This window comes from Python bivittatus, unplaced genomic scaffold (genome assembly GCF_059951505.1).
Source record: "Python bivittatus isolate LINGU-HERP-01145 unplaced genomic scaffold, Pbiv_v1 ctg000020_np1212, whole genome shotgun sequence".
NCBI classification, from domain to species: Eukaryota; Metazoa; Chordata; class Lepidosauria; order Squamata; family Pythonidae; genus Python; species Python bivittatus.
The window spans coordinates 25,502,874-25,630,434 of NW_028277030.1; the positions used below are offsets into that span (position 1 = coordinate 25,502,874).

The window sequence follows — 127,561 nt, forward strand, 5'->3', positions numbered from 1 at the left end:
CCTGAAGACTGTAGGCTCAAACCAGGCAAGACTTCACCATGGTCAGCTCAGTAGGTCCTGTCCAACTAGAGCTCAACTCCAAATGGATTATAGCCTAAAGTTTCCCTATTCAGTTGACATTTCAGTATTATATGATGAATACATAACACCAAATGACTATTGCCTTCAGAAGTAATTTGAATGCTTCCTAAAGATTCATCATTATCCACCAAAGCTCTTTTAATTTCAAGATCTGCAGCTTACATTGATAGTCCACAGTATCAATGCTATGATGTTTCATAAGGCAGATCTGGATATTTTTAAGCAATTGTCCCTGTATGTACAGTATGTGTTGAATAGATTTTAATCGGTTCTCGTTTATGCGAGAGCAATTGAAGGCACTCTTTATTATTCCTGTTTCCTTTGGAAATTATTTCATATTCCATCTCAAGATCACTTTTGGTCAGAAGGGTGATAGTCCCCAATACTAATTCGTTTTTAGAATCTGGAACTGATAACTGCAGAGTTGCTATGGAGAAGTCTGATCCATTTCTGTATGGTCCACTCTGTGCCCTCCTTTGACACTTTGATCCCATGACTCTCTGCTCTGTCTTTTCAGTATTGCTTAAAATCAGATATATCCCTTTCATCTCTTCTTACACTCATACATCTCAATTTTATATATGTTTAATTTGTCATAAATTACACAAAGATATTTCACAATTAAAATCCAGTAAACAAAGAGCATTCAACTAACCCTAACCCCAGTATTATAGAATCAGATGCCATTCTCTGCATGGCCAGGAAGGCAGGGAGACAAAGTATTTTGCTCTATATTGTGGCATTCAAAGACCATAAAAAAGAATAAATGCCCCGTAACAGAATATGTGGATAGGATAATCTGCAGAGACATAATAACTACCTGTGGTTTATCATACTGTCAAAAAGTCAGGGTCATCCCTTCTCATTTCAAGCATAACAAAAGACAGAATTTAACCAGATATTCTATGTGTGTGTCTGTGTGTGTGTCTGTGTGTGTATGCATGTGCATATCTAGAAAAAGAACTGTAGAAAGCTCTATTCTGACTATAGAAGTTCAAGAGGACCTATAGAGCTTATTTGACAATTACTACTTTCAATGATTTTTTTTCTTTCCACAGCTAACCCATTTCCATTTATCTCTATGGATTCAAATCCTGACAGTAGCATTCTAAGAGAGTTCTATCCTTTCTCTGTGATTCTAACATTCAAAGCCATTGTTGTGTGCTATTATTTCCTTTTGTATTGCACATCATGGTCCCCAGAAAATTTCCCATGCAGCTCCATAGAAATCAGGTGAGTTATTCAAGGCATGAATTTGCCTTGATGGTGCTTTAATGGAAAACCCACATGACTGTACTACTGTTCTGCCTTCCTTAACAGTGACTCATCTCTTTGTTTTAGCTGCAGTGCTGGAACAATGCATAGGGAAGGTATGCTCTCAAGAGGAGGAGGAGAGGATCGACCAAGCGAACACAAAGGATGTCAAATTGTTGAAAAGCTCCATTTTATTGGAACAAGTATTTTAACAATCAGCACATGAATGAGAGTGGGAAAGCCATACTTTCAGCATTAAATCAGCCCATTCACTTAACAGTTGGATGTGTTGATAACTGAATTGCCCATCTGCCATGGAACCAGATGTTTTCCATCTGTGTCTTAATGACTCTTATTTTCGTAATCAACGTTGGTTCCAAGCAAAAACAGCTTTGAGGAAACTCTGTTTTTCTCCTTGCATTGCATGTCTCTTGACCTGTCAAAATTATAGATTGGTTTATCAAATTAGCTTATTTATGTGTAATTACTTCCTTTTGATGGTACAAAATACACTCCAGAGTTTCTTCACTTCCCTTTAAACAATGACACGGCAGGCCTTCTTGGAGCAAAGGGGTGGCATTTCATCTGAGCAATCGTCTGCTGTGCTAATATTGAAATAATTACCTCCTGCTTTTAGCCATGGGTTCTAAAGTAATCGCTGGCTTTGAGCAATCGCTTTGATTCACTAATTACATTCAGAATGTTGTCCACTCCCTAAAATAGAACATACATGCACGTAAACACAGCGTATATTGCAGGGGATAGAATGTGGGAAAGCTCTGTATGTCATGGGAAAAATGAATGCCCACTTGAAACTTCTAGTCCAGCTATTTCTACTGGTAAATGGAAAACACACTGCAAAAGGAGAAAGAGGTGGTCCATTCAGCTGTGCAACTCCAAAGACCACTGGCGATTGAAATGAGATTCATCCTGGCTTGAATACCATGGCCAGCTCCAGAGAAACATGAGCACTTCTCATCAAATAGATATCTGGCCTTGGCTATTGCTGGTCTCTTGAACAAGAGGCATTTTTCACATACTTAGAGTGCTTCTCTTTAGATTTTACCTTTCTCTCTCTAAAAAGCAGCTGGATTGGTGGCAGAATGGGGTGGAGAAGACTCTCAAGCTGGAAGACAGCTGTCCTTCATAACTTAATAGAGCTCGCTTCCCACTAAGCATGAATAGGATTGCAGTTTTAACTGCACACGGTGCAATTATATGAATGTGTAGCCAGTGGTAAAGCTCATTATAAAGTTCAATATAGCTTATTCCCTGTTGTATGTAGAAGACTGCAGCCTAAGTGATTGTGTCATAATATAAAGGCAGAATATATCAGTCCTGGGAAATAAATGAAATTAATGGTTTAACTGCAGCATTAAAGCCCTACTGGAATCCTTTGGAAAACTTACAGCTTCTTGCCCTGTTCTCCTTCATAACACAGTCTTCCATCAATTTAACTTTGCTGCATCAGAAAGGGGAAAGCTTTCCTGGAAACTCTGTGAAAGAAAATGGCTGAAAAAACATTAAATATGTAAAATATACTATTTTTTAATACTGGCTGATATATGAACAACAAAGAATTAATTGAATCTTTATTTAAAGAAGATGCGGGGGGGGGGGCAAAAAAAACCATTCTCCATTTCTCACACATATATAACCTGTCTTGTCTCCTCGATTGGTTTGGTGCATTTCTTTCTCCTTCTGTTAAGTTACAGGGTAGCTCAGAGAAAGGTGGGTTTTGCAGTATGTTGAGAACCAGTGCAAAGAAGAAGGGTCTGAAAGTAGCTGACTTCCTCACACTGCAATAGGCAACAGCAGGTAACTCCTTAACTTCACGTCTATGCTTATTTTATAGCAATAAGTTATGACGTCTTGCATATTTATTATAGTTCTGAGGACAGGACTCTTTGTATAATTTTTTCTATTATCACCTGAACAACAGAAGTTAGTATCTTAGTGTTGGCTTTTGTAACCACTAATAGTTTTCCTGAGAAAGGAATAGATGGAGGAATATTAGTGAGAATGGAAAGGCAAGTACACAACTGACACCAAATTGTGTCCTTGCACAGAGACTTTCATCACTGTTATTAGACTTGTGCAAAATAACTTACAATGACTTTGATGAAACGATCCATACAATGGAGGTAACATCATTTCTTTTGCCACGCAACCTGATTTGTCTCAGTAAAACAGTTCAGGGGATCATGAACCACTTCAGACTGTCCTTCTTTGGGTTTGCTTGCATTGCCCTTCCCCAAATCAAACCCCAAACTTTGGTCAAATATGTCAATGACACTAGGTCATCCTGAAAGAAACTCAAATTGAATAGACACATTAAACGCTTAATTCCACAGGCCCAGGCATCATGTTTACCATAGAGACTCAAAAAGAAAACAAACCCCATTCCTCAGTACCCACATCTCCAGAAAGAACAGGCTGAACACCCAGGTTCAGAGAAAACCAACACACACCAACTAGATCTTAAATTTTCCCGCAGCACACAACATCTCCTGCATAAGAATTCTCATCAACAGAGCATGAACACAATGGAGCTCCCCAACACTCAGAAAACCAGAACTTCAACATATTCAAGGAAAACAACCATCCCCACCCCCAAGCCTAATTTCATTTTAAAAAGTACGCGAGGAAGCAAAGCAAAGAACAGAAAGACATTCCAAGTGCCATTACAGTAACCCTCCCATACATAAAAAATACATCAGAACAGACCAGCAGATTACCACAGTCACTAGGCATCACAGTGGCCCACAAATTTACCAAAACACTACAGAGGAATCTGTGTGAAACAAAAGACTGCACAACTCACCCAGACAGAACGACCAGTGTATACAAATTTAATTGCCACGATGCAATTTGCACTATGTACAACAAATGTGGCACCAGCTGCATCAAAGATTTCAAGAACACATCATGGCAATACCAAACCAGGATTGCAAATCCTGCAGAACCCCCCTCACCCTCAGTACAAATCACACATTGGACTGGGAAAACACAGAATGAATTGGTCACACAAATAGCAGGATAGCCAGGGAATTTGGAGGGAATGAAGACTTGGCTTTGGCAACTTGCGTGGGGCGAGGAAAGATACAACCGACCCTGGGGATGGCTGGCACCTTGACAATGCTCCCTGAGTTTATTAACACCTAATTAACATCAGCCTCTTGGAAGTATCATATAGGAAGTTTGTTTTTTAGCATATTTAATTAATTAATTCATTAATATTTATCTATTTTAATTAATGTTATTCTGTTTTTACTGTAAACTGCCCAGAGTCACTCTGTAGTGAGATGGGCAGTGACAAATTTGAAATATAAGTAAGTAAGTAAGTAAGTAAGTAAATAAATAAATAAATAAATAAATAAATTCCTAGAAGCCTGGCATTCAAATAAATGGGCCATGAACAGATCAAGTCTCGCTAGGATGTGGGATGACACATCTGCAGAAAACCTGATCAATAACTTGATACTGATCTCCTGAAGCATGGAGAACCCACTACTAAATATGTACAGGAAATCTTACTCATCAAAGACCCAGCCTGAAATGTAAATTAAAGAGTCTATTCAGTTTAAATTTGCAATTCACTTTGAAGAGTCTATTTGCACCTGCAGTTCAATTCAATGATTCTGTTCATTAGAAATGTGTGTGCATTTGTTTTAAATATGAAAACTACAGCGAGATTATTGTATGCAGAATGATGGAGAGATTTGCCAATACTTACAACAGAGGAACAGTTGATGAAAATGATGGAACTTGCTGAGATGGCCGAATTGACTTCTTTGATCAGAGAAAATACAATATCTACATTTATTACTGACAGGAAACCCCTTATGGACTTTTTGCGTAAAACAGGAAAAACATGAACTTATGATTTATGGTTTTGATGATTAGACAGGATAGAGTATAGAAAGAAGAGAGTTACAGTCTAACTTTAAAGAGAGAAGTCAATTTATAATTGTATTAATAATTGATGCAAAGAAGATCGGAAGCCTCATCTTTATATCTTTTTTCTTTCTTTTCTATTTTTCTTCTACCTTTTTTCTTTTCTTTTTTTATAGTTGCACTTTAGCTTTCTCTTTTATTTATTTATTTCTCTTTTTTCTTTCTTTTTCTATTTCAGTTTGTATTAATTTTTACTCTTGTTTTTTAAAACTTTCAATAAAGTTATATTAAAAAAAAAAAAAGAAATGTGTGTGCATTTGCACAAAAGTCTAACATCTTCAAATTGATTCCATTTGATACATCAGATTTGGAGATCTGAAAATATTGCCCTTAATGGGTCATGTGAAAATTAGTTCTCACATGGTCAGAGGAGAAGAACCTTATATCAGATTTGTCTGTTACCCAAACAAGCAACAAACCGTTGTCCTGCCCCAAAAGATGGCCATTTTGGATTGCAAAGCTTGGATGGCAGAAAGAGGCACAATTTTTGAACATTGATTTCGCTATAAATAGGGTTGCATTAACATACAAAAGTCATTAGAATTCTTTTATAATAACCCCTTAGCTTTTCTGTAATAAAACTACCTAATCAGAAATTCCTGCATTCTTGTGTTCCTGTTTAACTGGATCCAATCTAGCCAGCTGGGAGAAGTCTGACATGTAATATAAATGGGATAAGAGAAAATGGTGCCAGAGTGAAGTGATCAGTTTTCCTAGGTACTGAAGCAAAGGGATGCTGCATGGTTGAGCTAGGTAGAAATAACTGACAATAATTGAGTCAAGGCTCCTTAAAGCATTGGCCTACCATAGAAAGAGACATCTGAGCTCTACATCTGGCAGCAAAATATTTTGGGAAAGAACTCATGATTGGTTACCTTTATGGAACAATGAGTTTACTTACCTGTAGGAAAAAAGGTCTATCATACATGGACTAAAACTCATCTACCCCTGGAGACCCACCTGGTACTCTCATAACACTGCCAACAATCTAGCAGTGGTATGTTGAAAATGGGGGGGGGGGGACCGGCTGCTCAGCTAAACCCTGGAAAAGAAGAAGTCTTTTTCTGCTGCTTTGTTTGTGCTTCAGGAGAAACATTCCCATCTCTCTCTTGCCCTTTATTTTCCAGTTGGAGATTCTGACTTCAGTTGGAGATACTCTTGGACTCCCAGCTTCCATTTTACAAAGTGCATCAGGTAAAAGCAGCAAGGAAGAAAAGTAGGCTGGATTTACTGTCTGTTGGGAACAGCTTGCAAACCTAACAGGTTTTGGAATGAAAGCGCTCAGTGTATAAGTACTTTCAGTTCCCATCAGCGATGTTGCATTGTCATTCTTTGCCTTCCTCCTCAGGCAGAACTTTAGAGGATAATGTCAGAATACCGTAACATACTTATCTGTAAGTTATAGTAAGAATGTCAAATATATGGAGTTGCTAGGCAAAATTATACCAAGAGAAAGCTGTATACTGTCACAAGGCCCTTAAGGATCTACTGCTTATAATCGCTCTGAAATTATTCTATGACAAACACACCTACTCAGGATGGAAAAAGTCTTTGTATACGCCAATCCAAATTCATTATATATCACTAAAATGTCCTACACTGTGTCTGCCTTGAATGAACTTCTGTTGAAGTATTTTGACAGCAATGCCATTTGAAAGGCACATTTTGTTAAAGAATGCACATATTGTACACTCAAGGTCATACTTTTGTGTCCTTCACTATCATAAATAGTGCAAGTCTGAGATACGTTGACACCTGAAGTAAACAACAACTTCCTTTGCTCTAGATTGGATTTTATCCTTAAAAAATAATGACACTCAGATGGTTTTAGAATATTCATCAGGAGAGGAAATCTGGTTCCTAGTTCATGATTTCTCTGAAACATGGCTCAGCAGCTTTTATCTGTGCTGTATGAATCTCTCATACATTCTGGAGTTCTGTAGTGGCTAATTTTTCGAATTTTTGAATCACCTTCCACACTTTTCTTTAGAAGGAAGGTGTAAAACGTTTAAGAGAGTTTTCCATCAGCTTTTGACACTTATTTTTTAAGATCTAATTCATCTACTATCACAATCATAAAATTGAAGTAACTATAAATGCAAGTAGACTGCCAAGAGGATAAGGTTCTCTAGTTTGGCATTACTGGAGAAAATCCAGCTTCCGAATTTCCTGGATAATGGGTTAGCTATGATAAATTTGAATGGAAAAATTCTACTATGGTCAGAATTATTGCTTTGAATCACACTAAATGCCTACAGATGTAAAACCTATTGCAAGTTCTGGAAAATGATTTTAAATTTTACAGCAGCAACATTTAATGGCTTTTGACATGGGTTAGCAGAATAAATATGATTTTTACAGAATAATTTTTACAGAAACTCCCTGGGGTTTCCTGCAACCCAGGTAATATATTACCTACTCTTTGTCTTTTCTTTATGCTATAAAATATAGGAATATAATGATAAAAACATTTGCTACTGTACAACAAAGTACTTAATAAGCGGATTTCTTCAAATTATCTGGCTCAAACTTGGAACTTACTACATATTGTTTCTACATAAAATGTCAGATATCCAGAACCAGTTTTCTAGTTCAGCCATATTATTACACAATAATAAGCCAGGAATTTTGGCTTATTATACTACAGAAGGTCAACTCATAATCCGTGAAAAATTAGGGAGGGATAACTTTGGGTACAGATAGTCCCCAGTTTAAGAACAAGTTTGGTTCCCAAGGTCTGTCCTTAAGTTGAATTTGTATGTAAGCCGGACCAGTATTATTGTATAATACTATATAAGTAGTATTGTGTAATGAACTTGAACCATTGTGTATTTAACTTGAATCACTGTATATTTAACTCAATTTTTTCTACAGTAGGGTCTGTTCTTAACTGTGGGTCATCTGTAACCTGGGTGTTCCTAACCCAGGGAGTCCCATGATTGTCTTCACCATAGTAGTCTCTTAAAACAAAGAGAACAATATAAGAGTAAAAGAAAGGCACTGGAAGGTAGGGTGAGAAAAGGTGGACATTCCAACAATAAGAGAATAGACTACTCAGAAGCTTTGCAAAGCTGGAGTGCTTCAAAATAAAATACAGGATTTCATGCAGTTTTATATGCAACAGAGCTAGTAAAAAAATTAACTCATCTCCCAGATATAGTGAGAACAGGCAGGTCCAAAGCTAATTTAAAACTGCCATAAAGATCTCAAGTAGAAATGCTCAAGGCTAGAAATTGGTAGACTGTGAGTTCTAGTCCTGCCTGAGGCACAAAGCCAGGTGGGTGACTTTGGGTCAGTCGCTCTCTCTCAGCCCTAGGAAGCAGGCAAGGGCAAACCACTTCTGAAAATCTTGCCAAGAAAACTGCAGGGACTAGTCCAGGCAGTTGCCAGGAGTCAACACTGACTCAAAGGCACCAACAAAACAAAAACAAAAAAAGGTACACTTCAACCAGTACCAGCCCAACCTGCTAGAACAACTAGGGAAAAACTGCTACAAATCCCACATTTTCAAGAGGTTCAGGGGGCAGCACCAAGGTTGTGGAACAGCCTCCCGGTGGAGATCAAATTAAGTTTATGCTTAATGGTATTCTTTATTTTCATCATTTTTAAAAACTTTCTAAAGACTTTTGTATCAGTGAATGCAAAGGCTTCTGTGTCGCAGCCCTCAGGCTAAAGAAAAAGTCCTCATGCAGCACTCGTGACAATTTGAGTTGAAGACCCCTGTGTTAAAGCATGCTTTTGTTCTCAGTTGTCTCCCAAGCCTTCTACTCAGCTGTGTTCTCAGAATCCAAATGGATCTTTGGACTAAGATGTCAGGATAATGTCAAGGGGAAAAAATATGAAGCACAACTGCCCATGATCGCAGAGCCAGAATGTCTGATCTGTACGCAAAAGGGCTGTATCCTTATGGCGTTACTTTGGTTCCATATGTACTATCAAATCAAACTCCAAGTAATAATTCCTATGCTTAAAGTCCTAGGTGGGTTTGCATCCAAATACTTGAACACTCACTTATCCTGTTCTGTTCCCCTAATCATCATAAAATGTCCATTATGGAGAGTTTTGTTTTTTTTTTAATGTACAGTACTCAAAAAAGGAGACGCCCTTCTTTGTGGCAATACACCAATTCTGGAATGTCATCCTGAAGGAGACATAATGTGTGATAACTTTGTTTTCTTTTTCTTAGCGTTTTAAGAAACAATTCCTTAATTTATTAATTGATTTGTTAGTTGATTTACCTGATTTTTTAATGTCCTGGATTTCTTAATCTCACTATTGGTCCACGCTATTTAGTCTTTCATAAGATCCTGTGCAATCCCTCAGATTCCCTTGTTTACACATGAAAATATAGCAGTTGGCGTATTTCAAAAATAAATTCCAAAATACGCTCACAGTCTTACTAAACACACAATGGGATTTTTTCTCTTGAGTGGACATGTCTAGGTTTGCACCGTGCATTGGTTTAATTTAGTAAACTAATCAACCAAGACAGAGAGCCAGTCTGGTATAATAGTTAAAGGTGCTGAACTAGGAGCAGGAAAAGTTGAGTTCTAGTCCTGCATTAGGCACAAACTAAGCTTTTTCCCACCCAGCCCTAGGAAAATGGCCATTTCTGAAAATGGACCTGCCTGTATAGTCATCAGGAGTGAAGACTGATTTGAAGCACTATAGCTTCGAATATATATATATATATATATATATATATATATATATATATATATATTTTTTTTCAACAAAAGCCTCAACTGACTAGACTAGGGAGGCAACTTTGAAGAACCAGACAATTTTTAATAATACAGGTTACAGTTAACTTTCCCAAGATCGATCTGTCTACCCGTCTGTCCGTTTATCTACCTCTGTCACTGTGCATTTTAAAACCAAGTTGAAGTGTTGATTTTACAAAATTAGGGATTGTGTTCATTGTCATGATAGATAACGGAATTGAGATGCTAATAATGAAGGCAAAATTGCCTCAATAATCGCCCCTCTCTTGTCTCATGAATAAATGCCAGTGGATCTAAGAGGGATCACTTTGCTTCGTATGACAGGAAAACCCAGAGGAGCCAAGAAATGTCTCTGCCAAGTTCCATTATAGAGAGAGACATACATTTCCCAGGGAATCCAGATTGTCTCTTTGCTTCTCCACTCTTCTCTTCTGAATTAATGCCTAAGCAGCCTCCCTTGTTTCAGTGGAGCAATGTCAGGATAAACTTGCCTCAAGTAATACTGAACAGCGTTTGAACGTCTGGGTCAAGTCATGCATCATTCTGAGAAACGGAGGAATTGTCAGTTGTCCATGCACTTTGTATTTGATGGCTCTTGTCTTCTTCCATCTCTACAATCTCATGCCCTCTTTGATCTAGCTCATGGCTTGAATCATCATACTGCCAGACTCAGAGCAATTTCCAACAGCAGTGCAACACTGGGGGGCTTGTATCAATATTTCTGATGATGTTCACCTATCCTTTTCCTCTGTTTCTCACATCACCAGCAAACTCTTCCCACTGACAAAGCTCCAGGCATTCAGCTTTTTGTTACTGATATCTCTGTTTCAAAAACCAAGCCTGAAACTTGCCACTGATATGGCTTGAAGTATAGGGTTATTCTCTAGAGTTGGCTGAAGGGGAGTTATCCATTAACACTGGCTCCAATAGACTTGAATCCTTAGACTGAAGCGAAGCTATATGCTGTATTTCTATTGTGGCCTGAAGAAGGTACTTTATGCTACATCTTTGCCATCCAATCCCAGTGATGTCTGCTCTTCATGGAAGTGGCTATCCAGAGTGTCCATCAGCCTTCTTTCCCATTGAGTGCTGTCCATTTGATTCCATGGGCATCTGAAATGCCAGCATTGAGCCAGATAGACCTTCAAAGCCCACTGTCCCCAGATTCTGTTCCTGCTCCACAGAGAGGAGTAAGACCACAGCTCCAGAAAGCCTGACCACCATCTGCAGGAGCTGCAAGCTCAGAGCTGCCAGTTCTTCTCTTCAATAAATATCTCCAAATGTTCAGCCAGCCATCTGGCCAAGCAGGTGCTGGACAGCATGTTCAAGTTCTGCCTTCCCATCTGCTGTGGGAGCCAGTTGTTTTCATGGCTTCTGAGCATGTCCAGTGCATGTCCAACAATGTTTCATTATATTAGCCATAGGCCACAATGCCATAGGTATAAAAACACATTTACTTCTTTAGTTTTAGCTTAGCACTATATGAATCTGGATTTTGTAGTTTATAAACCATGGCTAGTGCTTGATATTGTGTCAGGTAGCCATGGTTAAAGCAAACCATGGCTTAGCTCAATTTGTGAATTGACTTATGTATCAGTAACCACTTTCTGCGGCATGAACAATAAAAATTGCTTTTTTAAAAAAAGATTACATTTCAAAAGCTCTTATTTGTATCTATGCATTTATATGCTGTTCTGTACGATACTCTCAGAGTAGCAGTGAAACAATAAAGCAGAAGGTCGGTAAAATATCAGGAATAAAATAGCAGAAACAAAGAAAACAAAGAAGAAATAAATGCAAGAGAGTGTTTAACATTCCTGATATTTTAAAATGTGTGGAAAAAGAGAAAACCTTCGCCTGGCGACTAAAGGATGTGATGATATTTGCTACTCTTTAAATCTCATCTAGCCTTCTAAGAAAGGCATATGTGGGGCCTGGCCCCTTATACTCATCTCAGTGCAACTTCAACATGGAGGAAAATGGATGAGAATTAGACATTCCAACAATATTTCAATCCCAAGCCACACTTTAAGCACCTATCCTTTACCTTATTTTTTTCAAAATGGACCAGCTGCCAGTGAAGCTGCCTGAACAACCACATGGTGAGTGAGCCCTTGCTCAAAGTATTTAATTGTTTTTATCTCCTTTGTACAATTCTTGATTGCCATTCAAGACATCGCACTCAACCTGGATATCCTCAGGCCAGCACCTGGGGATACAAACGAACATTGTAGAGCTAGACAAAAAAAATGTAATTGAATGCAGGTATACCTCTGACCTTACTCAACTGAGGATACTTCTCATGTGATTACATGGTGATAGGAAATGGGAACATATCAGTACATAAATGTGTTCTCAATTTGTAGTTCTGGAATATCAGTCTGATTTCACAGTCTATGCTTCAATGAAGTTCCTTGAAATATTTCCACTGAGTGAACAACTCATTAACATGAGGAAATCTAATTTACAGAATGCATTGTCTGTGCCAAAACTAAGCAGTTGGTGTAGGTTCCTCTCTCAGGAACTGTATGGAGCATGTAAATTTTTAATGATCTTTAATTTTTCTCAGTATTAGATCGAAACATTTATGTGTTTGTAGAAAGAATCCCACCAACCTCAGTAATAGAAATGCTTGCTAATATCACATTATCTATCTCCTCTTTGAGTATGTTAGAAACAAAAGCCACAGAAGCCTTTCTGACCCAGCTCATTTTGATCTTTAGCCTTTCTGACACAGTTCTTACAGTTTACAGAGACCACCATATAGCCTTCAGTTATGGCTTCTCCTTCCATTTCTTATATATGTCCCTTTTCCTCTTCATTGTTTTAAAGAGTTATTTGCAGAGCCACGCTAGCCTCTTTAGATTCCTTTTTCTTTCTTGTAGGAATTATTTGTGATTGTGCCTTTGGTGTCTTATTTTGTAGAATTTCCCTTCATCCCTGAACATTTCAAGCTGGCCTATCATCCCTCAAAATTCATCAGAATCATGTCTTCTGAAGTCTAGCATGCAGGTCGGACATTTCTCAGTTCCTGGATAACATGATCAACATCTCCCAATCACCCACCCTTCTTCAAGCAATTCCTCCTTATTGGTGAGGCTTAGACCCAATTGTTGGTGAGGATTAGGAACAATTTCATTGTTCTTTCATCCACCTTCAGGCAAATGAAGTTGTCAACAAGTAGTCAGGATAGCTGAATTATCCCATTGTCAGTATTGCTTGTGTCTTTGAAAAGCTGGTCATCTGACCCAGAAAGACCTCACTGGTATTTTGTGCCTGCCCAATTTGTGATAAACTTCCTCAGTAATATCACTTTTGTTTCTCTCCCTTTTTATTCTTACCCAAAGGATTTGCATGCTACGATTCTTGAATTTCTGTGCAAGTCTCTTTTTTCTTTATGTACAGTGAAGCACACCTGCCCTTTCTGTTCCTCTTGAACAAGTTTTAACCTTCTGGTGCTAAGTGCCAATTCTGAGCACCATCCCATCTTCAAACACCTTCATTCAAATATGCTCTCTTTCTCTCTCTCTCCCTTTGTAAACACAGAATGTATATTTTTCTTTCATTTCAGTCATTAGATGCAATGTACTGACACATATTTACAGAGAAATTTACAGCTTTTATTATTAAAATTTAATTGAATTGGTATTACATATAGAGAAGACCAAACTAATGACAACAGATAGAACCACCGGCCTTAGAATTGGCAGTAAAGATATCAAAGTGGTAGATAGCTTCTGCCTTTTAGGATCAACCGTCAACAGTAAAGGGAAAAGCAGTCAGGAAACCACGGCAGACTAGCACTTGGTAGAGCAGCCATGAAAGCCTTGGAAAAGATATTCAAATGTTTTGATGTGTCTATACCTACAAGGATCAGAATTGTACAAGCAATGGCATTCCCCATGATACTTTATGGAAGCAAAAGTTGGACTTTAAAGAAGCAGGATAGAAAAAATATTGACAGTTTTCAAATTTTATATTAGAGAAGACTCCTAAGAATACCATGGACAGCCAAAAACACAAATAAATGGATCATCAGACAAATCAACCCAGAGTTCTCACTTGAGGTACAGATAACCAGGCTCAAGCTGTCATGTTTCAGACACATTATGCAAAGACCTATCTCCTTCAAAAAATGTATAGTGCTGGGAAAGGTGAAAGGAAAGAGAAGAAGAGGACAACCAGCAGCAACATGGATGGACTCAATTATAGGGGCAATGGGTGCACCGTCGGAACACCTGAAGGACCAGGTTGGAGACAAATCCTTCCAGCTCTATTTATGTGGTTGCTAAGGGTTGACACCAGCTTGATGGCATATCATCAATCAAATCAATCAATTATTAAACAATAATTAATTCTGTAAGCACCACAGAATATACTGCCAACGCCTACCCTAGGTGCAAATAAATATACATATATACAAATCAGAACAAGATGATCTAGGTCAGGGAGCTCTATTTTTATACTCCATGACCATGATGACCTTTGGGGTACTGTAAGACTAGCAGCTCTCATGTCTACCTGCCCAATCTTCCAAATTCTGTTCTCAACACTTCCCACAACCACTTCCATTTCTTAAGAAGCCAGTTAGGGCCACCACAAAAGGTATTTTGCCAAGGCCCCTCAAATCTCTAACCAGGCCTAATGGTAAATATCTATTAAAAATTGACAGATGAAAATATATAGTGAGTGCAACTCAATAGGAATTGACTAATTATTATGGCTCCTTGCAGCTGAACAATAAATGAATACATCATATAGTTCATTCTGTAATGCTGAATTAATGTTAGCAAGACAAAGAATAACTTCAAGGAGACCATGAATCAATTGATTATTTTTGTCAGCACACTGCTTCACTCTTATTGTACTGCTTACTGCTTTATATAAAGATAAATGTTTCCTTCCTTTTTCACAAGAAATGTAACACATTTGTCTTGTTGAAGTCAGCATTGCCTAACATCCAAATTTGTTTTCCAATTAAAATCACCAGAGCAAAAGTGAGGCAATAAAAGAATATGCTTGTCTCTGTCTTATAGCTATGATTATGTGGTACAAAGCATCATTTCAGGAACATACAGGCAAGCACACACATACGGAAATTCACAAGCTTCTGCAGAGGATTCTCATAATACAATCTATGATTTCATATAATGTGTATTCTCCACTTTAGGTCCCTGGTATTCAGCCAGCCTATTAGTAAGTTGAATGTTTTTGCCGTGTTCTTTTATATGATGCCTGCGTGTGAATTGAAGTGAGGTGAAAAAGAAAATGTCAAGTTCCTCCAACTTGATCAAAGGTGAATCACAAAATAAAGCTCTTCTCCCAGAAGAACAGAAAAACAATACAATAAAATATATAAAATAAAGTAAAAGAGTTCAACATCTAGAAATATAAATGTATGGAAACACACTCAGGTCAAATGGGGGCCTGGGTATTTGTATACTTTGTGAAGAAACCTAACGCAATATTAGCCAAAGTTTCAGAGATTAAAAGTTAATGCATAGGTCAGTATGAGTGTTGGTGGATTTTGAGAAAAAAACTCAGTCACTGTCGGCGGTGATTATCTTATGGCCAGGAAGGAACGAACCTCACTATATGGCTGTTCCCCTAAGACATATGTAGCGATTGGAAGGAATATGGAGTTTCTCTTCAGGGCCCTTAATGTCTTTGAAATGCATCTAATTGGAAGAAAACATTAACTTACAAAAAGGTCATGACTCCTCAACGAAAAGACTAATTTTTACAACGTTGGAAGATTTTTAAAGTTATTAAGAGCGTTACAGAAACCAGATTGAACACTGTACACCATTTAATCAAACTGTGGGCCATGAATATTTTCTTCTTTTAAAAAATAATCTCTCCAATTATTTAGTGTCCAGGTCATATTTTATTCTGTTCTTTTTTCTCTCTTTGATTAATTCAGAAGTCATGCAAAAAAGGATGGCAGCTTCTTTGTGTCCTCTAATAGCCTAGGTTTGTCAGACTGACTGATTTAGGAGACAGCAAGTAACTGCCTCTAGGTCTTTTACAGATTGTGTCATCAGATTCCCCCAAATATCAAAATGTCAAAAGGAGGGAGAAGGAGAGGGAGGTAGCCAGAAATTATAGGCCCAGGAATGAAGAGGTGGGAGATCATGGAGACAAAAAACCTATGGCATTACCAGTATGAAGGAATAACTTAGAAGTGAGAGGGTGCAGAGTACCCATAGAGCCATGTCCCTATTTTGGGGTGGGTCCCTTGGATTCTTTTATATTTAAAATAAGTAAATTTCAGAAGTGGGGAACCTGTCTTACTTGTAAAGTTTCTCCACATAAAACTGCAGGGAAGCCAGTGGATATGAGAAAGGATCGACCTGAAACAAGTTTGTTTCAGACTCTGACAGCTTGAGGGAGAAGAGGCGAGTTGCTGCTTGCTGGCTGAGACTGTTTTGGAAGTGGAGTCTGGGAGGGGTTGGGTTTGCCTGCTGCCCTTGGGTGAGAAATGGGGTGGTAGTGGTCCTGCCTGCTGAGTCCTCTGAGTGTGACTGGCAGATGCTATGGAGATGCCCAAGGCACATCGTAGTTTGGTTATCTGGGAGCAAGTTAGTCCTGAGGGAGTGGACAGGGTCCTTGTTGCTGTGAATTCTGCCACCTGTATTCTGGACCCCATGCCCCTCCTGGTTGGTCAAGGCCTCTTGGGAGGTGACATGTGGTTAGGTTCAAGCAGCGGTTAATGCCTCTTTGCAGGAAGGAGTACTTCAGCCTATCTTGAAGGAGACAGTGGTGTACCCCCTTCTTAAAAGGCCATCTGTGGGCCCAAACATGTTGAACAAGTTTCAACCTTCCCTTTTTAGGGAAGGTGGTAGAGAGGATGGTGGGCTTTCAGCTTTGGAGGATCATAGATGAAGCAGATTAACTGGACCCTTTTTAGTCAGGGTTCAGGTTGGGTTATAGTACTGAAATGGCATTAGTTGCACTTGTGGATAATGACCTTTGGAGGCCTCGAGATGGGGGTTGTATGTCCATCCTGGCCCTCCTGGATCTCTTGGTGGCTTTCGGTACCATCAAAAGTATCCTTCTGGACTGGCTCTGGGGCTTGGGAATGGGGAACACTGGTTTGTAGCAGTTCTTCTCCTTCCTCTGTGGCCAGTTCCATTTGGTATTGGTAGGTGGGGAGAGGTCCAGTTCTAAGTCTCTTTTATGTGGACTGCTACAGAGCTCTGGTCTTTCCCCTTTCCTATTTAACACCTACATGAGGCCATTGGATAAGTTGCAACAGCAACTCAACTGATACATCTCTACTCCATGTTCGGCAGGTGATGCCATTCAGGTGCTTACTCAGTGGAGGCTGTGAGGGCCTTGATGGGGAGGAACTGGCTTAGACTCAACTCTGGCAAAATGAAGGGGCTTTGGGTTTTTGGCCCTGGGGTCCAGTGAGTTGTCATCTTGATTCTCAATAGTGTAGCATTCCCCCAGATAGAATTAGTGTGCAATTTGGGGGTCTCCCTGGACTCACAGCTCCTGTCAAGGAGCAGGTAGCAGCTATGGCTAGGGTGGCCTTTGCACGGATTCATCTTGTGTGCCAATTGCTCCCTTTCCTGGATAGAGAGGCCTTGCTTAGTCACTCACAGGTTAGTCATCTCTCAGTTGGATTACTGTAATATGTTCTACTGTGGTCTGCCCACCACCCAAAAGTTACAACTGGTCCAGCATGCAGCAGTGCGCACAGTTCTGGGCACTTCATGTTTTTCCCAGATTACACCACTGCTGTGCAAGTTGCACTCACTTCCAGTTGCTTTCTGAGTGCAATACTGGTTATCACCTTTAAAGTCCTACATAACATGGGACCAAGCTATCTACCTGTCCCACCAGGTCAGATAGGGTGGCTGCATTCCAGGTCCCTTCCCTTAAATGTTGCCATCTGGTGGGACCTTGGATACATGCCTTTTCTGTGGCAGCCCTGGCCCTTTGGAATGCCCTCCCACTGAGATTCAGAGGGCCCCTACCCTGTTAGAGAAAAGAGAAAGAAAATCAATATACAGTTTCTGCCTATATGAAGGCTTTCTAACAAGCAAAGAATCCACGATGAAAAATATGAGTCAAAAATGGAGGGAGATTTTTTCAAGAAGCTTTATGTCAGGTGTAAGTAGCTTGAACTCCATTAGAGAGATCCCTAAGAGATATCAAAGTCTGTCAAGCTCCTTGGTGCATGTAGCAAGTGGGATATGTTTCCCACGTACCCAAAACTCTCTACCATTTTGCCTGAAATGGGATGTTGTTCTGCCAACACGTGTTCCTCTGTTCTGAACTAGGGCTGTGAAGACTTGACTCTTCACCAAATATTTGGCTAGGATGGAAGTGAGCCCAACACATGTAAATATAGAGTTGGTGGGATGTTGTGGCACTGTGATGGGAGATGTGATGTTGTTGTTAGGGTTTTGTGGCTCGTATTAATCTGATTTTACGGAATGTTGATGTGAACCACTTTATTATCATGTATAAGATAGGTGGCCATATAAGTTTTCTAAATAAATAAATGAAGGTTGAGGTTTTTCAAAAGTGAGAATGGTTGAAGGCAAGGCCCTAAATCCCCTTTGAACTTGCATTGCTCCTTCAAGTGCAGAATCCTTGCAGAGGACTAGAAAGCTGGTTGAAATAGTTGTTGTTAATGTACTGAATTCAGAGCACAGTGCATTTGAACAAGCAGGCAGCAGAGCAGACAAAGAGATATGAGGTTCCCTCAGCAGTGGAAATATTTTCCAGGACTCAGTGAAGAAGGAAGAAGAGGCCAAGATGTAGTGGCAACCACCAGATTGAGGCAGGAAGTGTGACTGGTCTTAGAAGGTTCCCATAATGCCCAGGAAGAAGCAGGCCAAGGAAGGCCATTTCCTACCATTGGTCATTGGGGGAATTAACCCTGGAAAGCGAAGCCCTTCCTCTAGTTGGCCCTTTAATTTGCAGCTTATGTCATGGCTTCTTGTCAGCCCCACTAGGTAGACCAAACCAGGAAATCAACTCTGCAGGAAGACTAAAACCACTTTAACTGAGAGTGGTTATAAATAACAGAATCTTGCAAGCCTGATTGTGCTGCACCTCCTCCTCCTTCTTATACTTCAGTGAATTAGAGAGTTGTCCACTTAAGCTGCTTCTGAATGTTATCTCGTTGTTCTGAACTTCAAAATATTCCAACCTCTTAGGCCAAGGGAATCTCCATCAAGATCATCTTCCTTATCTCTACACTTCTCCAATACACTGAGAAGGAGAGAGAACATCATAAGAAAACACAAGTGTATGCTGAGGGGAAAGAGATCATGGCAAAAAAGTAAGTTCCAGGGAGTAAATCTGGGGTGAGACAGAGGTTTTTGAGAAGTCTAGTCCATGGACCTTTCCAGTTGAAACAAATTGGCTGCAGGGCTCTGGCTGTTTTGTTGCTGATACCATTACTTTTTAAATTATTATGCTTTTTCTACAGCCTGTTACTATGCATTGACTTAGGTCTCCACACGTCTGTCTCTAATTGGATTGGAACTACTCACATGGACTGCAACAGAAGCTGCTATGCCTTTCATTCTTTTCTCTGTTTGAGCAGCTTGGTCTCTTTATATGTCTAGCCTTCTCCTCTCCTCTCCATCCATAAAACTTGGAATATCACCCATAAACACCCATAAAAGGGCATAGAGAATTTCATGCTGTCACCTACCTACATTTCTGAGTTTCCACATTAAACAGCTCACTGTTGAGAGCCAATTTTCCAATGACTCTGTATAGATAGCCTCAACTGATGGACTGTTCCATTGGATAAAGACCATTATTATTATTTACCTCCAGCAATATTCATAGATGTAGAGGGCAAGAGTAGATTGAATGATGTCCTTGCACAAGGCACAAAGCATATTATTCATCATTTACATTTAGCACAGCTGAAGTGGCCTTGCAACCGTGACCCACCATGGGTAACCAAATGTCATCTTCACTTTGGGGGGGGGGGTGATGTAGAGAAAGTTTTCATGCAAAAGACTTTCACTTCCCCACCTGTATTAGAGTTGCTGGAGACTGCACGTGAGACCTTTTACATAGGAAGCATAAGCTGCACCAGTAACTATTGCACTAAGAATCAACACATTGCTAGTTTACAGTTTACTCATTTTCCATATTTTGAACCACTGTATCAGTTCCTTACTTTATCAGATACAAATGCTTTGCCACATTTCCTGGAGTGAGTTTTTTCCAACCAACTTGAATTTTTCCTTTCAGTATTTTCATTAAAAAAGAAAAAAGCCTACATAGCACAAATACACCCGCACATATCTAAAGAACATATTGGGAATAGTTGCATTAGGGCTGCCCAACAGTTTGGATTTGATTGACAGCATGTAAGGTGAAGCTCCTCAAAGCAGTCACTCCTTTTCCCTAGAATCAATGTGGTAGCTGTAGCAGACAGCCACATATCCCAGCGAATGACACAGATGCTTTAAAGGGCAGTTGATAAGTTCTTGCTCTAGTGCTCTTTGAAGCACCTATTCCTATTCAAATCTGAAGTATAGCACAACCCTAATTTGCATATAAAGAGAAGCTCTAGAGACTAATTCCTATCAAATTTAAAGAAGTTACTTTTCTTGAGAAAATCAACTGGGGCAAATGTGGTTCATTTTTAATTTTAATTTCTCATATATTTAGAATAGAGAGCATAGGGGACAATCATTCAGAAGAAATAAAACGTTCAAATAATTAAATATGAAGAATATAATACCCACCTGAATATCATATGCCATCTGTGGTTTTTTTAACCTTATAGTTCATTTTTTCAGATTCTGCTTACGTGTTTGATCTGCATATAAATTGTGTTTATGGTTCATTTGTCTTTGAGTATTAACATCATCGTTCATGATGACCAAGGTCTTAAAAAGTATTCCTGAAAGCTAATGTTTAAAAAAAAATGATACAAATTCTCTCTGGAAGTTGGATCCTCATTAATTACTTTCTGAAATAAATCTTAGGCATAAAATGAGTTCATGCCACAGGTAATGCGATCCATTTTTCCTCCAATAATTAAAATGCTGTTCTGCTAGCATGACACACTCAATTATTTTTCCATTTGTATAAATAATAATTTTGCAATGCTATTTCTTTTAAAGTTTCCTCAGGTGGTATCATGGCCAAAAATGCTATCAGCTTTTTTTTTTCCACCACCAATAATAAATTTTCACCTAGTGCTCTGAAGTTGAAAGGAGCTTGCTGTACAAAGCATTACTGGTTTATTCAATTAGGGCAGGATATTCCTAGAAATAGCCACAAGGAGACCATGACATAAGCAGCAGAAGAATGTAGCATAAGATCTCTACACTCATGAAAGGTCACTTGCAATCTTGAAGGCACAATTGTCCAGAGACCTTGCTTGAAACAGTGTCATACCCACTATAAAGTAGAGTGCATGTTTCTCTTGTGACAGCATGCCAAGGAAACGAATATATATGGTAGTCCCTATATTTACAACTTTTCATTTGTTGCAACAGAATACATGGAACTGCCAATTTACATACAGATATGTTAGAATTCTGGCCTAATTAAGCCAGCTAATCAAATGTACGCTTAATCTGAAGGAGATTTTGACAGAGATGTCAAAGAATCCCATCATGGATTTCAGTAGGACAGAATTGGCATGTTTTGCCAAAAAGGACTCTGACATAGCATGGACAGTTGGGAATGGATGCACTCCCCTACTGGAAAACATCATTTTCCACTCAAAAATTTGCAAAGTCATATAGTTGAGAAAATACATCCCCAAAGCACATATATTTGGGAAAACTGCATACAAATATCAAGTATTGGGTTCATTAAAAAAACAAGGAAAGTTGTATACAAAACACCATATATTAGAGCAAGTTATGTGCAACATACTGTATATATTACATTGTCATATATTAGGGCAAGGTGTAAGGGATAATGGCAGCAGATTTTCTAGATCACCAGTTTGCTGGAAAGAATAAAACTTGGCCACAAATATTCCCAGGTCTGTCCCATTAATGTCAGTACATGTACACAAATTAGGAGAAGTCCTGAGTTAGCTGCAGAGAAAATGGTTTCCATGTAGAACATTCTTTTTCAGTTCTTGCTGCTTCAGCTAGAAGGATCCTAAAAATACGGACAGGTGTTTCCTGCTGGAGTCAAAGGACTATGATATGGCACTTGTGGCTATTTCTAGGTATATCCTGTCCTAATTGAATACACCAGCAATGCTTTGTACAGCAAACTCCTTTCAACTTCAGAGCACTAGGTGAAACTTCTCTTTTAGGTCGGTCTCATTTTTGCAATTTTTTACTTATTCTGTCCCATTCCATATCTGTGCTCAGCTGTTGTTCTTTTTTTTTCTTTTTTTTTTTCTTGTTTTGTTTTAATCTTATTGAAGTATCTATTTAAATACACATTTTTCCTTCAAATTTTTCAGTTTTTTTTTCTCTCTCAAACTGTATTCAAGGCATATTTAATACATTTAAACTGTCAAGAAAGGCACTACAGTCTCCCAAGATTCAAAAAGATCTACTCAAGTTTGAACAGCAGCTTGAAACAACCTGGAAGAAGGTTACCAGGGAGAAGAAAACGAAAGACAGAAGTATAGGATGGGGTAGATAAGGCATCACAGTTGTATATGTGAAAAGAATCTGTGTTCTAGTAGACTGTAAGCTGAACATGAGCCAACAATGTCAGCAGCTGCTGAAATGGTAAATGCTCCTTTGGAATGTATTAACAGGAACGTAGAATCCAGATCATGGGAAGTAATTGTTCCACCCTACTCTGCCTTGGTCAGCCCCCACTTGGGATACTGGTTCCAGTTCTGGCCACAGCAGTCTAAAAAGGACATTGATGATCTAGAGCAAGCAAGTTCAGAGGAAGGCTACCAAGATAGGAAAAGGACTAGAAACCAAGTCCTAAGCAAACAGTTAAAGACTCTGCATGTTTAGCCTGCAGAAGAGAAGAATAAGGAGATACATAATATCATTATTATGACATTTAGAGGAGGAAGTAGACCAGTTCTCTGACTTCCCAGAAGGCAGGACCAGAACCAGTGGGATGAAACTACAGGGAAATAGATTCAGGTTAGATATTAAGAAGAATGTATTGACAATAAGAGTTTTCAATCAGTAGTTGCCTCATGAAGTGGCATGTCTTCCTTCACTGGAGGTCTTCAAGGAGATCCTGAATAGATAAATGCTTTAGCAGATCTTGCAATGAACAGTAAGTTGGACCAGATGACATCTGAGGTATCTTCCAACTTTATGCTGCTATGAAATGCAAAATTAAGTGTTTAATTCACTTCTGCACGTTAGCCGAGGGGCAAATCAGTCAGTTTTATAGAGAAATTTGCAAATATCAGTTTTTCAAATATCCTGATGATAAATTTATGTGTTATGACATGTGGCATTAAATCTATTCCCACTGAAAGTTGTTCTTCAGAACTAATGGAGTTACAAAGCTATTCCAAAATCTGAAGCACACTCTAAATCCAAAGAATTGCAAGGACAGTTTCTGTAGTGACATTCTCAGAACAATCTATATTTTTAGAGAGCTTCAAACTTGGAGCCTCAAACTTTATCTAAAGATTTATCCAAGCAGGATGGTTGTAAAGAGAGCGACTTGTGTCCATCCCTTTCCTTCCTACCCATATAATTTTCCTTAAGGTGGAATTTCCTTGCATTGCAAGCAATGGGAGTAAATTTCCCTACAGCAATTCTGTTGCAAGAACAAATTTGGTACAACATTGGAAAAGAGGAATCTTGCCAATGATATCAGATTGGGAGACCAAAAATGAGGAGCAATGGCAAAATTGACAGTATATCTCTATAATAGAGGTCTAACCAAATTTAAGCAAGAATAACTCCCACATATACTGCACATTACACATCAGTGCAAATTTAGACATTTGAAATGTGGTTTCTAGGAAAATGTTATGAGACCAATCAACAATAATAGATTAATAGACTTAAATAGATAATAGCAATAATCTTCAATGTACAATGTAAAGTATAATCATCTAGGTTGTGGTCAGTGGTTGGGAAAACAAACAGAAGGGGAGGGAAGAATGTGTCACTAGAAAGTTTTCCCACAATGTTTTTATTTATGCTTAGTAATTGTTTCTCTTTTTTTTTCTATTGTCACCAACATAGACTCTTTCCCCTTGTTTCTCACTATTCTAATAATAAAAATATATTTAAAAAAAAGCAATTCATGTACTAGGGTAACTAACATTCTATTTTTGGTGGAGTATAGGGCAGCCAGTCTGGCTTTGGACTCAGTACAGGTAGTCCTTGTTTAGTGACTGCCTCATTTAGCAACCATTAGCAGTTACAATGGTGATAAAAAAGTAACTTTGTGACTAATCCTTGTATTTACAACCTTTGCAGGTCTGTAAAACAAAGGGAAGCTGAAATAAGATCATAAGCACAGTCATGGTTTTACTTAGCAACCGCTTCACATAATGACTGAGTTCCCAGTCCTAGTTATGGTCACTAAACAAGGACTATTTGTAGGCTTAAACCCTGCCCACCTCTAGCATGTCACTTTTTTTTTTCTTTCCAGTGATCAAATTCCAATTTGGAAAGAACCAACTCAGAAAGCTCTTAAGAGAGCTGGAAGGGAATTCTGACATCAGATGTGATCCTCCAAAGCTGCAGTGCTGTTTCTGACCTTAGAGGTAACTAAGGAGGGGGAAAAGGCTATTTACAATGCCCTACAGGGATCATAGAATTGCAGCCTGAATCAAGCAAAATCATTTTTCCTGTCTGTTCCCAATTCAGATCACTGACTAAAGCACATTCAAAGGCTATATTTGTTCACATACAAGGTATTAATTATCCACTTATTTAACAACTTTGCTTTCATTGGTGTCCTAATGCCATACCTCATGCAGTGTGGATCTGAATGCTTTTCAAACCACGAAATGATGAAACACTACATTATTCATCTTCTTTTCAAAACAGTCTTACTTAAAATTTAAATCACACTAAAGCTCATCAGAAGAGGATTCTCTCACTTGCACTTATTCCATCCAACTCTCATTCAGTGGAAATAGCCAAGTGTAGATATATCAAGATGAACTCTGTATAGTAACTGTAGCATCAATAGAGGTGAATATGTGTAGCTCAGGGTTGAACTGTGGAGCCCTTGGAATTCTCTGAGCTTGGTTCTTTTCTTGCAAACGTTTCATTACCCGGCTAGCTAATGAAACGTTTGCAAGAAAAGAACCAAGTTCAGAGAACCCCAAGGACTCCACAGCTGTAGCATTAAGAGACAAAGCTGGTTGGGCTTTGACATACATTTAAATGTCAGATATACGATTTTTTTTCTTTTCCATTAATCAGTTGTTCACTTTCACACTGCAAGATGGCAGGATCAATGTCTTTCATTAGCTACAGGTACATTACATGAGCACTCTGTTTTATTTGATGGCAAGCAAATATTTTCATTTTGAAAGACTGCTCTAAGGTTGGTTGTCAGCATACTTGTGGCTTTCTAGTGTTTGTTGTTGAGGGCAACGGTCCTTCATTAGAATGGGAAGTTGAAAATCATCCTATAAGAATGAATTGGCAAGCCACTTCCATACTGCTGCCAAAACAGGACATGCCCATGAAGTCACTAGGAGGTGAGATCTTTTTGTCACCTTTGGACAATGCCTCAGTAACTCTAAGATGTATGGACTTCCTCCCCCAGAATTCATCACATCAAAAGTATATATTAATGAAAATAATGTACAAAACTGCATTATGTTAGAGAAAATGGCAGCATTAATTCATTCCCGAACAGTCATAGAACTACAAGATAACATTCAGAAGCGACTCAGGAAGATGCCTCCCTAATTCAGTGAACTATAAGAAGGAGGAAGAGGTCCAGCACAATCAGACTTGAAAGATTCTCTTGTTATTAGCCAATCTCAATAAAAATCATTTTAGCCTTTCTGAGATTTCCTGGTCTGGTCTACCTAGTGGGGTTGACAACATTTGACCCTGGGATCCCAGATTTCCAAGCCTGATACTAAGCCAGAGTTTCAACCATGGTCTGTTGAACAAGCCAGAATATATTATCATTTATAAGCCAGCCTTCCTGAACCTAGGTGCATACTCCAACTCCCCACATTTTCAGCCAGCAAGATCATTGCTGAGAATCCTGGGAGTTAAATCCATACTTCCGGAGGTTGCCCAGGTTATGAAAAATTGCTATAAGCTATACCTCCCTTTCTCAATATTATGGTTTAGTGCAATATATGGACTCTGACCACCATATTTCAGAGTAATGATCTGGTATCAATTCGCCTATGTTGTTTTAGCTGTAGGAAATGTGATGCTGTGGGCTTCTGGGTTGTGTGCATATGTGTGTGCCTTTAGACAACAGGAAGATGTTCTGCAGTAGAAAATGAGGGTGATTTAGGGGTGGAAAGCTGGCAACAGATATTGTTATTTGCAAGGTCCTGTTCCAGCCAAACTACTACAGATAATGAGACCTTGAATGGCAGTGAAAAAATATCATGAATGTGTAAAAATCCACCTGCCATTTTGCTTATGTGTACACATTGCAAACAAATCTGAAACTACAGATTTGCGAAACCTTTTATGTGGATAATGAGGTGTGTTCTACATTGTCCAACTGTAGATACTCAAAATCACAGATAACAAGACAGTGGATAGCATGTGCTACCGGTTTCTGACTTTTTCCTTCCCAGCAAAAACATGCTGACCACCTTCTCAAGCCACACACACACACACACACACACACAAATTCCTCTTTCATTTATTTTCTGCCTATTCTGCAACACACACACACACACAATCTGTGTGTGTGTGCCTATGAATCCATGTAGAACAGTTTGAGTACTTAGTGTTCAGCTATCTCAAACATCACATAAACTTTTGAATAGTATTCTTACAATAAAATTCTGACCTTTTCCCCTAGATTTTCCCCCGTTTCAGGGAAAAATCCATTATCTTTTCACTGAAAATGCCGGAGAGGAGAGGAGAGGGGAGGGGAGGGGAGGGGAGGGGAGGGGAGGGGAGGGGAGGGGAGGGGAGGGGAGTTGTATGACTAATCCAGAATTTACCTGGTAGTAACTTAAAGCTTTTTGCTGAAAGTTATCTTCAATTTCTGCCTACAGCTTCAGGAAGACTTTGGAAGCCAAGAGGGTTTGGTCAAGGTGAAAAAATAAATACCAAATCAGCCTGCACTGAACCTCTGCTGAATTTCAACTGACAACTTTTGATTCAAGGATAATAACTGTGAACACCAGGACAGGCTTTCCATATAGAAAACTAGCAATCATTTGTAGCTCCTCAGAACATCCCTGTAGCTCCTCAGAACATCCCTTCTTGCTGAAGATCAGATTAAATTATGGCAGAACAAATCTCACCTCCAGTCACTGCAGTTAGATGCTATTTCATAGGAACTGGGATTTTTCCCCCTCTCTTTCCAGGGGCTTTTTGGTTCTGGTAGCTGTCCAGGACAAACCAGATCCACATTTTGCAGAAATGGAAAATGGAAGTACAGTATTTCTATGCCAATTTGGGAAGCCAAGTTCAAAGCAATTTTGACATTAAAAGCCAGGCTCCTTTTTTTCATTATAATTTGCTCCTCCAATCTGGCACTCTCCAAATATTTTGGAAGCCATCACAAGCCTATAGTTGCCTCTCATGTTCGTTATAGTTTCCTTGCTTTTATAGTTTCCAAAAAAAATATGGCAGATAATCCTGCTGCATTGCATTTATATATTTTATTGATTTGTGCATTCCTTCTCTCCATTTATATACCACTTTAATCCCCAAAATAATTCACAGTATCAATGACAACAGCAATATAAAAACAAGACTGTACAATCACATGAACAATTTAAAGTCCCCAGAGCTGAAACATGTGCTTACCTAGTACCAAATGGATAGGAGCATTAAACTCCTGAGAAGCAAATGCATAGCCTCCATTGTTGTGAAGCCAACCCTGAAAAGCCCCTTTTCCTAGCTACCATAATTTTCTTCTCAGGGGGTAAGAGCTTTATGACTTTAAGAACTCGACAGCTTAATATGGGAATTCCTTTAAATATCCAAGTGTCAAGCTATGTAGAAATACAAAGCTATGGGTGGGGTTGAGGTTGAGGTTGGCGTGGCACACATTTTGCAGGCCGAGAGAATGTCAGACAAGGACTATGACATAAGGACATTACAGTAGCCAGTTGACAGACTAAGACAGAAATTGAATAGCGATTCAGACTGAGGCTGAAATTGAACAGAGACTGGGATTAAGATGCAGTATAACACCAATGCATTAAACATATAGATTTTATATATATTTACCTTTAATGTATATGGAAAAGAGATGTTGTGGAAATACAGACATCCAGTAGAAGCCACGATGGTGTTGAAATGATATTGTATGTCTTATGTGTGATTTGCTCAATGACATCATGATGCACATAACGTCTCTTGTTTCCCTTGACCGGCTTCAGATGCTGATGAGTGGAGACTGGACACGGCTGAAGCTGGCCTACATACTGTGCCTCAGAGGAAGGAAAGCCATCAATGGAGGCAGAGCCTGGAGGAAAAACCATTGTAAGCATCCACTTCAGGACCTAGAGAATGTACCAACTGGGACCAACCCAGGAATAAACAAAAGAAATCATATGAGTGGTAACCCAGGAGCAGAGGGGAAAAAAGTGCCCTGCTGTGGGCATCCTTCTGTACAATTTAGTGCAGGACTAAGAGCAATAAAGAACTACTCCAATGTGAAGCTCTTCTGTCTTTAAGGGAAAAGAGCTCCTTTGCTGATGATCTGGACATAAGGTCAAGTAGAAGGCAATCTCTGAATGAAAACAAGTTAGGCTTTAAGGATATGTTTCTTGCCCTCCTCCAAGTATGGCTTGATCGTCTTGCTTCATTTCTTGAGGCTATAGCACTATAGTGTCTTCTCATCAGAAAGGAGACATACCAATAATATGGATTTTGGAATAGCAGACTGTATGAACTTTTGGAGTCAACTGCTTCTGAGCGCTTTAAGGCAAAGTATTCTAGTTCTATGCAGAGAGAGAGAGAGAAGAAAAATCAAAGGAAAAAATCTATGCATAGAGAGAGAGAGACAAAGAGACAGAGAGAGAAAAGGAAAATTAAAGGAAAAGGTTGCAATTGGCTTTATAATGCTACACTATAAGCCAAACAGCTCATAACTAGATGTTGAATTTCTGTAAATAATGATGCTTTATGCAGGCACAATGAAGTAGAAAATATACTATTTTTAAAAGCATGATGCGATTGACATTTTTACTACCAGATATCGTTGCAGTGGGGTACATTATACAAAATACAGAAGACTCAAAGGGGGAAGAAGAATTATTCCCATTGTTTCAAACTGGGCCCCACAAACCTCTATTCAAAATAGGACTTGTCCTATTAACTAAAAGCTATACAATATAGGAGAGGCTTGCAGGAATGTATTATATCAACATGCTTGCAGAGAAGAATAAAACAAGTTTGGCTAGTTGCCAGCAAGAACAATCTTTATTAATGTTATTATAGAACAGTAGTTTACTCAACACCTCAGAATTCCATCTGTATACACCACATCCTATATGAGATTTTTTAGATGCTGAAAATAATGAAGATTTTTAGTTTTTTTGTTTGTGTATCTGCTTCTTGGGGCAGTGCTGCTAGGAAAGAAAAAAATATCACACCATCCACATCTAGATCCCAATATGGAGACTCAGATAATTGCAAATCAGCCCAGCTCAGGAGTGACCCTTTCAAGCCAGAAGAGTGATTTGGACCACTTTTCTATACTGGATTTACAAAAAAGACTTGTGAAAGTTTTGAAGGATTTTCTGAGAAGGGACAAAGAAAAAATGAAAAGAAATCAAGTTCTAAGACATTATTTGAAGGGATTAAAAACCAAGATTGTTAAAAGTACAGGAAAGGAATATAAATTTGGTTTATTTGATCAAGGTTAAAATAGATACGTAATTATCTCTGGTAAACCTTAATGGGCTTTTGGTGACCAGCATTGAATGACGAGGTTTTAAGATTGTGTTTATAGTTAAGAGATGAGATATGGGAAGGAGAGTATTTCTTGTATTTTAAGAGAAGGTGATAAGTTACTAAAATTGTTTATACTTGTGATGAACAGGGAAGTTACTTCTTTATATATTTCTTTTTTTTTCTTTCTATTCTTTTTTCTTTTCTGCACTTTCTAATTTTTCTTTTTACTCTTTTCTCTTAGTTTGTATTAGTTTTTTTATCTTTTCAATTGTAACCTTTAATAAAATTATTATTATATTTAAAAAAAAGGGATCATCGGGAAGACCTTGCTATGTATACCAAGAGCTGCTGAATGCCATCTGGTGACTCTTGGGAGGGAGGTTCTCTGTGGAGACACACATTCCCTGGAACTGGGGAGGGGATCTTCCCAATAAGATTTTTTTTTATTCTTCTTCCCTCCCACCTTTTTAATTGTATCGACTATTTTACAGAGTTGTATAATGCTCTTTTAGTTAGTATTTTATTATTTTATTACTCTTTATATTATAAACTGCCTTCAGCTATTTTGACCTACAAAGCAACGTACACATGTGTTAAAGAAATATATTCATGCATAATAAATAGGCTTCTGATGGTCCTTTTTATAATTCCATGATTTACTGCAAGCAGGTCAGCTGTTTTGGGCTGCTGGGCACCTTTGAATAGTTGAAAGTATATTCTGAGTGCTGTAGAAAAGGCAGCTGCCGTGTGTGAGGAGACTTGTGTAGTCATAAATTGGCTGCCAGTGTTTGTCTGTTTCCTGGAAAGTGGTACACCTCAAAACCCAACACAGAGCTGTAACCTCCTTTCATTTTTATTTTCTAAAAAGTTTATAGGACCATTTAAAGCTTGGAAATCAAAATTTTGCTGGAGGCCAGTGTTTTGCAGCGTATTAGCAACTTTCTGTTGGTTTGGGTTGCTTTGATTAAAATATTTATTTCAAACATAGGTAGGTCAGGGAACTGGTGAGCAACAAGTGTTTGTGGGCGTAGTGGCATATAAAAACTTCCATGAGGGGGTCTCTGATTTACCTCAGCTTGATAGACTTTAATCAGATTTACCTAACTGAACCAAACCTTTATAGTAATATATAGTAATATGTCTAGCTATATATCTAGCCAGCACTGTAACCTGACTTCAACCTGGTTTATTTGATTGCATTTGATTTACTTCAGCCTGAATCTGCTGAACTCACCTTTTCTTCTTCTTTACCAAATCCAGACCCTGACTCAACAAAAAGGGCAATCAGAATATTGGTTGAAATGTCATGGATGTAGAAACTGGTCTATTTATTTGTAAATGATGCTTCAGTTTAAAAATACCAAGTTAAGCATGGTCTACTGATATTCTATCTATTTATATCACTGATATAAAAAACTGAGAGCTAGTTTGGTGTAGTGGTGAAGGCACCAGGCTAGAAACCAGGGGAATGTGAGTTCTAGTCCCACCTGAAGCATGAAGGCCAGCTGGGTGACCTTGGGCCAGTCCCTCTCTCTCTGCCCTGGGAAGGAGGCCAGGGCAAACCACTTCTGAAAAACCTTGCCAAGAAACTGCAGGGACTTGTCCAGGCAGTCTCTGGGAATCAGACATGACTGAATGGATATCACTGATAAATGTACGTGGCCTAAAGGATGTTAATTATTCATATTTCTTGCATAGCATATTATAGTTATATTGGTGATTGGTTACTCACAGAAAGGTAAGTATAAAATGGAAGGAAGGAAGGAAGGAAGGAAGGAAGGAAGGAAGGAAGGAAGGAAGGAAGGAAGGAAGGAAGGAAGGAAGGAAGGAAGGAAGGAGGTCAGATCATACAGATTGTATATTGCTATTGGAAGTGCAGAGATAATTTATTTTATGAAATTAATTATTCATTGAAAAGGATGTGAATTTTCAAATTCATATACATAGCAGAGAAGAAATCGTTAGAATAATTACCCAAATTCTAAAGAGCAGTTCATGCTGCCTAGAGTATTTCATATGATATAGACACTGCTTTATAATACAGTAATTTGTTCTTTGGAATATTATCTTGTAATCTTATGTTAAATGTCTAATGCAGCAGTCTAGAGAAAGTCATGTTTAAACCCCAATTAAATCTATGTGCTAATTTATTTTTGGTATTGTTTTTTAATCTTGCAGAACTTAATTATGAATATTCCCTGGACCAGGGTTATCTTTTTTATAAGATATGGATTTGAAGGAATCCAAACTTCACTAAAATAAATTATTCTGTTATATTCATTATATCAGCTGGGATACTCAGAGATGGGTTTTGTGCACTGAAATGTTTACATCTTCCAAACAAATTAAGAATTGGGTTGTACCAGTTACTTTAATCATAACAGTATTAGACTTCAGTTTTTTGGACTGTTTGGGGAAGATCTGAATATCCATGCAAAAGCCAAATTTTAGTTACTTTACTAAAAGAAAAAAACAGAACACAGTATCAGTGAAAGAGTTGAGCATATGCTTAACTACTGACATTTTACTGTAAATCTCTAGTTCTCAGTCATTTCCATTTTAGGTCATTTTATTCCTCTACACATAGGAGTTTGTTCTGGCAGAGTGTCTCCTAATATCTAAAGCAAGAGCGTATGATCCAGATGCTATTGCAATTTCAGACCATGCTCCTGTGAAGTTTACTGTTGTATTTGATATAGACTGAAATATATATATTTTTTAAATGGTCCTTGAATCTTTCTTTGCTGAATGATAAGGATTTTATTAACCAGATGGGACAGGAAATGGCTGAAGGTTTTTTTGTATTAACAGAAACTTGGCCACAGTCCTTGTTTATATGATATGGTATGTAACATTGCTAAAGCATTTATTCGGGGTCATATTGTTGCATATAATTTCTATTAAAATATATATAGTTAAAGTTACATTTTAGAGGAGATGGTCAAGTAATTGTTATCACTGCATGGATCTCATGGATCTCCTGATCATAATATTCTGTGCTAAATATGAACTTTATTTGTTTTATTATTTATTTATGCTTCCAAACAGGCTTTTTACTACATTGTGCAAGGCAACAATATTGGGAAAAGAGAGAGAAGTCTAGTAAGTTTGTTTATTTCTTTATCTGATAGATTTATATAGCCGCCCATCTCAAATAAATGACTCTGGGCAGCTTATAACATAAAAATAATAAAAACATTTAAAATCATAAAACCCATAGCAGCTGAGAATCAGAAACAACAAACAGCAAGCAACCTAACCAGGAGACAGTTTAAAGGACTTCCTTTACTATCTGCTGTATCGACCAACTTATTTTGCTGCACATACCAAGTACTTAGAAGTCTTCTGAAAAGGAAAGTATTCTGATCAGATTACAATAAAACTGAATTCTTACTGAAAACACAGAAGACTGTTATCCTGTGAAGACTGGCAGGTTTTGCTCAAGCCACAGGTGAATGTTGTAAGCACGTCTTCCATATAGGTACTGTCGTTAAATGAAAATGATTTTATTTTGTAATAATTTTTTTAATGGCCATTAACTTTAGTTTACATAATTTTAAATTTTGTTTCTTACAGGCTGAAATAAGGACCTTCAGGATTCAGTTGATTCTTTGATTCAGCTCAAGACTAATGATCACCCATTAAAGTTTGGGCAAGTATTGGGGGAGGTGGGCAGCATATAAATTAATTAATTCAATAAATAAATAAATATTGAGATTGCTGTCTGTGCAGGGAACAGTTTCAATACCTACACTTAGTGCTGAAAAAGGTATATGAACATATTGGGTTGCCAATGTAATATTGGGCCATTCACTCATAAAAAGATTATTGTTTGGGATAACCCAGATTTTAAAATAGCATCTAAATCTATTTTGAGGAGACTAAACTAGGCCTTTTACAATATTCCAAAGAAGTAGCTTTAAAGCTTCTGCAGAATTAAGAAATGAGTTTGATTTACCTCAGAGTGGCTCTTGGAAGCTTACTAAACTTAAGCTTTTGTTATTCCATTTATTTGGTCCAAAAGCTACTGCTGCTTCTAAAGTTCCACAGTTCTTATATTTTTGGAGGAATTAACTGTGGTTCCTAACACGTCTTTTTAAGAAGCTGAAGGAAGTGGATGATTAGTTATTCATTCAGCCTCTGAAACAATGACTACCTGTCTTGGTAAAGCAATGGAGTGTCATTTTAAACAATGTGAAATTTATATTCCTCAAATCTGAACATGAGTTGAATCTAGCAAAAAAAAATGTTTCCTGTAGGTTGGTTACCTGAGAGAACAATTAATAAGAATTAGTTACAATTGCCTGTATTGGAGATATAATTAATGAATGTGAAAATATTTCACATACTTTGATCTTCTAATATTGTCAGATTTCAGGTCAATATCAGTGGATTGTTTGAATCAATGTTTCTGTTTTAACATTCTTCTTGGTTATGACCTCAGTATATATAAATTATCAAAATATCAAGACCTGTGAATTATTCAGGCATGGGGCTTGGCTAAAAGAATTATCATACAATGCTGCAAGGAAACATATTTGCAGCAACGGATCATTGATACGTGTTGTCTGTCAACATTTTAATTCATCTTTTTGTTTCAAATAATATGATCAAAATATTTGAAATGTTCTGTTTATCACATAATTTGCTATCTTTCTCTTTTTCTTCTTTCAAAAAATATGATGGTTATTAAGTTTTCAAGTTGCATTATTTCATCAACTCTGTTGATGTAAGTATATTTTTCTTTGATAATTAGCCCAGCACAGTAAGATTTGGAATAAAAATAATCTATTTAGGTTGTTTAAAAATGGGCATAATTTACTAAAATTTTATAATCCCACTGATGTGGGGAGAAATAAGCCTGTGGTTATCTTTGATACTAGTAGAACCTTGAGAAAATTTAACTTTATTATATTCTATCCGAAGTTTATAACTCAGAACATTCAAAATTAACATGGAGATCTATTTTGGCCCAGTTTATTGTTCAGTAAATTGTATAGTTTTGTTCATTTGTTTGTATTCCACTTTTCCTCCAGGAGCTCAGGGTAATTTATGCAGTGCTCCTTCCTCTAATTTTTCTCCACACAATAGGCTTGTGAAGTAGGTTGGGATGAGAGATAAGAAGCTTCCATGGTTGAAAATGGAGTTGAAAGCCGGTCTTCCAATCCTAATCCAACCATCTCACCACAATACTAAGGGTTTATAATATCATATTATACACTGAAATATATAAACAGAAAAGAAAAGATTGTCTTTTCATTTCTTTATATATCATTTCTTAAGCCAGTATGGATTTTACCAGAAATTCTGACACGGCTCTTTTCCCTGCAGTTTGCATTTAAGGCTTTTATTAATGAAGCAATTAAACAAATGGCAAAGCAGAAGGAGTGAGGGAAAAGATGTTCATCAAATTGCAGGCCAGGTAAGATGAGGAGACCCACTAAATCTAAACTAACTCGTAGCTGTATAATGAAGTGATGGGTTGATCTATACTTGCATATGCATCACAGAATGAATGCAATTTTGAATGATAACATGGATGCATTAATGGATCCATCACTGATCAAACAGCACCAATAACGTGTCTATGCCTCCACACATCATTTTTAACATAGCGGGTTTTGACAGTATACATTTACCTACCCAGCTGCTAGTCAACATCTAATTTCTAGACAGCTAGAGGAGGGCCCAGCAATGACATTCCCTAGATGAAAGGACCTTCAGCAAACCTTCTCTCTATGATCTTACTGGATAGGCAGATTCAACCCAGAGAAGGTGGTCTCAAAGATATCTAGGCCCTGAGTCAGACAGATCTTTAGAGGCGGCCATTAGCACCTTGAATTGCACCTGGAATCTACCCGGAAGCCAGTGTAGTTCCCATAGTCATAGTGTTAGATCAATGAACCTCATTGCATCCATAAATATTGTACCTCATTCTTCAAGGGCAGCTCCCTGAAGAATGAATTACAGTAGTCCAGACACTAGGTGACAAGAGCATGAGTGACTATTTGCAACTCCCCTTGTTCCAGATGTAACTGTGCAAATAGCATCCTGGCCATCGTCTCCATCTGTAGCATTACACTTTAACTGATTCCAAGATAAAACCAATATTTATTTGCATCTGCACACCTGTACATATGTTTGCATTACTTATTTGTACATATACTGTATCTGTACATATATTTTTATATACACATAAAACCACCATATTCCTGTAGTGATCCTCAAAGATCTTTGAAAACTAGAAAAATGTTAAGCCAGCTTGGGAGATACATTCACAGAGTTAACATGTAAATGAACATAAACAAATAACAGACTATTTTGCACATTCTTTTACCCCACCAAAACAAAAAACAAAAAAACTTTCTGTGGCATTCCATTGAGCAATCTTATAAATGTCTATTCAGAAATGGACTTCACTTTTGGATAAGCATGTACATGATTAGAGCCAGCGTCTACAATCCTACAAATGTTTTTAGATAAGCGCCATTGAACAAAATAAGTCTTTCTTCTGAATAAATATGCATAAGATGATACTGTGAGTTACTCTAATATTTCTTTATTAGATGGTTCTATTATCTCTTACTAATGGGAAATAAAGGCTTCTCAATCTCAGCAATGCTTAAAGAAGGCTATTGAAATTAATTTAATTACTTCAACCACTAAGGGCCAGATTGGCTCATGGATTTCAATAGACTTATTCTTAAACCCTTTTTGGGCATTCAGGAAGGTTAAAATTGGAAGAAACAGATGGGGCCAGATAGCCTTCCACCACTGGCGCCCCTGTGATTTATGCAGTCCTCTAATGACCAGGCTTGCTGCATGAAAACCATGGTCTCCAAGGGAAATCTACCTACATTTGCTGGAATACCGTTACAACTTTCCTAACAGTCCAGGTCCTGCTTTATCAGAGCCTGTGATCACAGGAAAGGTTTTACAGTGGACTCCTTGGTGCTCTCTGAGCTTGGTTGTTTGCTTTCAGACATTTTATTACCCAAGAAGGTAACACCATCAGTGCGAGTGAGTGTGGAGTTTGCTGCCTGCTTATATATAGTAGTTTGCCTTGCCAATTTTGTAGTTGTGTGGTTTCCTTCTTGGTGGTTCCTTGAGTAGAGTATTGTTTTCTGCCTGATTGTTTGTCTGGTGGTGGGTGCTGGAGGGGATGTGTTCTAAACGTTTTGTTTCCTTCTTAGGTTTTTTATTGTCTCTTTTGAATGATACGTAAATGTAGTTTATCTCTGTGTGTCTATTGATGGCTGATTTGTCTAAATGCCAAGCTTCCAGGAATTCCCTAGCGTTTTTGGATTTGGTTTTATCTAAAATGCTGATAGTTTCCCAGTTGAACCATGATTAAGTCTGTCCATGTGTTGTGAGATTTAAGTAGTTTTTGTCATGTCTTCTGACTGCTAGTTGGTGTTCATGGATGTGCTCTGCTGGTCTTCTGCCTGTCTGTCCTACATAGTGGCTGTTACAGTCCTTACACTGTATGTTGTAGATGACTCCTGTTTTTTCTTCTTAGGCTTCTGGGTCTTTTGGTTTGCTTAAGATGTTTTGGAGGGCTTTAGCTGGTTTGTGTGCTACAGAGATGCCATGTGGTTGTAATAATCTGTTGGTTATTTCTGAGATGTTTTTGATGTATGGGAGTGCTATCCTTTTAATTGGTTGTACTAGTTCTGCTGTAGCAGGTTGTGTGGTCAGGCATTTTTGGATAAAGTTGTGTGGGTATCCATTTTGTTAAAAGATGTTGATTTACAGTGTTGTTTTACCTTTACAAGAAGGTTTTACAGTGTTTTTGCAAACATGTACAAAGAACTCTTCTAACTTTAAAGCTGGGTATCTGAGGGGCCAGCCTAGCATGCACACAGACATAAAGAATATGGCGATATGACTGATTCCTATCTCCATTTGTAGTACTTACACCTACTCAATGTCTAAAGAGGTCTCATTTCTGGATCCAACCTGGTGTAATTATTGTGGCCTTCCTAACCCATTTCAGAAAGTCTTCCAATGCTCCACAACATATTTCAGGAATATCCATTTCCATTCCCCTGGTGGACAGTCAGAACTGAATACAACTTTTGACATAATGATCTGGTTCATCCATTACTAATTCAGGAAAGATGGCATGGACTCTTTCACAAGTGAGATTAATACACACACACACACATGCCCACACATGCACTCATATTTACAGAGAAATTATACATATATATATATATATATATATATATATATATATTTGTAACTATGTAAGATTATATATATATATATATGTGTGTGTGTGTGTGTGTGTGTGTGTGTGTGTGTTCTTTTTAAGTTACAAACAACCACATGGGTAACAAAGTAAAATAGAACCCTGGACTTCCCTATCTTCTATCACACCCATGAGGATGTCTCTGCATACACCATGCATTGCTGCTACTTCTGCTTACTGGGAGAGAATGATAGTTTAAAGCAGGGTTCCCCAGAGTGGTTAATATCGACCCCCAAGGGTCAATGGGACTATCCAAGAGGCCATTGTTGGTGGTGGTGGTGTTATTCATAGTACTTTTAGCTAAAATAGTATTTATTAATTTTTTTCATATTATAAATGTTTGGGGTTCAGTGAACAATCTGAAACTTCATGAAGGGGTTGATGAGCTGAAGAGTTTGAGGGCCTCTGGTTTAAAGCATTAAAATACATTTTCAAGATTAAGAAAAGGAAGATCTTGCTTCACAAATGATTTGATCTCTAATCAGGTATATGTCTAAGTCACATTCACAAAACCCATAATGACAGGAGTGGGAATACTGGAGTTAATCACTTGCCATTTTTGTGTGATGTCCAAGATGTTTCTGCTATTGATTCAGCATTTTGTATGTTAAAAAAAAAGTAATTGTGATTTTATATACAAATCTTTGCATTATGAAAACATAATGCTGTGAGGAAATTAATGGGGTTTATTTGCCCCATAATTTCAGCTGCTCTACCCTAAACATAATTAAAATCCTTATTAGGGAATAGGGGAACCTTTGCATTGACCAAAACTGGGAGAACCAGGGGTGGGACTAAATATGCCAGTCCTTCATCCAATGTTCTTTTGCTCTTTCCATCCCCCTATCCTGTGTCATATCTTTTACACTATAAATGTCTGTGAAGGAAATTCTTGATTTTATTTTTCTGAAAACCAGTCTGAGTATCTTTCAGAAGGGAGGGGCAGGGAGGAAGGGAACCATTTTCTGAATATGTAAACTTACATGTGGTAGTGAATGGCACACTAAGCAAGAAACAAGTTCCACTATGTTTGAGAATGCGTGGGAATTGTGGTGGTTGTTTTGTTATTATTTTGGAAAAACACATTGTTCAAAACTAGCAATTCCATTAAAATAATGGTGCTTATGGATCTATTAATGGATTAGGCTGGCCCAGTTAGTTCCCACAGAGTGCCCTTATGTCTGCTTCCAACTCTGTCCTTTTTTTTTCCAGAACAATCCTGCTGAAGCAATGCCACTATGGATAAGAGGGTTCAGTCCTTCCTCATCTGACTATTCAGCACAGCCTTTCTGAAGAATAAAGGTACATCTGTTCCAGTTGCAGCAGAATATAGCTGGATACATATGATTTTCTTCCCTGTAACATCAAATCAAAATAAAGTTTGCAAGGGACATGGTATGTCTCCATAATGAATATCTGTATCTTGAAATAGCATCAAATTTGACCCAAGAGGAGCAGGAAAATAGGAGTATTTTTGCAAAAGTAATTCTATTTTTCTCTGCTATTTTCATTCTTTATATATAGCGTGTACAGTTGTGATACTAATGTTTCTGTGAAAACTGATACTGTCTGTGACTCAAATGCTCTAATGAATGACTCACTGGTACTGTGAATAGATATCAGAGGGTCATTCTGGAGCTAGAAGGATCCTTTCAGGAAACAGATGGTGCAGAAATCCATAATCAGTTCTTGCCCTTTTCAAAGATGCTATCCGCTCTTAGAGTAAAATTAATCTTTAAATATTCCTTTGATACAGCAAATTATTTCTGATATTTGTAAAAAGGAGACAGCTAGGAATATCACAACTTCTCTTTTGGAACAATGTGAACCAATGGCCTGCAAGACAAGACTGAAGGTTTCTATGCACCCAGACTTTTTGGACATTATAACAGGTATATTGTAATTGTGTGAAAATAGAGCACTATATTTTACAGATACAGAAGGGAGGGAGAGTAGCTTCCATTGATGGACACTTACAGGACATGTTTGCAGTACAATATGCAAAAGACAAAGGAATGAGAAGAGATCACTATTCATTAATCTTTCCTTCCTTGTGATATGTGTATTGGGTTCCATCCTACATCATAAAACTACAACATCTTCCTCTCTTTTCTTAAGGATTCCATGTCACACCCTCCAAATTTTGTCTACCAGTTCCCCCAACTTTTTGTAGAAGATTGGCTATGAAGAAGGGAAAGAGGAATCCATTCTGTCAGAAATGTGCATTCCACTGATGAAAGAGCACTCTTGGATGTAACCCATTATTTTTCTTTGCTATAGAGAATTGCAAAACTAAACGTCCTAATGAAATTTCAGTTTCCATATACTGCAGCCAACATGGCCAATGTTCAGGGAATAAAGGGAGAGGGATTGTAATCCAAAATGTCTCAGAGGCACCAGGTTGCTTATGCCTGCTATATACTCTCCTATAATAGTTGTCCAGGAAGATTTGTGTACTGTCATGTAGAAGGATAAGCTGTCTGTTTCAGCTTAGCAAATCTGGCAATTGATGTCCCTGCCCTTCTTTCCTTTTTCAGCACTGGAAGAATATGAAAATGCTGGTTTTGTTCAAATTCACATTCTATGATGATTTGTCCATCAGTTACCCCAAATGACTCCTGATTTGCATGGAGCATTGGAACTAGCCATGCAAGGAAGAGATTGCACAGAGAAACACCTAGAAATAATCATGAATGTTTCTTTCTCTCTTTTGCTTTTTTCCAGTTTTCTGGAGAAGTGATCACCAAGGAATGTGGAAATAAGTCATCAACCAGCATAGAACTAAAGCCAGAGACATCTGTAAATGAAAATTGAGCAAAAATGTCACTGACATCTTTATGAATGCCTGTTTTAGTCCAGCTTCCATGATTTCCAGCTGGTCAGAATAATTGTCAAATATTGTCATCAAGGGTGTTTACATGAAATATCTCAACTGCTGAGTCATTTTCTTCATATTTATTTGGTTGCTTATTTAGTTGAACTATTTTTATACTATTTTTCAAGCCTCCTTGAAGCTGTCTACAAGATATATATTTAAATGCAGGTGACTAAAACAACAACAAAGGAAGTAATAGCCACATTAAAAAGCTAAATTTATAGAATAAAGATAGATACACATTTCAAGGAAAGTAAAGCAGTCATACACTTCAGGTCTACTTTAAGGCTGACAAGGAAGTGGCCACACTCATATCTCCTAGCACAGCATTTCCTAAAGATGGGGCCGTCACAGAAAGAGACCCTGTGTTTGTATACCAGCCAATCTAACAGATTTTACCAACACTGAACAGGCCTTCTATGGCTGGTCATTGGATATGGATAGATCCATTCAGGGGCACATGATCCTTTCATTGATCTGGTCCCAAGATCTTGTGGGTGTTGTAAGTTACCAGCACTTCATACTGGGGCCAAATCTGCACTGGTAGTCCGCACAGCCAATACAGAATTGGTCTTACATCAAGCCCTGGTTTCAGGTGGAAATGAACTCCGGAAGCTGAACATACACATGGAGAGAAGGGAGGATGCAGCAATACATTTTCCCCATAGAGAACAGACTGATCCCATGATGGGCTACGGTTAACAAGTACAACACTGTTACCACTGTGAATTTCAATGGGGGAAAAAGTCCCCTTTTTTTATTTGGGGAAATGCCAAGAGAGGGCGGAACAGATATAAAGTTAGATCATGTTAGAGAAATACCCTGAAGGAAAAAAAAACAGCATCCTTCTTCCTTCTCTACCACATGGGTGGCAAGGTTCAGGTCTGTTCCTCTACTCAGTCAGGACATGGATTAAAGTCTCCAAAGCTTTAAGAATCTGCAGAGTCTAGGTCAAACACACAAGAACATATTAAATAATGTTCCCAGGTGAAAAACCCCAAATACATCTACAAGCAAGCTTATATAGTTAATTTCACATAAGGCATTTCAAACAGTGCAATCTCATTGGCTATCTCAGCCCCACTAGGTAGACCAGAGCAGGAATCAACTCCACAGGAAGGCTAAAACTACCTTTATTGAGATTGGCTATAATAACAGAATCTTGCAAGTCTGATTGTTCTGTACCTCCTCCTCCTCCTCCTCCTCCTCCTCCTCCTCCTCCTCCTCCTCCTCCTCCTCCTCCTCCTCCTTATAGTTCAGTGAATTAGAAGGGTGTCTGTCTAAATCACTTCTGAATATTATCTGTCTGTGATGGACTTCAAATATGTTTTATCCCTTGTCATCCTGGTGACAGATCTTGCATAGTTCTATCAAGGTTATCTTCCTTCACAGCTAATCCACATCTGGACATTTACACAATTCTAAGCAAGCAGAAAATCTCCCAAAAGTTTGCCTTTGCACATGTGTATAATAGTGGCATTTCCATAGCAACCTAGAGCAGCTGTTTCACAGTGCAGTTTGCAGTTCCATACTTCTGTGAGATAGAAGTGTGTAAGGACTGTTTCTCCACCATGGCAGTGAGGCTATGAAACAGCCTCCCTATTTTAATGGCCTTCAGGAAAGCAGGGAAGACCACTGTTCCAGAAGGCCTTTGGTGGTTGAAAGTTTCAATACTGTGACTTTGGGATTATGGGACAGTTGCTGTGTAATTCTACTGTGGGATGGTTTACATTTAACTGATTATTTATTAGTTTCGTGTACAGGGTTAGTGTGGATGTTATACTGTTGTATTTTTTACTCTGAACTTTTTAGTGTTTACATTGCCTACCATGGACATTTTATGCCATTTTATGATTTAGATTGTCTAATGTGTTTTCTTTTTTCATAAGGGTTATGATGGTTGTTTAATTGTTTTATAATGTTATGTTGTACTGTAGAGTTTTTTTTTTTCTTTCACAGTTATTTTTTCTTGTAAGCTGCTATAGATCTGAATGGATCTGGCAAAATACAAACTGGGCTCAATTTTCTCCTTTATGCCATGTACATGAAACTACTGGGAGACATCATCCCGGGATGTGGTCTAAGTAATCGCCAATACAGAGATGATGTCCAGCTTTTCTTCTCCTGTTAATGTGAAATAGTTTGGGTATAATTCCAGTACAGCAACCGATGTGCATTTCCCTACACATAGGAGATGAACTAGATGAAGGCTAATAAACAGAGGATACTGTGGGTGAGTGGGACATCTGCCCAGGTGAATGTTGTTCAGTATATTCTGGTAGATACATTGCAGTCTCTGCAACTGGCCAAAAATCATCTCAAAGGCTGGGATCACCTTTTAGTAATTTATGCCAAAAAAAGACTTGCTGTAATACTCTCTGGAGAAGAAAACTTGGCATCCTTATTACATGCCTTGATAATCCCACCCATGGATGGATTTCTGTCACTTTTTGAAGATAGTTTAGAAATTCTGGTATCAACTTGGACAGGCTGTTTTGATCTTGTGATGCCTGTACTTTGCCATCTGTATCAGCTGCCACACCATTTCCAGATCAAATTCAAAGCACCAGTGTGGATCTTTAAAGCTCTAAGTGGTTTGTGGCCAGAATATCTTAAGGAAACCTCCTCTCTTATGCATTAGCTTGGGCCCTTCAATTATTCTTCAGGTACCCCTGTAAAGTGGCATTGAACATTAACTTGAATTCCTTAGTCACAATTGGTAATAACCTACATTGTAACCAGAATGTGGCTGTAGGTGCTATGGGTCCACTCACATCATGTAGCATATTCCTCCATTTTTGTTTGTTATGGGACAGATATTTTGCTTCTATTGTGTTGAGGCTAAATTTCATTAGATCTTCTACATGCATCAGCCAAGTGTTTTTTGGAGCAGATCACTACACTTTCCAACCTACAGGGTGTGATTTCCAGAGCAATTGATAAGGAAGTCAGGATGGGGCTATGTGGCAAATGTGTCCAAACCACTGAATTTGATGCTTCTGAATTTCATCAGTGACTATAGGTTGATTGCAGCATCATTATTTGTTTAATTTTGTATTTTGTCATAGATTGAAATCCTAATATTTGGTGTAGGCAACACATTTGGAAAATGTTGAACTTTTTCAAATCATTTTGAAGCAAGGCCCAAGATTCTGTACCAGACAGTAGCATCAGTAATATTGATAGATACACATTTTATTAGCAATGCTTATGCTGCCTTTTTGCCAAAGGAACCATGCTCATACTCCAAAGACTGCAACAGCTTGGCCAGTTTGATTATTGATATTGACTGTGGTAGCTACTTTCTGTTCTTGGACAATTCAGCCTAGGTATTTTTCTTTTAATTGAGTAGGATGTCATAGGCTTCTCTTTCACTATCTACAAAAATCATACTGCCATCAGCAAGCATGAATCTTGTCCAGATTTGACACCATGCCAACTTTCTACATGACTTCATCAATCACAGTGTTGAACAGCAAGGGAGATGTAATGCAGCCTTGTCTCACACCAGTATGTACAGAGAAGTCTTTGGACACCCACCATTAACAGAAGCAGAATGTTGTGATCCCTCATATATCTTCTATAGAAGAGGTACTATTTTAGCAGGCACACCTTCAGTGAAGGCCTTCCATAGTGTTGGCCAATGGACACTGTCAAATATTGCTGCAAAGTCAATGAACAGAGCCTCTTTCCAGCTGATGTGTTTCTCAAGCAACTATTATAGCACAAATGTTTGGCCACAGCACCCTCTTCCAGGCCATAAACTGATCTGTTCTTCTTGGCCTAGTTGAAGCCTTTATTGGATTACTATCATAAAAACCTTGCATGCAGTTGACAACAGGCTAATCCTATGGTAATTCTTGCACTCCTGATTGTCTCCTTTCTTGAAAATTGACATTTATTATTGCCAATTTCCATGAATTTGGTATTTCCTCAGACTGCCAGTTTATTTGGGAGTGGAGGTGATAATATAGTGTATCACCACCAGTCTTAAGTGCTTTTGCAGTGATTTCATCTGTTCCAGCAGCTTTCCCACTTTTTAATTGATGGATGGCAGCTATTATTTCAGAGATTCTGGGCTCACATTCTTCAACAGTTTCATCTGGGCCATCAAGAACTGGTGGTCCTATTGTCTTCCAAAACAGGACAGATGTAAAGGAGATGGAAGTACTTGCACCAAAAAATTAGTTATTCAATTCCAGAGCACACAAAAGTGCCATCTTCTTTCTGATGTTGTCATTCATGTATTGAAAATTATCTCTGAGGTGGTATAATGTGGTATAGAGGCTAAGATATTCTTGACATTTGTAGCTTCTTCAAGTTCTTCTACAATGCTATTCCAGTGGACATTCCATTCTGTTCTGACATTGGTATGGACTTAAGATGTTAACACATGTAACTGTGTTACATGTTTGAGTCTGCACTGTTTTTGTTCATTTACCACAGAAGGTGAACACAATCCATGGTTGTGTTCACCATCATGCTACAGGACAGATTTTCTTGGCACATTTTTTAATTATTTCTGAGAACTGTAGCACTTGATCATTTATATCTCCCAGAAGTTTGGAAGCAGTATATCGGTTGGTGAGCATCAGTTGGATCTATTGTTTGCAAGTAAAGTCTTGTAACTTCATCCATTCATAATATTTGAGTGTGGCTACACTACAAGCAGTTCATTTCAATGAGAGTTGAGGGATTGCACTTACAAGATGAAGGTCAGAACCATAATTTGGTGCCTCTCATTAATCTGACATCCATGCAGGACATTCAGAAATGGCTGCAATTAAGAAATAGTTGAGGACTGGTGTACCCTTTCCTCTGGATAAACACCATGTTAATTAATATTTTAGTGGATATTGAAATAAACTGTTTCCATGTGCTCCTGCAAATGATGCCAGGAAACAAATTTGCCAGGACATTTCTCCAGCCTTGCTGGTTGTTACCAATATGGGTATTTTGGTCAGGATTAGTTCCTTGTGCAGCAATGAATCAGGATTACTTCCCATTGTGGCAATGAATCCAAGATCATTTGTAACTGTGCAGAAAATTTGTCTTTTGCCTTATCCGTGCCTACTTCTGTAAGAGCATAAGCTATACTTCTGTGCATTTTTATGGTTTCTGAAAGTGACAGATCTGCTAATCGATTTGAGACTGGTTGGAAGCTCACAATACTTTAGAGGTTATGTGATCTCCTGCAAAGCCAACACCCCCTGCGTGTTTCTCACCTCCAGACAACTGCAGCCAGTCCCAAGTCCAGATAAAGGAGGAGAGTTGCAAAAACAGGCATGAACCTATGGGAATGAAAAAGAAACATCACACTGAAAATTATGCAAGTGCATTCAAGGCTTTAGCTGATGCATCAGCACTGTTGGAGAACCAAGATCAGGGTGCAGATGAATAGTATGCAACTGGCCAGACACAACCCAAACTTGTAAAGAGAGGAAAGCATCTTAAACTTTCCACTTGGAATGTTCAAACTGGCCTCCAGGTTGGGCATCAGGAGATAATTGTTTGTGAACTGTTTGGCTATGGAATTTAAATTGTCCTATCACAATTATGACTCACTGGATCTGGAAAAATCCATATCCACAGTGAAGACTGGATGCTCTTGTCAAGTAGCTGTAGAGTGTGGCCACAAGGAAGAATCTTTTCTCAGTTAAGAGAGCTTTGTTTATAGACTTCTTTTCCCAGGGAAGTTTGCCCAATGCCATGAAATACATTCTTTTTCTCCCAATTACCTTAGTAGTTAGGTTTGATTTTCAGTCTCTGTATTATGCTAGATTAAAGGCTTTTATAAATCTTTATCTTTGAGTTCTTATCAGTGCTCTTGATTAAGGCAGTAACACATTCTACTGTTTTTATAACCTTTTGGATTGCTTCCCTGCTTTTAATAGTAAGAAATCAAAATCATGATATATGCCTTTTCATTTTTAACCCCTTTTTAGGTCTTCTGCTAGTAGATCTGGTTCCCAACCACATTCCTTTGCCTCCGACCCATCATCTCTATCACCCTTATTGCAATATTTAGTATAAACTTTCTGACAGTTAGCAACAGCTTTAGGTTTCCCACAAACTATGCCAAACTTTGCAGTAAGAGAAACAGCTTCTTACTTTGCCATGCTTCACAGAGGTGTATCTGACGAACACCAGACCAACAGAAATCTGGGAGTAATTGCCATACAAAAGAACATGATGTTATTAAAAACCACAGTGAATGCACTGTGATGGACAGATTATAGAACATTAAAAATTATACCCTAATAAATCTGGTAGTCTTTAAAGTGCTACAAGATTCTTCATCTTCTTTTTTGGCAATAGATCAATATGGTTATTCCTCTGAAAACCATCCTTCTGTGGTCACTGATAAACTCTTTCTAAAGACTGCACTGGTGTGTTCTTTTTCACCAAGAAATCCTCAGTGTCACTGTTTGTGAATAGTATTAACACAGCCTCATTCATGCCTGGATCTGCTATATGGCCATGGAAACAAAAAGAAATATTTTGCTGTGATTAAATTAATTCAGACAAACCAATCACTTTGCCATTAAGAAGAGTTTAATGCAAAGGTTTGCTCTCTTTCAAAATTCATTTAGCTGTTCTGGTATTGAGCAAAATTGATTCAGCCACACTGCATGAATGTGTTTAAGAGAGGGAGTACATCCTTTCACATACAATATTATGCCATCTTCCTGCCCCCCCCCCCACCTTTCTAAAAAAATTGAATTACACTGATAGCAAAGGAAGGAAACCAAATAAATAAATGACCTTCATTGTAAAGCTGTCTAAAGCACATTGAAGAAAAGGAATTCTAACAAGTGAGACAGCCACCCTCCACAGACAACACAATGGCTGTATTCATATACAGTAGCACACTTCTCCAGATCAGGAGAAGACCTAGCAGGTGCATTCACACAACATGCTAAACTTGGTTAAAGCTAAGTTCATTATGTTTTTGTGGCTGAGTATGTTGTGCCAACCAAGCCCATTTGATTAGTTTATGGGTCACTGTCTTATGCATTCCCCCCAAAAGTCTGTAAACCAAGCTGAATAAATTCTGTAAAGCAAATCTCCGAGGTCTTCTTCAAGGTCAATAGGATCAGGACTATCTGAATCTCAGGGGAGACACTGTTCCACAGGGCAGGTGATGCAACAGAGAAGACACATCTTCTGGATTCCATGAGATGACACTGTTTAATTGATGGGACACAGAGCATGCCAGTCCTGTCTGATCTTCTAGGACAGACAGAGAAAATTGGAGACCCAAACATCCAGGCCTTATGCCATGTAGAACTTTATAAGTGACCACTAGCACCTTGAATTGCATCTGAAAGTGCATTGGTAACCAATGCAACTCATACAAAAGCGATATTACACAGTGTACTGAAGGTGCACCATGCCTATTTATACTGCCACATTCAAGGCCTTTGAAATGAGTGGGGTCAGCACCAAAATTACTTGCATTTCAGTTAATGAATGATTATTAGTTTGACATTCTTCATGTAGTTAATAAGTTTCCTCTTAACAACTTTGGCTCAGTTCTGAGAGATTGTATCCCAGGCCCTGAGGGCGTTGTGTGCAACCCTGGGGCCACAAACCGTATCCTTGCTGTAACCCATGCTGGGTGAACAGTCCTGCCACCATTTTGCAGCATGTATCAGCAAAGGCATTGGGTTCCAAAGTCCTGTTTTGCTGCTGTCTTGACAGCTGATTAATGTCCAGAGAATCATCTCATCAGTGACTACCAGGAACTTCAAGCATCCCCAGTTGATAGACTAAGAAAAACCAGCTAAAATAGATCAGGCAATAATGGAATTGGCCATTGCATCCTCAGTTGTATCAAAGGCTTTGCTCCACAACCTCCAATGACTGCACAGGATTTCTTTTGTTCTTTCAGCAATGAAAAAATGCCCTGCATTTTGAAGCTACAGCAATTTTCCAATCTCTGCAAAATTCTTTTGAGCTTTCTTGAGAAAATATTGGTATTATCAGTGTTCTTAATTAATGTTTAGCTGCTAATTTAAAAGGCCTGGGGGCATTGAGTCAAGAGGAAAAGAAATCTTGCTGGGTGTGAACAACTCCTGGCTGTTAATGATTTGGGTGTCAAGTTGTGTGCAGTAGCAAAGGATAGCTAATGCCCTCTCTAAGCTGGCTAAGCGGCAGACTTCTGCTCCTTGTGAGCACAATGAGTCCCCACTGGGATCAATTTACTTCTTCATTCAAGCCACACAAAAGAATGTGTCAATGGCTCAAGAGATGACGTCAGTGCACCCGGCTGCAGACAGCGAGGAAGAGAATAGTCCTGTAAATAGGGAAAGGATTGGCCTTCCTGATTCTAATGTTTCCATCCAAAATGATAGGCTCCTTTTTATTAAGAATATATTAATAATACATTTAATGATTTCCCAATCTTTGCAATGCATATTGGTGGATAAAGATGCTCCACTGCCAGTGCTGGGAGGATAAATATTTGTGGAGTCCTTGGGGTTCTTTTCTTGCAAACGTTTCATTACCCGGCTAGGTAACATCTTCAGTGCTAAAATGGGATGAGGTTTGCTCTTTATTTATCTGCTGTGGCCTGCCTTGCCAGTGCTGATGGGGGTGGGGGTTCTGTTTTGCTCTTCTGGTAGTTCATTGATTAGCATATGTTGACTGCTTGATTGTGACCTTTGCTTATCTGGGTGATGATTGCTGGAGGTGATTCCTGGTGACTGAATGCTGGTGAGGCGATCTTCTGGTCTTTTGTCTCTTTTGAACAGTATGTAGATGCTGTTTATCTCCATGTGTCTAAATATTTTCCTCCTGCTCTTCGTGTTGCTTTGGATTATATTTTTTGATGCCACAGCCGAAGCAATCTCACCCATCAATATTTGCTCCAAGGAGTCCTTTCTCACAACAAGAAACTTACCAGCCACTGTCCTGCCCCAGCTTGCATCAAACAAGTCAACTACCCTTGGGGCTCTTCTGGGTGCCCAGTATAGTGCCAATCAGTCACTTTCCAATAGTGGCACTGCATCCACAGGAAAGTACCCATCACTCTTCTCCAGGGCAACCAGCTATTCTTTGTTTTCAGAGATCCTTCAGAAAGGGTAAGACATTTGGCCAGCATGCAGTGGCATTCCATGATGGACAGGCGGTGGAGGCAAAAACATATAGGTATCTCTGAAGAGTCTCTGTCAGGTATATGATCTGCCACCTAAGATAACGTGATCATTTTGCCTCTCAGGAAGACCAAGTCTATTGGTGAGTTAAGTTTTAAAATTGCTGGATCCTAGAATTTGAAATAATAAATCATAGAAATGCTATGGATGTTTATATTGCATAGAAGTGTGTCCAATGTCAATCAGTGGGACTTCTAAGAAAAGATCACAGTTTCAATTGTAAGGAGGAATTTAGGAATTGTGAAAGGCCTGTTAAGTTAAGGTTGCATAGAACATGCACCGCCATTCTCCCTGATTTTTTAAAATTATTATTTCAAAGATATCTCAGGAAGGCAGAAAGCTTTGTATAACATTAAGATCCACAGGAAAGAAAGAAAGAAAAAACCTGGACAATTTTAAGTCAGTTTCAAATAGAACATCCTCTAGCTTCCATTATAAAGCAATCTTCATATTTGCTGTGATGCATCATTGATTAAAAAATTTTTCACAATCACCTTTGGATAGTTTGCAATTGAAATATATTATTAATTGGGGAAAAATAAATATTAGATGTGGGCTTTCTTTCTAATGCAGAGTGGGAAGTTTTATTTGATTGGGCATGCTTTTTTATTATTCCAATGGTGTGAAGAATGTAGATAGTAAGGATTTGTTGTTCTTTCCTCATAATCTTATAAATTTGATTGATTGATTGATTGATTGATTGATCTTGGAACTCAGAATCACCCAACAAAGACTTCCCAAAGGAGGTTCTCCTTTGCACAATATAATTTACAGTAGGCGGTTTTACAATAGGCAGATACTTAATCCATTCATAATTTAAATGAACAATTAGAGAGCTCACCAAACACTACTTGATCATATTGATTTACTTCATATCCAGTGATATCCAATATCCAACTAAACTATGGAATTTTCTACCACAAGATGCAGTGATGACCACCAGCCTAAAATACTTTAAAAGGAAGCTAGGAAAATTCATGAATGATAAGGCCATATCAAAGGCTTCTAGCTATGATGGCTATATACCACTCTCAGAAGAAGTATAAACTTGCAATACCAGTTTCTAGGGAACATGAATAGCAGGCTACTTTTTCTTTCATACCTCACTTGTGGGCTTCCTACAAACATCTAATTGGCTTCAGTGGGAATCTGGACTGTGTCTATATAGTAGAGCCCTTTCTTTTGATCCGGCAGAGTTCTTGCCAAGGAGTTTCAAAAGACACCTACATGACAAATTTATTATAGGTGGTTTTAGAATAGGCAGATACTTAATCCAGTGAAAAATTAGAGAGCTCATCAAACACTACTTGATTGTATTGATTTTGCTTCATATCCAATGGTTGCTGCAATCCAGAACATCTCAACAGCAGTAGCATAACCAAAATAACGACCTATTCAATATCAAAATAGCTCAATAATCACATAAAACTGCTTGAATATCCTTAATTACATTCTTATTGGATGATTAGAGTGACTCAAGATCAAATATTCTTGGACAAATTTCAGTGTTCATTTGGGAGTAAGAAAATGTGATTCTGCTTATAGTCTGATTTGTTTCTATGCATTTTAGATACGAATAGGCAGGCAAGGCTAAAAAAATAAAATAAAATTTGATGAGATAAATCAAATACAGTGTGGTAAATTTAAAGATTGGGATGGCTTATCTGGTTGAACCAATAGCAACCAGGAGTCTTGGAGGGATGGGTAATGAAAGTTGGCACACAGTGTTAAAGAAAAAGGAATTGTTATGCTAGAATGTGAATGATACGAATCACTGACTACAGAAAGGGCCAGTGGGGCAAAGTGGCACCCTGACTCCGACTTGGGCGTGACTTGTTGTAGGGTTTCCAGCTGCTCCAGCCTTTTAAAAAACTGCAGAACAGGATCTTGGCTGCATATACCTAGTATAGTGTAATACTAATATGCCAAAGTACCCCTGATTATAAACTGGTATTAATATCCTGCTTCTTCTTGGAAATAAATGAACCACTCAGATGACATAGGAGATGGAGATGCTCACATGGGCTTGCTTAAGATCAGAGCAGCCATGAGAGGAGGCATTGGCTCTAGGGAAAGGATGGAAAAGAACATGATTGTCTAATTTTTGTTGCTTAAAAACAAAAAGACTAATCTCTCCTGCTTCTTAGTTAAGGATGCAGAACAGTACATCTCCATGTTTCTTTCTTCCATCAGATTTCTTCAGGCCAGTGAAATATTGTTCTACATCTTAGGCACTAAACTGCCATCCTGGTCCCACCACCTCCTTCACTAGGTAAATGGGAGGCTCGTAATTGATTGATTAGGGTGCTAAATTGAAAAAAGCACAGACCCGTCATGCACAGGGTTAAACTAGCGCCACTCAGTCAGTCACAGTATGGGATCACCTAAACTGAAATGACTCATTTTGCATACTTAGTAAATGGCCAGGGAAAGCAAGCAGCTGAAGCAGCAAATTTCTCTATATAGATCCATTGACAAAGTCAGGCAGGGCAGACACTTCCCAAGCACTGATTGCCTGCAGTGGTCAAGCCATGTCTACTTGACTGGCCAGTGGAGAAAGGGCTAGTGAGGTCTTGAAGCCTTGCCAGCATGCTCCTGATGCAAGGGATGATGGGCAAGCAGGTACTTTTTGGAGAAAGTTGGGAGGGATTCTATATTATTAAAATGAGTCTTTTTGACCCATGTAGTGTGTTAGGGTGCTGCCAGAATCACAGTATGGAAATTGGACTATTATTGGCTGAGTGGGTTAAAATTGTTAAGAGAAGAAGAGCATTTTAATCTATTTCACATGTATTACTTAAAATGGAACATGGGTGTTGATAGTGCCAAGAGGCAAATGATGTAAAGAGGAAGGAAAACTTTTCAGGCTCCATAGAATTCTTTTAAAACTGTACCCCACATTTTGAGAAGAATCTTCTTTTGTTTTGTATATGTATATGTATATATTTGTGTGTGTATAGAAATAGAGAGCCGGGAGAGAGAGAGAGATGAGAGAGAGAGAGAGAGGGAGAGAGGGAGGGAGGGGGGGAGGGAGGGAGGGAGGGAGGAGGGGAGAGAGAGAGAGAGAGAGAGAAATGTCTTCCAATGTAATGTTATGTTGGAATGACCTTGGAAGACAGGAGGAAGAGCTGCAGACTAGACGATGGTCAGACAAGAGGCAGCTGAGTCCACAGAAGCAATGGAAGCTTGGCAAATGTCTCAGAAGGGACCGTCCCTAGTTTCTTGGACTGTAAAGATGAAAGGGAAGAGATGTACTTTCAGACTTGCAAGATTCTGTTAATGTAATCTTACAATAAAGTTAGAGCTAGAACTTCTGGGTGTGCTTCTTGTCTGGACTACCTCATAAGGCTGACACCCATTGATCCATATCAGGGAATTGGAGGACATTCCATCCCAGCAGTGATACATTTGGGACCTTTCTGTTTTCAGACATGCCCTATTTTAGAAAATCCTTATAATAAGTGGGCAAATGATAATGAGAAGCGTGAAAGATGAATTCAGCCCAAACACCTAGTCTTTCTATCAGAGTTCCTCTAAAAGAGAATATTATTCTTTCAGAACTATTGTTTCAGAACTATTACCCACACAAGCAGTCTTGAAATAATTGTTTAAAGATGAGTGGGAAATCTAAGCCTCCAACTCTCCCCCCCCCCTTTTTTTTTTCCTGCAGTCCTTTAAGCCCCTTCATACCATATCTGGTGGACATTGATAGATTTCCCATGATTTTGAGGTGGGAAGCATATCAACAGTAATGTAAGCTTTAAAATAAGTATCACCAGTGACAAGAAAAAGAAAACAAATTTTCTCTCCCCAAACTCTGGCAAGTATCAAAAACAAACAACCCCCCCCCCCCAAACTCTGTCCAACCTTCTTCCTCTCAAAAAAATGTTAAATTCTGCCTCCAGATGTGGTCCTCTCTGCTTTAAAGCCAGAGATTGATCAAATTTTACTTAAGCAAGTCATTTTATTCTAATACCAACTGAACTTCACATCTGGGAATCCCATAACAGCTGCTTCCATCCAGTTGCTTCCTTCCTATCAGCCCTTCTGAAACTCTTGGTGGGTCTATACTTTTCTCCTCTGATGCGGCACAAAGCTTTAGAAAGAATTCAGTTACTCAGCCTGATTATTTTTAAAGGCAGTGGTAGAATTTCAGCTTTTCTGGTTTCATTCTTTTGGAAACACTGGTTCTATATGAAGCCAAAGGAAAGTTTGTCCAATGAGGCCTGAAACAGGAGTTGAGATTGGCCTGAAGGAGTCTTTCCTTTTCCCTGCTGACAATGTACAAACCGCTTATGCAGCATTCGTTGGCAAAGAATATATAGCCATCCTGAAAAACAGCTTTCTTGAAACTGGTGTGCAACCAATTGGTCAGGACTAGAATTCTCAACCAGCATGGAAGTAGCAGTCATTGGCTTTATTGGCTGGGAATTCTGGAAATTGTAGTCCCAACTTTTCTGGGAGGCAATGGGCTGGAGGTGGCTGTTATACACTTACAGTTTGCTGCCACAGCTTCTCCCAAATGAGGGCTTAAGAAAAGGGCTGTCAATCTTTTGCTGGATGGTGACTTTTCCTATATTTACCACTTCAACTGTTTCCTGAGGACAGGGGGTGAAGATTAAATACATGTAAGGCTATAAAACTGATAAGCTGAGAAGCTACCCTTCAAATTTTATTTCAGCCACAAAGTGGCAATGTATAGTCCCAGGCCTGTGCTGTCCTCTGTCTCAGCTGTAATGCAAGGATAATAATATCAGTCAGGTAATATATGCAAAATATTTTGAACTCATAGAAGACAGTTTAAATGTTAACAGTGCTGCGAGTGTGCATAGAATTGCAGCCCCCAAATTGTTCACTATGAAATGTAGCCAAATTGCTCTGTGATATATTACAGTGACCTCAATACAGTGGTACCTCGGGTTACGAGCGCCTCTGCTTACGAATTTTTCGGGTTACGACCAGCTCCGGCCCCAAAGATTTACCTCGGGTTGCGAACAACCTCGAGTTACGAACCGGATCCGCGGCCATTTTCCCTGCTGCCACGCAGTTGCGGCTTCCTGTGGGCGAGATCGCGGTAGCAAGGAGACGTTCGGTGAGGCTTGTGGTGTGTTTTGTGGCGTTTTGGAAGGTTTTTGGTGTGCTTGTCAGCATGGCAATTTCATTCCCGGAGGGTTATGCAGCGCAGGAAAAAACAACTGACTTTAGACAGGTTTTTCCCCAGAACTGAGCCTGCAGCTAAGAGGCAAAGAAGAGAGGAAACCCCTGAAGGAGAGCTCCCCGATGTCCTTTTGGAGGGGGACTCTCCCTCCAAACAATAACTGCCTCCCCACCCCATTCTCCCTCTTCATACTATGCTGTACTGTACTTTTTTTCATGTTTTTGTGGTTTAAAAACAAAATGCATATGTTTCAGAACTGTTTAACTGTATTTACATTGAACCTTATGGGGAAATTTGCCTCGGGGTGCAACCAAATTCAGAGGGCGGAACAGATTAACCGTATTTACATTGAACCTTATGGGGAAATTTACCTCAGGTTGCGACCAACTCGAGATGCAATCAGAGTCACAGAACGGATTAAGTTCGTAACCCGAGGTACCACTGTATATCAATAGAAGAGTCCCAAAAGAGACCCTACACCCAGATAAGCAGGGATCAACACCAGACAAACAATCGAGCAGAAAACAATACCCTAATCAGGGAACTACCCCCACCAACACTGGCAAGGCAAGCTACTGTATATAAAAAGGGAACAAACCCCACACTCACTAACGCTGATAACGTTACCTAGTCAGGTAATGAAACATCTGTAAGCAAACAACCAAGCTCAGAGAGCACCATGGGCTCCACATCTCAATATACTTCACACCTCAATATACTGTTGAGATTCCAGGAATCAATGCACTTGACACTGAAAGCCCTGAATGCTGAATTTTCTGCCAAAAAAAAAAAAAGTGATGGGGGGAGAAGGTGTAGCAGCACCAAAAACAGCTAAACAAACCAGGGAGAAGAGATAATGTTCAAGAAGCAGGTGTTGAGCTGAAGTGTGATTGAACTAGAGGTTTGATTTTCAAAGCGTCAATTGGAATGGGAAGGGGGGAGGCAAAATGGGCAGATGGAGAAGGTGTGATTCAAAGAGCAAAACTGGTTTTCAACCTCAGAAGCACTCATTGTTGTCACTGAAGCAGCAATAGCTCTTTGCTCCTTCTCCCTTGTGCCCCACTGCAGCCAGGACAATCACCTCCTATGGCCCAATGGGAAATATGGGGTCCTCCAGATGTTGCAGCTCAGCTGGTGTGGGGAGGGATGCTGAAAGCTGCAGTTCAACAACTGGAGGGCCATCTGTCCTAAGGGGATCTAAATTGTAATTCATTCAGCAAATGGTGTTTTCATTACATCATTTCAAAGGAAAAGATCCTTCTGTGCATTTGATCTTCCCTGTGATAAGGTGATTCTTGGAAGTTGCGGGGGAATTCAAGGAAGTGATGGCAAATGGGCACTAAGAGAAGCTCTGCCATCACTGGCCAGGGCAAAAAAAGTCACGAGGAATTGCCATAGGCAGGAAACCCTCCTTCGTGACTTTGAGAAACTTCAGGATCTGTAGAATGGACAAAATAGCTTCCTGTTTATTTCATCCCTGAAAATGGCACAGCATTTTTTCCTCTCAGCTCTAAAAAATGGTTTATTAATAGGAACCTCTCTTTAACTGGCTTTTACCCTTCTGCCCCAGCACATGTCTCCATTTTTCATGATCCTTGGTCATGCATTTAAAGGTAGATAGGATTCATCTACATTCCATATGAGGCTTACAGCTCCTCCTTCATCTGGGCAAGGGGGCCATGCTTTGCCCGACTGATATGATGCTATTTGCTTCATTGAGGTGCAGCAATGACATGGTTTGGCTCATCCATGGGCTTTGCTTCATCTTGGGGGCCTTCTGCAGCTCCTGCAAATTCTGGAGGAATCCCAGAAGCAACTCAGCAGCTTCAGTTCCCTCCTGCAAAGCAGGAGGCTATGTTGCTTCACAAAGCAACTTCAAAGGGGACTTCTTTCGAAACATTATCAAAGCAAAGGAGCCCTTCAAAGCTTTCCAGTCTTATTCCTTGCAACGCTTAACAAAGAATTCCTGCACATTGTCCCCCCTCCCCCCCAGGATTGGGTGTGACTAAACAATCAAGGGGGGGGGGTTGTTGTTTTGTTTTTTCAGAAATGCAATGGGATATAAGCCATCTTGGGGGAATTTTGGAATTAGTGTCCACTTCGTTAAAAAAAAAAGTCTTCATATAGAAAAGAAAGCTATGTTAGAACATTTCTCCCAGATTTATAGGAAGAAAAGCTGGGCTATAATATTTTGCTCGACATTCTAACTGTATGTATTCAAGGGCAGGCTTTGTGCATTTATATTTCTGCCTTGGCAGACTTCTTCCTTTTAAATGGAGCTGGTCTAAAAAAGAGATGGAGAAATAAATGCAGGCTAAGTGTGCTGCTACTCACTTATTTGTTGCTGACCTCACACCCTGATTTCAAAGTGGCAACTGCAAAGAGCATTTCCCTGTGACTGAGTAACCCAAGGCTTTCTCCAACAAAGCCGTGACCTATATCAATCACTAGAAGCAAGTCTGCAAGAACAAACATCCATGTCATTTGACAGCTTAATATTTTGAGCAAACAAGCAGGTGCCTGTCTTTTACACACCGTTTACTGGTTTATCAGGAAGTCGTACTCAATTTTCCTTGACATTATTTATGGCAAGGAAGAGACTTTAAGTTCCAGCCTTTAAAATGCAACACAGGTCTGTCCTTCAGCAAAAGGATCCCTGCTTGAGCATACATTGTTGATATCCAGTAGGTATAGGAAGATGGTTTCATTCATTTAAGATTTCTTTTGATTGATTGATTGATTGATTGATTGATTGATTGATTGATTGATCATGTGCCACCAAGTCACTGTCAACTCTTAGCAACCACATAGATAGATTTTCTCCATCACGTTCAGGTTTTCCAAAGGTGCACCCATTGCCACTGTAGCTGAGTCCATCCACCTTGCTCTTCTCTTGCCTTCCACCTTGCCCAGCATTAGAGCCTTCTCCAGAGAGCTGGGTCTTCACATGTGTCCAAAGTAGGATAATTTCAGCCTGGTCATTTGTACCTCAAGAGAGAACTCTGGGTTAAGATTTCTTTATCCTGATCTAAAAGTATTCCAGATGCTTGCTCTCTTGGGATGGCAGGAAAGGCAGTATCAGAAGGATGAAAGGAAGGGGTAGATTATTTTAGGGTATCTATGAAAAGTTTTCTTTTTCACTGATTCCCAGGAATAGTGTCACAGAAAGTTTTGCCTGAAGCAGAAAGAAATAGTCTTGATTTTACCATTTCCTTGTTTGTTTATATAAGCCACTGTGTCATCAGTGGCCAGCAAATTGGTAAGCTTTGGGCACTTCCACATGTCACTGCTTCCACTCCCTCAAAAGTAGTTTGAAGATAATCCTTGACTGTCTTCAAAACATCAAGATCAAGGAACAAAAAATCACTGCCCTATCCTGAGTTGCCACAAAATTCTAGAACAGAAGTCCCTCATCCCCATTCCAAACAAAAGGGAAATGGGGAAAAAATGTATGGATTTCCTCAGCCACGTCCTTACTTCATCTTGTGTGCATTTGTCTGGCTGTACACACACACACACACAAATAAACAATCTGATTGTAGGGGTTGCTAAACAGCTGTCAAGCCACTCTTCCCTTTGATGGACCTGCTAGGATCAGGAACTGGGAAGTAAGGAATTAATTATTGTAATTGGGGAAATAGGCCACTCACAAACTCCTACCACTCTTTGCCCATCATTTCAAATACCTGAAGTTGAGCCAGAAATAAATTGGCTGCACTCTCAAATGTAACCAATATCTTGGGATCACAGAGGAACAGGGCTGCTTTCAACTTGGAGCAGAGTTCTTATGTGGAAGTCCTCATCCTTCTGAAAAATACTAACTACTTAAAGATAATATTTGGAATGGAGGGAAATGTAAGAGAAAGCCAAGATGTGAAGTGTGTGTGTGTGAAGAATTAAAATATAGCAGGAGAAGGGGGAAAATTCCCCTCTTTCATGTACTGTATAGTCCTCCCAGAAAATACTATGATCATGTAAGATGCAGGGCAGGAATTACCCCTTTTTCCTGAAGATTTTAGAATCCAGCCATTCTTTACACTATAGAAATAATCTTTCTGTAGAAGACATATGCAAAACATATCAACTTTCTTTACAAGGGTGTTTTCAGCACAAAAAGAGGAGTGCTGCCCAAGGCCTAGATCAGATGCATAATTCAAGATCAGCTTTCGACAATATTCAATCAGTCACCTCTGAAGTACTTTTTAAAATACGATTTTTGAATGTAATTACTAAAGCTTTATAGTAACTCTTCTTTATAAACCCCACCACTTAGTTCCTCTTAAGATATTTATGTTTTGTGTCTAGGTAGCTGAACATCCTATTTATATAGCTTAGGTCCAAAATCAACGGAGTATAATGAGAAATGCCTAATCTAAAAAATGAATTGGGAGTAGTAAGAGTGGAAACTTTCAATGCGGGAAAACGGAACCGTAATATATGAAAGAGCAACACAAACATTAACCTGTGCAATCCTCGCTTAAAGGGGTATAGAGAACTGCCGCCTTTTCTGTCATTTGAAGATGTTACAATTCAAACATGTCACCTTACAGTATTATTCCTTAGAGTGTGAATTTGCCTCCTAACACTCCTGCTTCCTGGATGTCCATCTTCTAATCCTTGACCAAGACCAACCTGCAACTGTCTTCACTTCTGCTGACCTTGAAACTCAGAACATTCGCACCATTACTGTGAGCCAATGAGTGTGTAATTACTGTCCCTTCAGCGGGCCAATAACATCATCTAATCAGTGGCTCACAGCCTGAGCCACTACTGCCCATGGAGTAGCAAAAACTCCCTCACTCCCACTCTACACACACAAAAATTAGAGGGTTTTTTTCCTGGCTCCTTTACTACTTACTTATTTTATTTATTTATTTACGTATTTGGTTTATAAGCTGCCCTAATCTACTGAGACTCTGGGCAGCTTACACAATGCAACAACAGCAACAAATCCTCAGTAAAAAAACACAGAATATAGAATCAAAAAGAAAAGCCAGAAAAACTTCAAGACTCATTTAAAAGACCAGACTGTCACACAAGAGATCCATCGTTCACTCTGATCTAAGTTTGAAGGGCTCATTGAAATAGGGCTTGGGTGGGGACCGTATGAATCTTGGGGGGAATGGTGTTCCAGAGGGTAGGCACCATGATACAGAAGGCCTCTTCCTGAGCCCTACTAGGGGACCTTGTTTAATCAATGGGATCTGTCAGATTGTGTGGATGGGTAGACACCATGGGGGAGCAAGTGGTCCCTCAGATAACCAGGCCCTATACCCAGAAGAGCTTTTGTGATAACCCGCAACCTGAACTGCATTTGGAAGCCAAGCAGTACAACTGGAGCAGGAGTGTTCCATGAATATGCCATGACCTGCCAATAACTGCCTGGGCCACCACATTCTGCACTGGTTTCAGCTTCCAAGTGGTCTTCAAGGGCAGCCCATGTACAGCATGTTGTAACAACCCAATCACAAGGTGGCCAAAGCATTCTTCTATGGCATTTAAAAGCCTCTGTGAACTCTGAAAGTGAAATGACAGCAGGTTAGTGAACTTGCAAGCAGACTTCCCAAAAGTCGCAGGTACTGTATGATTACATGGTCCTCTGGTGGCTGCTTTATGGGAGGTGGAGCTAAGTTCTAACCAATATGTACAGGAGGAGACGAGCTCTTTAAAAAGATAATGAACCTTTATTAGAGTCAGGGAGAGTGAGTAAACCTTGATCCTGAGAACTGTGGTGTGGCAACAGTTCCCACCAATGAGAAAACAGACCACCTACAAGGTGTGTAGGGCTGGAGCACTGCAAAAGGAAATGCAAGTTTTATTGTAGTTTCAAAGAAATCAATGCAGACTCAAAAATGGACTTAACTCACCAGAAAATCAGTCAGGTCAGGAGTTGTCCCCAAGAGGGTACAAAGCATTGATGTGAAAGAGCCCTGGGACTGCTAAATTACTCACAGCACTTATATCATTGTATCAGTTCAGTTGTCACAGCTTTTACCAAAAGAATATTAGGAATAATATTATTTAGAGATTAAGAAAAATCTTTCTTGGGGATACTGAGCCCTTTCATACAACTACAGTGTCCAAGGTAGATGGAGGCCAGGGAGAGGGGGGATGTTAAATACCTTCAGTTATATATTGCAGGTATGAAGCCATATTCTCTGGAGAAAATAGCTTCCAGCTACAGATGAAAGTTATCTTTCATCTCCACACCATCACCTCTGGGACCATTGTAGGTCCAATATTCAGGAGTGAGGAAATGGTAAGTGTTAACTAGGGGTTTTGCAAAACGTTTTGAATTTGAACCATCATGAATTCAAAACACCCCCTTTGGAGTTGGAAATACCCTATTTCAAGTGCAAAACAGGTTGTCTTAATCATGTGGGAAATGTTTGGAGTCCAAATGGTTTCCTAAATGATCAAAACAGCTCATCTGGCATTCTAAATAGGACATTGTGAATTTGAAACAGTTCCAGTCCAAAACTTTTTGCTTTGCTCTAACATGAACTACTCTTCCTCATAACAGCTGACAGAACAGGGTCCCATTCCCTCTCCTCCAACTTAACAGGACCAGTAAATCAAAGACAAGCAAAGCAATATGGCGCAAGGGCTTGGGTGTAGATTTAAAAAAAAAAACCATGCTAATTCAAGAGACCACAAGCAAAAGAAAAACAAGAAGAAATAAGTGAAACAATATATTTATGTACCTAATATTTGGGCATGTCTTATGCAGCTCAGAGAAAATATGCTTCCCACCATCCATGGCCTGTTAATCAAGAGTGGTTTTTTCCACCACCACTTCCTTGCTGAACAAGGCACCTGAGCAGAGGTGAGGAACAAGAATCAGAATCAGCTCTGCTCAAATTCTTGTGAGAAGCAACCCTCTTTGGCAACCAATGACACATGTTGCATCTCTTCCTAGTGGAAATCCAGATCCCAGGATGGAAATATTTTTCCTTGGAGGCCCGTAAAGCCTCAATGGCCAAGATCACTATTTACCAGCTTTGGCTAGTCCTTGCCACAGCAGTGGATACATGAACAGCCTCAGAACAGACTTATTCTATCATACTGTACAAAGGACTCCCCCTGAGAGTGGTTCAGAAACTTCAGCTACTGCAAAACCCTATGACTAGACCATTCACTAGATTCCTTTACTATTCGCATACTACACTTGGCAGATGGCTTTGCTATTTTGCAGTCTAGATCAAGTAGCACAGTCTGATGGGGTTTGACTCCCTTGCAAGCCAGCCCAACCTCCCATCATTCAGGAAGGCCAGGCAATCAAGTGCACCATTACACCAGAGCAGATTCCCTGGAGAGCTAAAGGTTTGAGGCTGGCAGTGATTCTGCAGAATGACTGTCCTGAGCAGTCCACTGGGAGGTTTAGACTTAAATAGGGACAAGATCTGGTTGGGAGGGGGGGTTGGTGGTGCTAGTGGAGGTACTGCTCTCCTTTTCCCTGTCAGATAAAGAAAATCTACCAGGTGAAATTATAAATTGCAGTGACCATCCACCATTCCCACCACAGATATCTTGTTTTAATAGCACATTAATTGTATACAAATGAATGGGTGGCAGAAAAACTATGGCTCTCAAGAGCCACTTTGGTGTAGTGGTGAAGGCATCAGACTAGAAACCGGGAGGCTATGAGTTCTAGTCCCACCTCGGGCACAAAGCCAGCTGGGTGACTTTGGGACAGTCCCTCTCTCTCAGCCCTAGGGAGGAGGTCATAGCAAACCACTTCTGAAAAACCTTGCCAAGAAAACTGCAGGGACTTATCTAGGCAGTCTCCAGGAGTCAGCACTGACTGGAAGGAAGGAAGGAAGGAAGGAAGGAAGGAAGGAAGGAAGGAAGGAAGGAAGGAAGGAAGGAAGGAAGGAAGGAAGGAAGGAAGGAAGGGAAAAACTATGAACCAGAACAGCAATACAAAATGTCCCACAAGGTTCACTCATTATCTAGATGCTCAGGGTAAATAGGAAAAGCAGGGGCTGTTTTGGGGGGCCTTTACTTGGATGGCACTTTCAGTGTGCTTGAGCTTTGAAGGGTAATAAACCAAGTTGCTATCCTTAGTAGGTGACAAACGCCTGGCATCCCAAATGGGGGGAGGGGAGAGAGGAGGGAAGGGGCTTTATAAGGAGCTTTATGAACAATGGCCAGAGTGGCAATATAAAAAGATTCCCCATTCTCTGTCTTGACCTTTTTTTGCCATTGTTGTTTTTTCCTTGTTCCTCTTGTTTGTCAAGCCACGGATTCTGCTTCTATCCTATTCAGACGCTGCTACTTTCCGGGCAGAGAAGAATCCATGCAAAGCAAGATTACTGTTAGAACTTACTCCCACTCTGCCTGAGCAAGCTAGCTATCCAGGGATAACTTGTCCAGACAGAACAGGAGCAAGGTCTGATGATGATGTTGCAAAGCCAGACCTTTGTGAGACCACATCCCATTCTTAACAGAGTTTCAGCTTTGGGTGCGCCAGCCTCAAAGAATTTGCTGCAGCTTTGCCTGGACAAGTCAGCAGAAAGGTTAGGGTTTTCTCTCAAAAGGGAATATCATCCAAACTAAATGTTGAACAGAAAATTCAGAAACTATGTAAAACAAAGCAAGGTCATCCTTCCCATTAAAACATTTATAGCTTTAAATATGATGTTATTATTTCCAATGAAAATGTTTTATTGTATAAAGTTGCAAGATTCTTTGTTTTATTTGACATATAGATTAAAATTTAATTATTAAAAGTAAGTGGCATATTTATTCCTTGCCTACTTCTTACCCCAATGAATTATTTAATTTTGTTCATGGAAGGGTCACACAAATTCATTTATCATTTTAGAAAGTCACGGCCCCACAAAATTTGAAAAACCCTGCTACGGGAAAGGCTACTCCATCTTACATCTTCAGCCAGGCTGCTCGTTGACCATGTTGAATGGAGGTTATTGCAGCTGACGTATAATGGAGCTGGGAGCATCTATTTCAGAAAGATAATTGCAGAGGAACCAATAAAAAAAAACAAAACTATCATTCTGAAGTCAAACATTCTTTTATTATTTCAGCAGGGAGCTGGAGAAGGCCTGATCCCTAAGCTTTAAAAAAAATGGCATCCCCAGGAAGCTTTCTCTTTGTATTTTCTGGTGGCTCCCTCCCTCTTTTTCTCTCATATTTCAGTGACAATGAATGCAGTAAAAACCGAGTGGAATATCAATAAATGTTTCATCAGGCTGAAGTTGAAATCCATTCGGCTCCTGGTCTGGTTGTGTGTGTGGTTTTTTTTAGATTGAATAGCATGCTGGGCCTGAAGAATGCAGGCATGGGGGAAAAGAGATGGAAACAGTTGGGAAGGGAACACGGGAAACAATTATCTTTTGGTGAAAATCCAATAAAGAAGCAGCTTTCTTGTAATACTGACACAGCTGGCAACCCACATTTCACTTAATGCAGGGATGAAACTTAGAGAGTCAGAAAAGTTCTGTGTGTCACAGCATTTCAGATAACAGATATGCTTTTTTTTTAACAAAGCTGCCATATTATTTTTATTCCATTGTCCAAGCCAGTCTTAAAAAAAAAACAAACGGTGGGAGTTGTAGCTAGGTCAAAATATATAGTGTTACGTATTTCTTCAAGAGTTACATGCATTTCCTAATCTGATGGCCCTAAAATACCTGTCAGCACCAGGCAACCTTTTCTCATCTGGAGACTCAGGGTTGCCAGGATGTTGCCATGTAGGTAAGAGTTGCCTGGTGCTGACAGGTATTTTAGGGCCATCAGTTCTCCCAGCCCAGCCAGTCACCCTCTCTTGGCTGGGAGATCCTGAGTAGGAGTAGAAGATGCCATCAGATCTCTCAGCAAAAAATAGAAAGCTCAGCTCAAGGACTGACAGAAGGCAGACTTCCTAGTATGACAAGAAACACACATGGAACACTGAACATTTGTGTATGGTTTATATCATTAGCCAGGAAGGCAAATGCTCCTGCCTTCTTTACCAATTCTCATTCAATTTGATGAAAGATCATTTTGCTTCCCATTCAGAGAAATTTGCATGGGGGGGTACCATATAGGCAGTCCTCGAGTTACAATCACTGGTTCAGTGATCATTCAAAATTACAGCAGCACTGAACAAGGGGGTCTTATGACTGGTCCATGAAGTTATGGCCTTTGCAGCGTCTCTATGGTCATGTGATCATGATCCAGGTGCTCAGGTGTCCAGCTTGTGACTTCGACATCACAGCAAGTTGCAATCATGTGATTGCCATTTGCAACCTCCCCTGCCAGCTTCCCACAAGCAGTCAATAGGGAAGCCAGCACAGAAGGTCACAAGTCACTTCCGTAAGATGCTCCTGCATGTTTTCCCCCAAGGAGCCCTGCCATATTACCCCCCACCCACCCACCTGCACTCCATAGCAGCCCTGCCAGCCTACCCATACTCCATAGTGCCTGCCCGCTCTCCAGCCTTTGGTTAAACCTCCAAAGAGAGGCATCAGGAGGAGCAACTCCTCTGGGGCCTTTTCAGTAGCAGCGTTATGCTACCTGTTAAGGGTGAATTAATCTTGTCCTTGAGAAATGGTTGGAAAATTCCTCCCCTGCCCCTATAAATATTGGGAGAAATCATTCAGCCATTTTCCCTGCCCGCAAATTCAGCAGACAATGTTGAAAGACATCCATCCCTGGCTCTAGTTTTAAGACCAGGGTTTGTTGTTGTTGTTGTTGTTGTTGAAAAGATTATGATGATTACTGCCTCATGAATATTTCTAATCTGAGGCCAGTAATGGAAATCAAAATAGCACCATGACAATGAAAATGTTCCTTTTCTGTTGATTAAATATTTGCCAAAATGTATGATGGCCCAGCACATTGCATTTATACTGCAATTCAGAAAGAAGCCAAGAAGAATGTCCTCCTTCTTCTTCTTCTTCTTCTTCTTCCTCTTCCTCTTCCTCTTCCTCCTCCTCCTCCTCCTCCTCCTCTTCCTCTTCCTCTTCCTCTTCCTCTTCCTCTTCCTCTTCGCTGTGAATGAAGGCAAATATCTGTGGAGCACATTCCCCCTCCCTGCTCCCCGCCCTGGTTTCTGAAATGTGCTGCATTTTAAGCAGCAGGACAAAGAAGGAGGGCAAAGATAATGGAGGAGACATAATCAAAGCTGTGATCAAGCTGGATGGTTTTCATCCAGAACCCATTGATCTCCAAAAGCATTAGAGGTCTCCAAGTCCATTTTCATCCCTCTGAGTCATCTTCATTAAATTCAAAGGATCCCAGAACATCTGTGGAACTGTAAATTGAATTTTAACACTCAAATGAACAGCAACCGAATGCAGTCGCCTGTGTCTGATATGAAACCATATGTGTGTGTGTGCAAAGAGAGAGATTGCTAGTGGGGAAAGACTGCTTAAACTGGAAACAAAAATCTGATTTTAGTTAAAATTGGCAGATTAATCACCATCAGGTCTGCTATTTAATTTCCACCTCCTCAGTTATAGACCAACAGGCCATCCTTTTGGCGTTCACCTCCTGTAATAAAAATCAGATTGATACAGAAGTGATTAAATTTGCTCCACAAAGAATCAGGTTCCCTTTAGCCAAAGGGAAAATGCATGCCACGCACACATACAAAAAAGTTGCTGTTCATTTCTGTTTGATTTTTTAACGTGGAAAAGTCAAGTTAAGTCTGTAAAGAGCTCAGAAATCCCTATACAAAGAGCCATGGATGAATATAAGCAGGCCTCAGGAGCTTTTTGCATTGCTGAGTTGAATTGCTCTCCATCAATCCTTGCATCAACAGAAAACTGTATCGGTATGAAGTTGCCTGCCCCTTGCCCTCCCTCTGATCCTAGTTGCCTGGTTCCCTCCAACAGGGTGGAAAAAGCCTAATAGATTTTACACACCTGGAAGCAGCATTTTCAGGGTGTCCAAATAAAGATTACTTTAGCACCAATACAACTAAGGATGGCTTAAGCCAGTCAAGGGGGTAGGGCGGGAACCAAGATGAAGGCCACACCATGGGACAAGGTAGGAGGCAGGTCTTGCCAGACCATGTTTTTCCTGTAATTAGGGCAATTGGGGAATAGTCCTCAGTGTGATATAGCAGATACTGGGGTTTTGAGGGGTAGGGGGAGTGCCTTCAAGTCAGTCTTGACTCCTGGTAATGCCTGGACAAATCCCTGCAGTTTTCTTGACAAGGTTTTGGAAGTGGTTTGCCCTTGCCTCTTTCCCAGGACTGAGAGAGAGTGACTGGCCCAAGGTCACCCAGCTGGCTTTGTGCCCAAGGCAGGACTAAAACTCAGCATCTCTTGGTTTCTAGCCTGATGCCTTAACCACTACCCCAAACTGGCTCTCAGCAGATACTGTACTAGAATAAAATTAGGAGACCCAGGTTCAGATTCCCACTTGGACAAGAAAATAAAGCATCTTTGAGCCTGTCACTAAATCTCAGTACGACCAACCTCCTATTATTACTATCAGAAAAAAGGAAAATACATTAGATTATTTTGTCTCTTACCTGGATACCTTATTTAGGCCTAGGAAGGAAGGAAGGAAGGAAGGAAGGAAGGAAGGAAGGAAGGAAGGAAGGAAGGAAGGAAGGAAGGAAGGAGGGAAGGAGGGAGGGAGGGAGGGAGGGAGGGAGGGAGGGAGGGAGGGAGGAAGGAAGGAAGGAAGGAAGGAAGGAAGGAAGGAAGGAAGGAAGGAAGGAAGGAAGGAAGGGAGGGAGGGAGGGAGGGAGGGAGGGAGGGAAGGAAGGAAGGAAGGAAGGAAGGAAGGAAGGAAGGAAGGAAGGAAGGAAGGAAGGAAGGAAGGAAGGAAGGAAGGAAGGAAGGAAGGAAGGAAGGATCATTTTGTGACAGTTTTTTTTTCCTTTTTAATGTCTCACTGATATAGTAAAGGATAAATCACTATCGTATACGTACTGCTAATTACAGTTACTGGAAATAATCTGAACATTAATAAAACATATTTTTAAAAGAGCACTTTGAAATGGATGTCAGCTGCATTAAAATCTTGGAGTGGTGTAATTAGCAGTAGCATAACATGAAATTTTACTGAATGATGATGCTGATTGATCATTCCTATTCACCAGAACATGTACAACTGCCATTCTTATATGAAGTAGAACTGTATTGCTTCATGAATACACAAGATATAGATAACTGAAGAAGTCATCTGATACCAATCAAGCTGATCTTCAACCTTCTTTATCACTTTCCAGATTATAGGAATCTGCCTTATCACTTGTCAGATCATTAGTTCTTCTAGTTTACAGTAATTTGCCAAGGGCTGCCTTGCTTTTTCAGGAAGAGCTCAGGACACCAGGCCCACCCAGTTAATCCCCTAGTCCCTTAGTCATAAAGTAAGCCTCTTCTCACCTGTCTCCTTCCCAGGGGCCCTGAGGCTGGGAAATTCTGCAAGTTGAAGTTCCAAAACATGTGCGAGGACAAGGATAAGACTGCTATATAGACTGCTAAAATGCAAAAGAAATAAAATAAATCTTGCAAAGAGGGTGCACTGCTTGAAAGATAGCAAACTCTTGTACCATGGTTTGTCATGCATTGCAGAATCCTTAATTTGTTTCCTTTATTATTATTTTAAGGAAATGTTTATGGATGCATAAATTGAGATGATTGTCTATTCAGAGGATTAGGTTTAAATTAACTTAACTTTCCATTCCCATCTCTCACATCAGTGAGTAGCAATGTACCAAATGAATGTTTGCTTTCTTTCTCTTTGGTGAAAGATGAAATTCTAATCATTTTGAATGTAACCATTTCAGCTTGTGGGTTTGCAGTAGACTATTAGTATATAATCTGTGCTTGAGTTATTTAATATTTATGAAATAATGGCTAGGTATAGTTAAATTCATCAATAAGTTATTTGGAAATATTTTGCCAACTACATTAGTGATAAATCGTTAATAAGCAAATACAGGGCAAACACAGAAGATTACAACGTAACAGCTATTCAAAGGAAGCAGGAGTCAGGCTGATCTGAGATCTCCAATTAACTCAGCAGTGCAGGGAATCCAGATGAATTAAAAGGTGAATTGATCAAAGGAGGGAAATCCTTGCTGCCCGGCCCCAAAATCCACTACCCTGAGTGTGCCAGGTTGCATCCCTGGGGGAGCCACATCCTTTCAGCTGGGCTTCTTCCTAGAAGCGTGATTGGTGGGAGAGAAGAGAAGAGGCCATGAGGATGTGGTGGCTGAAGGAGGATCCACCCTATTCCCCACTCCACATGGAACAGCCTAAGAAGAATGCTAATGGTTCGATTTCCTTAGCATAGCAATCAATCTGGCCTTTATTTTCCAGCAAAAGAGATCAAGGTCATGGTGTGTATTTTCCTAGCCAAATAGTCCTTTAGAAGATGGGGGGAGGGGAGGGGAGGGGAGGGGAGGGGAGGGGAGGGGAGGGGGAGAGAGAGAGAGAGAGAGAGAGAGATTTTCATCCATGCCCTTTTCTTTGCAGCATCATGGAAGTGATTTTGCCATTGCCCTCTTCCAGGCCAATTTGCTATTTTTTTCAGCTTCCCAATCATTCAATTTTATTATACACACATGTGCATGCACACACACACACATTTGATTTCACTCATGAAAATAAAAACATTTTTTATAAGCATATAAACAAAGTTAAGCTTTCCAAGGTTTTAAGATCTGCCAGTCACAAGGCAATGTAGAACTCTCTAGATGTGTCCGTTTGGCAGGGTTTATTGTTTGGTAGCTGCAGGTAGACGAGTGTCACCAGTGAAGAAACACTGCCAAAGTGATATACCTAGAAAGATTCCCAGGTGGCAGAGAATTCTGAGAATATTAGTTTCAAGAAACTGTTGTAAAAGAGGTACCTTCATGAAGTGCCTGGGAAGGCTCTGCATATGTAGATAAAAGGATTAGATTGTCTTTTATTGTCTCAGGTTACAGCTCAGCTCTCTCCGTGGGAGCTCATTCCTAGGTGACAGCTGACCATATATTGAGAATTTCTGAATGGCGATTGAAAAATTATGCCTTTCATTCCCACAACCAAAACAAGGGGTGATGTAAAGTGTTTGAGGGCTAGTATGCAGGAACAAATGAAACAGTTGGAGAACAAAGATAAACGTTGAGGAAGACAAATCAGTTTAAAGATGAAACATCTTGGGGTATAGGTTACTTTTTTTAAATACCTAACTTAGGGTTGTTTGCTTTCTGTACATTTTATAATAAGTGAATTTCACAACATGCCATAAGTCTCCAGAGCATTTTCCTCCAAGGAACCCAAAGTCTTCATAGATCTTCCATGGAACTTCTTACTGACTGAGAAAATTACTTCCATGCAGCAACATTCAACTAAAAAGTCCAGGAATACACATTGGTAGTGAGCATCATTATGATTAATCTCATCGTCACCATCATCTAGCACTATCCAAAGCTCAATGTTATCTGGATGGATTAACTAAATATTAAAAACTGTAAAAGTAATAAACTGCATTCATAAGTAGCCCAAGAAGGATATAATTTAAAATGCACACACACACACACACACAAAAGTCACACTTCCACCATGCAGGATTTAAAATCAAAAGCTAAATATACAAAGCCTTTCAACCAAACTCCAGATGTGATGTGGGAAGATAGAAAAGGAAGTTGAAGAGGCTGCTTTAGGTAAGTGCAAATGCGCCCTCTTATCTATGAATGTTTCATGTATTTCAGGGGAAACAGATTGCTCCTAATTCTGTAGTAATTTAGATGTTCCTTCTTGGGTGAAAGACTTCAATTTTTTCCTCCACTTGTTCTCTATGGCGTTGCAAATGAAATGTGAAGTTACAGACACAGCAAAGGGTTGACTCTCTGCAGATTTTCCTCTTGAGTAATTTGGCATTATGAGGAAAATGGGAAATGGATGGTTGATCTGGCTTCTGTTTCCATATACAGTGTAACACATCCCCATAGCACAAAAACCTTTGTCTTGTTATCCTCAGGATATGCTGAGGCATCATTTCTCAGACTGGATCTGGATTCCCTTCTGGTCTCCCTCCTCAGTCCTGCTTTTGCCACTACTTAGAGGCACATGGCTTGAAAGTATATTGAGTAGGTTGATTGATTGATTGATTGATTGATCAATCGATTGATTATTTGCCATCAGATCAACCATATAGATAGATTTTCTCCATGATGATCTGTACCTAAACTGGTCTTGCAGGTCTTCCAACAGTGTACTCATTGCTACTGTAACTGAGTCCATCCACCTTGCTGTTGGTTGTCCTCTTCTTCTCCTCATTCCTTCTATTTTTCCCAGCATTAGAGCCTGCTCCAGAGAGCTAGCACATTAGCTTTGCATAATGGGTCCAAAGTAGGATAATTTGAGCCTGGTCATTTGTGCCTCAAGTGAGAACTCTGGGTTGATTTGTTCAATGATCCATTGGTTTGTTTTCTTGGCTGTCCACATATTCTCAGGAGTCTTCTCCAACATCAAATTTCAGAAGCGTCAATACTTTTCCTATCCTGCTTCTTCAAAGTCCAACTTTCACTTCCATAGAGTGACACAGGGAATACCATGGCTTGCATGATTCCAATCTTTGTAGGAATAGATACATTTGAATATCTTTGTAGGTATTGGCATTTGAATATCTTTTCCAAGGCCTTCATGGCTACTCTAACAAGTGCTAGTCTGCAGCATGTTCCTTGACTGCTTGTTCCGTTACTGTTATAATCAATCCCAAAAGACAGAAGCTATCCACCACTTCAATATCTTCATTCATCAATTCTAAGGATGATTCTTATACCTGTTGTCATTAGTTTGGTCTTCTTTATATTTAATTTTAGTCCTATGTTTTCACTGTGCTCCTTGACTTTTATTACTAGAGCTCCAGATTCTTTGCATGTTGAGTAGGGTATTTTTTATGATTTCTTACAAACAGAATGAGGAACTCTGCTCTGACTCCTCCTACCTCTTCCTCTATTTTGTGATCTGGAGCCTTCTCAAGTGGGTAAAGACGACTAAGAACTCCTCTCCTAGGTTGTTTGGGTTACCTGGTTAATGATGTGGTCAAATATTTACTACTTGTTCTCAAGACCTGCTGCTTTTCTCTATTTGTTCCACTTGCAACAGTTCATTGTGGCACTGGGGAAAAGCCCTCATTCAGATTATGGAGAGCAGCTTCCTGTTCTCATGGACTGAAAGCTCATGTTGTTAATGGGACCCAGATGCCCATATGTGCTGCCCCAGCAAGCACAAGGCTTGGTTGAGCTCTTCTTCAAAGCAGTACTTCACCGAGGCTCCTCTCCTATGATCAAGTGCAAGGAGCTGGTCTCCAAAAGCTTGGGGATATGACTTTCACTCTGCTCATCTGCATTTTGGTGTGAGAATAGGCAGTAAGACAGTGCTGTATTTTTGAAATTGCAAGCTTGCAAAGTGTCACATCTCATCTTGTATTCCTACCTCTCTCCTGCTGTCTGCTGACTCATTTCTGTCCCATTCTGAAACAGCGGCATTGTGCCATTTACATCTTCAGCCTTGGGAAAGATGTTACAAGCTCTCTGCTGAGAGAAGTTTGGTTTGAACTCTTCAGTCCCATGGAACAAGCCATTGTATCTAAGGAGAGGGACACTCGTGACCATCTTCTTCACCAGCTGAACTTCACTGCAAAAGTCTAAACAAGGCCCAATTGTTCTAGGAATGTTTCCTAAAATAAATTGAAACTGTGTCCTTGCTACAAGTCTCTTTCAGAAGCACCATCCCAGGAACACAAAGAGCAAAGACAACAGAGCACAAAGAACAAAGAGTTTAATAACATTTGAAGCTTCACATGGATGTTCTTCTGGAAGTGCAAAAGGATGGGCAATCAGTGTTGTAGGAAGATCACTGTGGCACACTCTCTGTGCTTGGGCATGTCCTCCTGTATGACCTGGGCCTTGACAGATGCTCAGTGATACCAACTCATGACAACAGCTCTAAAGCAAAAAATACGTGCTCTTCAAAGGTTTCTCCCCATGTTGTTCTGAAGGCAGAATTTCCATTTCTAAATGCAAATGGCCAAAAACCTGAGCTGCAAATACACACTTGAACAAATGCCTGCATATCTTGCTTTGCTTCCCATTTTAAACCGGTGATGTTGATTTAAAATGATATATATATTGTGCAGTTTAGGAAGTGTGTACATTTCAGGCTATAATTACAGAAGTAGAATAAAAGGAACTACTTATTTTTGTGGGTTTCTTTATACTGAACTGCTTTCCCACATCCTCTGCCATATGGTAACTTTTCCAACACAAATTTTATGTGTGGCGAGAAGCTGAATGTTTCCTGAGCTGCATTACTTCCTCTTTCCCTTGGCTTCCATGGCAAATGGAAAGCACAAAGAGATTCCTTTTTCGTCAGTGTCTGAATATGGATTGTTCAGGATGCTACAACAAAGTGGAGAAGGAGGTCTGAGATATACTACTTGGCTAGCCCCAATTTAACTTTTTGATTTGTACCACCATTGTTGTGTTCAAAGCAGTTGGATCATTTGTTCACAGAGCGATAAAAAAGATGGGGGTGGATGCCATCATCCAGAATAACACTGACGGTAATTTTCAAGGACATATATTATTTCTCAGCATGGCTTAGCTGCTTTCAGGAAAATTCTCAGAGTTCTGAATGTAATGAATGGGATGAACCATGGCTCAGCCAGACAGCGGCAGATCTCTGTGCAGAAGTTCAAAGGTTCAGTCCCAGGTATTTCCAGATAGGGCTGGAAAAAAAAAATCTGCTGATTTCCTGCAGAGTTATTGCCAATTAATATCCGCAAAGGTAGGTTAGTGCACCATTGCTTGATTCAGCATAAGGCAGCTTTCTATGCTATTTCAATATGCTTTACATTATAATTAAAGTAAGCCTTGAAACACAGAATAGTAATCGAAGTTTATCTTGAACGGAAGAAGGCTGAAGTTACAACCCCACCCCTAGCCCCGAAATTATGGCAAAACAGCCACATTATATCCACAATCCATGAACTGGCATATAAGAAAAGTTGGCTTGGATGATTCCTGGATAGAAGCCTGTGAACATGTATCAAACCGAACACACCATGTGATAGAAGCAAAAAAATCAGGAGTCTGGTAGCATCTTTTCTAACAAAATGTATCAAAAGGCATAACCTTTAACAAGCTGCACCTCACTTCAGAATGGCTAGATTGATGTAGGATTTAAACTGAGGGGAGCAAGGGGGGAAGACAGGGTGGTTATGCAGAGGTAGGTTACCTGTGAGACAGATTAAAAGCACCTTATCAATTAACAATTATCATGTGTTAAAAAGTCATTGTGTTTGTTGAGACCTTCTGAGATTGCCTGAAACCTTTTGATGTATGTGAGTTCAGCAATTTCTCACTCAATGTGCTATTAAAATAGGTTTATTAGGAGTTCAGGCTGGGAATGTTGTGTGAATTTCCAAAAAATTTGAACAACTTTATGAACAAAATCGTCAACAACTTTGGTTTCATACTGATCAATCAATGGTCAAGTTCTGTACGGCTTCAGAGTTCGATACGTCACAGGATGTGAAATGCCTAGTTACCCTAAAAGACAATGGCAAAGTTGCATTTACAGAACCTTACAGCTATATTTTATGTGCTGCTTCCAATAAACCACGGTTTGGCATGTGTGAAAGGGATGAGGCTGACAAAGTTCTGATGCTTATATTTACAAATGCTGTAACCCATGAACATTCCTCCGTGTGGAAAAAGAGAGTAACGTTTGCACAAGTGTGTCTCCTGTGCCCACTCCCTACAGCTAGTGGTGTGTGGGTGAAAAACAAAATGCATTACAACAGGATGCACCTGTTTAAAAAATGATTTGAAATGTAATATGTGTGGCGTGATGTTACTAACAATACCCTTACATCCCTCTAAAGCCAGTAATAATCAGATCCTGTCCAGTTCTGTATGCCTTGTATTTTTACAGGACTGAAGATGATTGTATGACTCTGTCCATGTTACTGGCATGCCATTTGTAGCATATGCTTTTTCACTACTTACGTATATTTTGCTTATTTACCAATGGCCTTCTTCTTCTAAATAGTAGTTATTGCGATGTTCATTGACCATACCAATTCTTTTTTTAAAAAATGCGTTTTAACTAACAAATGCATATATAGAGATATATCAAAAAGATACAAATACAACTAAAACTAAGCTGCACCGTAAGGGGTCTCCACTGGAAACCAATGGTAGCACCAAAATGACAATACACGCATGGTGATGTTATAACATAAATGCTCCTGTTGCGTACTTGCAAGGACTTAAGTTCCAGCATTTGACTGGTGAAATCGGCACACACATTTTGTATTTTGCCCTCTCCCCATTCCCCTTATTGACATCCATGCATGCTAAATAGCAGCACTTAGCCAATCTTGTGTAAGAACCATGGTACTCAGTTCCCAATGAAAGCAACTCCCATTGAAGCCAACGCCGGTTCAAAGAAAAGTTCATTGATTGGAAAGTAGTGCACAGCTCTAAAGCGATAGCTGGAACTGAGTCCCGTGCACACCAAAACTTCGTTTCACCTCACTCCCCCTTCACCTCCCCCCTTCTGTCTTTGAGTCTCTCTTGTGCATGTTGAAGATTCTCTCTGGGTCTCACGCTGGTCCAACCTTGGGCATTCCTGAGAGCCAGATAACAGTCCATCTGCGCCTAACGGTTAACCTCCCGATCTTCCCCCCCAACCGCCCCAACACCCTAATGGCAGAATCAAAGCAAGCAAACCAGCAAGGCAATTGATTGATTGCAAGGATTCTGACATCTCGGCTGAACTTGAGACAGCTGAGCAGAGGTGAACTTGGTTAATACTTGAATGGGACCGGCAGGAGATGCCATTACTTCAGATACTGTTAATTGATTGATTTGATTGATATGACTTGTATATTTTATAAAGCCATGATCCTTAACTCACATAAATCCATCATCTTAGTTATCCCTTTATTGTGGTGATGTCATTATTTGACCCATTGGTATCTAGTATTTCAAAAATGTTTCAAATAGCAGAAATTGGTGTTAGAATAAAAACCTGCCTGAAATAATACCAAGAATCTTTTTCAAAAATAGTTTAACTATATCATATGGTCACCACATATCAGGATGGAAGCCTCTTCCATTGCAGTCTCCCCAGCAGAGCGAGGAAAACTCTGGATCAACAGTGGTTACCAATAAAAGAGGAACGGCCACATCCATCAATTGTTTTGAGAGTTGTTTCTTTTCAGCGGACTGTTGTTGTTTCAGAGCATTTATATTTGCTGCTGTATCTGCTAAAAGTATATTATAGATTTTTGAAAGAATGCCAATGAGATCCTCTTTTAAATTGTAGACATAGGGATTCCATTTTTGTTAATAGATGCCTTATTGATTTATCTTTTTTCCAAATATTTGAATTTGGATTATTTGTTGCTTATTGGAGCCAAGAATCATAACTCATAGGACTGTGGGGTTACAAGAGATCATCTGCTCCAATAAGGATCCTCTAGTCCAGTGTTCCTCAACCTTGGCCACTTGAAGATGTGTGGACTTCAACTCCCAGAATTCCCCAGCCAGCCATGCTGGCTGTGGAATTCTGGGAGTTGAAGTCCACACATCTTCAAGTGACCAAGGTTGGGGAACACTGCTCTAGTCCAACTGTCTCCTTATTTTCATTAAAATTTCCTTTTATCTCTGCTTCTCCTTATGGCCCTTTCCTCTACTCATCCTTATGATGTAAGTATTTGTTTGAGTGCTTGAAACTGGGATAAATTTGTATGGGTATTAAAAGTGACATCTATGGTGCCAATTTCTTATACTGTTCTGCCCAGATTTTGAATACTGCTATGATGAATGAATACATCTTGATAGTATTTGGCTCTGAATGGGACACTTTAAAATAGGCACCTCTAATTTATCCAGGGGACACTTCAATCCAGTTGCAGAAATGTTCTTGTTTTGTGCAAATCTTACTAATAACTTTAACCAATTTTCATTAGGGATCCAAATTTGCAAAGACTGGAAAAGACATTTAGGGTTTTTTTGGTAAAACTGATACATTAACCACAGCTAGGTGGCAGCACCCAGAAAACCATGGTGGATTTAAAAGCTAAGGAGGATCACAGCTGACTCTTACTTGCATGGGAGATACCATTAAAAATCCCAGAGGCAAACTCCATCTATATTTTACCCAAGAAAAGAACAAGGACATGAACCTGGAATCACCAGCAGTTGAGCTCAATTTAAAGGATGTTTTAACTATGATAATATAGTATAAGAGATTCTAAATTATACTGTATATAGTACACCATGCTCATTCTGAATGCTTGCTACATACTCTTATATTTTCTTTTGTGTCAGACCCCTCCAGGAATTCTGAATACTTATTGCTAAATTGATAGTATCTTTCATTTGTGTAAGCCATAGATAGGTTAGTTAAAAAATGCTTCAGGTTAATTTTATTACGCTGTGCTTCACCCATTGCCACATGGAATCTGAAATTTAAAAATAATCTACTCAAAATGAGGCATTTTGCTCATGAGAATAAAAAGTATAATTTCTGTCTTACAAGCACAGTTGCCACCATGTGTCTTTTAAGCCATAGGCGGTGAAATTTTCTTTCAGTGCCTTGCTCCCTGACATTCTGCTATGGGTCATAACCCTTCAGTTGACCTGTACTTCGGCCTTTCACATAAATCCCTAGATAATAGGAACTCCTCTTGCATAAAATGGAACAGTTGGCTTAATATTTGGGGGCTGATTAGTATTCAGGCTGCGTATTCAGGCTAAAGGCAGCTGCATGTTTTTTAGTGTCCCTGGCAGAGAAATCAAGCAACCATTAAGGTCTTTTAAAAGGTCCGTGTCAGTGAAATGGCTGTGTCCAGAAGACTCCTCGTCCTTTGGAGGTGCCTGGGCACCATATTACTCTCCTCGTCAGGCATTCTTTAATAGTGGCCAGTTGAAATGCTTTGGGGGTGTTTCCCGAACTTAGGGTTAGGTTGTTTTTACAGCAGTAAAACTCCAGCTACTTTTATAGTTGTCCCCAGACCTCTAATTTTCAATTAAAAAAAAATCTTAATATACTTTAGTATTAGCCATTATGTAGCCATCACAGAATATTATTATAGTGACATAGTGTGAAACTTCCATGCATACGGAGGAAAAAAATGGGTTTCATTCTCAGGCTTTGCAAAGGAGGTGCAACCATCCATGGCTTGGTTCAAATGCAAGCTGCTTTGACACCAATAGCAAAATGTTGGAGGCAACATGTTCTAACTCAGGAGGCACCCAGCTAGCCATTTTGCTTATGGGTATCAGAAGGGGAGGGAAGGAGGGGAACGATGACATGGGCATGGTGACGTCATCATGTAAACGCCGCAACAAATATTTGCATCAAAAGCCATGCTGCACATACACAATATCATCACTTTAGCATCATTGTGGTTTTTGATGGATGTTGCTGACTTTACTTGGGGTAGCAGTAGCTATTGCATTGCATAGTGCTGCAAATACCCTGAAGACCACTGAAGCACAAGAGAAGAGGCTGAAGTGAAGCGATGCAGCTGTTCTAATCTTAGCATCTCTTCACTTTGCAGATGGGCTCAAGTGAATCACCTTCAGATCAGTTCACCACCTCATCAGAGCTTTACAAAGCCCTGTTTGTTCTATCAACAGTAAAGGTCTATAACAGGAATATATTTTCAAACAAGATTTTAGCTAGAACTTGGACGTTTAGTACGGATACTAAAATTGATTCCTCACTGTGCTAAGTCTGTACTTTGGCTTTATGCCCAGTAGTTGGGGATGGGGGTAGAAAGAACAAGACACATCACAGGTAATTGATGACCTAGCACTTATAAAACCTGGTCTGAGCTCAGAAGCTAATCAGGGTCAGGCCTGGTTATACTGGACAGCAGACCTCATCTGCATTGTTATATAAAAACAGCTTGGATGTGGTCAAGTGGTGCCAGGAAATGAGCTTGATCCAAAGACGACCTCACTTTTTAAATTGCTTTTTTATCTTTCCTTCATGAAAATGCCCTTTTAAATATAGAGAAAAAAGAGGGATGCAGTCATGTTTTGCTCTGGCATTACAAATCATAACACCTCAAAATATGCCAAGACGATTTGCTACACAACCACTACAATTCCTGTTCTGTTTAACTATGCGACTAGCTCCATCCCTGGCTTTTTCCAAACCCTTTTGGAGTCCTGGAGTTGTGGACCGTTTTGCTGCTGTCTGACTTTTTGATCTTGCTGTGTACTTTTTGCCACTCTGGAGAATCTTTCTTTTTCTTCAGTGGATCTTCAGAATCTGCAACTCTGGGACTTGGTTGGAATCAGATGCAGAAAGGAATCCACCTTTCCCTCACTTTAGCATTTTGAAAGGAAAACACCATTAACAGAGGATCCCAGTGTCATGATCAGTCAAACCTATTTCCTTCTGACTTGAAAGATTTGGATTTTTGGTTCCTTAACTTTGTGTTATGTATTTTTATGGAGAGCTTATAAAAGTAGTTCCTTAAATTTGAAATTGTAAAACTGTACAAGAATAACTCTGGGTGAGTACCATTTATTGAGCGTTCCCTTAATACTTCATAGGCTCTTGCAGTATGATTACCTTCAATGTGTGTGTGTGTCTTAAGGAGGATCTCCTCAAACTATTTCGGACTAATTTCTATCTTTTTTCCCCCCATAATTTTTTTTGTTTATTTCAAACAAAGGTGTATTTTCAAAAAAAGGTGATATCAATACATGGACAGAGAATTACTGGAGTTACACAATTAAAGCTCAATATAACATTGATAAAAGATAAACCATGCTAAGCAAAGTACATTGAGGTGTTTTGATTATATAAAAAGAAGTATAAATTTTTGAGCTTAGTGCTAAAATCACTTTTATTATTATTTATAAATGTTAATAAAGGAAAGAAAAGAAAAACACCACTAAAATAATATGGATAAATATTTATCTAACTTCCTCCTTCTTTGTATTCCAACTAATTTACATCGCCTATAGACATAAACTTTAGAAACCATACTCTAAGTGCTTGTATTTACCTTGCAGTGTAATATGTAATATATATGGTAGCCATTATTGGTTAAATTTAGGGTTAGGGTTATGTATATATACTGTTAGTATATCGCTGCATATTCTCCAAGTTTCAGTTCCCAGTCATTTACCATCAGTACTATGTTTTTTTTCCAGTGTTCTGCAAAGTTTGTCCTCACAGCCATAATCCTGTATCTTAATAAATTATACTATTTTGTAATTGATATGTTCTGAAATTATACCTAGTTAAAAAATCATGGTTTCATTTCAAATTTGATCCCTAAGATTCGGCTAATTTGTATCTTTTGATTCTGGAAAATCATGAACAAGCAGGATGCGCTAGCATGTTCTTCAGCCCAGATCGGGAACGTTTCAATAATACGAGCGAGTTGCTTTATTTTCTCTTAGTGCACCTGAACAAAACTTGCATTGGCAATTCAGCCATTTCTCTTGTAGAAACACCTGTGATTTTCTTTTGAGGGCTGAAGTGATATGATGAAGGCTTTTCCTCAATTCTCTGCTAGGTTTCTTCAAAGGTGCCGGCTTAGGCCTGTACTTGAATCAGCATCCCACTTTTCTTTTCTTTTTTTCTTTTTTTTTTTTTGTGTGCTTTCTGTCTCCTTTTTCATCTTTAGGGCACTCAGACATGCTACTCAGAAAAGCAAGCCAAGGTTCAGTTCTGGGAACGTAGCAGAACCTCACTGCAAGGATTGTTTTTTCCCCAATGATTTTATCTTCCTTGCTTACAGTTTCTAAGCCTCCTCATGATGGGGAGGGGGAAGAACAAGTGGCTAATAAATGTCCCATGAAATACGGAGCTTTCTTAAAATATCGCCTTCTTGTTTGCAGTGACCCTCCCCTCTGGTAATGTTGTTTGCAACATGAACCGCAGTTTTTCCATTCAGCAGCTGATTGAAGTATGTAATATGGTGCACTCATTTGTGCGCTCACTGCTATGTTAAAATGTATTCCTCCAGCCCTTGAGTCAGCAGACCAGAATATTGGCATCAATTGTGCTGCTCTAGTGGCCCAGCCCTCTTCTGCTTCAGTAACAAGATCAGAGATGGGGGCTGTCCTTCCAATGTTAATGTGAGATTAGCTAACAAAAGACCTTGGTGGATTTCCTTGGCTTTGTTTTCCCCCTTAGCATACCTTCTAGTGGGATAAGCAACCACCCATCACAATTCTTAAATTGCAGTGGGGCAGGGTTGGCTGAAAGAATAGCTGAAATGTAGGATTTAACCATGTTTTCAAGTTGCCAGAATGACAGATCAGAGGCACAGTGACCCATCAGCTGAAATATTTTTGAACATGCTGCCAGGCTCAACTGATGGGTCAAAAGTATACTAGAAGGGTTACAAGAAGCATTGCGTGTATTGGTTTCTACTTGCTCCATCGGTCCCCTGCTGTGTCTGTGACCAGGGTATTTTTCTGATCCAAAGAACATCGCTGCACCCCTGGCCTATCATTCAGACTAAAAGGGGAAGCAGAGAGAACTCCCGTCACCTGGGCTCCTGTTTGCAAGGATATGCAAAGAATCCAGGAAGGGTTCTTCTCTCTCTAGCCCATCACCTTCTTTCCCAAGAAAAGTCTTTGAGAAGTCCATAAGAGTGGTTGCAATAGCACTCTCCTGAAGCTAATCCCCAGTTCTAAACATTTTGTGATAATCTGCTTCTAATCTGGGACAGAACCAGCAATGCACATCTACCAGAGCCCGGCTCTCTTTCCCAGACCTTCTATGCAGTCCAGAGCTTGACTCTGTCCAGTGGCACCTATCTTGTTTTTTAAACACAGGTCTAGTGCTCTTTCAAAAAGAGCTAAAAGCGTGTATCTAAAAGCCTCTGTGATGCTTGATCAGCACTTTCCAAAGTAACAGTCAGGCATTATGCAGTTACATAGCTTAGCAGAAGCCGGATATTCAGTCTCTCTTGCAGACCAAGCCAAAATGGCCATGGGGAGCAGTCCCCAGAGACCCGAGGGAAGGGACATTCCCACAGCCCCAGACAGCAGCATCACCCATATCACTGAGGAATTGTCATGGCTTGTATCTGTGGCCAAAATTGTGGCAAGAGACAAACACTATTTTAAAACGTGAACAGTTAAATACAACTATAAGCTAATTCCACAATGTAAGCTAGTTCCATAATGGGGTAAGGATGAGGGAAAGGCAATGTCATGATGACACATCCTCTAAAAGTGGTCGTGGGCGTGATTTGTACCATTGTTAGAATGATGTGAGGAGGAGCCCTAAGTGTTATCCTGGGAAGCAGATGACAAACATGGAAGACCATGATAACTACAGTAGAATCATTTATGAGAGAAAGAAAGAGAAATGAACAAGAAAGAAATGCAAATCTGAAATGCCTGTGTCATTCCCAAAGCAATCTCTTAGAAAGCTCATGAGAACCAAACCAATTCCAAATCAAACTGGGAGATATAGCCATTAACTTGTGTTGCATTGGATGATAGATGATAGACAGAGGATGGATGGATGGATGGATGGATGGATGGATGGATGGATGGATGGATGGATGGACAGACAATAGATAAATAATTTCAGAGGTCATCTGTGTTGTCCCCAGTAGTTGCAACCCGTAATCATGGGTTGTCATGGAAGACATTTATATGTTCACCAAGGGGCTCCAGTTTTACAAAATTAAGGTTTGCTGCAAGTTTGTCAGGGGGGTAGAGAGAGAAACTGACAGGACCCATCTCCCTGTATTTGACAGTTTTGGACTAAGCTATCCCACACCATCTCTTCCATGAAAATATTATGGTGATGGCTCAGGTCAGGCAGATAATCTGAGGTCCTGAATTTCCAAATGCCAGCAGCCTTAGCCAGCATAAACAGTTGTGAAGGATGTTGGGACTTGTAGTCCAGCAATATTTGGTTACCACAGATTGTTTGCTCCTGGCTTAGATGAAAATCCATACAAAAGCTACAGAAGTGAAGAGCTTGGCTAAAAGCAGGGGTGTTATCTACATTATACCGCAAGTGATTCTGATGCTAATTCAAAGAAACACTCCCCTTTTCGTTTCTGTTCTTGGAGGAAGAATAACTTGAGATATTTGATATGTATCAAGGTGTTTGGAGGAGATGAATACAGTGGTAGTCAAGGATATTATTAGTACTACAGATTGATTGCATTGGTTCATTTGCCAATATTAGCTTTGTCATAATTATTACTTATTCCTATTATTATGAACAAAAGAGAGGTTTGGCCTTACCTTTACCTCTGACTCCTTGGTATATTCTCTGGCCTTTTAGTAATGAGACTAATGTTTTCAATAGGCTTAATCTTGGTTAGGCTTTTTGGAACACTGTAAGAAGCTAGTCAACCTGGCTGGCTTATTATTCAGTATATTGGGTGAACTGAGAAAATTGGTCACTTCTGTAAACCCAGTTTAAAGCTAACTAAATTGAATATTCTATGCAAATACAGCCAATGCCCTGATTTATCCATCATGCTAACTCTTCCCTCTTACGGGGGGGGGGGGGGGGATCACTTAAAATAAAAAAAGACTTTTCCTAACTTCATTTTGTAGCAACTGAACTTTTTTTCCCTGTCCAGAAAACCATCTAATCAGGCCAGCAGTTGGGTCCAAGTCAAAGCTGTTTTTTTCCGTTGGTCAAATGTTTCCTTTCCCTCAGCTGAGCCCTGATTTTCCTCTCAGTGAGCGGCTCATAAACCAGGACAGCAGAGCCAAGATTCAAGCTACAGCAGTTGGGCTGTCCCAATCATCTGCATTGCTTCTCTTGAGGGGGCAATGGAGCAGACAACTCAAGCAGCCTCAACATGGTTGCTGGGTGGTTGCACTCTGGTGCTGCCACATTATATATATATACACATACATATACATATACATATACATATACATATACATATACATATACATATACATATACATATACATATTCATTAATTAACCTTCCAACTTAAACCTGTCAGTCCAGGAGTTTACAATCTGTGTTTCAGCTATGCTGAAAAGGCCAGACGCTGTTTCTCGAAAGAGAAAGGAAGCCAAGACTTCCGGGGTTGCTTTTCATCTACCCACCATCACTTAAATTTGATAGGCATATAGTTGTCCCTTTACATAAAAATTCGGCTTGGTGAAGCAATAATGAGGCTCACAAACAAAACCTCAGGCACAAGCAATAAAGGAACGGAAACTTCATTGCCCTCGACCAATGGAGTTTTAAAGAAACTGGAAGCAGGTAGGACAGATGTTAGCCTGGAGAAATGGCCTACAAATCAAATCCTTACCTAATTGCCCTTGCAGTATTACCAATATTGGTCTAGTCTCATGCTGCTAAGTATGAAAGTGCTCACTGTAAAAGCAGGCCTGCCCACAGACTGGTCCCTCCAGCCAGCTTTCCAAGTACAGCATGTTAACAGATTGAGAAATTGCTGAAGAGTGCCATCATTTTTTCCTATAGTCTCTTCTTTGCCCAGGGCCAATTTGAGCAGAGCAGAATTGAAATTTCTCAGAAGATATTTTTCTGAGAACATTTCTCTAAGGCTTCATTGCTTAATCGCATAGAAAAATAGCAAAGCATGTCTTTCCTTTCTTTCATGGCAACAGACATTTATCCACCCCCACTCTCCAGCCCAGCCCACAGTGACCTAAAATGTTTTTCAGGCCATTTCCGTATTGCTGCTGTCCACACTCCCTAAACTGCTCGGTCTGACAGCAATTAGCAATTGTCTTCACTTCTGCCAACATAAAATTCTGACAACAAGGAGGAAAAAATTCGGCCCTCCCTGAGCTGCTATGGGTCCTGCAACAGTTAATTCCCCCAATCACAATTCCATGAAAAAGAGGAAAGGAGGGAGGGAGGGACTGCCCAGGAGCCTGGCCTTTTTCAACCTTGGAAGCTGGAAGAAAGGAGAAGGAAAGAGTTAGTGTGGAAATGGAATCTGGGGCATTGTGGGAGACATAAGCTACTGGCCGGGTGGTTACAGTAATGATTTTATTTGAAGAAGCAGCAAGAAATGTGTTTGACAGACTGACTGACTGGTTGTAAGCTTGTAAGCCACCCACTCATTGCACACTAGGTGGATTACTGTACCAAAAGCATAAAAGTACAATGTAACCCTAAAACCATAGAAAATCAGCCACATCTTCCCCCATTGGTCACCACTGCTGGGAATCCTCCATTTCAAAGTCTCTGTGAAAAAGACTGTTTCACCCCCTTCCTACATAAGAAAAGGTTAAGGGCATCCTGACCTCAGGAAAGGGACTGCTACTAAGAAAGCTGTCTTATAGGCCCCTGACCCACAGATCTCATCTCAGGGGATGGAGACCTATGTGCCCAGCTAGACTGCACCAGGTGGGTTGGTTCCACTTGGAGGAGATGGTCCAGAAGATTGTAAGAGTCTGGTCACATAGGACTTTATAGGTAATTACCTGCAGAGTGACTTAGTCTCAGAAAGCCCACTGGCAGCCACTGCAGCCCCCACACAATGGAAGGCATTTTGATACATTGATTTCAGAACTGATTTCTCACCAGTCGGTAGGGAGGCAGCTGCATTGTTTGCCAGCTGAAGTTTTTGAGTCATCTTCAAGAGCAATCCCATGGAGAACAAATTGTAGTAGTCTCAGCCCTAGGAAGAAGGCAACGGTAAACCACTTCCCAAAAATATTGCCAAGGAAACCAATGGACTTGCACATATGGTCTCCAAGAATAAAGACTAACTCAAGGGCACCAAACAAACAAACGGTGAGATGACAAGGGCATGAATGACTGCCTTCAGAGGCTCCTGGTCCAGGAAGGGGGACCAGCCAAAGCAATTACCACCTTTGCTGCCTATGCTGCCACCCCCTCCCCAGCCACACATATGACCAGAAGAGACATGAATATAATAACTCATTGCACACTGGGCCCTGTCCGCTCCTCAGGTTCACAGGCTCAAAAGTTGACACAAAAAAGATATTACCTTCCTCTCTTGGCTTTATTCAGTAAAACTGAACAAAGAAAAACAAAACAGAAAACAATTAAACACCTTCTCTTCCACATTCCAGCTTGCATCCTCATTCTTCTTCCCAACCTCTTCTTCCTTCCAATCTTTTCTTTAGCCTTCCTGCCACCATTTCTACTCTTTTACACTCCCAAACTTTCTCTTTCATCAATCCCTCTCTGTTACCATATTCAGCTTCTCTCCTCTTAGACTTGTCCACTCTATTCTTCTTCTGCTATCAGTTCCTTCCCCATACAGCTACTTGCTGAACTGGTTCTTCCCTGCACCCAGTCCATGGCCTGGGGCTTCTCTATCTCTGCCTCCTATCATCAGAAAAGGCCAAGATCCAGAGCCAGCCATGACTCATAACCAGCTGGCCAAGGGCTCCAAGCTGTACCTTCACTTTTCATTCAGTTGTTCTCACTTGGTCAGTTAGGAATAAGCCTTCAACACATCCTGTCCAGAACAGGAAGAAGTTTCAGAAGCTCAGATTCAGGGTATTATAAGAAGTCTGGAAGAGTTCTGTATTTGCTATGCACTCTGTTGCCATAATAGTAAAAAAAAAAAAAAAAAGTGCTAATTATGAGTTTAAATCTCTGGAAAGTGGTATCAATTTTTTTCTTCTGGAGAAATTCAGTAGAATGATTTCCCCAAGTTCTGTTCCCTAAAATAAAGTATAATTTTGAGAAGTATTTGTGCCAGCCTTCATTTTAGCTGTCAGTTGCTTCAGTGGTCCTCGAAACATTGTGGGCCCTAGCTGCGTAGCTGGAAATTACATTTTGAATAGTTCATAGAATCAATCTTTGGAATTCAACAGTTAAAAGGATCTCAGTCGATGTTCTCTTCTAGGAAAGCAACCATCAGCAAAGGTTTTTTTCCCCACTTGCTCCTAACCACAGCAAAACCATGGCAACATCTTTTTCTGCCTTCCTCTTTCCTCTAGCCTGTGAAAAGCCAGGTTTAAGTGGTCCTTAGCTTTACCACTGTTAATATGGTTTACCACTGTTAATACCACTGCCCCAATTCTGATGCCATCCAAGGGTAGCCAAAAAGTGTGCACCTTTGTCATCTACTTTCTTGGGGAAAAGATCAGGTGAATTGAAGCAGAGGCAGCAGGGGCAGGAGAGGGATCAGCAATGGGTTTCTGCCAGTTCAAAGGTGTGCAGTTAGGACTTCTGCTCAGCATGGGGGAAAGGTCCTAGGATGAGGCCATTATGAGTTGGGTTGACCAAAGATGCAAGTGTGAAGATTTCTCACTACATTTCTTTTTTAATATATAGGCATTTTACAGAAGTCTCTTTTGCAGTTTACCTGAATGTACTAGCCAAGAAATGTCATGGTTAACTCCCAGATATAAAGTTGTTTTTCACAATTCATATTGCTTGACACATTCCTGCAACCTACTCTTAGGGTAATATGGCGATTAAGGAAGTAAGGAATTTTCAGAACAGGATTTGGCTTTAGGACTGTCCATTACAGGATCCACTTGAGGGATTAAACTGATCAGAAGGTTTGAATTAGGCCAGGTTCTTGCTCATGACATTTCCACCCCATCACTATTTTCATTCCCCAATCCCTCTGAAATAGCTAAAACTGATCCCACAATTATCTTGGAACATAGGGAACACACTAAGGTTGCCATAAGCCATACTGATTTTCTTCCACATAGGTCAAAACAACATCATTCCATCAGTGCCCTCTTTTCTTAACAGACATGAGTCCTGAAGAAACGAAAATCCTCTCTCCTTACTCCATGTAACAAAAGGGAAATAATACCATGCACAGATACAAGTTCTACAATAGGGAGTTACACAATGGATGGGTGTTTGTTTAAAAGGGAAAAAAAAAGGAAACATCCAATTACCTTGCGACCCTCACTGTGTTGCATCATCAGTAAGTATCTGATACCTTACGGGCAGCTTCATGCCCACATGGTTTCCTAGTATCTCTAACTGAGGCAGTATCCTACTATAATGGGAGGAGTTAGGGAGAGGGAGAAAGAAGTCCTAAATGATCCAGACAAGCTCCTGAAACTCCACACTGAAACTCAGCTGGAGTTGATCTGGACTTCTTGACTGTTTGTCCATCCTTGCAGTTCTCCCCATACACATACAGCGTGTAGACAGCTTACAAAGGGCTGTCTGTTTCTCCTCTCCCACGGGGAATGATCCTGTATGCAAAGCATCATGCTGTCTGTTTAGGTTCTCTCTCTCTCCCTCTCTCTCTCTGAGCAACTGTTGTGACACAGAATGGCTTGCTTGAGCCCAGGAGCCAGGAGAGGGTGTAAGGGCTGAAGCCAGCAAAGCTGAAGATAAGAATCTGGGACCAGACAAGACACTGTGCAGATGCCCTCAACAGTCAAGGCCAAGACACAAGCAGCAAGACACCTGTTCCAGTGTAAGGGTGAGAGAAAGAGATGCAGAGTTTAAAACCTGAAGCTGACATACAAAGATGGTTAGATTCCTAGAGTTTGCAGCAGCTGATCATCGTTATTAAGAGCTTCTTTTGCGTATGCCATACAGTAAAAGCAACTCATCTGAGCCTCATCCTGGAATCTTCTGCTGCTAAACTCATGAATGTCCAAGAGATTTATCGCCTCGCCAAGGGTGAAACTCTGGCACATTGGGAGAGGCAAGAGTTCCCACTGCTGGGAAAACAGATGCCCACAAGTACCAGCTTTGCATAAGAAAAGGCCAGCTTTGCTCTGGTTTCTGGCCGACAGAGAGCCAGAAAAATGCCGGTGCTCAAAACATGCCAGTATCATCTGCCCTGATCTGAAAGTGATGCAGAGACTTTATATGAGGTGCCTTGGGCTGTTTTCCTTTCCAGATAAATGCACTGGGAATTCAAATGGAAAATAGTGTGTCAGTAACCAAGATTGCATTATAATATTCTATATGCGTCCTGGAACAGGGTGCATAAAACACTTTTGATAAAACAATGCCATTTTGGTCCTGAACAGGAAATGTCCAAGGGGTTATTTGGTGCCTAACTAGCTAAAACCTAAAGATCACAGCCTGTTGAAACATGGCTCAATCAAATGTCACTCTTCATCCAAATTGCTCTCCCTATCTGAAAATATTAAGTGTTGCACTACTTTATTATTGTTATTCCTTCTTCTGTAGTTTGACACATCTATACTTGATAAACAGTGACCAATTCTCAGCATATGTTTAAAATTCATTATTTTGACATATTATTTTGATATTTTACACATAGACAATATGGCCCCCAGCCTTTTGCAAATACATAAGGCACTTTTTAAAGGGTAGGGTGACCTGAACCACGTACCTGTATTTTCTCCTTGCTCAGTTGCTGTGGATCTAGCAGGATCAGCCCAGTTCTAAGGTTCCAGCTTAAGTCACAGCTCCGCCTATTAGCAGCCAAATAAGCCATCCAGTTGCCACAAGGAATCCACATGGGCCCTTGTAACTGGGCTCATCCAGCAAGATCTGTCAACTGAGCAAGAAGGGGAAGCAAATATAGGTAGATGGTGCAGATCACCTCTCTGGGAGGAAGAGACAGTGCTCATATGAGGAAGAGGACAGCCAGAGACTCCAGGATCCAGCCCCTTAATTCTCACTGCCTCTTTATCTGTAGTTTTGTTATTCACTCTTTTATGCTGGACAGAACCCTTGCAGATAACAAGGCTCACCTAGATTGCATTTGGCATGAGCAAAACTTTGAAATATGATTTTTTTACTTTGTATTTTCTCTGCCAGCTGAGCCCATATCTTGCCTTAGAATCTCTTCAAATTTAGGTTTGCATGAGTCTCTGGTTTTAGTTAAACCTAAATTGGGTAAACCTAAAACCCTAAACATTAGGGAAGAAATTCACAAAGGTTTATGAATTATCTTGGATAATCCATTCACTTTCCAATACCACAAACCCACTTAAAAGCCCAGGCCAAAGTTAATCTTTAGAATTCCAAGCAACAGGGAAACGTGGTTCTTTTAAATGTAAAAGTCTTACATATAAACGCATGTGGTACTATTCCAAAATACTCAGGGAAAGAAAAATACATATAATTCAACCAACTTTGGTTTGCCTATGTAAACTGTCTCTGTTTGCTAGAATTCAAAAGGCAGCTAAGGAAATAAATCAAGGAAAAATAATAAAATTAATCGTTCGCAGATTTATTCCTCTTTTGCTTTTCTCTTAGCGACATTTGGGTAAATACAAAGATAATACTGGATTCTAGAAGGACCTTACCATGTTCGAGAATGTTTCCCAAGGGATTTTCCTGGGGATCTTGTTTTCTTTAGGACCTCATGTGAAATCAACCACAAGTGGGTCAATTAAAAAATCACTTCTACCTTCTTTTTAAAAAATGGATTCATTTTTCAGTAGTCAAGACAGCATGCAATGCTCATTGAGCTTGAGCGATGGTTTTTGCCGCAGTTGCAATTCATGTTTAGTGTGGCCAAGCAAGCTGAAAGTCACAGGCAGGGAAATGGAAGGTCCAGCTTCCATTCCTGTGGGCATCTGATATCACATGACTTCAAGGGGGAATGCACAGCCCCAGACCCGCACCTCCCTCCCACTACCCAGTTTCTACAGAGATTGACAAACAGTAATTTTCAGTGTGGTGGGAGGAATGATTATATATATAAATATTTACTGTAAAAGTATTATACATATAATATTTATATTATATATAGTTTTAGATATGTATATAAAGTAAATATTATAAAGTAATATTATAGTTATTCAATTTTAGTTTTCCCTGTTTAGAGGCAGGGGGCTGCATCGCTTTGTGAAGCCGCTTTGGAGTACTGCTTCATTGGAAGCCCTGTAGAAGCAAAGCATCAGTTTTTAGCTTTGTAAAAGCCTAATCATATTTAATATATGTAAATAGAATTTAAAATTAATTTCATTAAGTTCTTAGATTGGTCCTGTTCAGTTTTTTCAGCCTGGCTCCTGGCATGTCAGAAGAGCCTACAACTATGGCCCTTGACCTCAAAAACATACTCATTTGGCCTCAATGGTAAATACCCCAGACATAAATTCAGACAGAAGATCATGATCCATGTTCTCCTTTGGTGAGTATCCATAGCTATGTCTACTCAGAGGCAACTTTATGGTCTCAGTCAGTGTTGTCCAAACTTGGCCACTTTAAGATGAGTGGACTTCAACTCCCAGAATTCCCCAGCCAGCATGGCTGGCTGGGGAATTCTGGAAGTTGAAGTCCACTCATCTTAAAGTGGCCAAGTTTGCACAACATTGGTCTCAGTGAATGTCTGCGAAGTGATTGCCTTGGTACCATCACAAAAATGAACTGGCACTTTCTTGTTTCTGTCTTGGGACTTTTTTTTTTTTTTAACTGCTCAGTCTACATCTAGTGTATGTGTGTGGCATTGTTTAGTTTTATTGTTTTACTTCAGGTGAAAGCTACCCCAGGATGAAACTGCTTTGTGTTTTCAATTCCACGGCTCATCATGGGTTGGTTAAAATTCCATGTCATACGGTGCGTGTTTTATTTTTAACTGACTCGCCTCTCCATTTTTGCATGACTGGGAAGCCAGTTTTAAATGAATTGCTTATGGGCAAGCAGCATAGCTCTCCTTCTGGCTTCCCTCCGGTATGAAAATGCATTGTTATATAATGTGTTCTTGATAAACCGATGAAATACATATTTGTACAAAAGAAGTACTTTTATTTTCCTCACCAAGAATCCAACTTTTCCAGACGGCAAATGGTCTTCAACTATGGTCGGCCGCCACTTTCTGCTTCCTCAGAAGAACTGACATAAATGTAACTCATGTCTTCATCTTGCATTATTAAATGTACATTTGGAGGTGGTCTAGCTAAGGAAAAACAGGACAGTGCCAGTTCAGCATGGACTGAGAATAGCCCCAATTCTTTTAGTTCTTTCCTTATACTGTATTTGGGGGTGGAGGGAGGGTCAGAGACATCATCATAACTTTATTTGACAGAGATTTGTGAGCAAGCTGGAGACTTCACAAGCTTCTCTCTGTATTTGTACATTGGACTGGACTGAGAAATCAAACCCAAATTCCACACTTCATTCTAGATTTTGGGCAAAGTGGAATGAATCTATTCCTAGCTCCCCTAAAAGTTTTCCAAATAGCTGTTTTCATATATATATAGTTAATTAACAATACACACACACACACACTAATAATATAAAGTAACTTCCAAATTAATTATAACAATTAAAAAAAAGAGGAAATGTTATAATTATGTTAATGTTCAGGAAAGGCTGTGAAGACAGTGCTTTGAAGACAGTGCCACACAACCGGAGGCAGCTATAGTAGGTGAGGGTTTCAATGTGTCTGACTGTAATTTCTACGATCATGGCATGTGTAGATGTTACTTTATTTCAGGGTTGCATTGCTTTTATGAATGGTAAACTGCCTGGAATATTTTGATGGAGAAGCATGCAAAGGTTTATATAAATGAATTAAATTAACAAAAACAAGCAGAACAAGTCAATTCTAATTAAATTGCTTGAAAGCCTTCTTCCTTGCCCTTTTGTCAAAGAAAAAAAAATCTAATTCAAATTTTGACAAAGAAAACATCAACAATCCATTGCTATAAACCAAGTATTAATACTTCCATCAGGTGTGCGATCTGTTTTGAGCCAGCCCCTATGCCCACAAATACCCTCATAAATTCCAAATGTAAAGGAATCCAAAGCCCAAAGGAACATATCCATCTTTAGCCATAGTGACTGATCAAGAGTCGCTTTAACCATCCCGTTGATTTCAGTCTAAAACGTGCATCACAGCCCAGATCCTGTGCATTATGTAATGTTCTAGCTTATGAATTGCTTCTCCAGCAGCAAAATTATTGTCACCAACCCTTATTAAATATTCTCTGAGGTACCCAATATATGCAAAGCAAGATCGTTTCTCTATTAATATTATTTTAAGCTGCTAGAAAATTAATTCAGCTTTATTTAAAATTTATTTATTTTTATTTTTTAAATTTATTTATTTAACTTCTGTCCTCCATTGGTTGATCAGGATTCAAGCTCCTTATTCTACAGGTTGCAGGAATAACTGACATTATTTTCATCAACTACCTTCAACTTTCTTCTAAAAAAGAGTTACTGTCAGGAGCCAATCACCATATTTTTGTCTTAGTTACTGTTGCTTAGAATAGTTTCATACTGGAAATAAAGAACTACATAAGGAAACTAACAAGACTTAAAAAACTATTTTCTACCTTAAAGGCTGCTAATCAAGTGGTCTTTTTTGGCAAGGCAAAAACAAAAAATAGGGAAAATATCAGTAATACAGAATTAAAAAGAAAGACAACCTACAACAAACCCAAAGAATTCATTCCTTCCACTTCCCCAAAGGATATGTATGGAATCCTGGAGTTAAATATTAATACATATTCAATATTTCTGTCAAAAATAAACTTTGTATAAAATCCTTAAATACAAATGATTGAACTTAACTCATTTGAAACCAGGTTGGTATGCATGTCTGTTACTTTTATAGAATATGCAGGTCACAGAATAAATGTGCAAGTTATTTAACAATTACTACTATCTGCCCTCATAGTAGAGGTCATAGTAAAATCATGGTCAAACTCCTCTACTTGTTCTAGTTAGAGGTTTTTGCAGATATATTATGTCAGCAAGCAGACAGAGCGGATATGAGAAGAACCTTCAAGATGACATATAAAATTTGCTATTGATTTTTACCTTCCTGTGTTTTAACTGCTGCACAATGTTGTCAGCATAACAAATGCCTTCATTTCATCTTTTAAATGTTCTTGATTGTAAAATCTGTGGATTAGGGCAGTCTGTAAATAAATGATGAATGGAAGATTGGCAACAATATCTATGTCTGGAAAGGATATCCAGGACAAGGAAGCTGTGCAGCTTTAATGACTTTAGGGGGCTCACGGGCAGTGTCCTTGAGGCAGCAAATCAATTATCTGAATGACTAGTATAACTATTGTTTGCTTCATTCCTGGTTGCAGATGTATTTTCTTTCAGCCAAAAGAGGGTTCAAAGGACTATGCACAGCCTTTTATGCACAAAATGCTTTATATTCCCATCTCCACTACAAACCACCCTTGATGATTGAGGGAAGCTCTGGAGGGATATCTGATCCAACACTGACACTAGAAGTCCGCATCTTTGGGCACCTATTAAGCATCCTAAGAGACCTCCCAATGCCAATCCCTGCAAAACCACAGTGATCACCAACTGCTTTTTCGTATTCTTTCTCTGGATGGCAGCAGGTCTATCTCCCAAGGAGGCCTCTCCCCGCATCTCGTGTCTGTCTCTATGCCTGTTGAAGCATTTCCGGTTCTTGTTTGGCATCTTTTGGATCCCAGTGAATAGTAATCCTGGAAGATCCATTTAGGCCATTAATCCAGCAACTTGCTTGATGTAGGAATCCAAATTAGCATTCACAACAGATGGCTGTCCAGCCCTGTTAACACATTTTTAGCCAAAGGGAGGTACTTTCTCTCAAGTCAGCACAAGGTACTGACTAATTCATCTAACCTCATCTCTCTTCGGTCTAAAGGCTTAAAACTCAGGCTCTGTCTGAACGTGAAATACCCCACATAAAAGTCATACTTGTTTCATATAGGTAGGCCAACTATACAAACATGGGATGGGTACACAATCCCCCTGTCCTCCTCTCAGTCTGCAGTCCTCTCTTCAGATATTGCTGATTTCTGGTTGCTTACAATCAGTCAATGCTTAAAATCAAAGGGGGAAATCGATTTAGAGAAAACAATGGATTGGTTGTGGGCTTTGCTATGGTCCTGCCTCCTTTTTGTTTCAGCCACATCCATTTTCCCTTGTCCTGCCCACATGCTGTCATCAGCTAGTGATATTAGACAGAAAAAATGAACAAATGAGAAAGGAGACAAAGCGTGGGGGAAATCTCTGGTTCCAATTTTTCATAAACCTGGCATGCCAGCAAGAGCCTTTTCTCTGGTCTTTCTGCCACTTGTATTCAGAAGGATTCCTACCTTTGACCGTAGAAGCTCGGTTAAGACAACATGACTAATAGTTGATGCCCACTGACAGACTTGTCCTCCATCAATCTGTTAGAACCATTGCTTCCAGCAGCAGATCCTTTAAATTAATTAGACATTTGGCAAAGAAGTGCTACTTTATTTTTTCCCAAATATACTGCCAATCTGTTTCATTGAGTAAGCCTAAAATCTATCATTAAGAGATATTCTAATTTAAAATTAATATTTTAATAGTTTACTTTAAAAAAAAAAAGACTCTTCCTCCTTCAAGGGGCAGCACTGTTTCATAAGAAAACGTTCTTTCATGATCAGCAATATTAATCCACTTTCAGTATTCAACAGTTAATGGATAATGTGATAAGTGCTTTGGATTCAGGAGTATTTTAACTGTTGCCAAAGTCCCCTGCCAAATTCCTCTGCTTCTCCCTCCCCCCTGTAGCTCCCACATGTCTTTCTGAGGTTGTTTCAGATGTTTCCCAACCTCAGCTTTCAAGAACAGCTTTTCACAGGGCTGCAGAGGAAAGTTCTCCTTTTCATTGCTGTTGGTTCAACTACTGTTAAGGGAACCCCAGAAAGTTATCATTCTTTCAGCATTCCGAGGGGCGAAGCCTTTCATTCTCACTACTAAGCTCTATAGAGCTCCTATGAATATGCTGGCTGCCTTGATCTTTTTTTAGTGAGAGGTTGTTCTGCACTGTAGTAAAACTGAGCTGCATGAAGGTAATAGTTCCTAACTTTTAAAGAAATCCTTTATGCATACAAGAGGGCTAAATCAGGACAATTATAGGCAAGTGAAACTTACTTCCAAGTAATGCACTTAGGAAAATATAATTCTTAGATGTCCAAATTCTATTGAAGCTTGCATTTCTGCATGAGTCATATTCCATCAGAGCATTTGATTTCATTTTCCATTTCCACTGGAAAAAAAAATATCTCGTAGAACACATCCGTAAATGTTTTCTGAAATAATGTGATGTCATATTAGTGCATTTTCAAAACGAACACCTTCAACTGCCTTCCATTTAAAACTTGCTCAATCTACATTTATAACCTTTGGAGAGACTCTGTTCTCCTTCAGGGTTCTGGGATCTAAGCCTTCAGTTTTATTATTAATTACTGAAGAGCTTAAGCAAAATATCAGTCCAGCCTCAAAGTTAAAAGCTAATGTTTCAGAACTGGCAGAGCTAGGATTTATGTTAATATGCATTATAAACAGTAAACTCACAAAGGAATTATAAATACTTTGAATCCAGGTATATTGATTGTCAATACTGCATTTATGCAAGGGTTGGCAGTGTTATCAAATACTATTTTTACTACACACATACCAGAAAGGATGCATTGAGGGCCATATTAAACTCAATCACGCATTTTGCTTATCTGTATCAGAAACACCCCACCAAGTAACAGCACCTAGATAACCTTGACTTCTCTTGGAAAAAGACAAATCTGATTAGTTCTTGGATAGGAGAGCAACAGGAAATCCCAGGGCCGGAGGACAGAGTGGGAAGTCAAAGAACATGCTGAAAGAAAACAAGGGCAATTCACTTCTGTAATGTTGCCAAGAAAACTTCACAAATGTAGACATCAGGAGTCAAACTCGTTTCAAGGGAGTCTATACCTTTATACCAGAAACAGTTTTTATTAAAGAGGATTATAACTCCCCCTCTAGGACACATTTTCTCCCTTGTTTCTGACCCCCCTGCCTGTTTCTGCTATTAGGAGAATCGCCTAAACCAGTGTTTCTCAACCTTGGCCACTTGAAGATGTGTGGACTTCAACTCCCAGAATTCCCCAGCCAGCCATTCCCAGAATTCTGGGAGTTGAAGTCCTCACATTTTCAAGTGGCCAAGGTTGAGAAACACTGGTCTACATTCTTGCCTCATTCCCTCCCAAGTCCTGTTTACAGCTGTAACCTTCAGTATATGGCCATATTTTGGAAGCTGTTCAGATGATAACTGGACTGTTTTTGGACACTGTTTATGCTGGACCCATTTGCAAGGTTGCATTCGTTTCATTTCCAAACCCCTGATTCTTGACTTGCTAAGCACAGCAGCACTTACTACTTTCCTTTATGTGAGATGCTGGTTACTAGATGTGCAACTAGATCTTAGAAAAGGTGCAGCAGGTGTTAGGACTACTCATCTCACCTGGTGCCTCTTGAGAGTCTGGAAAAGCAAGGCTGACATGCAGCCACTGGAGAAATAGCAACTTGTGGGGGGAGGCTTCTTCCAAGTGAAAATTTGTAAGTTCCCTGAATGCAGACAATTGCCTTTTCCTTTCTCGCTTACTGAATTTGTCTGCTTGTCTAATAGAAAAATAATTCCAAAGTAGAAGAGAGAACACAATGATTAAAAACACTTGCAGGTACTGTGATATTATTTATAAAAGATGTGTATGTTAGATAGTAACTTTGGTGCCATCAAGCTGGGTTCAACGTCTTGTGCCTGTACGGACAACTGTTTACCACCTTGACCTTCCTAGTAATATCTTATCACTCTTCCCCTGGATTCCAGTCTAAAGGTGACATTTAAAGCTCCCCTTAACTGCTGGCTGCATGAACAATTATTTTATCATTATCTGTATAATTTTGAAAAAGTTACAGGTTAAATTCGGCAGCAGGCTTCAGCAAGGAAGATAGGTTTTATGGCTCTAGGTAATGAATTTTTAAAACTTGGCAGCAATTATTACCGTAGGCTAGATCTGAGCCATTGGCCTGGAAAAGAGCCATATTATTTATATGAACCATTCAAAATCCCTGAGAGGTCTCCTTTAAATTATCTTCCAACACTTCAGTTTCCATTACAGATCATCATGGTAGGCAAAAGCAGACATGCACATTAGCTTCACACAAAGCACTTTGCCTTTACCTCATCAAGGTGCGCAAGTGACATGATTCACCTTGAAGAGATGCCTTGCATCTACCTGAAGCAGTTTGGAGAGCAGAAGAGGCTTCTGCCATGTGCAATGCCTATGCAAGTGGAATTGCTGGAAGAGACAAGTGAGGCAGCTCTGCAGCTCAGCTACCAGCTTTTTTTTCGGGGGGGGGGGGTTACTGACATCATCTTTTGCTTTGCTTTTCCTCCCTCCAGTCTGTTTAGTGACTGACCAATGGTAGAATGCAATCTGTATTACTGCTCAACTGAGTCAGGTCGTATTTTGCCCTTGTCTGCTGTGCATCTCCTATTCAAGGCAACTGAGGACATGCCTCATTAGGATTACAGTGAGGAAAGAGATTCAAATGCATTAGGTGACACTGAATCAATTATAGCCACACAGGCACATATGCACAATGAGCGCAAAGCCAACTCCATCCTCTGCTGGAGGGGTGGATTACTCCCCTATCATCAGAGTCCACAGCTTGCTCCCCAATAAGCTGGAGGCCACATTTGATGTGACCAGAAGGATGGTGATGTTGGGGGAAGAGTAACACCAACATTTCCAGCCATTTTTAGTGTTTTTTGGGCATTTTAGAGGGAGAGGGGCAAAACCTCTCATAAATAAATAAAATAAATTTCTACCTTTTAAAATCTTTCAATCATCCCTTCCAAAAAGCTTGGAAATGTGCCCCCAAGCCTCACAATGCTTCAGCCAATTTTGAGGGTATTAAGGATGGAAGTGGCTCGTCTCCCCAAACCTATGTCATTTCCATCCTTTCTTCTTTTCTTAGTCATATCATTGAGCAATCATACATTTTACTGCTGAATTCTCATAGCATAATTTTGGGGTGCTGTGGGGGGCACAAGTGATATTTCATCAGCTAAGTGCAGGAAGGTCAATGCAAGAGTCACCAAGCACTGAGATATGAAATGCTACTTGAGGAAGGTTAGGCTCAGTACCTACATCTTCTGCCATCCCCTCTTCATGAAGTTCTGAGAAACTCCGGTTGGCCTGCTTTTGGAAAGAAAGAACCCTGGGAAGTTAACGCACTTGTGTGGCAACTCTGTTTACAAAAACACCAACTGCCTGAGGAATCATAGCAATCTAAGGGCTGAAGCAGCTCTCCGCTCTTCAGAAATAGATCAATAACTAGAATTGGACAAGCAATTCTAGCCGGAGTTTTAGCTAGCAGGCCAGCAAAGTGTAGCCATGCCATCTTTTCATTGCCTACCAGTGAGCATTAGTCCCCCAAAAGCAAAGAGCTTGTGATTCTTCTTCCCGTTATCAGCAAACTCCTGTCTGCTTTTCAGAGCTTTACGCGGCAGCCTGAGGTAGAACCACAAAGGCAGAAGTTCCACTTGGCTACATGCCTGTGCTTTGCTCGAAAACCAAAGAGAGGGAGAAAAGGCTGCAAAACTAAAACAAAATGCTGACTCCTCTACAGTAGTACTCTTGATTCCTCAAGACACTGAAGAGATCCGGCTTAATGCCTTTCTCTTTTTTTTCTTCTTCTTTCCCCTGAACGAAGGCATTGTGTATCTGCAGGACTAAAACCATGATTTCCATCAAGAGAATAGACCTGAGTCAAAACACAGTTTGGTCCGGACTGCCTCTCTTCCTCGAGGCAGATTGAAGCACAGGATATTGAAGTATTTTGTTACATCTCTCAAGAAGAGAGCTTTGTAAGGCTTGTTCCAAGTCTAAATGGCTCCTTAAATTTCAAGAAGCCTTAGCTAAATGCTTTAAGAGCTGCCACAGCATAGTATATTGGCTTAACTTTGGTATTTATTTTTGGATTCTCCCATTTGTTTCTTTCCGGCACACAGGCAACTGTTAAACATGTTTGAGAAAAAAACAGCCACCAATTGATTTTTAAAAATATAAATATTTTCCTGGTTGAACATGAGGTTATTCTTTAATATTGTTGTGGTTGTTGATATTGTTATTATTTTGGTGCCTTTGAGTTCATACTGACTCCTGGTGACTGCCTGAACTAGTTCTTACAGTAATAGTTATCCTGTAATAAAATGGATAACCTCCACTGCAGATTGGTATACATAAATAAGCAATATAAAATGATGGTAGGACAGTAATGCTGTTCAAACTTCAAGTTTTAAAAAGATTAACCTAGATCAGAATGATTAGTAAGGGATTGGTACATGGTGTACAGTGGCATAATTAGGAAAGCAAGACAAAGAATTACTTAAAGAGAAACATGTATATTACAAAGTGGAACAGCGTAGTACAACGTCCAGCCATATGTTTTATTACAACCATATAAAATTATCTTAGAATTGAATTTGTGTTTCTTGGAAAAACTCATCAGTATATGAATCACACTTTGATTTTAAATTCCCTTCCCCAGACACTCGGAGCAAGAAAAAAAGAACAGGTTAGAATTAGCACACTTGGAATGTAGAATTACTAGAACAGCATTACTAGTTCCATTTGTCTGTACAAATCTATTTGACTTTCTCTCATTTCTTTTTACAAATGTTCTGCTTATTTTATGATCCATTTGGACATATTAGCACTTATCCCTCTGAGCACTATGAAGTTAACATCTGTAAAAGAAGACTCTGCTGCATGCCTGAAGCAGCCAGAGGTGTGAGGGGGGACCCCCTTGTGGAATTTTTGGTCTTAAAATGGCTGGCAGCCATCTTGATTATCTGCAGGTAAAAACTCTAGCCCAGGAGTGAGCAAACTTTGGGTGGCCCAGGGCAGCACCTGGAAATTTTAGGAAGGCTGAGGTCTGCCAAGCAGGTTGGACAACATCATGTGTGTGTGCAGAATTAGGATTTTGGAGGGGGGGGGTGTCTTTTTTTAACTATGGCATGGATATTTGTGAGTTGCACTACATTTCTGTAATTTTTACCACCTAATTTTTTTTTCATATTGATAAATGCCATCAGTGTTCAGAAATCACAGTCAGAAGTGATTGCAGGGATCCTATAAAAAGAGGACTCAGGGGTTACAAGGAGTCCTGGGAATGCTGGTTGCACACTCCTCTTCTAGGCCTCAATCTAGTTTTTACAGACCATTTGTTATTTTTTTTTCCTATGTCCTTTCTTACTGTAAGCCATCACACACCCCATTTCTCAATTACAGTACCTAGAAATTAGCAAAAAATAAAGGAAGAACACAATTCAGAGTGAAAAATCAAAGGGTTAAAGGTTAAACATTGACTTTTGTGCTGGGATGGGGCTAACTGGAAAGTTTGCAAATTTAGTTTAGACTGATGTTTGTTATTTATTTTTTTAAAAACTCCCAGAAATATTTGTAGGAAGGAACAGCATGCCCATTCAATGTGATACTGAGCGCACCCATGAATATTGCATGGTTTGGAGACATACCCATCCTTCGTTCAGATTGTGAGCTCCACTAGATGGAATAGAGTGTGTATATGTGAACCTGTTGAGCCATCATCATAGAATTCTCTTTTTTTTTCCCCCTAGAATTTAGCATGAGCAATCCTATGAGCTGAATCCAAGCAGGCAGAAGCTCTGGAATGATTTGTATTGCCGCAAATAAGTTACAAATTAGCTTCAAGGTTCCTGAAAAAGCAACACAAATCTTCATTAGAGGAGTAATGATCATTAATGCACTGTAACTAAAATGGTCTGCTTCCTTTTCTTGTTACAATCAGGATGATAGATGGAAACCATTTCCAGTTTCTGATTGCCACTGCAGTTCTAATGGGCATGGTGAATAAAACACACAATTGGAGTGAACACAGGGAGCAAGACCACATAGCAATGATTTCATCTCACTGCTCCCTCCCTCCATTCCCTGCCTCCAGTTTCCTCCACCCATCAATTCCCAAGATTATTGTGTGTATTATTCTTTACATTGCGTAAGAATAATAGCAATAATAGGTTCAATTGTTATTGTTGTCGTTGTTAGACTTTTCATGACTGGATCTGGGTGGCAAACCTAAAAGCAACCCATTTCACTCTTCACTTTCTTTTTTTAATAAGGCTCTTCTGGATTTCATGCCCTTTTGTCTTTATTTTTTATCGTTGAAAGCTATTCAGTGCAACATCGTAATCTACATTCATAGGACCTAGCACTGTTATTCCAATTCCGGTTATTGTTATTATTCACCGAAGAATGGCTTGCAAACTAGTGCCTTTGGCCAAGTAAATCTGAGTTATGATTTTTCCTTCTATTCTCCAGACATTTTTTCTTATTGTTTTTGTCCATAGGAGTCAGTCCTTCGTTCCTTCATTTCTACTCACTCCAGCTGTAATAAAGCTTCCATACTGTGTTCCAGGTTCCTCCCTGATTAGCATCAGCTTAAGTAAGAACCACTAAGTCGTTTTCAGTCCCCAGTGTGTCTGGGAGAACTAATGGAGTTTAAAACATTAGGAGCTAGAGGACTATAAGCAATGGGCCAGAATATTCACCCCCAAAACCATCTAAGCAATATAATCCTATGGGATTTGACAAAGGAGAATTTGTAATGAAAGAATTGCCACTTACAGGCTCACACAAGCTAGTGCATAAAAAAAGGGAGGAACAAATATTACACCTATATGTTATCTTGACTTAATTGCAAAGTATTCGCAATAAAATGAAGGAAAATTCATTATGCCAGCTCCAGGGCTGGCATTGTTCCTTCTTCCCTCCCCACCTGAGGGTATGACTGGAGAATGAGGACCCTTTACACCTGGCAGGTCCAGAGCCTTCTAATCTCAACCTGACATGCCCCTTTTTCCCCATGAGAATCTGCAAAGGTGAAGACTTCTTTGGGTCAAGCTTGACACCTGGTGACTTCATGATTTTCTTAGCTCCAGTACAGAAGCAGTTTGCTACTGCCTTCTTTCAGCATAAGTGCAAGTGGTAAACCACTAATGGGAGAGTGATATTGGTGGATATCATCATCTACAAAGCACCTCTGTGGATAAAGCTTCCTTTTTTTGAGGGGATCTTCCTCAAGTTCATCCTAGGAAACAAAGAATTGCAACCTAAAAGAGCTGGTGGATTAAAAACTACCCACAGCCAATAGATCATATGGCAAAACTGTTTCTGGATTATGCTATTTCAGCCTACAGAGGAAGGACAGTATAACAGATTGCTACTCACCCAAATTAAATATTCTCTGCATATAGAAAGCTGTTCTAGATTTCTCTGCCATGCTGGCTTTCTGAGCATACAGATTCTTTTGTTGTCTAGGAAGCATCCATGTACACGATCCTCTACTTATTCTAGTGTTTTCTAGACTTCTATCACTTCTACATTAATTGAACTCCAAGCTTAAGAGGTTAACATATGTAGGGGTCAACAGAAATCTAGATGAATATTTCTAAATGAAAAGAGTAATAGATTATTGAAATACAGGTAGTTCCCATTTAGCGACCATTGGCAGTTACGATGGTGAGGAAAAAATAACTTTATGACCAATCCTCACATTTATGACCTTCACAGGTCTATAAAGCAAAGAAAAGCTGAAGTAAGGCCATAAGCACAGTCGTGGTTTCACTTAGTTACCACTTCACTTAATGACCAAGTTGCTGATCCCAATTGTGGTCGATAAACAAGGACTACCTGTAAGGTCCTGCAGGTGAAGTTCAAGAAGGCTAACAAGGCAATCACATACATGCCTATTAAGAAGTAAATTATAAAGAGATCTCTGGAAAGTATGTAAAGGACTCCTACCTTAAGTTCCTTCTGAAAGTGATGTTGGGCCTAAACCCACGTACACTTTGGGAGGGAATACTTTCAGTGGAACTTATTGGAGTTTTCTGAGTAAGCATGTGTAGGATTGCATTCCTGGCCTGCAATAAAGCACACTTCACAGATCTCCAGAAGCCTTTTAGAATTTGCTTGCAAAAATAACCCTTCTCATATCAAGGTCAGTGTAAGTTTCCTCCTCTCTCACCATTTTCCCAATTAAATTGGTAAGATTACAGTACCAGCATTGCTTTTATTTCAGGAATCTCAGCGATACTTCTTCAGCTCATAAGGCAGACTGTTTTCAATGAGAGGGATTCCTTGTCATACACTTCCCTCCTCCCACCCCTGCAGTCTCCATTCCATTGCCATCGGAAACCAGGCTGATTTTTTATTCTACTCTTCCTCTCCTCCTGCCCCATAGAGGTTTAATGTCTTAAACATGGACTGCCATATCTTAATCATGGACTGCTGTCTGTGGTGCATTTTACTACTCATCCTCATTCACCTCAATCAACATGACTCCTGGGAAGAATTTCTATTTGCAGGCTTACTACTCTGCCATCAAGATCACATTGGAAAGGAAAATTCTTTGAATGGTGGTTTATCGCCATCTCCCCAAAGTCACATAGGACACTTCCCCTGCCTCTACCCCCTTAGTTCTCTATTGTAAACACAATAGATCCTAGCTGGGAAAACAAGACGGGGTAAAGTTAAAGAAGCACATGCCGTGGAACTAAAAGCCATCTGGAACATGTAGGGAGACAACAGTTTCGGGAGCCAACCAAATATTTTATAACTTAGCTCCGGATGGCTTAGCATAGAAAAATACAGATAAAGAACACATAAACAGCAATGCTGGATGAATTGTACAGCATGCTAAAATGGTTATATTTTATTTTATTTATCAATTGAGCAGGCTACCTGTATTGCAATAGCAGCTTTAGGTGGCTTACAAAGCATAAATGGTTAGGTTTAAAACAACAGCACAGCAAGAGAAATCAAGCAGATAACATTACAATTGCTAAAACCCATGTTGGGGAAACAACAAAACCAATTACACACCATTAAAGGCCAATAAACAAGTGGGGCTGTCTGGAAGACCTCTTAATGACCTCAATAAAACACAGAACAGAATGGAAAGATTAAGCAACAATCAAGCATATTTACTTTAAAATATATCCCTCCCAAATTGATGGAATTTAAATCTAGGAAGATATTGTTCAAACTGGATAACCAGGATTCAAATGTTCCACCAAGAGTGATTCTCTTGAAAAGATTCCCCTGAAGATTTTAAAAGCATTTTCTTGGTATTTTGGCAGAAATCTCATGTTGAAAATAAATTGCTCCCGCTACTCCCAGTAAACATGCATTTACAGTCCCCAACACATTTGATACATATTCAGTTGCCAGTATGAAGCTAACCGCATCCCATAAGCTGTCACTTGATTTAAATTTACTCACTGCTTCAATAGCTGCCATTTCTGTGTGCACGGTCTCTCTCTGCTGGGCCCACGCTGTGCTTAATTGGTCCTTGTGCTCTGATTATCATGGATAGATGATGTTAGAGGAAGAAAGAAGAAAAGAGAATGAAATCTGGAAGGGTTCAACACGCATTTAAGAAAATGCAGGGAGGTCTCTGACCTACATTTGAAATGTTACACGCTAGTTTTGGTTGGATGAAGGGAATACTCTGAATTCCTTACAAAAGTGAGTATGTGTCTCTCCTTCAAATACACTGAATAACAACCAACCCCAAGTTTCTAACCCAATGTGTTCTTTAATTGAAAAAAATCTATTATTTTCTTTAGCTGCACAAGCTCACCACTCAACTTTCCCTTCTTGATATCATCCCAAGGTCTTGGACTACAAGTCCCAGGATCCCTTGCTCATAGGGGCATTGACTGGACTAATAGGCCTTATACTATACTGAGGTGTAGTTCTATACACATAGGTGACATCAATTTGGGAAGACCTGCTATGCCAAATGGTACTAGAAGGAACCAGAGAGAAAAAAGTTTTAGCACGCAAACTGGGAAGATATGCATCTCCAGAGGTTGATGAATACATTACAATTCCCAGCACTCTTTGTTACTGACCATGCTGGCTGGTGCTGCTAGATACATGCTGTTGATTCAGCAGTATCTAGGGAGCTACAGGTTGCCTATCCTTGACTCAAGGAAAGAGTCCAGATTATTTTCCTTCCAAGGCAAAGTGGATGTTCTGTTTTTCATTCATATTTATTTGCTAGCACTCAGCACATTATAAAGAGAGAGGATAGTCTCCCTTGTAATTCAATAAGGCGTCTATCATATGTTTTGAATCATTAAACTTTAAAATGGCAGTCTAATAAGACTAATGATTATCCAATTGCTTTATTCTGAAAATCATATTTTCTTCCCATTTGGACATGGGCATGGCTACCAAAATGAATGGCTCACATTTGCATACAGAGTGTCTTCATGTTTATTTCCAGTTCAGAATATGTCACTCACAGATTTCTCATCAAACTTCCAATATTCATTTCTTTGGCAAAGTGATTCTTAAGTGGGCATATTTGCATAAAAGCATGGTCGCTTATCTAATTAAGCATTACGTTAATAGCATCAGCCATAACATTAGAATTATCAAGGCATAGGATTACCAAGGCGTTTATACAGACTATAAGAATTATTTTGCTTCTTATGATACATAAAAAAACTTGGTATTAAAGACTATTCTAAACACACAGAACAGTTTTGGAACTTTTAAAAGTAAGTGTGCATGTATTTTTGTCACACATGTTGGCTTGGCAACTGGGGAGATAGCCTATTATCTGTCTATCCTGCTCCCACTCAAAGCATTTTACTGTCTATACTGAAAAAGATTTTAAAGATAAAATTAGCACATAGGTATCTAGTTCTTACTGAAGGATAGATATGACTAGAACTCCAAATATAATTTTTACTGTGGGGGGAAAAAAAAACATTCTGCCTCTTAAATGCTTGGTTTCATGTAGGGGTCAAAATATTGGGGAAACGTTGCCCAAGATGAATTCTTCACCTCTCTTACTGTCATATTTTCCCTAGAAACATTAGAAGCCACATCCATCAACGTCAGGTATGGGAAGTCTGTGGTCAGCATGGGGCCCTGGCACCTCATTTGCCATCCCCCAACATCTTGAGATCACACTGCTGAAACTTATTAGCAAAATACCTCATTTTGTTGGTACAATTTTATCCACCCGCCCCCAAAAAACCCAACAACAGTGTGAATAGAGCCAGGAAGCCTCTGGGAAGCTATCCTCTCTGATTTTCCCTTTTTTTATATTCCATCCATCCCTGTCAAAATAGTGCCATGTTGCTGTTAAATTTTGATGGGACCATCGTAGGGCTGGAAATGGGGGTCTTTTGCCTCCTAGAGATCATCTATTTCCATTTCTACTTTTATCACATCCCCAAAGGCTAAGAAATGGACCTTCTCACTTCTGGTGACCTTACCACATCACCAGAAGGCTTTCTGTTGCTTTCCAAAAGGCCAGGAGGCTGAATTGCACTCCTGACTTCTGGAAGTTGGCTAACCCACCTAAAGGCCTAGTTGCCACATATGGTTAAGCTAGGTCTACCAGAACTGGGCGGGGGAGGGGGGGCGGGGGCAGAAGAATTGATCTCCTTCATACCTCTTTGCTGCCATCTGGTGGCAGTCTGTATATTTGCAGCCCAGATCTGGTAAGCCTCATTAAGTTATCATGTTTGGTTTTGGCTTAGTATGATATATGATTCCATCTTAAATCTTTTATATTTGACTGGCAGCAGTTCTTTAGAGGTTCAAGCAAGAATCTCTCTTCATTCTACTAGACTTCTCATTCACCACCAAGTACAGCTTACGAACACTAGGCATACATATCAGGGCTGTAAAACTCCCAACAATATTAGATGGTAACAAAAGAGGTAAAACTAGTCATTCTTTGCTGCCATCTAGTAGTCACCGGGGGGGGGGGGGGGGGTGTTGCAGGTGTAATATGGTATACTTCACAACACAGTTACCCCAGAAATTTTGCATCATGAGATGCAGTAATTAATGTCTCCACCCCCACCATCACCCACCCAAATTAAGTATATAGTACCCATATAGGCAAGTTACTTAGTCACACGCAGGGTGGAGGCACACATCTGCCCTCCTGCCTGAGACAGCTGCTTCCCTCTACTAAAAATGGGGCTGGCCCTATTTGTAGAAAAGTGACCCTATGAATGCATCAACTAAACGGACAAACGGCCTGATAGGGTATCCAGGGACTCTCCTTTCTCCTAATCTTAAATGCTCCCTTAGCAACAACCAACCCAGGATTACCTTTCAGCAATGCATAAAGCTGTCCTTAAGCTGAATGTTTTGCAATGCAGCAAAACGTTTGAAGATTATGCCATCCTAGCTGTAGGTTGAAAGCTTGTCTTTCCTATTCCTTCCCCCATTTGACTCTGTGTGGAGAAGCGTTCCCTAAAACTGACTTTTAATTGGCAATATTAGAAGAGGAAACCATAGTGTCATCAGATGACTAGCTGGTGGCCAGCTGAAGAGGAAGCCTGAATTAACTTGGTTGGGTTCATCCTTCTTTCAAACACGGCAAAACAAAAACTCATGGTCTTTCAGATGCATCTGCTTTCTGTTTGCTGTGAGGATATGGGAGGAGAGAGGGAGGGAGGGAGAGAAGGGGAAGAGGATCTCTGTCCCCTTTTTTAGGTACCAGTAGGAAATGCCTGGTTAACATCTTCCATTAACTGATATTGCCTTCATAATCACAGATTAACAGACAGACCTATGCCTGTCAGTTCTGATGCCTTTTGGACACGTTTCACTCAAGCAGCAGACCTTGCTTTACTCTTAAATAACAATTAAAGCAGAACAACTCCCTCCATTCACACCCTGCTCCATATGGAAGGTATTGTTTCGATCAGCAAATTAAGCAAATATTGATGCTATTTTCAAAATGATTACACATGCTGTAATGGAAGCAACTTGAACATCCAACATTTTATTATCTAGAAAGCAAGTGGATTCTCGGTTTTAGTGAGCACAGAAAATCAATGTCATTAAGTCCCCTAAAAATCCTTTTTCACTCTTGCCAATTTAATCCATGCCATGGCTTGCTGAGTTCAGAGTCCCTTTCACCTGGTAATGTCATAAAGGGAAATTACCCTCTTTGGACAAGCAGGGCCCAGGCAGTTATTGGTAGTGGCTTCCCTGGGCAGAAGAGAAGAAGCAGCCATCTCTGGTAGGAGCTGTTTGAAGGGCAACCATGTTGGGCTCAATCTGACTGGGACCATCTCCCCCAGAACTGCTGCCCCAAACTGAGAGGTCCAACAGGACCAGAAGGAGCATACTACCCCCATCCAGGTCCCTACACAGGTCACCCAAGAGAATGACTAACACCACCTCTGCCCCATACTTGGGCCTGAACCCTGATTGAAAAGGGTCCAAATAATCCACTTCTTCTGAGGTGCTGCACTGTTGGTCCACCACCATTGTCTCAACAATTCTCTATAAAAAGGGCAGGTTAGATACTGGATTCTAGTTATCCAAAATCACTGGACCCAGGGATGGCCTCTTCAGAAGGTGACACCCACAGCTTCCTTCAAGGCTGCTAGTAATTTCCCCTCCTGCAGAGACATACTGACAATTTCCCAACACCAAATGCAGTGAGTAAGTGGGCCACTATATTTTGGACCAGCTGTAGTTTCTGAGTAATCTTGCCTGGATCCAAGTGGTTACCTCTCTACCTGTTTCCCCAAGCACTTACCTATTGTCATATAGTTTAGAAGCTCAGAGTAATCCCAGATAATATGCAAGGGAGTGCCTTGGTCACCAAAGACTCTACCCCTATAGAGCCAATACTTTGGTGAAAATGAAAGACACCATGGAGCAGAGGTAGCTCACCCCTCTCTATATGAATTGTAGTGGCTCTTCAGGATGTCTCTAGGGAGGTTCCCAACCTTCCCTATGGATTACGGGCAACAAACCTGCAATCTCTTCTCTGCAAACCACATGCTTTCCTTTCCAGCTTGTCTCTCCATGTCACATTGTAGGCTATCCTGTTGGAGCCCCGCCTGGTTTAGTCTTTGCCCAGTGCTTGCTTTGTTGAATATATTGCACTTTATAAGCAATAACAATTTGTCATTCTTCTCTGTATCACCATCAGAACTGTAAACTACAATCCAAGATTGGGGGGGGGGGGACAAGTTTGCAGGTCCCCAACTTAAGATACCATTGCTCAGATGAAGTTTCCATCAAGTGGGATTGCCAGAGCGATCAGTCGGATTTCTATCTCCATTATCAAAATGCTCTGCCTGTCCTCTGTTTCATATTGCAAAATGTTTAGGAAATCATTCCCATATGTGAACATTTTTCTCCAGGAATGCCTTTTGGGGGGAAAATATTTTCCATTCTTTATTGCACAAAAGACCACTATTTCTCTTGACTTAATATTGTGATAAACTCCTCAAATGATGGTTTCCCTTCTCTGACCCTCCTCACTTAGAAATTCTAAATAGATTGAAGTTTTAAAAGTTTCCATAACAAACATTTTAAAAGTTCCCGAGCAGTGATGCTGAAATATTTTTTCTCCTTTCACTTTATCAAATACTGGATTGAATAGAATTATTAGCGTGTGTGTATATTTGTACATTGTTCATATTATGAAATCATGCTATACAAGCCACAGAATCAAGAGGCAAACTATTTTGCCTTAATAAGAGCCCAGACTCTTCCATAACTTCTAAGTAGATCTGCTTTTTCCCCACTATTTATACAACAGAATATGCCAATTAAACAGTCCTGCATCTCCAGTTACCACCAAACCAATGTGGCAGAAACATTCTGAAATGTCTCAAGGTTGTTTTTAATATAAACTGTATCAAATGAGTAATCCTTTCTAAATTCCAAACTTTGAGGCCCCCTCTTGTGTAAGTCTTCAGTTCACTGGCACAGTTCTGTGGCTTGAAGTACATGTTTAACACAGCACCAGATCCTACCAAAGAGGTTCATGGATCAAGTCCAATCTGACTCTCATTCCTATTTGTGCTCTTAGAAGGAGAAGATCTAGTCAAGGTATATAGCCAGAAGGAAATATTTCTGGTTGGGCCACACTGACCTTAAATATATAGGAACCATTTTACAGAAAGGATGTCCTCAGTACAGCAGCATCCATGCAAATGAACAGTCTTACCATCTTTTCAAGCAGTTCAACCAGATGTTCAGAGATGATAAATACATGCTCCCAGACAAGGTGAGAGCACAGGTTTAGACAATTAAATTAAACCCGTCTTTGCCTGTGCAAAAGGGCACCAGACATCTGGCCTGGGCCACAAAACCAGGGAACTCCCAGTCAGATTGAGACGTGTGATAACCTGCCTTGGCTGGAAGCATGAAAGTACAGTATATAATGCATGAAGAAAACATTTGATTCTGTTGGCAAGGTAGACACAAGGGAGAAAGATGCTTGCTATGTGATTTTTTTCCCCCTCTCTGGACACTGCTGTTTTTCAGAAAGAAAATTCTCTCCCACTGAAGTCAGTGGGAGGAACTAATCTACCCTCGCTTTCTGGCTAGGATAGAGAGCCTACTGGTTAGTGAGAATTTCAGAGGGGCAAGAGGCCTTTGGATCTAGTGGATATAAAACTCTGCCAGCATGGCCCCTGGTTTTCCAGCACTGCAGAGTATAAGTCTTTCCAAGTGTGGGGAGAAAAACATTGGAAGCTGGTTCATGTGGGAATCAGTTTTAGATATCACATTTTCCCCACCAAGATTGGAGCTTTTTCGTCAACTTTGGAGCAGGAAACTGAAATACTCTACAGTTCCTGGAATGTCTTTCAGGGACCAGAGAAATACACTTTCCATGTATTGCTTATTTTCTTGTTCAAAAAGAAGGTAGTGTGCCACAAATGTGGTGCCCCGTGGACCAGGATAATTCACATGGGCATTTTATATTTGAACAAATTAGGTAACAAGGAAACATCAAACCAACAGGAGAAAACTGGTTTCAGGTTAATTTCCCATCACATAAGTGGTATGCATTTTTGCTGGCTAAGTATTTTGTACCTTTTTAGGCATATCCTATATAGCAGGCACACAGAAAAGTAATCAATCTACTGCTTACAATCTTTCCAAACTGAATGGCTAATGAGTTTAACACATTCGTTTTCAAGACAAATTAAACCTGTCAGAATGACTCACGGACCTATATAGGGGAATTTTGAAACATATTTAAGGGGAAATTTACTTGTCAAAACCAGTTAGTTTGCTGAAGTCTGAGCAATCCCATGCTTCTTTCAAACCTTTCAGAAAATTATGCATTTGGTACATGAAGGTCAGTGCATTAAAAGTGCTGTTGAGCACCAAGGTGGAGAAAAATAGTTAAAATAAGAAATAGCAAAGTGCACTAACCCCCAAGCTTCAATTAGAGAGATTTCTATATAAAACAGAACACATATTTAATGTTGATCCATCTCAATAGATCTAAGTAGGCTTCTGCGCATGGAAGCAAGCTAAGTCTGGATTGCACTTAGAGCTATCCTGCAGGCCTCAGGTTTTGTGTTTTGTAAATGGCAGCGAATGGTTAGGAATTGCAGAGTATCATTATATTTTTTACTGCCAGGGGAAGCCATGTGCTTAAATCCAGAATATCTTAACTGATCTTTGGTGCTAGGCATTTTGGGTGGAATACAAAAGACCTTGGGCTAGATCAAATCTCAGCTGTTGGTTTTGGAAGCATATTCATAAGTGTTTCAGACATTCATTCATTCACTCATTCATTCATGCATTCAATTTTTTATTCTTAGGGTGTTTTAAACATTCAGACTTGCAAGATTCTGTTGTTATAGCTGTTCCAATAAAAGCAATTCTGACCTATATGGCACTGGTTTTTTAGTCTGGTCTAACTTGTTGGGTTGACATCTATCTTGCAAGTCTCCATGTGCTTCCTCTTCCCCTTATCTTCATATGAACTAGGGAAGGGCTTGTCTGAGATGTTTTCTCAAGTTATTTTTCTTGGGACAGGCTCAAGCCCCACTTATCTGACTGTTGCCTTAGTAGTGGTTCTTCCTCCTGTCCTTCAAGGCCATTCTCTATGCCCTCTACAGAGTGGGAAGGACCAAAAAAAAAAAAAAAACATAGAAAATGAAATAGTTCCTTAAAATGAGGGAGGAAAGAGTTTCATAGACATATAATCACAGCCAGTGTGATGTGGTGGCTAAAGCAGATTTGAACAACTTCTGAACCTCCAAGCCAATGTAGTCCATTGCCCATACAGTGGATTGTGAGACTAGGCCGAAGATGCCATAACTAAAGATGAAGCAGGCACGTAAGCAGAGAGGACAAAAAGCCAGGAATCTTGTATAAAATATTGTTTCCTTTTATCTACCAATGAGGTAGATAAGAAGGAAATAAGTTATTAAGGAAACAAACAAAAAAAGTCACCTGAACGAGACAAAGGAAGTTGGGCCTGAGCACATGGAAACCCCACCCCCCATCCCATCAATAGCTACCAGACTTGTAAATTAACAAGCAAGAATAGCTGCCAGTCTTGTGAAATCAACACTTTTCGGGTCCTGAAGCCCATCCACTCCTTGAGTCATCTTTGGATCCAGACGTGGCAGCTTCCATCCCTCTAGCTAGTGCCTGGCAGCCTAGTTGAGAAAAATGTGGGTAAGTGTGGATGAGTGTGGTGTGTGTGAGAGAGAAAAAGCAAATGTACATTGTAACCAGTAAAGTTTTGTTGTTCCTTTAAATTCACTGGATCTCCATGTATTCCAAAGAACCTGTTGTGCCTCAGTGTTTAGTTGAAAGTGATTTGTGTGTGTCCCTAATTATTTCCTGGATGTTGACCAGGGCTGGGTGTCTTGTCTGCTCTAGCCCCACCTATCTGGAAAACCCAGATAGAAAGCAAGGGGGGCTTACAAGATCTACGGGCTGTGAGTGTGTGAGTGACCATAAACCAAACATGGGAGTGCATGTAACATTTAGTTATGGCACCCTCAGCCTAGTCTCACAGGATCCTGATAGGTACTTAAGATTACTGTCCTAACTTGTGTAGAAGTGAGTCCCATTAAAGTTAGTAGGATTTGTGAATAGACGTGACTGAGATTTCTTTGTGAGAAGCTTCCTACTATCCTGGGACCCCAGGCAAGGAGTGAAGGAGAAGACATTTTGAGTCCAGATGGCTGGGATACTCTCTTCAGCTTGGTGGATTACAAACTGTGCATGCTGGTTAAATGTGATCGTGGAGTAACATGTCATGCCAAACCTTTGCTAATGTAACCACAATTGGCTTCAAACAACACAGCGACCAACAGGGTTTACAAATCACAAAGGCTGGATTCATACAATAAGCCACAAGCAAGCAAATTATACTTTAGCTTGGCATGTTGTACACACCTAACCTACAGTATATATCAAAACTATCTGCTTCCCTAGGCCTCTGCAGCGCACAGTGGCTGACACTGTTCGCTAACAGTGAGGTCTTCCCAACTTGGCCCTTAAACAGGCCGAATGAAACATGGTTGTCTCACAGCAGAGAGAAAAAAGGAAGCTGAGGTAAAAGAAAAATGTGTGAGGCAATATATTGACAAGCAGGACTTTGCTTGCAGGCATAGTCTTGCTTTACAAGGTAATAGAGCTGCCAAATAGTGTATACACTGTATATGTCAGCAGCAAGGCTGCAATGACTGAACTAGATTTTGACATGACTTAGCTCACTGCAACTTACCTGGGTTTTTGTTTGTTTGTTTGTTTCATTTTTAATCTTACTATAGTCACTTGTAAGGAGACCCGTTGCCATGGACTCCTCCCAAAGCAAGACCTCCAACCTCGGCTCTTTTAGGTCTATCATATCTGGGCTGCAAATATCCAGACAACCTTTGGATGGCAGCAAGAAGTAGGAAAAGATAACTCTCTGCTACTATCTGGTGATCATCTCTGCAGCCTAGATATAGTAGACAACAGATGCTTTGCCATAATTTTATTTTCAAAGGATAGGATAGGATTGGACTGAGTAACCCCCGAGGAGAAGAAAAATCAAGCTAATATCTGGGATCACCTGATCTGATTCAGTCCCTTCCAGGTAATTCCCCCAGCACCACTTTAGCATAATGCTCAGTCGCCTGAAAAGTTAGTTAGTTAGTTTTGAAGCTGTGTATGTCTGGACCTTTTCTTCCTCCAAAGAAATACCCCACCAGAAGGAATGGTGAATACCGGGGTCATTGCCGCAGTAGCTGGTTATGAATGCGTCTGTCAGCTTTGCGGAGGCGGTGTCTCTAATCCTGGAAGAGCATGGCCATTTTTCCAACATGAGCAAGTGCTAATGGGTCACTGTCTATTTTGAGCGTAGCTATTATCCCAATTTTCTTTCTTCTAGCTGCAAATGCTAATGCGGTGTTACTTAGTGCAATCAAAACTGGCATCAATACTATGTATCAAGAATAATGTGCATTTTCGGTTATGGAACAGGAATTCCTGCTGTGAATACCTTGGAGAGAGCAGGGAAAAGCATATTAGCTTATCTGGTTCAGACCCGGTAAGTTGCCATGCCAACAACAACCAAAAAGTCTGCTATTGAAACGTATCATTTAGGAAATGTGGCTATTCTAATAGCACAATGGGTTGTTTCACTGTACTCAGTACTTTTTTTTTTTTTTTTTTGAATTAGTTGTTTCTTCATATAAAAGTCATGATGATCTAATATGTGAAACCTTAAGAAATAAGTGAGAAAAATGACCAAGGGCAGAAATACAGCTTGTTCTCTGAAACACAAAACATCTGGCAAGGAATAAGTCGAGTTTGGCCAAGTATGCTTGATCTTCCTGTAGCCTGAGTGCCATACATATTCTTGATTGATTCATAAGGGAACACAATAATTTGTGAGTCTGGTACAATGTGACTCTGAGGTACCTGCAATCCTTGTCTGTTATTTCTGTACACTGGAAGACGTGGAGTGTCTCCATAAAAGTGACTCACTGCCTTGAGAATATATTTTGACTCGCTCAATTGCCTGTTCTTTAAAACTAGAAAAACAGCAGGTTGTGCGCCTGTATGTACACACATCTAAGCAAGTTTGTGTGTATGAGGACAGAATATAATGAATATACAGTATAGCCCCTAGAAATCGTTCCTTGGTCACCAGTGTCAAGGTATGGAACACGTTAAATTGTCTCTAAGAGTAACATTTTACCTTTTTTTGTCAAAGAAAATAGCACATGATGTAGATAGGGTAACAAAAGGTGTTTACCAGATCTATGTTACTCAGAAAGTGAATTGAGCCCGCCTCAGATTAGGCAACAGCATTGTGGGATGGAAGGTCCTCCGTGATGCCGTTCGGGGTTGCGGGGGTGAGTTCCATTCACTTTCTGAGTGGACGTGAAGCCACAGCAGACATTATAAATTGGATCTAAATCTGCTCATATTGACTCTCAGTGGAGATGAAATGGTAAATGCCTCCAGCTCAGCTGGATTACAATTTGCATGGGAATGTCCCAAGGTCAGTAATACAGTTGGTTAACTTTGGATTCAGACTTTAATGGCACTGAAGGAAGCCTCCTTTAGGTCGCCCTTTCTCACTGCTGTCCATAGTTGGAGTACTCTCACTCCCATAAAGTTCCTTTGGCTCTAAATTAGATTTTAACTCCCAGTTTTAGAATCCACCTCCTTTTGATTTCAAGCAAATAGGTGACATTTGTTGGATTCTGGCTTCAAATATTCTAGGGAAAATGAGTTGAACTAAACTTTGTATGTATTAGAAGATTTATCTTGCTATCTATCAGAAGGTTTATTCACAAAATGTAAAAGAAAAATCACAAGTCATGATGTAAAATAATTAGATTAATAAATTCCGACCTTCTAGGTTTTAAATATGCTTAAGCAAAAATACATTCAAAAGGACATTTCCATGAATAAATTTACTGCCCTCCCCTCGCCTCCACCATTTGACAATAACTGCTTCCTCATTGTTGATATATTGAAGTCTGATTAACTGAATGATCCGGATAACTATATGATATCCGGTTGGTCAGACTGCATAGCTAGCAAAAAGACCCACAGCCCTTAAATAAAAAAAGGAAGGGGAAAAACATCTCAGAGGGGATTCATACAGGAGCAAAATAACCCAAACTATCAATAGCTCTCCAGAGTCCCAAGCAGATGTCTTTCTTTCAGATCTGAGACGGGGTTTGAATAATATATATGGAAAGCAGACACTGCATAACTCTGCTAGTTGGCATATATTCCATTAGATCTAGGTTTCTGTTTATGGCCCTTGATGCGTCATCCTTGGTCAACCTCCTAAATGTATCAAAGAAACACATGGTACAATTTACCAACAGTAGTGGCACAGCAAATAATAAGGGCTGACGAACGATATCTGTGTGAATAGGGTTTAAAGTCTTAAAATGGAAAGGCTGTTTCATAATTCTTCTGCAGAGTTTGAAATTATTATAATTGTGGAAGTGTAAACAGGATATATGTCATGTGTTTTCACTTAGGTCTTGGACAAGTTATATTTGGCAGAGTGGCTTGAAGGAACGTCAAATGTGTACTTTAGATGCAGGCTCCAGTTAGTGAAACTCTTTCTAGAGACAGTATATACTAACAATGGATTTGATGGGTGTGATTACACAGACACTTCCCTCCACTTTGTCCCATTCTTATTCTATATCATTCATTTCTAGAACTGTAGAAAATATGGTCTAAATGAGCAACAGGAATCTGCAAAGTCTACCAAGAGCATTAAGTAATTTACAACTTGTCAGGAACGCAAACCAAATGATAATGATGAAAGATCCATAATGAAAGAGACACATTTCCTTATACAATATGCTTTTCGTTATTTCTTGTGTCTTGAGCAGGCCCTCAGAAAACGATACTTAGTCTCAAGGAATATAGATAGCTTACTTTATTTCATTGCAATAACATGTAAAAGATCCATAAGCGAAAAACCAGGCTGATCTATAGAAACAAAGAAACTCTTGGATGTATTAATCTATTGGATGAAAGAGCACATATTTCCCTGCTTCGCAGAATAGGTTTCTTTGGAAATACTCCAACACTTAACTTTGAGGTCCCATAGATTTATGGCTATCCATGTAGGTGGCCATCTGTAGTGCAAGCACATGGGATGGGGATTTGCCTGAAATGGCATTCCAGTCCAACTGGATTTTAAAACAGGCCAGCATAAACCTAGAAATGGTGTTTAAAATTGACCTAAAATGTGTGTGGAGCAGTTCCTAGATGCATGATCATTGCATTCCGACCAGCCGCTCATTGGAACTTGCAGTGATGACAATCTCTCCACATCTACCATCTTTCACAAGATCTATTTAAACAGTCACCGCACATTTTCTGAGGCTTAATCTTCCCTCTCTTCATGTTTCACATGATCAGTCTTGGGTCAGTAACCCCTGATTTAATACAGTTGTTCCTGTAAATAAGTGGACAGAAACAAGTATTGACCAATCAGACACTGGGCCTATGGATAAGGAAAACAAAATGGGAAATTATCCCTTTTTAATTTTTTTAAAAGAAAAGGAAATAGAAGATGAAGTCTAAAGATGTGAAGGCGTAGCGGAGCACACATACACACACGCAGAGGAGCAACTCTGCAGTAAATCAGAGCAATTCTGAAAAAGAAGAGAAGGTAGTCCTGCCAAATGTGAATCAGACGGAACCTGTGGCACGGCATGATGGATCAGAACTAGACATGGGATGGCGGGCAGCTTAAAAAGAAATGAAGTTGCTGGTCCAAACTCAACTGTGTCTACTCAAGCAGAAAGGGACAGGCACGCTCACAACGAGGTTCAAGAATAAACGAGCGGCATATCGTTAGAGAAATAGCAACTAAACCTGCACGATGAAGCTGTAGTTCAGGGTCCTTCAACATATGCAAAGCTTAGTGGCAGCAGTTGCCAGAGGAAGTCTGTCTTCTCTTTCCATTTGGGAACCAGGCACGCAGTCAAGTAAACGGCTGGACTCCACAGCCAGCTGCTTAACTTGTCTCCTTCTAAATAAAGCCCCTGTCATAATTAGCTATGCTGAACAAGCCGTAGGGATCACATGGTGATGCATATGCTTTTGGTGGTGGCATATCCGGAGAGGGCGCTAACCAGAACCACAGGCTATTTCGGTCTTGTGGGGGGAGGCAGCAGGGGGCGGGGGGGGGGGGAGAGCAGGGAGGAAAGAGAGCAACCATGGTATGAAAAAGAGCTGGAGCTTCTCCAAGCTTCCCCAGGCCAGTCAGTCATCAATATCCTGCTTTGGCCACAGAAGGTCTGTGGAGGAAGCAGCCAAGTAACAATTGGGAAAGGTTTATAACCGCAGGAATCAAGGGAATGAAGCCAAAAGGCTGCCAAGTGATGCAACTCATGGAAAAAAAAAATCTCTATTTCTCCAGCTCCTACACTGGAGCATTCATCATTTGCTGTGACCTTCCAGGAATGTGCTGACAGACACAAAGCGTTCTGTATGACATTCTGCCAGTGAACTGGAATGACTGCTGTTTGCACAATAGTTTCTTAGCAGCAGGCACCATCTTCTGGAGGGCTCAAGGAATGGCCCCGGGGTGCCCCACACACAGACCCTCTGGAATTACTGCAGAGAAGCCAGGACCAGGCCAAACCATTTGGCTGCCTGAGATGGTGGGAAAGATCATGCTTCCCACTTCGCCCTCCATGCTTAGAAGGCATCTGGGCAGAGACCTGAGACTTCCTTCCACACTGCAGTGAGGCAGTAGGCCGTGCCCCAAACAGCTCTTCCTACCAACCTTTTATTCTCACCTTTCCTAGAACAAGCTGATAACAGAGGCTGTTTCTATAGCCCTCTGGCAGTAAGAATGCCAAGGTTTTTAGGGGAATACAAACCCAACTCTATTTTGAATCTTTAAAATAAATAAATAGTGAGTATTCCAGCCATCTTTAAACAGCAGACCAGATCTTGGCATGATCTTCACAAATGCAACTATAAAGAAATCCAAATGCAGCTTTTCCTGTAGTTTGGCAAATATCAGACCCAAGAGGCATCAGCAGAGTTGAGGGGAGGGAAACCCAAGATGTTGCAATTCCAGCAGATCTTTAGGAGAAACACATAAGAGGGGCATGAATTGAAAGAGCCCAAGAGGTCAATCTGTTGCATGAAACCTAACTGTAGTAAAAGAAAAGCCCCATTCACAAAGAAATCCAAAAAAGGACTTTAATGGCATCTTTATATATAAAATTTCAAGCTCGACTCCTTGTGATGTTTGAGATGGACATGCACATGCAGTGGTTTTGACAGCAATATGGACATTTTTTTTGCTATTGCTTTCATCTGGAATACCTTTTTGATTTCCCAATCTTACAGCAATGCTTACAGCCCTGGGATTCCATCTTCCTTCCAGGTACTAACTGGGGCCAGTCCTACTTAACTTCCAGTCCTAGACAAGATCAGCCAAATGTCACTGTTTATTGATTGAATGATTATGTATCTTCCTATATACCAATACACGAATGGCATCACTGTGTGTTTATACATGTTGTGTATACATTGTAGTGCACAAACTCCCATTGTTATCCATGTCTTTATTAAATTAGTACTAAAATTCACCTTTCTGCCTCAAAAGAAGCAATCAGGGGGGATTATTTAAACACCCCACAAGAACAATTGAAGGCAATTATAAAATACACTCACACACATCACCAGCCAGCAGGAAACAGCAGTTAATATCAAAATCCAGATTAACATCAGGGAGTCAGGAAAAAATAAACTTAAACCAAACATCCAACAGGCCAAAGGCCTGTGAGAACGACCAAAGGTCTTCAGCTCTGAGAAAAAGGAGAGCAGGATGGGAGCAAAATGGATTTCCCAGGCATGTCTCCCTAGTAAGCAAGAGCATATGGCCCTGTCACATGTCCACCAGCCAGAGGCAAGTGAGATTGCTGCAGAGATTCCCCCAATGTCTGCTGGCAGAAAAAAAAAAATGATTGAAAGCTTGACAATATATGCCGTATAAATGACAACAAAGCCAGTCTCTCTGAATTCTAGATGCTCTCGCTAGGCATGATGGTTTGCTTTGGACTTTGGACACGCTCTTCCTTCCCGTTACAAATAAAATCCCATTTCTTAATGCCTTTCCTGAACTGATTATGTGCCAAGTCATTTTGACTCTCCTGGATGCTGCTGTGATAAACTTGTATGAAATTCAAATTAATATTTGAATTTAGTCGAATTCAGGTTCCAGTTAAAACCTCCAATTTTTTGAGTCTATTCATCATCAGAACTTTTCCTAACAAACTGGAGCTCATATATTCAAATCTGTTAGTGGGATGAGGCAATTTATTTTTCTGCATCAGAAGAGAGTACTGTGTTGAGAAAAAGCTGAATTAGGCTTTAAAGACATTTTGGAGTGGTTAAGGGTGGCAGCATTATAGGATTCATTACCCAGGTGGAAAATAGAAGGCATTTTCACTCACAAAAGTAAAATGGAACAAAATTATGGAAAGTGTTAAAGACTGCGTCAGGGCAGATAGAAGAAAATTTAAAAACAAAGATGTGTATGGGTGTAGGGAAACATCATGCAGCATGAGTTTGGGATGTCATGAAAAAGCAGCAAATGATGGATTCTGCGATTATTTTTTATTTAGTCTTATTTTGTTAAATATCAGAATTATTTGATCAATACTCTTCAAAATGCGAGGCATCATTTGATGCTTATGTTTGGGCAGCAAAACCTCTCAAGTTGACACTGGCACATGGAGGCCAAGACTGAGAGATGGGGAAACAGAGTTATTAGGGCAACCCTACATCAGCCAGAGGTGAGGTGACTGAGGTGTGTGTGACAGAAGTCACTTAAGCAATGTTGAAAGAGAGCAATTGTGCAACTATTCTTAAAGTGACATCACTTGATTAGTGAGGCTTCTTAAACAAGTGATTTTCCTTGGTTTTGCACTGAACAATCATAGTGAAAAGAAGATTGGGCCAATGGTCTTGAAAGCCGCAACTGAAGATGCTAAGAATGATACATAGGTCAGTTTGGAACCTTGGAAGGGAGGCTGAAACAGAGAACGGAAATGCTGCAGCTTTCAGAGTGAGTTACACAGTGGCACCTAGTGGTTAAATGAAATCCACAAATAAATAGCTCTAAAATACAGTACAGGAAAAAGTTCCCATCCAGCTTAAAATTTGTGATACAGAAATACTTTAGTTTAATTTAATTTAATACATTCAATTTAGGTGCCACCCAACTCCAGACGACTCTGGACAGCTCACAGTGTAACAACAATAAAAATACATATGAATAATCAGAGACTAAATAAAGAAGAAATAAACAAGAAATAAACAAGAGCAATAAGAACTAAAAAAGAGAGAACAAGAACAAAACCAAGATAATATATTTCATAACAAAAGCTTTGTTGTTAGAGGAGTATTTGGGCTGATTAATCCATGACTATTGTAACCCCATTCTTCATTGTTAATGTGATTTAAAAAAGCAACTGCATAGATTAATTGGGCAAATGGCATGGCTGCTTTGTAAAGTGCTGTCCCTTTACTCCGTACAGGTACAACCAGAGTTAGTTCTTCCATTAGTAGTGAGGCTGTCAATTCCAGCAGCTAACTTTAGTTGTCACGGCATATATGAGAAGTAATTTAATTTATTGTTGTGGTATTTTTGATATATCTATTCACATACCCACATCGGAAGAAATGTTTCAGAAAATTGGGGAGTACCTCCTTCTGTAAGCATAGGGGAAAGTCTGGTATTAACCAACTGGAAGACTATTATCCATGAATCTTTCCCTTCTAGTTGTCCCCCTGCAACTTCTATAGCCCTCTGAATAGCCTCTCCAGCCCCCCGGAAGGTTTCGACTGAGCTGCAGTGGGTGGGGAAAACAGAGAAAACTTATATGTCATATTCCCAGTGCAGATGAGTCTGTCTTCTGAGTGTAACATGATACAAAATTCCCATTGTTCCATAGTTCTTTGTTGCCAGAGAGGCATTACTAGATGGACTGCAAAGAGGAGGAAAGGGGAGGAGGAAAAAGGAAAGGTCTGCTGCTCAATCTTGTAATATGCTATTTATGGAATATTAGGTTTCACCTTAATCTGAAATCCTGTACTAATTTATATGAGATTCTGCAATGGCCGTGGCTTCTGAGATTTACTCATGCACATTAAACTATTGTTGTTGTTGTTGTCGGTCGCACAGTCAGCCAGATGTTTAGACTGGGTTTGGCGTTTTTATCCACCTATCGAGTCCTTCCCAAGGACCTGGGATAAGCAGATGTTGTTTGATGGTGTTAAAGGTATCGTCGCAGGACGTAAGCTGTTCCAAGTAAAGCCACCATGTGCAATTGACTGATGGTGATTTTGTCAATGCTGATGATCTTCAAGTGGTACTCCAGATGTTTTGGGATTGCACCTAAGACACCTATTTTTTTATTATTATTATTTTAAATTCATTGGCCGCCCAACTCCAACGGATTCTGGGCAGTGTACAAAACTAGAAAAATATATAAAAACAGCTAGAAACATTAAATCAGATGAACAGCCCAGACTGAAATGATCTAATAAAGAACATTATGCAGTACTGTATTAGGATTTTTTAAAAATAAATAACCCTGGAATTGGCAGTGCAGGTTAGTTACTTCCCAATCTGAGAAAGCATTTCTACATCATGGAACAGAGTCTTCTGCTGAGGAAGGCTTTTATGGAAGAACATTTGTAAGGCTCTGCCTACTTCAGACATGCTCCAGAAGAATGTGAGTAAGGACCTTTCTGCTGTTGAGTAGGTCTGGGCAACAATCCCTACTCAAAAGATAAAAGGAGATTTGGTGTCTGGGTACCCACCTTCTACCTACTGGCTACCCCTTAAAGAAGCTGCTTTTTCTTGGGCTCATGCAAACATACTTTATTTAAGGAGACTACAGCCTAGCAGTCGAGAGAGGAGCCCATCTTTTTTAGGGTTCTCTGCAAGCCTGAAACATAAAAGCCACTGCTTAAGAGTCATGCTGACTTTAATCCTTGAAGCAGTGGCATTTCTACAGCTCACCCAGAACCCTGAGAACACTTAGACTGTTTTGATTAACGAGTGGAGAGGTACAGAACTTGTACATACACAAGCAACTAAAGCTCCCGTCCCAAATCCTTTCTGAAGCACACATAACCCCTGACAATTCTATAGAAAATGAAATGTTTATCTCCATACAGTATAACTTATCAAAACTATAGCAACTCCATCCTTCATTGCAACAGGACACGCTCTTCATTGTCAGGAACATGGTACTGTGCCACAGACATCTTGTAATAACATGTTACAGTCAAAAGTAGAGAGATGTGCATAAGAATACATTGATTTTAATGTGCTTTAGCTTAATTTTGTACTGGATTGCTATTATGAGGATGGTCAACCGACTTCTCCTGAATAGGCTTACTCTCTGTGTTTTTTCTGTTACACCTTCAAAAACCAACACGTTCATTTTCATTTCTACAGCATACTGATACATATCGTTGCCTATTAATGTCAAGATGCTATTAAACACAGAAGAGCTGATAGGGAAAAAATTGGCCACCTGAGTTACTATAAATCCTTGTGAACACCTATACTACACATATGTATCTATTTTTCTCCAACTCACCAGTTATGACTTTCTCCAAAGCATCCTTGGAATTATAGTTTGAGATAACTAGATATGTTCTTAGCAAAGCCTTTGATGAATGCTAGTTAAACTTGGGCTGTTTAGCCTGCCAATTAACTGGATATATGACTGGCTTGAAAATTGAAAACTGAAAATTCTCATCAACTTGAGAATCAAGTGGGGCACCACAAAGATCAGTCCTGGGTTTACTGTTCAACATCTTCATAAATATTTGAATGGGATGCTAGAAGTTGAGACAGAAGGAATGCTTCCAAATTTGGAGATGATCAAAATTGTGTGTGAGAGCTAATACACTAGTAGACAGAAGCAAAAATTAAAACAATTTAGATTGGAGAAATGGGTAGAAAGCCACAAAGTGGAACTTAACACACACAAGTTCTTCACTTGTGGAAACGCTGATCAGATGGTACTTGGTAATGGTACCTGTGAAAGAGATCTTGTATTAGTAGTTGACTGTATACTGTATATGAGCCAGCAGTGTGAAGTGGCTGTAAAGAAGCTGAATGCAGTGTTGGGCTGTATCAACAGAAATATATTTTCCATAGCTGGGGTGGTGTATTTAAGCAGGCTTAAAGGACATTCCAACTGTGCACAACTCTGAACAACATAGATCCCACTTTAGTAAATCAGGTTTAAACAACAGAAATGAAGCATATCAATAACTATCAATTGTTAATTGTGCCCTTCTAATCTGATTCAATCAGAACCCAGCTCAAGTACTGTGGCCAGTTCCTACAGTTTAACTAGGGTGCAGGGAAAATGAAACAAGTTCAGCGAAGGGCAATGACTTTGATCAGGGGACTAGAAACAAGCTGTGTGACAAGAGACAGAATGAAGTGAGTGCGTTTAGTCTTAAGGATAAAAATGACCAAGGGGGAATGTTATCACACTCTTCAAATACCTGAACAAATAGAAGGTCAAGACCTGCTCTCTCATCCAGAGTGCCAGGCATGAATGAATGAATGAATGAATGAATGAATGAATGAATGAATGAATGAATGAATGAATGTATTTATTTATTGTATTTACATAGCCGCCCATCTCATACAAAGTGATTCTGGGTGATTTACGTTATAGGAAGGCACATTCCAGTTGAATGTTGGGGGCGATGCTAACACTAAGAGTAGTTTGACAGTGGAATCAATTCCCTAGAAAGGTAGGTGGGTTCCCCTTGGCTGAATGTGATCAAGTAAAAGCTAGTTATTAATCAGGCATTCTTGGGTTTGAATTCCAGGGGCCTTCCAACTCTATGTGACAGGGAATTCTTGCTTAGATATGCTTAGTATTGTGAATGGTCAGCATTAGCCAACATCCCCTTTCCTGCCTGGAAACCAGATTCTGTTGTAGTGAGATCTCAAGTTAAATCTCTACTTGCATCTATCCATATTAACAGTGACTGTCAATAGTCTAACAGGCTTACCCAGAACCCACTATATTTCAAGCTAACATGGTGTTTTTCTCCCCCAAGTCCTGTTGAAAAAGAAAATGACTTACATTCCCATATAGGTGTGGACACCCAATAGCACTTACACTCAGCCCTGCTTCTTCGCGTCTTTATTTTTACACCCTCGTCATACTAATGGCATATCCCTCTCCCCATTGCTCTGCCTGCCACATACTTGTGCTTTGTTGTAACACAGGAAGTCTGTCTTTGCTGCTAACACCTGGTGTTGTTGCAAAGAAGCCAGATGGTTTTAACTCCAGGCTCATGTGATTGATGATCTCTCTTTTGTCGCGCACAGTAACCGTCTCTCACTTTGGGCGCAGATGTTGTAGCTGTTTAAAACTCCCCTTTTTACCTTCCTATTTGGCTTTAGAAACCAATACAGCAGTCCTGAAGGATTAAGGAGCTTGAAAGCACTTTCATCTCACCTAGATACAATTGGGATGAATTAAGTGTAGTATCTGTTTTTAGAAATGACATCCTTTGGATTTTTAAAACCTTTGGAGCCAAGTCACAGGAACAGCTGGCAAATGTTCCATGGAGCAAATATCCTGGCCAAACAAGTATGAAGCAGGGCTGACTCAAATCTCTTTTCAGATTTTTACTCACTTGGCAATGAAAAAGCTTGGGTTTAGGATGAAGTAAAGCTCGTAAGCAGTCAAATTAAGTCATTCTGTTGGCTTGGGCTTATTTGACTCTGTGACTATTTTATTTTACATTTTATTTTATTATTTTTTCCTGGCAAGTTAATTGTGCTTAGGTCATGAACAGCACCCAGTCATAATTTTTCTGAGCTACTAAAAATCCCGCTCTCTTTCGTTTTGAAAAATGTGAGGCTTCATAACACAGATGATTCCATCTATTGTTATAATTTTTTTCAAAACACTTAAAAATAAGCCTTCCCCAATCTGGTCTGGGAATTCTGGGAGTTGTAATCACAATTAGGGATACAAAAGAAGTCAGTGTGCAATTTCTCTGGAATCAAATCTGGGGTTTGCACTTCAGAGGAACCTGTGCAAGAACTACCCCAAAACAAAGTCTACCTAACCTCCCTCCCCCCCCAAAAAAAAGTTTTCAAAAGGATAACAGGGTTATGCTTACTTTTTCAATTGTGCTACATGGCTAGGCGTTTTTCGTTTGTTTTCTCTTTTAGAAAGCCCAGGACAGTAACAGCAAAACCAAGCTTTCTGCAGAGAGCTAGCTCTTCTTGAATTACCCTTATGACACACAACATTGCATGTCATACAGTCACTGCAGGAACCACCAGAAGAAAATCCAACCTCTTGCAACCAGGTTGATGTGAAACATCAATAGTATAGCACATACTTACAAGGAAATATGTCCCAGTGAAGTTCAGTCCCAGATGATCACATTACTCAACCCCACCCCAAACGGACAGATTCAGAACCGTTGGCAAAGTATTGATACTAAAACTATTCCTGGAAAGCAATCTAAAATTGGTGCTTAACATTTGTGTGTTGCATATCTACCCCTGAGATGGAGTCATGAAAAAAATCAACACGTTAAAATTGGAATAGAGCGCTAACCCAATTTGATACTATC

At 39.8% G+C, this 127,561-nt stretch overlaps 1 long non-coding RNA gene across 1 annotated transcript; it reads right to left on the minus strand.

Annotated features, from left to right (window-relative positions):
* Window positions 1–41,890: 41,890 nt before the first annotated feature.
* Window positions 41,891–105,445, minus strand: LOC148217008 (uncharacterized). Its single transcript, XR_015797827.1, has 3 exons — window positions 105,377–105,445; window positions 46,347–46,412; window positions 41,891–42,067 (listed from the first exon to the last, which is right to left on the minus strand). It is a non-coding gene; the product is annotated as an uncharacterized LOC148217008 (long non-coding RNA).
* Window positions 105,446–127,561: the final 22,116 nt, after the last annotated feature.